The sequence below is a fragment of the Taudactylus pleione genome, unplaced genomic scaffold (assembly GCF_031769625.1).
Source record: "Taudactylus pleione unplaced genomic scaffold, aTauple2 ptg000507l, whole genome shotgun sequence".
In the NCBI taxonomy this organism is placed as follows: domain Eukaryota; kingdom Metazoa; phylum Chordata; class Amphibia; order Anura; family Myobatrachidae; genus Taudactylus; species Taudactylus pleione.
Window position 1 is genome coordinate 2,495,386 of NW_028284909.1, and position 140,762 is coordinate 2,636,147.

The following is a 140,762-nucleotide window of genomic DNA, read 5'->3' on the forward strand; positions in this document are numbered from 1 at the left end:
AAATCCCGACAGGTCGGGATCCCGGCACCAGTATCCCGACCACCGGCATCCTGAAGGCAAGTATTGGGGTGTTAGGGGGAGGTTAGGATTAGGTAGTCGGGCTAGGGGGAGGGTTAGGTTTAGGGTGCGGAGAGGGGCAGGTTAGGTTTAGGCACTAGGGGGGGAAGTTAGAGTTAGGCACCAGGGAGGGAGGGTTAGAAAAATACTCATCCGCTGTTTTCTATGGGTGTTGGGATTCTGGCTGTCGGTATTCTGAACAGCGGCATCCCGACAGCCGGGATTTCATACCCAACCCCATTTTTTTTTATACCTGCCCATCTAATTGCAGGGGTTGCATTCCAAGATTATATACTTAATTAATCCGAGATTCATCCCATCTGTCCTGGCTGTCGTGCAGTTGGGGACAAAAGTGTTGTATTTTTTCAAACTCTAAAAACAAATGTCGCATATTATGGCTGAAGCAGTGTGACAATAGTTGTTCTGTAGAGCACGTTGGTTCTTTCTTTGAGGACGCCATATTTAACAACCTGGGCAGTGAACAGAATGAGCAATCACTTTTCTATCTATGTGACACAAGCATATACACTGTGGGGGAGAGTGGTAACATTCTTTATTAATACTTCGGTCACCATTAAGACAACGATGGATGGACAAGTGAGCTGCTGGAAGTCACTACATCCTGCCTATTGCCATGCTACAATGAAACTAATCCAGCGATTCCCAGGGTTCCAGCAGGTTTTTGTTTTGCCCATACCGCCTGCCGAAACAGGACAGGTGGGAAAGGATATCTGTAAACACAGGTGGGTTAGGCAAAGGCTCAGTCATTTTCACAGAAATCAATAACAGATCATTCAATCCTGATCTAGAGAGGGGCTGAAAGTCTGGCCTTGGAGAACGCTGCAATAAGTCTGGGCCTGAGGCCTGCAGTAAAGCATTCATACACCGGAATCTGCTTGCTCTGCTTCAGTGGATCCTAACAATAGGAATAAAGTGGGGTGTCCCCTTTTTTTAATTAATTACAGGAGTCTTTTTTTTTTTGTTTTATACCCGTTGGGTTACAACCACAAAATACATTCATAAGGGCCGCTCCATTCCTTTACGAGGCAGCAGCGGGATAATACTCTGTTTCTGCAGCCTCTTACATTAAGACACGTCCGTACCCAAGTTAAAATAAGGGTCAGTCTTCAGCCGCTCCACTCCCCCACACAAGGGGACAGTGTTGTCCAGTCTCTGCCCCTCCACCTCCATGTCGAGCAGAGTCTCCTCAACTCCCCCGATCTGAATACCCTCTGTGGATCCGCTGGAGCTGGCGTCTGCCCCACTGCTAGGCGGAGATGAACTGCGAGTCCGGGATAGGGAAACAAATTTCCATGGGTCCAGTCGGGGCCGGCTTGAGGATGGGCGAGGGCGAGGAGCGAATTCCAGGGTGGTTGGCCTTTCTACTGCCAAATCCTTGTCCTGGGTTTTACGCCGGGCTGGCGGGGGGAACACAAAGTGGGGGTCTGGAAGGCGAGGGAAAGGAGTGTGTTCTTTAGAACCTGTGGGACCAAAACAGAATTATTTGTCATTACAAAACAGGACAGATCACCAATGTGGAACTCAGGCAAATAGTGTATAAAAATAGATATCAGTCACTAGGTGGCACTGTTTCATTGGTGTTTAGTCTTGTAATATGCAGATCATATAACAACCAAAATTACCAGTCATATATTGCACAGAGGTCCTCCTATTGATAACCAGATGTTGTACACAGAGGCCCCTTTGCCAGCCATTCTTTGTACACAGATGCCCCGCCACCCTGAACTATAATTCTCTCTCTCTCTCTATATATATATATATATATATATATATATTTACTTTTATTTGTTTATCATAAGAACCATCAACAATCTGGTAATTAGGTGAATTTGAACAGTGCCACTCTGGTTACAATGCTGGTAGAGTCATACACTGCACAGAGATTCCGCCTCTGCACTGCTAGCCATATATCGCTGCCAGGCAGCACGTGCATGATGTGGAGGCAACTAGGGCAAGAACAAATGTCTACTATGCTGCCTCCATAGTGATCAATACGTGGAACCATGGACGCCAGTAACACACACCCCTTTCACATCGCAAATTGTGGGTCGCACCCAGGATTTGTACACGGGTCCATCCTGGGTGAGACCTGCCTGAGACCCCTTTCAGACCACCAACCGTCATCACTGCTGAGCCGGCGCTTGGAGACGAGATCATCTCCAATCGCCGGCTCTCCCCATGCAGTGAACGGGACCATAGGTCGCCTCACATTCAACCATGCTCGCTACCTGAGTTTAAATATTTAAACTGGCCCCTTTCACACTGCGCAATAACCCGGGTTGCTGCGCGTTCATGTGCTATAACCCGGGTTATTTGATGGCAGTGTGACGTGGGCCCTCAGACATTAACTGCGGAAAGTCCATCACATTCTGTAGTAATTAGATGATACAGTAAACCTGAATAAGGTCATTAGAGTACTAGTGGAATGAGGTGAGGAACCCCTGATCTGCACCCTAATCCTCTGCATCTCCATACAATCTGGAATATTCTGCAAATTAGGGCAGGAGCTTTATAAAGATGGTTCTATAGAACTACTAAAAAAATCAGAAAAACAAGGGACTTGCCCATAAGTCCGGGATGCCCTTGAAAATATATTCAGCCTGTTCCCATTGTCTTAGGTGAATTTTCTGAGGATGCATTCTACGGTTTCCAAGTATATGAAAGTATACAGTTATTCTGTATAGGCAGGCTTATTTTCTCTGTCTGATAAACATAACTGCTGTATAGATACAATTCTATTTGATGTCCAGAGCACAAACATCAACCTGGGCAGTAGAAGTCTCTGAAGGTTATGTTCCTCTTTACAAAGGCCATTAGACGTTTGTTGGCAATTGTTTTCTATCTAGTGCACTATAGTTATTCTCTGCGATTGTAACCTGGAAATATTCACACTGCACAGCTAGCTCTGAACATTTCAGTACAGCAAGCACTAATATCCCTTGGGTTACTCGGATATGGGCCCCGGCCAAATAAATTGGATTTATAATGAACTCATTCCATTAAGGCGTAAGTGAAATTTCATGGCTCAAATACTTTTTGATACATCATCTTGAAGTCATCTCCCTGTTTGTGTCCTACAATAATCAGAATGAATGTGGACAAGAAAATCACAGCTAGAATTGGTTTGATTGTCTGGGTGGGATAAAGACCATTCTACAAGCTATTTATTAGCATACAAGAGTCTGTGCAATTTTAGGTACAGTATACACTTTTTGTCTGACACTTTGATCGGAATATTTTTTTATCTGGACACATTGAGGACCATAATAATTGTTGACAAGGTCTTGGGAAAGATCAACAGTCCAAACCAGCATGCTCTCTATTAGAATTGAGGACCTAGGGGAGAAACTTTGACCAGTTACTGGGACACCGAGACAGAGAATTGCATGACTTAATTTCTAGCTTTACCTACAGTGACCTGGCTATAACGGCCTCAAGCAGTGTTATTACTGTTCAACAGCTTTAAACAAGTTTTTAAACAATTATTAACCTGCTGTTTTCCTGTAAGGGGAAATAGAATCAAACTCTAAAAACATGTCCCAAAATGTAACAGCCAATTAGGCTATTCTAGATCTCAGTGAGCATGAGTTTCAAGAAGACCTACAAATGCAGACGACCTTGGTAAAGGTGTCCAGCAGGACCCAGTCTTTCAGATTTGCAGCACAAGTGTGTACACGATGCAGCTGGATAGATTGAGCTGTAAGCAGTCCTTTCTGTAGGCGAATAGTTAAGATATTGAAAATACTACAACAAAGCAGTAAACAAAGACTAAAGCTGCCCACACACATAGCGATATTTTACACGATTTGGCCGATTTCGACGAATCGTGATGACAAATTGTGTCAAATATGCCCAAATCATGAGTAAATTGTGAGTCCCCACTCACGATCACGATGCGATGCGCGTCTCCGCAGGTCGCACATCGCATCTTCAGATCTGAATGCTGTAGGGCACATTTGCCAATCTGGGACACAATGCACTGGGAAAAAAAAGTTAAGATGCACGATAGATCTTAAGTCAGATTGGATGCTTTTTACTCCAAATCGTGTGTAGGACTGCCGGGGAGCTGCCGGGGGAGAGTTCAGGGGAAATCATACATGATGTCGGATCGTGAGCGCATCGCTATGTGTGTGGGCACCTTAACTTTAGATGCGGTGTCCACCTAGCAATGCCTGAGCCATCAACACCTCCTTACAGCAACAGATGGCGCTGTGGACTTGGCTCTGACACCTCCACTAAGAAGTCACTAGCAAAGCATGGAGTGGCTCGGGCAAAGGAATATCATGGTATCTACATCAGTATAATAACTGTTATACTGCAATGCAATTCCATTGTCCATCAGAAGTACAAGCTCTTGCCACATTCAGTGGTATTAGTGACAGGATCCCCCTTAAGCTGGGCACACACTACTATACAATATATCGTTCCAATGGGGATCGGAATGATATAGTGTGTGGATCGTATAGCGTGTACACCCAATTCCGCCTCCACGCTGGTCGTTCTTCGTATCGCCCCATCTGCTGTGCAACATGTAACGAAATATCACGCCGTAGTACACCGGATCATGCAGTGTGTACGGTGACAGAAATATATTGTTACATTGCGTCGTTCCGGCACTGGGTACACACATCCTATAGTACACACATCCTACAGTGTGTATCCAGCTTCCCTGTTGTTGATTAGTATTAAGCTTCGTTTGGGACATCACACTATAGAGAGATAAAATAACACTTGAGACATGAGGCAGGATTAGAAACCCCCCCTCATCACACTGTGCACAGTAGCTCGCTGTGGACATCTGAATACACCTTCTCCTCCTCAATTTGTTTAGGTTCCTCCTCTACGTTTCCCAGCATATGAAAGTACAACACCACTGATTCTAAGCAAAAGGACAATTACCTGCAGTCACAAATCCAGGGGGAGAACAACCTTAACGTGATCTTTGGATTTAGGAACAAGGAGCCCAGCTGTAAAACATAGTATAAGATGTGGAGAAACAACTGGGAGGCTGTAAGGGTGGGATGTAGCACATATACTTTGCTCTACATTCCGCCCCCTATCACCCCCTAACGCATGCATACCGGCTTACTGACTTCCAGGTTTATTATCCGGGAGTCCTATTCGTAAACTGCGGGGAGAAGGAGAGGGATTCCTCTTCGGGGACTTGCCGAGGAAAGAACCCCATAGGCTTCGACATCTATAGATGGCGCGTTTTATTGGGCAGAAGCTCTGGAAAGCTACACCTTCTGGAGCTTGCTGCATAGGGGCACATCGCAGCTCCACACAACTCTATGTTGGCAGTCCGCAACGCATATCTCCGAAATCTGCTGCAGACCATTTTAATACATATGAGGAACCATATGTATTGTGGTAATCGTCCAAAAACAGCAGTTTTTTCTGAGGTTTAATTGCAATTTTTTGATTGATACATTCCACCCAAAGATGGTAGATTCCTGATCACCGTTTGGTGAGCGTGACCTAGAGAACCTGAGTCAGTTTCTCAGCGTATTATTGACAAAACTTTTCACCAAATGCACAAAGCACGCATTCCAACATCCATGGTAACACGCAGCACTAGAAAAGCCCATTTATGTTTCCTATAAGAAAAAGTAAAATAAGCAGAAAGCTCTTTGAATAAACTACTCTCAAATCAATGTGCTGCTGCTGCATTCAGCTCTGATTGCAGATGATGTTGATTAACACTATGGTCATTTGCACAGGAGACAACCTCTTTTCCATTTATAGGGCCTGGTTCAGAGTCGCACGCTATACCAATATCCACGCAAAGGGGCACTGGTTTTCTTCTGCGCATGCATCTGAGTCACCTCACACATGCGTCGTCCCGATTTTGTTCATACAGAGTTGCAGATAAAATGTACATGCACGGTAGCAGAAATGTGAGGGGTGTTCCTGGATGGTGACTGGGTGGATAAAAAGACGCACAGAGATGTTGCATCAAATGGAAGCATCAAAGGTGTCGCTAAAATCGGCTGCGTACAAAGACGCTGAACAGCTGACATTGGAGTCCATACTTGGACGGAGAAACTGCACCTAACATAGGGCTGGTGCAAGTTTCCATAGTGTGACTGATGGTGACATGTAAACACGCACCAGATGGTAATGCAGCGTCTATAGACGCAGCAGAGTGGGCACCTCAGTCCTTGCACATATGGACACACGGATATGCACCAGGAAGGGCTTTGTAGTGGCATTTGCATAAAGACGCAGAAACCATTGCGTCATTTACCATACACATAGGGAACGCATGTCTGACTGCGATATTACCACACACATAGGGAATGCATGCCTGACTGCAGCATTACCACACACATAGGGAAGGCATGCCTAACTGCGATATTACCACACACATAGGGAACGCATGCCTGACTGCGGCATTACCACACACATAGGGAACGCATTGCTGACTGCGGCATTACCACACACATAGGGAACGCATGCCTGACTGCGATATTACCACATACATAGGGAACGCATGCCTGACTGCGATATTACCACACACATAGGGAATGCATGTCTGACTGCGATAATACCACACACATAGAGAACGCATGCCTGACTGCGGCATTACCACACAGATAGAGAATGCATTCCTGACTGCGGCATTACCACACACACAGGAAACGCATGCCTGACTGCGGCATTACCACACACACAGGAAATGCATGCCTGACTGCGGCATTACCACACACATAGGGAACGCATGCCTGACTGCGGCATTACCACACAGATAGGGAATGCATGCCTGACTGCGGCATTACAACACACAGGGAACGCATGCCTGACTGCGGTATTACCATACACATAGGGAACGCATGCCTGACTACGGTATTACCACACACATAGAGAACGCATGCCTGACTGCGGTATTACCACACACATAGGGAACGCATGCCTGAGTGCGGCATTACCACACACAGGGAACACATGTCTGACTGCGGTATTACCACACACATAGAGAACGCATTGCTGACTGCGGCATTACCACACACATAGGGAACGCATGCCTGACTGCGATATTACCACACACATAGGGAATGCATGTCTGACTGCGATAATACCACACACACAGGAAACGCATGCCTGACTGCGGCATTACTGTACACATAGGGAACGCATGCCTGACTACGGTATTACCACACACATAGAGAACGCATGCCTCACTGCAGCATTACCACACACAGGGAACGTATGCCTGACTGCGGTATTACCACACATAGGGAACACATGTCTGACTGCGGTATTACCATACACATAGGGAACGCATGCCTGACTACGGTATTACCACACACATAGAGAACGCATGCCTGACTGCAGCATTACCACACACATAGGGAATGCATGCCTGACTGCAGCATTACCACACATAGGGAACGCATGCCTGACTGCGGCATTACCACACACATAGGGAACGCATTGCCTGACTGCGGCATTACCACACACACAGGAAACGCATGCCTGACTGCGGCATTACCACACACACAGGAAACGCATGCCTGACTGCGGCATTACCACACACATAGGGAACGCATGCCTGACTGCGGCATTACCACACAGATAGGGAATGCATGCCTGACTGCGGCATTACCACACACACAGGAAACGCATGCCTGACTGCGGCATTACCACACACACAGGAAACGCATGCCTGACTGCGGCATTACCGTACACATAGGGAACGCATGCCTGACTACGGTATTACCACACACATAGAGAACGCATGCCTGACTGCAGCATTACCACACACAGGGAACGCATGCCTGACTGCGGTATTACCACACATAGAGAACACATGTCTGACTGCGGTATTACCATACACATAGGGAACGCATGCCTGACTACGGTATTACCACACACATAGAGAACGCATGCCTGACTGCAGCATTACCACACACATAGGGAACGCATGCCTGACTGCGGCATTACCACACACAGGGAACGCATGCCTGACTGCATCATTTACCATACACATAGGGAACGCATGCCTGACTGCGTCATTTACCATACACATAGGGAACGCATGTCTGACTGCCGTATTACCACACACAGGGAACGCATGCCTGACTGCGTCATTTACCATACACATAGGGAACGCATGCCTCACTGCGGCATTACCCCACACATAGGGAATGCATGCCTGACTGCGGCATTACCACACACATAGGGAACGCATGCCTGACTGCGGTATTACCATACACATAGGGAACGCATGCCTGACTGCAGCATTACCACACACATGGGGAATGCATGCTTGACTGCGGTATTACCACATACATAGGGAACGCATGCCTGACTGCGGCATTACCACACACAGGGAACGCAAGCCTGACTGCGGTATTATCACACATAGGGAACACATGTCTGTCTGCGACATTACCAGACACATAGGGAACGCAAGCCTGACTGCGGTATTATCACACATAGGGAACACATGTCTGTCTGCGACATTACCAGACACATAGGGAACGCATGCCTGACTACGGTATTACCACACACAGGGAACGCATGCCTGACTACGGTATTACCACACACATAGGGAACACATGTCTGACTACGGTATTACCACACACAGGGAACGCATGCCTGACTACGGTATTGCCACACACATAGGGAACACATGTCTGACTGCGACATTACCACACACATAGGGAACGCATGCCTGACTGCGGTATTACCACACACATAGAGAACGCATGCCTGACTGCAGCATTACCACACACAGGGAATGCATGCCTGACTACGGTATTACCACACACATAGGGAACACTTGTCTGACTACGGTATTACCACACACAGGGAACGCAAGCCTGACTGCGGTATTATCACACATAGGGAACACATGTCTGTCTGCGACATTACCAGACACATAGGGAACGCATGCCTGACTACGGTATTACCACACACAGGGAACGCATGCCTGACTACGGTATTACCACACACATAGGGAACACATGTCTGACTACGGTATTACCACACACATAGGGAACACATGTCTGACTGCGACATTACCACACACATAGGGAACGCATGCCTGACTGCGGTATTACCACACACATAGAGAACGCATGCCTGACTGCAGTATTACCACACACATTTGGAACGCATGCCTGACTGTGGTATTACCACACACATAGGGAACGCATGCCTGACTGCGGCATTACCACACACACAGGGAACGCATGCCTGACTGCGGCATTACCACACACATAGGGAATGCATGCCTGACTGCGGTATTACCACACACATAGGGAACGCATGCCTGACTGCGGTATTACCATACACATAGGGAACGCATGCCTGACTGCAGCATTACCACACAGATAGGGAACGCATGTCTAACTGTGGCATTACCACACACATAGAGAACGCATGTCTGATATGTAGCCTGGACACCACAGTGCATATCTGTTCCACATGATGATTACTGTATATTGCTGTTGGTCCCCTAACGTTTTGTGTACATCATGCAATCAATCTTCCCTTCATCCTGTTTCTTGTCTAGAAAATGGAAAAGATGGAAGCTCACATAGGCGCTGATGCATGTCCGTACTGCAGACGGATCTTGCGATATTTAGCCCTGCACTCTACTCCAGAGCCAGGCTTACACATCTGATTGACGACACTGAGTGGCCATGTAAGGTTGGCTGACTGTGTAACTGTGTGGCACTCTCATGTAGTCTAAGCTTAGCGAGGGTGTGTAAACATAAATATGGGCGTGCTCATAATGCTGTTGGCTATTTAAACAAGGGTAAAGGTAAGGACTGTGCAATCACCTAGATGAGTACAACTCTGCATAAGGACGAATATGCTCATTTAGTTCAGACACACAATTTGGGGGTAATTGTGGCTGACATACGAGCCACTCTGAATCAATCCCCCATAGAGAATATTAATTACTAAATGGCACACAGCAGGCTTACTTGGCCTGTCCCTGTCCTGCCATCCACTATTTTAATACGGCCAAGTGCACTGCATCAATGTCCTCTATAGAGATGAATGATCTCTATGTGAGCTTTGGTCCCTGTTCACCTCATATAAACTTGTACTTTACGTTTTGGCCTGTTACCTGAAGCCGCCAGGAGCTGATTGAACTGCCCTATTCAGAGAAGACAGGATGGTATCAGTCCTGCCATGGTGTGAGCTACCACTGCATACCTGCTCCTGTGAGGTCTTGATTATAGGTTGTCCAAAGGAGGACAGTCGCTTTCAAACAGCATGTGTGTCCATAGCCGTAATAAACGTATAGGAACTATCATAACATAGAATAAAAGTATATAAGGGCCACTGCTGATGAGACGGTATGAAGAATGTCTGCTTAGGTGATCTGAGGGGAAATATATCAAAACTTCGTAAGAGCAGAGAGTGGACAAGTGGAGACGTTGTCAATAGCAACCAATCAGCTCCTAGCTAGTCTTTATCAAGTACATTCTATAAAATGATAGGTAGAAGCGGATTGGTTATTATGGGCAACTTCTCCACTCTTGAGAAGGTTTGATGGAACAGTGTGCGTCTGCTGTCACATAGAGGTCCTTAAAAAGAAAGTGACAGGTAAAGAAAACAGATTAGCTTATTGGCTGCTACTTATATTACGTGTATACAGGCTTATGGGGTCTATTTACTAAGCAGTGTTAGGAGACAGAGTGAAATGAGATAAGGTGCCAGCCAATCAGCACCCAACTGTCATTTTTCAAACACAGCCTGTGAGATGACAGTTAGGAGCTGATTGGCTGGCCCCTTATCACTTTTCACTCTGTCTCCTAACACTGCTTAGTAAATAGACCCTTATATGTTCTATATTCCTCAGGATGCAGTGATACGTACTTTGTCCATGATTTGACACTAATATTTTCATTTAGGTAACTACCATAAATGGCTGTAATGATAATAGCAGAGTAATACAGTTTCCTGACAGAAAACAATACTGACCTGCGTCACAGAGTTGTGGTGGGGCGCTGCCATCTGAGGGGGAGCGCCGGTGGCCCTGTGTCACCTGTCTAATTGCCCCATCAGATGGAGTCCGCCGGTGGCCTCTCGTTGCTGTGGCGTCAGCCCTGGTTGCTGTGACGTGGGTAGGAGTCAGTGATTGCCGGGGGTCCCGCTTGAAGCTTTCCACTTTGTAGTCCACAAGTGGGTTACGACTAGAGACACCCTGCTCCCTACTAGGCTCCTCAACGACCTGCTGCCCACAGGGCACATGATCATAGGTCAGCCTGGCCTCGTCACTATCTGAGTGGATGAGGGACCTGGAGGAATTACAGTCTGAGATGGAAGACAAGGAGATGAGGGTAACGGAACTAGGTGGGATGACGGATTCCTCTTTAGACATGGAGCGGCTGGGAGAATTGGCGCTACGCCTTGGACCCCTTGCTGCCCATTGAAAGATTCCCTTCCTCTTCTCTTCCTGGGGAACAAGTTCTGCCAGGTCACTGCCCAGCGCTACAGCTGCCAATAGGGAAGCGCATCCCAGTAGCACAAGTTCACTTTTCCTTCGTGACTGAGAGCTGCGCTTGGGGCTATCCGAAGATGATGCTGCGGAGAGACTCGAGTCCTCGGTGTAACTCCTGGCATCGGACTGGAGGGGTAGCGTGAGGTAGGACTGTGTGGAATATGGGGACTGGGGAACGGAGCCTTCATTATCCACAAATTCCTCTGGAATGAGAAAAATGACAGTGATGAGGTTTTCTAGCCATACTATAATAACCAATACTCGTTTTGGGAGACCATGCTTTAAACCTGAAGCCGTATCAGTCTAAATCACAGGTTCTCAAAATCGGTCCTCAGGACCCCAAACAGTGCATGTTTTCCAGGTCTCCTGACAAAATCACAGGTGATATAATTATCTCCACCTGTGGAGCTTTTAAAATGTGTCAGTGAGTAATGACTAGACCTGTTCACCTGTTGGGTGACCTGCAAAACGTGAACGTGAACTGTGTGGTGTCCTGAGGGTTTGAGAACCACTGGTATAAATAATCAAATTGGCAGTCTAAATTGCTAAGTGTGCTGACGCCTTTAGTCAGTGTATTTTCAGACTATGTACTATGTAATATTATCAGAGCAATGTCCTCCTTCCTCCTACCCTTCCTTGCACAGCTATGAATCCTGATAACTCATTATCTGGCTCTAAGGTGCTCTGGTTTCCCCAAGAAAAGTTACGTTTTGCCAGTTAATACTTATTTTCCCTTAGGCGACCGTCAAGTCATGGAAGTGCCATATGGGTTTCTTCTTTCAAAATGACTGCTAAACACTCTTTCCAGGACTGCTAAACACTCTTAAGGTTACAATAATAACAATGAGTCAAAAGGAACCAAATATGGAATGTGCCCTATAGATCTCCCCACTATACCCAAAAGAAGTTCTCCTTCACCAAATATTATCACCATACTTATATGTCACCATATGGGTCTGCAGCACCTTAAAAAGTGCAAAAGATAAGGGTGCCTACACATTACGATGCAATGTCGTCAGTGATTTCCATTGAGCTTTCCCCGGCACTCCAGGACACGATATGGTGCATAAAACTGTACAATCTGCCCAACGATCTAACGATACATCGTGCGTTAACGATTTGCAAATCGGTAGACCGCGCACAATCGTTTGCTAACCAAACACCTCACGACCATCTTGAAGATTTCAGCCCAAATTTAAATAATGGGCTGTACAATGAGACACAGATGCATGCACAGTTTGTGAGTCAGGTCAAGCTTAACCACAACTATGCGTATGGGTCCGATGTTACCAATGTTTTTGTTGACTTGCATATGTAATGGGATGTGGGCAGCTTTATAAGCTGGTGGGCATCTTGAAAAAACAACCAGCCCGGGACTTTTGAGAGCCAGTCCTGGAAAGGGTTCCCCTGGCTGTGGCATTACCCCCCCTCCGCTAGAAAAAGTCTGATGCTGGTTATGAAAAATTCATGGGACCTCTACTCATTTTGTCCCCTGTATTTCCAAAACCAGCACTGGCTCACAGAGCCCAGTGCTGGTTGTGCTAAATACAGGTGACCCCTACGTGTTTTGTCCCCTGTATTTTGACCACCAGGACTGGCTCTCAAAAGTCCGAGGCTGGTTGTGCAATTTTATATTTTTTTACATAGATGCATTGCTCACTGATCTATGCATGCGTCAAGTGACGTCAGCATCATTCGGATCGGAATGACATATCGTTAGTGCCTAAACACTGAACGATATGCCGCGAATTGTATACGAGACTGCCAGATCTTACTGAATGTAGGTATGATCTGAAGATATGGCAAACGACCCGCGGATATGCGCATCGGTGTCGTTAGTGTACTCTTGGCCTGATTCAGAGCCAGACGCTATTTGCGCTCGCTCGTTCTGAAAAAAGGGGCCGGATATTTAAATAGAGCGCTCGCTCTTTGCGGTCTGTTGACGCCTCTATGTCTGAACAAGCGAACGAAACATGCTCTCGCTATTTTTTAAAAAACGTCCCCTGGCCGCTCGCATCATACGTCATCTCCGCTATTTATTAGATTAATCGAGTACATCGAAAGGCATCTGAACTGCTCGCAGTGCTTGTGGTAGCATTTTCCTACCGCAATCATGCGAGCAGTTCAGGCTAAAAGACAACCAAGTGACGTGGTCGATGACGCTGCTTTGTTAATTATGCACACCCTTAAAACGCCCATTTTGACCGTTTGGCACGCCTGCGTTCGGATCTCCACTCCCCGTTTTCAAGCACCTTCCCCTGTTACCACCCACAAACGCTTCATTCTGTCACTCAAATTAGCAGGCATTCGCTATTTTGCGAGCACACAATTTCCGACCGCAATGACTGGTTGCGCATGCGTATTACAACCCATACGCATGCGCAGTTGTGCGAACATCGCTCGGAGCAAACGAGCGGCCGCTTACGAGCGGCTCTGAATCAGGCCCTCTGTAAGATTTGCGCGATTTGTCGTTCCGATGCGTCAATATAGCTATATAAAAACTGCTGCAAATGCAGTCCTAATACCCACAAAAGCAGCACAAGCTAAACCCAAAGGTTCTGTGCCGTTGTTGCCAGCGGGGAGGAGAAGATGTTATGTGAGGGAGGGAAAAGTACAGTATACAGAGGACGGGCAGACAGACTGGGTGACACAGACAAGAGAGACAGTGAGCCAGGAGAAAAGACTGGTGGGTTAGCATTAGATATTTATACAGTATCTTACCCATTTCGGTCAGACTGGCAAAGCCCACGCTGATAGGTGTGTGCTTGGGAGACTTGCCGAGATTGGGGGCACTGCTGGACCACTGCTTGCTGCCTTCTCCAAGTGACTTCAGCCTGTCAGCAGGCATGTAAGGTTTACATGTGCTTACCACAGAAATTACTCACAGGAAAGTAAAAACCAAGCATCCCCATCTTGTGAGAGACCTGTGCTTATCCCATGTATGTATAATGCAATTAATGCTGTTTATTCAATGTTATTCACTAGAGGTTTCTCCCTGCATCTTCTACTTTTTTTTAATAAAATAATTAATTTTTTCTAACTTTATTAGTAAGCATCCACCCCCACTCATTATTCTCAAAAAGCAAAATGTCTTTACTAAATAATGCACAGAGTTAATATCTGCAGGGACGCCAAAACAAAATGGATTTTAAAGTGAGAGAGAAAGGGTCAGACAACCATAAAGACACAAAACAGAATCGGCTACTCAGAGCAACTGAACTAAATATTCCTCTACAGTAGACCAAGCACAGATACAATGTTGTATTGGCATATATTAACAGTATGTGTTGGCCCAATATAGCTAATGGAAGTCAGCAGAGGAACAGAAGAACCTGGAGGAGTTGCTCCAGAGAATTATTATGTGTGTGAGTTATATAAAACTACCCATCTTCATCAACAGCAAAAGCAACTCCCACAAACTATAAATAGTTACTATTCAATATGTTAAAAAGAGGGGACTAAATAAAAACACCAAAGAGTAAAGGTGCATACACACACAACGATTTTTTGAATGATTATCGATAACGATATCGTTTATCGTTCAAAAAATCGTTCACTTTCTGAGTTAAAACGATGAACGATTATCGTTCATGCGCGTTCACGTTTGTAGTTTGTAGTTCAGTCAGACTGACCATCTCAACGATTTTCATTAAGGGAATATGCAAAAATCGTTTGTAGTTCAAAAAAATCATTCATTACACTTTAAAAAATCTGACAGATAATCTGACAGATAATCGTTCATAAAATCGTTGGTAACAAACTCGTGTGTGTATGCAGCTTTAAGGTGCGTACACACTGGGCGATTAAAGTGGACGACTGAACGATAACGATAACGTTCAGTCATTCACTTTATCGCTGCATACACACACAACGATTTTGTTACCAACAATTATATGAACGATTTTCTGTCAGATTATCTGTCACATTTTTTAAAGTGTAATGAACGATTTTTTTGAACTACAAACAATTATTGCATATTCCCTTAATGAAAATCGTTGAGTTGGCCAGTCTGATTGAACTACAAACTTGAACGTGCATGAACGATAATCGTTCATCGTTTTAATGGAGCATACACACGGTCAGATTTCTCAGATGTGTCAGATGAACGATTTGAACGATCTGAACGATTTGATGAACGATTTGACCAACGATTTGAACGATTTGAACGATTTGAACTATGAACGATTTTTGACTGCATTAAAATGACTGAAATCGTCCAAAACTGACTGCAAACACATCAGATGTCAGATATCGTTATCTGACCATCGGGAACGCGCATCGTTCATCGTTAAGACATGTCAGATTTTCCTTCAGATATGAACGATTTTTTAAATCGTTATCGTTTAGATCTGAAGAAAAAAACTGACCGTGTGTTTGCACCATAACTCAGAAAGTGAACGATTTTTTCAACGATTGAACGATATCGTTATCGATAATCATTAAAAAAATCGTTGTGTGTGTATGCATCTTTAAGGTGCATACACACACAACGATTTTGTTAACAACGATTTTCTGAACGATTTTATGAACGATTTTCTGTCAGATTATCTGTCACATTTTTTAAAGTGTAATGAACGATTTTTTTGAACTACAAATGACTTTTGCATATTCCCTTAATGAAAATCGTTGAGTTGGTCAGTCTGACTGAACTAAACTACAAACGTGAACGCACATGAACGATAATAGTTCATCGTTTTAACTGAAGTGAACGATTTTTTCAACGATTGAAGGATAAACGATATAGTTAACGATAATTGTTAAAAAAACCGTTGTGTGTGTATGCAGCTTTAGAGTTTAAACATTTCTCTCATCATAAAATAGAATATATCTGAAAGGAAAATTTGCCACCGCTTGGCACAAATTCCAATCAGAGGTTAAACTGTTAATAGTGAAACAGTGCCCCCAATATGAAACAAATAAGGTTTAGCTCTGGACACAGTAGTTCATTGTCTGTCCAGTGAAAGCAGATGCAGCATACAGGTAGTCGGACCTTTCTAGCCTACTTTTTACACACTATGCACAGTCCCTATGGGACTGCTGTAATGTAAGTGTCTGGTGGACTTGGCAGACGCCAGTATAGGGTAAAACGGCCCAGTCACCTCTCCTCTCCTCCGGCTCTCTCTTTTGGCTGCGTTGAACTAGGGCCCCATGTTCTTCCTTTCTTCTTTGTTGAGGTCACCTCTTCTTTCTTCAGCACTGAGCTGCGTCCCCAGGTCTTACTTCCATCCACAGGGGTGACTGAGATGTAATACACACATATTTACATTTATAGGACACCTGATGTCTCATTGCTGGCAGCAGGCATCAACGTGGCTTGCATATGGTTTTATTTATAGGTACAAATCACCATGGGTCCTGGTTAGGATTAACGCCTCACAGCACTGAGGTCGTTGGTTTGATTCCCACTACGGCCCTAACTGTGTGGAGTTTATATGTTCTTCCCGTGAATGCGTGGGTTTCCTCTGGGTACCATGGTTTCCTCCCACAATCCAAAAATATACTGGTAGGTTAATTGGCTCCCGACAAACAAATGAACCTTAGTGTGTAAGTGTGTGTACATGTGGTAAGGAATATAGGCCCTCATTCAGAGCCGCTCGTTAGCGGCAGTACGCTCGTTCCGAGCGATGTTCGCACATCTGCGCATGCGTACGGTTTTTAGTACGCATGCGCGAACCAGTCAGTGCGGCCGAAAATCGTTTGTATGCTATATAGCGAGTGCCTGCTATTTTGAGTGACAGAATGAGGCGTATGTGGGTGGTAACAGGGGAAGGTGCTTGAAAACGGGGGAGTGGAATTCGAACGCAGGCGTACTTAAAGGTCAAAACGGGCGTTTTAAGGGAGTGCATAATTAATCCAGCAGCGTCATTGACCACGTCACTTGGTTTTTTTAAACTCAGAACTGCTCGCAAAATAGCGGTTGAAAAAACCAACCACAAGAATAGCGAGCAGTTCATACGCTGTACGATGTACTCGATTAATCTAATAAATAGCGGACATGACGTATGGTGCGAGCGGCCAGGGGGCGTTTTTATCAAATAAACGAGCGTATGTTTTGCTCGCTCGTTCAGACTTAGAGGTGTGAACAGACTGCAATGTGCGAACGGATCATTTGAATAGCCACCCCTTGTTTTTGAACGAACGACCGCAAATAGCGAACGGCTCTGAATGAGGGCCATAGAGCGTAAGCTTCACTGGGGCAGGGACTGATGTCAATGGCCAAATATTCTCTGTAAAGTGCTGTGAAATATGTGTGCGTATATAAATAACTCGTAGTTATAGTATATAATAAAATAAATAACCCTTATTAAACACCTGTCACAGTGTGCGACTCCTGCACAACATCTTATAAACACACAGTAATGAGTAAAGATTAGTTACTACAGTTCATATATTATATGTAACAACATCAGTGTTAGTTGGGATACTGTACATTACTATGTGCTTGAACAACTAAATGCAGCGAAGCAAGACAGGTCTTTTCATTGGATAATGCTATAAACCGCACTAACCTTCACACACAACTGGATTCTCATCCTTCATAGAATCTATAGGCAAACACTGCACTAATCACCCATATCAACTTAAACATACATAACTTCAAGTACTTTGGGATACGTCTATTCTTAGAATATGTAGTTACCTCACCGACTGATTGTCCTCATCTAATTATACAAACACATTTTTCCTCTGGCGGTACTTATACTGTAGTTCAATTTTAAAGTTTAACAGAGCTGCTCCATCCTCTTGTAAACCTGGTCCTGTCCCTGCCATACCCAGCTGGCTAAAAGTGTCCATCTGCTGAATAGGTCGGTAGGCGGGAGCGTGTTCTGCCTGGATCAATGCTGGCCTGTGCGGTCTCACCCCCAGAGGCTGGAGACACGCAGCTGACGCTACAGCAATGCAGGACCCCCGGGAGAGGCGTTCAGCATGACATATTGCATTGCCCCTCAGTGTACATAACCTGGACCAGTTTTGAAAATGTCCCTAATCATAATCACTGGTACCTGAGAGCAATAAAACAAAAGAGCAATCATCTTACATTAAGGCCTGTATTCAATTGTCGGCAAAAAGTCACTGACTTTTCGCATGCCGGAGTTTTCGCCGTCATCGCCAGTTTTGCCTCCGGAAAAGTATCACGCTCGTCACCGCGATTCGCCCTATTCAATTGCAAAGGACACAAGAACGCGTCCCGGCGAAACGGATATCGGTGAAAAGTAGTGTCAGATTTGGGGAAATCAGCCTGACACCCCCCAAAAGATGCACTGACATGGGGGATCACTATGGATACCCCCGAATAGCCCTGCTGAAGGTATTTGGGGTGCTTTATTGCTTTCAATTGGTGCTATTTAGTGTCTTTGTACAAGTGGTGAAGAATAGCATTTAGCAGGTTTTTTTTTTTAAATAAGTAGTCCCAGCATATTTGGGGTACATGAAAATGGGTATAAGCATGGTTAAAAATCGCTAAAGTGCATTTTTTTAAAAAATTTAAAAAACAAAAAAACAACTTGGGCATACTTGGGGGACCCCCTGGAGTCTATTACGCTAGTTTTTAAGTTTGTCCCCCAACTTTGTTTTTTTTTTCGCCCCCAATATGAAAGTACTTTTTTGGGGTGATCTAAAGTATTTTTGTAACTTTTTTTTGACGCAGTTTACCTTTGGGGGGCTGTCCCAAGGCTGCAGGGGTGTTCCTGCAACTTTGCACCCCAAACCCCCAAAACTGCACTTTGGTCCGCCTCCTTAAGAGGCAAATCTTGTCTGCTGGTTACAATGCGCAGACTTTTCGCACTGGCAGAAACTCTTTGCAATTGAATATGGTGAAAAGTTCTCGTCTGGCGAAATGACGTCACCGGCGAGAACTTTTCGCTGATCTCGGCTTTTTGCCGGCAATTGAATAGTATGGAAAGGCATTCTGTAACCACTCACAAACTGACAGGTAAGTTCCTATGGCTTTTCTGAAATATATAATAGACCTAATAGTCTGTACACCTAGGTGAAGGATACTGTCCTTTGCTATAATGAAACAGGATGTCCGGTGGGTACCACAAAAAACATATTTCCCTTGAAGCTCCCGTCAATGTTAGTGGTAGCTCTTTATATGAAGTCATTTGTCATTTTGGTTTAGTGATCTTTATAAAATATGCAGTTTCTATGTAGTGAAGCTCTGTATATAGATTAAAAGGACAATTATAAAATACAGGCTGAATTAATGAAAAACAGCCACTAATGTGTAAGCAGTGCACTACATTACCTTTTTACATGTACTGGTGCTTTGTCTGGGTACCCACATATATAGCAGTTTATAGGATCAGTGTGTCTGCTTTCTTTGGGGTCTATTTACTAAGCCTTTGATGGCGATAAAGAGGACAGAGTTAAAGTACCAGCCAACCAGCTCCTAACTGTAATTTTTCAAACATAGTCTGTGACATGGCAGTTAGGAGCTGATTGGCTCTGCCCACTTTATCTCCAACCAAGGCTTATTAAATAGACCCCTTTGTATGTAAGTGGCTTAGTGTGTACGGACAGCACTTACGTCGGATGGCTCGGAGTCTAGGGATGATCAGGGGACTTCCGGGTGGGCTGTAGCTGCTGGAACCCTGTCCCTTACACTTGTCCAGCGTAGGAGATGCTTGTACTGTGATCTTGTGTTCAAACCCTGTAGAGAGAGAACTACAGCATGTAAATTATATCTAAATGTTTTAATCTTATACCTACAGTTCTCCAATGAAGTAAAAATAAATACTAGAATTGTTGCTTAATATACATGGACCAAGATAAATAAACACGATATGGGTTCATGTGAAAAAGTCCATAGGAATTGACTTGACACATGAAGGCCTACATAAGCCACCCATCTCCAATACACCCTTTGCCACCCCATACATCCTAATCACTGCAGTGTATTTGCCCAGCATTAATGTATTGCATGTCAGCATTCTGAAAATATTCCATACTCACCAACTGCCACGCTATGTAACACACAGTCATACTGACTAAGAGCAACATACTAAAATGGACATACTGACCAACAGTCACACACTGTCATACTGACCAACTGTCAAAAAATGTAACATACAGTTATACTGACCAACAACAACAACGCTGTAACACACCATCATACTGACCAAGAGCGACATACTAAAATATAGTACTGACCAACAGTCACCTAATGTAACATACAGTTACCATGACTAACAGCAACACTGTAAACCACAGTCATACTGACCAAGAGCAACATACTAAAACAGACATACTGACCAACAGTCACAATGTAACAGTCATGCTGAACAACAGCCAAACACTGTAAAACACAGTCATACGAACAACAGATACAGTCATACTGACCAACAGCCACACATTGTAGCACAAAGTCATATTGACCATGTTACACATTAAAACAGTTATACTGACCAATTGCCACACATGGTAACACACAGCCATACTGACTAACTGCCACACATTATGCACACAGTAATACTGACCAGCAGACACACATTGTAACACATGGTCATACTAACAAACAGCCACACAATGTAGCACGCAGTCATACTGGCTAACAACCACACACTGTAGCACACAGTCATACTGACCAACAGCCACTCACTGCAGCACACTGTCTACTGACCAACAGGCACACACTGTATCACACAGTCATACTGACCAACAGGCACTCACTGCAGCACACGGTCTACTGACCAACAGGCACTCACTGCAGCACACGGTCTACTGACCAACAGGCACTCACTGCAGCACACAGTCTACTGACCAACAGGCACTCACTGCAGCACACAGTCTACTGACCAACAGGCACTCACTACAGCACACTATCTACTGACCAACAGGCACACACTTTAGCATGCAGTCATACTGACCAAAAGGCACTCACTGCAGCACACAGTCATACTGACCAAAAAGCACACACTGCTGTAAACAGTCTACTGACCAACAGACGCACACTGCATACACAGTCATAAACACCAGCAGCTGCACAATGTAACACACAGTCATTTTCACGGGTGTGGTAAAAAAAAAGTTGACATTCAGAATGTCGACATGTATAGGAGATCAACAGGTTGACATTGCCAGAATGTTGACAGTTAACATGTCGACCATGCTGTTTTTCATTGAAATGTTAAACCAACCCGAAACCTAACCCTAACATTGGTAAAAATTGTGAATGTCCACATTCTGTTATTGTTGACATTGTGAATGTCGACCTATTACATGTCAACCTCCAGCCCATGTCAACATTTTTTCCATCCATGTTAACACTGTAAACACAGTCACACTGACTAACACAGACTGTAAGACACAATCATGCCAGCAGTCACACAATGTAAAAACTCCATACTGGCCAACAGACACACACTGTACACAGTCACACTGACCAACAGCCACACATTGTAATACACAGTCATACTGACCAACAGTCACACACTAATGCACAATCATAATGACCAATGGCCACCCAACACAGTCACACTGACCAACAGCCACACACTGTAACACACAGTGATACTGACCAACAGCCACACACTAATACATAATTATAGTGACCAACATCCACACATTGTAACACACAATCATAATAACCAATAGCCACACACTGTAATACGTATTCATACTGACCAACAGCCACACACTAATACATAATTATACTGACCAACATCCACACATTATAACACACATTTATACAGACCAACAGCCACACAGTGTAATACATAGCCATACTGACCAAAAGCCACACACTGTAATACATAGTCATACTGACCAAAAGCCACACACTGTAATACATAGCCATACTGACCAAAAGCCACACACTGTAATACATAGTCATACTGACCAACAGCAGCCACACTCTAAAACACATAGTTATGCTGACCAACAGTCACACATTGTAATATTTAGTTATACTGACCAACAGTCACACAGTGTAATACATAGTCATACTGACCAACAGTCACACAGTGTAATAGATAGTCATACTGACCAACAGTCACACAGTGTAATACATAGTCATACTGACCAACAGTCACACAGTGTAATAGATAGTCATACTGACCAACAGTCACACAGTGTAATAGATAGTCATACTGACCAACAGTCACACAGTGTAATAGATAGTCATACTGACCAACAGTCACACAGTGTAATACATAGTCATACTGACCAACAGTCACACAGTGTAATACATAGTCATACTGACCAACAGTCACACATTGTAATACATAGTCATACTGACCAACAGCCAGGCAGTGTAAAACAGCCAATGGAGTGCACAGAAAGAGTTGATTGTACAGCGGGATGGAGTACACAGGAGGGAATGAGTATACAGCAGAGTACACAGGAGGGGACTGGTATAGGGATGGATAAAGACCATAGTGGAAAGGAGTTTACAATGGGGTTAAGGGCACAAGAATGAAAAGGGAACAGTCCCATAAACTCAGTAATCTCTATTATGTATTGTGATGGCTACACAGCATTACACTTTATATGTGCATCACATTTGCAGCATGCAGGTAAAAGAAAAAAAGTTCCATAGTAATATACTTTTCTTTTTAAAGAGAAAAGTGGCAAGGACATTACCCGACGGTAAACTGATCCGATTCCCATCCTTGTGCTTCAGACGACTTTTCTTAAAGTTCCCCTTCCGTTTCTTGACCTTGGGTTTTTCTTGGTACATCTGGTACATTATGATGTTCAGCTCCCGCTCAACAATGTCAATCTCTCGCTCTGCCAGTTCCTGCTCCCTTCTCCGGAGCATCTCCTCCAGGTTCTTCTGTTCCTCTGCTGCACGCACCAGTTCCTCTTCCCGACTGCGCAGCTCCTAACAGGGGGTAATGTGCTGCACGTTAATTTACTGCAACATTAAACAGCGTGAAGCGACTGGAGAGAATCTCAACTATTAATCCCTGTGTGGCATTAATCCCTAACTTCAAGTCTACACTATCCAAATTACAAATTAAAAGTGTGTGTCCTGGTCAAATTCAAACATTGCACAGTTCTAATAGTAGATGTTGGAGGTCATTTGCATACAGAAACTTATTCCCTCCATTGGGGCCAATGATTGGGTCCTTCCTATATCATCTTATGCATATGAAATAAGGCCATACAGTATTTCTGTTATAGCAGGGAACTGTAAAATACAAATACAGTATGTGTTGTCTGCCAGCCCTCGTAGCGCAACAGTGACACAACAGCAGCCGGTTATGATTAGCCGCAGACAGCCTACAGCGCACAGGTTCTCACCTTCTCTTTAGTCCTGAGCTCATCAAACATCTGCTGAATCTCTAATCTCCAGTCTTCCTGCAGGGAGTGAAACGATTCTAAGGGCATCTGGAACATGGCTGAATGCTCTATGGTTATCAGTTGCTCCAAAATGACAGAAAAAGAGGGACGGCTGTGAGGATCCGGGTTCCAACATGCTGAAGCCAGAATAACAGATGGTCGAATTGTTATAGGTACAAAATAACGTGTCAGCATTGATTAGTATCGATGAATATATTATGATCTATGCGCTACAGCATTCACTAATACTGCAGTATGAACATCCAAAGTCATGTTCAAGGACAGCTGTATAAAATACATATATAAGTGCTACGGAATGGGTATGTAAAACCTGCAGTCGGGATGCCTCCTTTCAAAATACCGACAGCGGCATCCCGATTGTCTGGTAAGTATACTAACCCTTCCCCCTTCTCCCCTTAACCCTCCCTTCTTGTAGCCTACCCCTAACCCTCCCCACCCCACACCCTAACCCTCCCGTTAGTGCCTAAACCTAAGTCTCCCACCTTCGTGCCTAAACCTAAGTCTCCCCCTTAGTGCCTATTCCTAACCCCCCCAGTGGTGCCTAACCCTATCCCCCCACACCCTAGGGGTGCCTAACCCCCCCATGAAAACCTAGCCCTAACCCCACTTTGCTGCCTAAACCTAACAGTCCCTTCCCCCCTGCGGCTAACAGCTAAGACGCCCCCGGCTTACCTCGTTCGGGCTGGCGTCGAGATTAAGATAGGCGTCGGTATTTCAACGCTTATTTTAAATCCCGTGCCGGGCTTCCTCCGTCGGGATTTAGACCGACGGCATCCCACCCGCCAGTCTGCTAACTACATCCCAAGTGTTACACAATTGTGTAAACCTTTAATTTATCAACAGCATACCTGCTAAACCATACAGGGTTTGGTATAAAAGATCCACATGAAAAGTATGTCTAGATAGACCCCACATGGTAGACAGTCAATAGGTCGACAGGTCCAAAAGGCCGACATGTATGAATATAGACAGGTTAAAAAACCATCGACGGGGTCAAAAGGACAACGAAAAAATGATCGACACAAACCTGGTTGATACATTTGTTTTTTCTAACCCTAATCTTCACCCTAAACCTCCCCTAGGTGCTTAACCCTAACCCTCCGGTAAGTGCCTAATCCTAACTGTCCCTCCTAGTGCCTAACCCTAGCTGTCGGGAGAAGTGCCTATCCTTAACCATCCGTCCTAGAGCCTAACCCTAAAAAAACAAAAATGTGTCCACCATTTTTGTGTCGACAATTTCTGTGTCGACCTCTTGACACTGTCGTTTTTTTGCATCGGTCGTTCTTCATCCATGTCGACATTGTGTGTCGACCTTTTGTCCCTGTCAGCCTATTGACTGTATACCATGTGGTGTCTATCTAGACATTGTCTACCTTTGTAATGTAGATCTAGTGACTGGAATCCAACCATACAGCTTGAGCAACAATATAATTTGGCTAAACATATGGATATTAACACAGGTGATCACCTTTCAACATAGATAAGGAATTGAGCTAGTCTGAAACCCCCATTATATAAATCGTATCATAGTATACTATACTCCATGATTTTGGCAATACAAGTGCCACTCTGCCACCCTCTGTAGTCCCACATCATCTAGACAGCGACGGTTCTCTTCTAACCTATCAGGAGAACTTGAAGTTGCCTATCCATATAATGTAGAACATGAAATCCCACTCAGAGGTGATGGAATCTGTTTACCTTCCAGGATCCTAACAAATGGATCTGGACATGTAGATGGAATCGGAAGAGTGAGTTTGTTCATTGCAACTCCGTAGGCAACAGCCAGAGCGTCGATTTCCCGATATGGTACCTCTCCAGTAAGCAACTCCCACAGGAGAACCCCGAAACTGAAAGACATACAGTAACGATGATACTGACTGCATCCATTCACATTTCACATAACAAATTTAATGGTGGGCCATAACTCACGGAAATCACCTCTCTCATATGAAGAAGAATGGAAATTTTGCATTAATTGTTCTTGTGCACCATAGTTTAAAATGTTATAGCGCCAATTATTCTGTTTCTTTTTCTGCAGAGTTAAAGGGGCTGTGGTTTAGTTAACGCCACAACAAACATTATATTTGTGTAATACATCAACTGTTGTCATTATTCACTAATGAGCACTCCATGTTAGACATATGAAATGTCTATAAATAAGCTTAATATCAAGAAAGGGAGGCAAAAAAACAAAAAACAAATGCCAGAACAAAAAAAGAAGCTAAACATTTTTTTTCCATAAAATATGGTATATACTGTATATATGTATAACCACTTTTCAGATTTATTTATTTTTTTCTTTAATGGAGTATTATTTTTTATTAAGATTTGTGGAAGCATAACAAAAACACAAACATACAATAAACAACAAGTACAAGAAAAATAATTCTCATAATCATAGTAAACTAGAGCGGACATTTAACCAATAGTACACAGAGGAGATACATGTCAGCATGGAAATTAAATGATTAACTCAGTTAATATGGTCTCAAATTACACAGAAAATCGAGATAGCAAATACAGAAAACCAATGGGGGTTTCCTATAGTATGATGTAATGTGAGAAAGAGTTGTGGATTGGTTAAAGGCCACCAAGCCAAGGTGCATTTAATATACTGTATATTTTTGGACAAAACAAAACAAAAAATAGGGCGAGCAATCTGATAAAGTAAAAAGGGATTAGAGTTCTAGCAGTTATAGGGGAGACAAAGCAAATTTAGAACCGTTAGGGCACCCTCACGGCTTTGTAGCTATAGGGGAGACAAAGCAAATATAGAACCATTAGGGCACCCACCCTCAGGGCTTTGTAGCTATAGGGGAGACAAAGCAAATATAGAACCATTAGGACACCCTCGGAGCTTTGTAGCTATAGGGGAGACAAAGCAAATATAGAACCATTAGGGCACCCTCAGAGCTTTGTGGCTATAGGGGAGACAAAGCAAATATAGAACCGTTAGGGCACCCTCAGAGCTTTGTAGCTATAGGGGAGACAAAGCAAATATAGAACCATTAGGGCACCCTCAGAGATTTGTAGCTATAGGGGAGACAAAGCAAATATAGAACCATTAGGGCACCCTCAGAGCTTTGTAGCTATAGGGGAGACAAAGCAAATATAGAACCGTTAGGGCACCCTCAGAGCTTTGTAGCTATAGGGGAGACAAAGCAAATATAGAATAGTTAGGGCACCCTCAGAGCTTTGTGGCTATAGGGGAGACAAAGCAAATATAGCACCATTAGGGCACCCTCAGAGCTTTGTAGCTATAGGGGAGACAAAGCAAATATAGAATAGTTAGGGCACCCTCAGAGCTTTGTGGCTATAGGGGAGACAAAGCAAATATAGAACCATTAGGGCACCCAAAGAGATTTGTGGCTATAGGGGAGACAAAGCAAATATAGAACCATTAGGGCACCCTCAGAGCTTTGTAGCTATAGGGGAGACAAAACAAATATAGAACCATTAGGGCACCCTCAGAGCTTTTTAGCTATAGGGGAGACAATACAAATATAGAACCATTAGGGCACCCTCAGAGCTTTGTAGCTATAGGGGAGACAATACAAATATAGAACCATTAGGGCACCCTCGGAGATTTGTGGCTATAGGGGAGACAAAGCAAATATAGAACCATTAGGGCACCCTCAGAGCTTTGTAGCTATAGGGGAGACAAAGCAAATATAGAACAGTCAGGGCACCCTCAGAGCTTTGTAGCTATAGGGGAGACAAAGCAAATATAGAACAGTTAGGACACCCTCAGAGCTTTGTAGCTATAGGGGAGACAAAGCAAATATAGAACCGTTAGGGCACCCTCAGAGCTTTGTAGCTATAGGGGAGACAAAGCAAATATAGAACCGTTAGGACACCCTCAGAGCTTTGTAGCTATAGGGGAGACAAAGCAAATATAGAACCATTAGGCACCCTCAGAGCTTTGTAGTTATAGGGGAGACAAAGCAAATATAGAACCGTTAGGCACCCTCAGAGCTTTGTAGCTATAGGGGAGACAAAGCAAATATAGAACCGTTAGGGCACCCTCAGAGCTTTGTAGCTATAGGGGAGACAAAGCAAATATAGAACCGTTAGGGCACCCTCAGAGCTTTGTGGCTATAGGGGAGACAAAGCAAATAAAGAACCGTTAGGGCACCCTCAGAGCTTTGTAGCTATAGGGGAGACAAAGCAAATATAGAAACGTTAGGGCACCCTCAGAGCTTTGTAGCTATAGGGGAGACAAAGCAAATATAGAACCATTAGGACACCCCCGGAGCTTTGTAGCTATAGGGGAGACAAAGCAAATATAGAACAGTTAGGGCACCCTCAGAGCTTTGTAGCTATAGGGGAGACAAAGCAAATATAGAACTGTTAGGGCACCCTCAGAGCTTTGTAGCTATAGGGGAGACAAAGCAAATATAGAACCGTTAGGGCATCCTCAGAGCTTTGTAGCTATAGGGGAGACAAAGCAAATATAGAACAGTAAGGGCACCCTCAGAGCTTTGTAGCTATAGGGGAGACAAAGCAAATATAGAACCATTAGGGCACCCTCAGAGCTTTGTAGCTATAGGGGAGACAAAGCAAATATAGAACTGTTAGGGCACCCTCAGAGCTTTGTGGCTATAGGGGAGACAAAGCAAATATAGAACCATTAGGGCACCTTCAGAACTTTGTAGCTATAGGGGAGACAAAGCAAATATATAACCGTTAGGGCACCCTCAGAGCTTTGTAGCTATAGGGGAGACAAAGCAAATATACAGTAGAACCGTCAGAGCTTTGTAGTACAGCATTACGAGAAAGGTAACTTTTCAGATTTCTTGAACCTTTCATATCTCCCTGCATGCTTCTATCAAATATAGGGGGAGATGCACTAAGCCTTTGAGAGAGATAAAGTGGAGAAAAATACCAACCAATCAGCTCCTAAATGTCACTTTACAAGGCTGTGTGTTGAAAAATTACAGGTAGGAGCTAGTTGGTTGATACTTTATCTCTCTCCACTTAATCTCTAACCATGGCCTAGTACATAGACCCCAATTTCAGAATTGATAGGAGACTCTACATGGGCTTCCATCTATAACCCCAGTAGATCTGTTTGGGTGGCAGAGATTGCACGTGCCAACCGAATACATATCAATGCACAGATGTCTCTGCCAGAGCTTCGCTCAGACGCTAGACATCAAGTCACCTTCCCGCATTTCACTGCTATAGCTTTCTTACAGTTAGAACACTATATAGATTAATTGAACAAATAACACCTTTCACTAACTCCTTGCAAGAGAGAATTCCATGATGACCAAGAACATGGTCTTGGATCTCTCAGGTGCTTTCGCCTAAAGATTACAAACATATGCCACAATTTCCCTGGTTCTCAAGTATGTTTTGTAGGGAAATGAAATTACTATTTGGATAATCGCTTAACCTAGTTGCCTACACTTAGACAAGCACTGCTCTAACAGGGCTTCTCAGCTGGATAAGTGTTACTTATGGTAGAATGTTTATGAAGTCATTTATGCATGATGTTGTGGATGTAGAATAAAGAATTGATGAGAAGACATCATGAGAGAACACCAGACAAAGTACAAGATCACAGAAGAGAGACTCTACAGTCAGATGCTAGGCTCTTGGCCTTCCATCACAAGTAGACCTTTCTAGTTGTGGCCTAGACCATTACCTCCACACGTCACTGCTCTTGGAAAAGAGAGAGAGTCGGATGACTTCTGGAGCCATCCAAGCATAGGTGCCCGCTGCACTCATCTTTGTTGTCTTCTGCCACTCCCTGGCCAGACCGAAGTCTGTGATCTTCAATGTCTTGTTAAACAAGTCATTGTTCTCAATCTTCTCAAGTATCAGGACTGTGGGTGCAACAGAGAATAAAGGGTCACTGACAGAGGATTGTCAACATTGTTGAAAATATAACACAGTAACAGCACAAAATGTAACTAATCAGCTATACTTTTTAAATTAAGGTAAAACGAGAGAACACATGAAGCCATTTTAAAAGCAGCAATTCCGTAAAAACATGAGGTCTGATGTTTTAACATAAATCACCATGACAGGCTATAGAAGAAGCTTGGCAATTGCCATTTTCCTTGTTTTGTTTGTCATTTATGATCTACAATTCTGCAGATTTTCCTGGCAACCATAGTCACATGACACAATGAAGTGCGCAGTGAGACTTTGGTACACTACACTGAGCTCCCCCTCCTACTCCCCTCTCTGCCTTACCTGCTGCAAGTCTCAGTATGAGTGACTAGCAGCCATAACTATCTGCTGCCCACTACTGCTGAGGACTCTGGGTAATAATATGGAAATCAGTCCCTGCAGTGTTCCATTTTGCTTTGCCCACTTTGCATGGATCATTTAAAATACATATTGTTGTTTAGCACAGCCGCTGAGGAGACAAATAAGGGTCAATGGGTTTAAATTGGATTTGCGCGAAAACCCGATGCTTTACAGTACATACAAATCTGATGGTTCTGGGTCTGCGCAGGCGCAGATCCCGTTCTGCGCATGTACAGATCCCGTTCTGCGCATGTACAGATCCCGTTCTGCGCATGTACAGATCCCGTTCTGCGCATGTACAGATCCCGTTCTGCGCATGTACAGATCCCGTTCTGCGCATGTACAGATCCCGTTCTGCGCATGTACAGATCCTGTTCTGCGCATGTACAGATCCCGTTCTGCGCATGTACAGAGTGGGTCCTGCATAATCTCTGGCAGGCCCCCCCTTAGCTGCAGCATGACTGATAATGCTGCAGCGTTTGGGGGGCGGCAGCCAGGACCGTTGTACAAAATGGGGGCTGAGTAAGCTGTGGCTTATGCAGAGTGACCAATGGTAGCAATGGTGATCCAAAACAGCATCTGCATACGTTGACCTCAAGATTACAGATGCTTTCAGGAGGTGTCTATTTCCTACAGGGTCCTCCTGTTGCATTTGCATTTACGTGTACGGTATTACACAGCTGCTTTCCTCTATGCAATACAGTCACCATCAGAATCAGGCCCAATGTGTATTAAGGGGAGTTACTTACAAAAAAAATCAAATGTTCTGTAAAACGATTGAATTGATCTAGAAAAGTGATAGCTAACTACACATCCCAGCATGCTGTGCCACAGTATTAGCATGTTCTAACAGCAAAACTGTTGCAAAGCACACTGGGATGTGTAGTTCCACAGCAGCAGGAGTACCACACGTTAACGACCCCTGATCTAGGATGCCTGGTTGTAATGGTTACTGCCCTCTTGCACTTTTATTTAATAACCACCAGTGTATACATATTTGTGTATTAGTGTGTCATTGCTACTTGTCTACCTATGCATGTGTAGAGATAATCTATTGATTAGTATGTTTGCGTATGAATGTGAGAAGACTTTGTTGTAGAGCTGAAACCGGCTGCTTTCGAACACACTGCTGTATGTAACAGGCTGTAATGGGATGGCCGACACAGCACGAGTAATGTCTGCCCCACACAGATCTCTCCAACACGAGAACACAGATACACTGGAAAATCCTGCACAAATGTCATAGATCACATGTGTCAGCAAGGACGACTGCTAGGTGTAAGCACCGGCATGGTGTTACAGGTATACAGCCTGGGAAATTTTATGTTGTTTGTTTTTAAGACAAAAACACATCGCAGGCAGGAAATGCTGCAACTTAGGAAACCAAACAAAACCAAGTATTTCCATTTACACACCGTCCTGCCCAATAAACATGGCTCCTCGGGAAGAGACAGCAGTGTATGAAGGCAGGCGGCTCCCTGCAAGCATTATTTGTGACAAAGGCCAGAGAGCACAGCATGTGAAACCTAGTTCTTCTTTTGTCGGAACTAAATACAAGATAATCCCACATAACAAAGGATCAGTAGGGTAGCTATAGAGGTAGCGGTGGTAGGAACCGCACTGGGGCCCACCACAACCCCAATATGTGGGGTTTAGGACTGCTTTGTTAGGTTTGGTACTGTGGAAGTCCAGCACAGCCTGTGTAGCAGTTACAAGAACACACATATACTGTCTGATGGCAGATAAAGGACCCACGGGTCCATCTAGTCTGCTCTATTTTCAGTGTCTGTTTTTTTTTTTTTTTAATAAAATCTCTACAATAGCAATATGTTTGTACCATGCATTACTGACTTCTATTACTGCACACCTCCCAAATGTCCCACTTTTGACGAGACAATCAGAAATTGTGGAGATTGAAAGTGATGGATGAATATTACAGCACAATACATTTAGGGGGAGATGTATCAAGTGGGGGAAAGATGAGAAGTGGACCATTTTACATGTTGGCCATAGCAACCAAGAAGCTTTGGGTAGCATTTATTTTATACATTCTATAAAAGGATAGGCAGAAGCTGATTGGTGGCTGCAGGCAAATTCTCCACTCTTTAACCTGATGGATACATCCCTTTCTTAATCACTGGGTGGCTTTCTGCAGATTTATAGCTATCTTTCCGAGGACAGCCCAAGTTATATAATTGGAGCCTGTAGACACAAAACCCCTGACACCCAAAGCTGTGCCCCAATCCAGCAGCCACATCTCATGTACCCACAGGATTCTGAAGCTGTGCCATAAACGCACTATCCCCTCCACAGATTACATCACAAATTAATTTTGGTAATTCCTTCATGTTTGCTGATGGGGCAAAAAAAAGGTTGCACTGTGCAAGGAAAGAATTATGTGGCCCAAACATTTAACAGTGAATACTGCCTGTCCACCATGCATTAGCCTACTGCTTAGCATATGTTGTTCTGCAGTTGGACCATACTGGGATCTCAGTCAGCAGCCAATACTGCCTGTCCACCATGCATTAGCCTACTGTATAGCTTATGTTGTCCTTTAATGGGACCATACCAGGTTCTCAGTCAGCAGCCAATACTGCCTGTCTGCCATGCATTAGCCTACTGCTTATCTTATGTTGGACCATACCGGACTCTCCATCAGCAGGCAGTACTGCCTGTCTGCCATGCATTAGCTTACTGCTAAGCTTATGACACTCATGCTTGCCAACTCTCGCTGATTGTCAGGGAGACTCCCTGAAATAGTAGTAATCTCTCCGACTCCCTGGAAATTCTAGCAATCTCCCTGATTGTACCTTACCCCCATTATGTAGCTGTCATACAGGGGCGGTTCAATAATGGGTGCAAGGTTTATGGTGCAACAAGCCCCTGGGTCTGGGGGGCCCATAACGCACACCCTGCACCCATATTTTTAATACTTACCGTCTCCAAAGTCCTGTGTCAGTGGTAGCAGCGCTGCACAAATCGCCTGGAAAATGGCCGCCACAGCCATTTTCCTTGCGATGTGCGTGTGCGCAGTGGGGAAATCCCCTGGGGAAAATGGCTGTCGTGCCATTTACCCGGTGATATGCACCTACACAGTAGACCCTGGGCACAGACTAGTGCTCAGAGTCTACTGCTTCGCTCAGTGCTCTGCTGGCTGCATGGGAGAGAGAAGGGGGCCCCGGATGGGGACTATACAAGGGGCCCCCTCCTCTCTTAATACGCCCCCGCTGTCATATATTTGGTGGAAAAAAATATTTATTATTGTAATACGTGGACCCGTTGCGTGACCTCTGGCAACACATGAGGCTCTTACACTCTAACAGGTTCTGTATTACTGGTATATAGAACTATGCACAAGTCATTGTCACATTCTGACACACCTAACGCTGAGAACGAGGAGCCATCAGCGACTCTCTTGAAGGGCATTGCTGTGCCCCAAGTCCCTGGTGCTTTAGGTATACAGACACAAAGGAATCAGTATGTTATACTGCCGGACGTCAGCCCGGCGGATAAAATACCGACGCCAGAAGGCCGGCAGATGAAGATCCCGACAGGGGAGGTAAGTAGGCTATCCTTAACCCTCTCCCCCCTCCTAACCCTCCCTTAGGGGTGCCTAACCCTAACCTCCCCCCCAGGGGTGTCTAAGCCTAATCCCCCCTCACTGCACCCTAAACCTAACCCTCCCGGGGGGGTGCCTAACCCTATCGCCCCCTTAGTGGTGCCTAAGCCCAACCACCCCTTCCCCTACCCTAACCCTAGGACTAATGTCAGGTGTCGGAATTTAGACTCCTATCATTTGTTCCATGCCGGGATTTCACTGTCGGGAAGCCGGCGGTCGGCATTCTGACCGCCGGCTTCCTGACTACATACCGACACAAATACATACTTAGGTCAGACACTCACAGATCTGTGTCTGTAATGTACCAGGTCAGTAATAGGATGGACGTGTTGCCAGTGTAGAACATTTATGCAAAATAATGGATGTGTACATACAAATGATGGGAAGACTAAGCAATTAACCCTTTGTGACAGCCTAGTCAAGTCAGCGATTCTATTACTATGCTTAGCCTGTGACAGTCCTTGCCCCCTCTGCTGAGACACTGATCACACAATAAGCACTATATTAAACTAAACACACGCTGCCAATGGTGAGATGAGCTGCCAGTCTCAGCACCAATTTAACAAAATCATGGCAGTACAGAGGTTAACCCAGACACAGACTACAAAAGGAGAAAGTCAAACTGGTTTCGGGAGAGAGGAGTGTGTGAAAGGTCAGTGTGTACTGATACTAACCAGCCTGCAGGACACACCTCCCCCGCACATACTACTACACTGGACAGGTATTCACAGCACAGACACTACTACACCATGACATGACATATACATGACATATACACTGCACACAGGCATTACTACATTGTATACACCGTGACATATGTACACACATACACTATACTTGCCAACTCTCCCTGATTGGGAGATCAGGAGACTCCCTGAAATAGTAGCAATCTCCCTGACTCCCTGAAGAGTCTAGTAATCTCCCTGATTGCAACTTACTCCACATTATATACCCATTCCCACAGGCATTACTACAGTACATACACCATGAAAAATACAGTCAGGTGCATAAATATTGGGACATTGACAGAATTTTCATATTTTGGCCTCTATTCACCACCACAATGGCTTTGAAATTAAACAAACAAGATGTGCTTTAACTGCAGACTTAATTTAATTGATTTAATTTGAGGGTAATTACATCCAAATGAGGTGGACGGTGTAGGAATTACAACAGTTTCTATATGTGCCTCCCACTTTTCAAGGGGCCAAAAGTAATGGGACAAACTAAACAATCCTAAATCTAACTTTCACTTTTTAATACTCTGTTGCAAATCCTTTGCAGGCAATTACAGCCTGAAGTCTGGAACGCATAGACATCACCAGACACTGGGTTTCATCCCTGGTGATGCTCTGCCAGGCCTCTACTGCAAATGTCTTCAGTTCCTGCTTGTTCTTGGGGCATTTTCCCTTCAGTTTTGTCTTCACCAAGTGAAATGCATGCTCAATCGGATTCAGGTCAGGGGATTGACTTGGCCATTGCATAACATTCCACTTTTTAGCCTTAAAACAACTCTTCAGTTGCTTTTGCAGTGTGCTTCGGGTCATTGTCCATCTGCACTGTGAAGCACCGTCCAATGAGTTCTGAAGCATTTGACTGAATAGGAGCATATAATATTGCCCGAAACACTTCAGAATTCATTCTGCTGCTTTTGTCAGCAGTCACATCATCAATAAATACAAGGGAACCAGTTCCATTGGCAGCCATACATGCCCACGCCATGACACTACCACCACCATGCTTCACTGATGAGGTGGTATGTTTTGGATCATGAGCAGTTCCTTTCCTTCTCCATACTCTTCTCTTCCCATCACTCTGGTACAAGTTGATCTTTGTCTCATCTGTCCATAGGATGTTGTTCCAGAACTGTAATGGCTTTTTTACATGTTGTTTGGCAAACTCTAATCTGGTCTCCCTGTTTTTGTGGCTCACCAATGGTTTACATCTTGTGGTGAACCCTCTATATTCACTCTTGTGAAGTCTTCTCTTGATTGTTGACTTTGACACATATACACCTACCTCCTGGAGAGTGTTCTTGATTTGGCCAACTGTTGTGAAGGGGTTTTCCTTCACCAGGGAAATAATTCTTCTGTCATCCACCACAGTTGTTTTCCGTGGTCTTCCGGGTCTTTTAGTGTTGCTCAGCTCTCCGGTGCGTTCTTTTTTTTTTAAAGAATGTTCCAAACAGTTGATTTGGCAACACCTAATGTTTTTACTATCTCTCTGATGGGTTTTTTTGATATTTCAGCCTAATGATGGCTTGCTTCACTGATAGTGACTGCTCTTTGGATCTCATATTGAGAGTCGACAGCAACTGATTCCAAATGCAAATGTCACACCTAGAATCAACTCCAGACCTTTTACCTGCTTAATTGATAATGAAATAATGAGGGATTAGCCCACACCTGTCCATGAAATAGCTTTTGAGTTGATAGTCCCATTACTTTTGGCCCCTTAAAAAGTGGGAGGCACATATAGAAACCGTTGTAATTTCTACACCGTTCACCTGATTTGGATGTAATTACCCTCAAATTAAATCTGAAAGTCTGAAGTTAAAGCACATCTTGTTTGTTTCATTTCAAAGTCATTGTGGTGGTGAATAGAGGCCAAAATATGAAAATTCTGTTAATGTCCCAATATTTATGCACCTGACTGTGCACATAGTATACATAGGCATCACTACAGGACATACACCATGACATATATACATACAGCACAAAGGCATTACTACAGTACATACACCATGACATATACACAGCACGCAGGCATTACTACAGTACACACACCATGACATATATACATACAAAGGCTTGCCATATCATCCCTTTAATGGGTGTGGTATAAAAGATCTACATGAAAAAGATAAACAATGTCTATATAGAACCTACATGGTAGACAGTCAATAGATAGAAAGGTCGGCATGGATGAAGATAGACAGGTACAAAAGGTTGACAAAAAAAATGGTAGACATTTTATTTTGTGTTCTAACTAGGGAAGTGCAGGCTCGGATAGGTTCGAGTTTGCACGTGGAGTTCGGATTTTTCCCTCCAAAAAAACGGAACTCAGAAAGAGGCAAAACGTCATCTTACATGGACGAACATCATCATTCCTGGACAGTCCAGGAATGATGATGTTCGTCCATGTAAGATGACGTTTTGCCTCTTTCTGAGTTCCGTTTTTTTGGAGGGAAAAATCCGAACTCCACGTGCAAACTCGAACCTATCCGAGCCTGCACATCCCTAGTTCTAACCCTAATTTTCACTCTAACCCTCCCCTTGGTGCCTAACCCTAACCTTCAGAGTAAGCCTAGCGGTCCCTCCTAATGTCTATCTCTAACCGTCAGGTAAGTGCCTAACCCTAACCTACAAAAAACTCTGTGTGTCGACCCTTTGTACTTTTTCTTCATCCATATCGACCTTTTGTGTGTTGACATTTCGTACCTGTTGACTTATTGACTGTCTACCATGTGGTGTCTATCTAGACATTGTCAACCTTTTTAATGTAGAACTATTGGCTGGAACCCCGCTTTAATTCGGGACACATATGAATTACACAGAGTCTGTGGCTGGCTGACTTCAAGTCTCTAATTCACATGTGCCGAATTAAAGGGATGATATGGCAAGCCTATACCACAGCACACAAGCATTACTACAGTGTATATACTATGACATACATACAGCACACATTCATTACTACGGTGTATACACCATAACAAATATACACTGCACACAGGCATTACTACAGTCCAACTGTGGTACAAATTTGTCTCTAGGTGAGTTTGACTTATTTATATAGTGCACACATATTCTGCAGCGCTTTACAGAAAAAATTTGACCATACACATCAGCCCCAGTGGAGCTTACAATCTATATTCCCTACTACCCATGCTCACACACACACAGGTTAATCTTTGTTGGGAGCCAATTAATCTACCAGTATATTTTTGGAGTGTGGGAGGAAACCGAAGCACCTGGAGGAAGCCCATGCAAGCACAGGGAGAATATACAAACTCCACACAGAGCCGTAGTGGGAATCGAACCCACAATCTCAGTGCTGTGAGGCAGTAATGCTAACATTACACCGTCTGTGCTGCCCAATATATACTTAATGTATATATGTGCACGATCAATCCTCATAAGTTTACTCAATGATATTAAGTAAACCATTTCATATGCCTTGTTTTGCCTGTATGGACCAGGAGACCAGTTTGAGATTCCCCTGCAGTATGCAACTACACTTTATTCAAAGCACCGTACACCCTACTTTGGTGAATTAGCCATGGTCAATAAAACTATTCTATTCACATCAGATTTGTTCACTTATCCGTCCCTTTCAACATAACTCTTTATACTTACTGGGCAGGATCTGCACTACTGTACATTCTAATATTGGTTACTGAGATGGCAATTAATATTTTTATCATACCATCTCTGTTCTGTGTTTTAGGGACAATTGTGTTTTTCCTGCAGAATCACCTCTCTAATAGGGATACTTTATCCTAGGGCAGAGGTTCCCAGACGCTGTCCTCAAGTCTCCCCAACAGTTCAGATTTTGGAGATATTCATGGTTGAGCACAGGTGGCTTAATTAGTACCTTGGTCAATTTGATTTAACCACCTGTGGTCAACTATGGATATCTGTAAAACCTGAACTGTTGGGGAACCTTGAAGACCACGTTTGGGAACCTCTGTCCTAGAAGGTTCGGTGCACGATCCCGGCGCTGATAATGCTGGCGGCCTGAATCCCGGCAGCGTAATCCCGACGGTAGAAATCTCAATGCATGCTGTTAAGTATTCTAACACTCCCCTTATCCCTACCCCACCATTCCTGCAGCCTAACCCTTACCATTCCCTCCTGCAGCCTAACCCTAACCCTCTCCCTAGTGCCTATCCCTAACCCTAATACTCACCGTCTTGATTCTGGAGTCAGGATTCTGGATGCTGTCAGAATTCTGACCTCATTGTGTCCGCCAGGATGCTGAGTACATCCCCCCCTAGATTGTACTTTCCTTCTGAATACCCTATTACCCAATGATCTTGAACAGATATACCACCGTTTATACAGTCAGTTTATCTCAATTGATTATTCCTTATATTCTTTATGTTTGTTTTTGTAAATTAACATTATTATGCACTTTATATGATACTTTTAATTATTTTAATATTACTGTTCTGGACAGTCTTCGATGGTTTGGTCCTGTCTAATCTGTGTGAATTATAAGCATTTAAATTATATATCATTTAGGTTATAATATCTTGCATCAACTTGTTGCAAACCGATCACAATCTGCATATTGAAGACACTTATACGATTCAGATTTATTCTCAGAAATATACCCATTATATTTGACAGGTTACCCTTATGTTTTCCATACATAGGCCATTCCAATTAGCAGCGAAGGGTGCCAGTTGCTGTTGCCAAGGCACCTCATCTCGCACTCCTCGTGGTCCGCTCTCTGAGCCCAAATTCGCTCTGCACTTTTGAGCGAGTTTGGGCTGCTGCAATGACTTGCACCCACTATTACATCGCGGCTAATTGGATTGACCCCATAGGTGGTATAAATAGCGGCTCATTAAACACATCCCCACGTCACCTCGAAAAAGACTAACGATAGTTAAAATGCGTTGGCGGCAAGTGGGGTAGTGCTGTAACCAGGCCCAATCTGATACATTGATGTTTGGAACCTGGGTTCCTAACATTATCTTGTATATGTTTTATTGGATTCTATCACCGCTTGTTTTTTTTTGTGTGTGTCTGAGTTTATAAAAAAAACTAATGCAATACTGATTGCTACTTGTACCTGTCTTTCGCTTTATCTACTACTTATGGATTACACAGGGTACTATTATGACCAGGGCACACATATGAAGTCTTCCTAAGGTAGAACGTCTGATGATTGATTCACGGATCATGTCCCATAATAGAGGTGTGCTGTGCTGATATATCGCACAATGGGTTTGCATACTATATTTTGCACCAGAAGCGCTCTGCTCACCAATTGTTGGTAAGTACAATCACGATGTGAGTGGAGGTCTGCCCACCCTACGACCCTTTTGGCAATCCACATAAACACCATCCAAATACTACAATGCAAGCCGCATAAACACCATCCAAACACTACAATGCAAGCCACATAAACACCCTCCAAACACTACAATGCTACATAAAAATTATAATAAGAAATGTTTGAGGTAATGCACTATTGTTATATAATGGAAAGAATATTCAACATCCTATTCTACATTGATTACTTCTACATGCTGTATTAAACTTCCAATTTGTAATTATAAAACTTATGTGTATGACGTTTCCAGTTGATCCTATTTTCAATACTTTTTTTTTTTTAAACATTTCTTTTATTCATCAGAGCAATAATATATAATGTATAATGTATCATCAAACAAAATAAGTAACAAATAGAGCAAGAACTCAGTAAGGGTATAGATATATAAATAATACAGTGTATTAAACAAGAAAATGTTTCCATCAAAAAACAAAAACAAAAAATGTCACAGAGTACCCAGAACAGTCTAAACATGGCAGCTAACTATTTTCAATACTTGAACTGAGTCTTCTCCTTAGCGATTATTTCCCAGAGTATGGTTTCTAATATTGCCGTATTTAAAGCACCAATGCTGCTATAGTTTCCAGCATATTGAGGAGTTGCTTATTAAACCTACTTCTCCTTAAAATCTGCAGTTTCCACATGATTTATCTATCCCTGCTACTTACCACAAGCAGACCAGTGGAGATATCAGCTAATTAACACTAGATATCGCAGTCCTCATTATTTGGAATGGGGGACGTGATCTCTAATTACCAAGCTCCAAAAAGCAAGCTTATCAGAACGTGATCCCCCAATCACATTTTTTTTCAAACATACAGCATGACCTGAGCTGGGTACACACTGACAGATATATTGGCCGATCAATTGATAATATATCTGGTGATCGTCGGCCAGTGGGTACCCACGAGGTATGTGGGTACCCACGAGATGGACAGCTATATCTGCAGATATTAGCAAGTGTGTATGGGCACTCTGCCGACCGCCCGTACACATACTGCGGCAGCCAGGGGGAGGGACCCGACCCGACCTACACACTGAACACAGATGATGGTTGTTCAAGGTGTATGAACAACCATCATCTGCAGATCACTTGATCTACAGATATATCGGTTTAGTGTGTACCCAGCCTAAGAGTAGGTGAGACAAAAAAACATTCCATATCGCCACAATATTAAATGTTAATTCCAGGGTGCACAGTGGAAGAACTTTCTGATCTATGCCAAAAATTAGAGATGAGCAGTTCAATTTTACTCGGTTATCTTCGGATCTTAAAAACGGCTCATATTGGCTATCTGGCTCTCACATGTTTTGGATAGCCAAAAAGATAAATCAGAACTAATCCAAACTTGAGCTAATTTGGCAATAAGAACTGAACATCTCTACCAGAAATGTTTTTTGGTGTTTTTTTTTCACCTGTGTCCCAGCATTTGATAGTGCTAGTAGCAGATTAATATTAGTTAATTTTATGCTTCTATTGTTGGTGTTAAGGCACCAGAGTCCAGTTCTCTGCTGGCTCTATATATCTTTGTATTGTGCTACAGTGTATAAAGTAATTGTGATTCCCCCTGTGACAGCAGGAACTGTGATTTGTCAATGAAGAGCAGGGTGGAGTGATATAGTTGTGTGATGTGCCCTGTCAGAGAAAGAGGGGCGCAGAAACACACAAGGCTGAGATGGTTCCTGCCAGTGGGAACAGAGAGGACTTATCAATTGGGGCTCCAGGTAGGAGGGAAAGACTTCTTGGGGTCACCCACCACCCTAAATTGTTGAAGAGATGTGGAGTGACTCCCAGTTATGTTGTGAGGGGGAAATACCACACCAAGCAGGGGTACAGAGCCCACATAAGAAGAGGGGAGAGTGTCCCATGAAAAGGTGGCATGAGCCCAGTTATGGAAAGGAGTAAGAGGCCCAAATTATGACTAAAGAGAGGGAGAGTCCTCACATACAGAAGTCCCTAGCAGCCGGTAAGGGAGGCAGCAGGGCTAAAGTTAATAGGAAGTTGGAAGTACTATAATAGAGGAAAAGGGGGATGAAGCCTTAAAAGAGGGAGGGCTTAGGTCACAGAAGAGCCCCAAAGTGCTTCAGAGGAGAGATAGAGACTCAGCTGTTGTGAAAAAAAAAAAAATATATATAAAATAAAAGAGGCAGACATATAAATCCCAAAGAGGAGCGCTGCAGAGTGACAGGAACACTTGTACAGTACTGTAACTGCATATGAACGGAGGGCCTGATCCAGCAATTATCGCAACTGCGAATACGCACGCAATCGGCCGATTGTTGAGTACTGCATATGCTTTGCAGTACGCGAACTTGCCACTGCCATCGGGACTGCGATCGCAGTCGCTACGCAGACCCTTCGCAGAATGATTGCCAGGAAATGCAGTTTGTTTGTGGTCGGCGAAACGCAGGAGTGCCAGTGCGTTGGAACGCTGTTGCAGGGGCTTGCATAAATTATCCACTGCGGTGCCATACGCAGCCTGAGGCCTCATAGCGTGCACTGAAGTTAGCAATTTCTGCATAAGGTCAGAGCTTGTGCAAGTGTGCGTGAGGCTGTGATGGTACTCGATTATACCGATGGTTTCTCAGTCTTGCTAAGGATTACAGATGTGTGTAAGGTAAAGTGGGTGTCCTATTGTAGTGCAGTGGCGGCATAGCGATCGCAATGAAATAGCATACTATCGCAGTTGAACTGCGTGTGTACTCGCTAATGCATCCGCAGTTGCAATCTGTAATGAAGCAGGCCCTGAGTGAACGCCTAGTGCACTGGTACCCAAACTATGCGGCGTGGCACCCTGGGGTGCCTCAGGACACTTGCAGGGGTGTCTTAGGTTGGTGGTCCAGCACCAAATCAAATTATTTATGGTCAATGTAATATAAATATGTGGACAAACGGGGGGCGTGGCCTAGGAGCACATGGAGTAGCACGCAGGTTGCAGTGCTCTCCAGGTTATTAATATCCGGACGCAATAGCCTGCTCTTCCCCGGGACCCAAACACTTGCCTGCGGACGGTAGAAGGTGAGGGGAACCTCCTGGACGCTGGCTGAGCCGCTGAGCTGCACTGACGGCGCAGTCGGGGCTCTCTCCTCCTGAGCCTGCTGCTGAGTCCAGCTGCGTGAGACGCCGACGGCATCCCCGCCCGGCTCCTTTCAGCGCGCACCACCTGACCTGCATTCCAGTCTGCACACGGGGGCGCTGACCGGAGGGCTCTGCGGGGAATCTCCTGAGCTGCTGAGAGGTGCGGAGGATGAGCGTGTACAGCTCAAACAGCGCGGACCTGCCGGAGGGCCTGGTCACGTGACAGGCCAGCGCCATCTTCCCTGGGGACTGCACTATACGATCACTCTCCTCAGAGTGGTGCCAGGTGAGCCATCTAGTTGAGCTCACATATATCCTTCATCTCCTTGGAGCTTCATTGGTGCCCCCTGTGAAACAGAGAACTGTGTGTCGCCCTGCTGTGGGTTAGAAAGATCAGATCCTATTAAGTAAGGTCAGAGCTTGCTGCTGCATATGAGACTGCTGTCTCCACAGACATACCTGTGATCTATATAAATAGTCTCAAGACATCCTGTGCCATTTCTCATCATAAGTGCATAACTGTGTGAGCTGTACTATCTGCATATAAAAATGGTGAAGCACCAACATAATGCAGCTGCGGCTGCAAAATTAGTACAATACGCTAGAGGTTCTGGCGCTCAATCTAAAGCTGCTGATCATGGGTGCGACTCCCCCCCTGTTTCGCCCGCTGAGTCTGCGGCATCAACTTCAGATCCCCCTCAGATGTTGTAATGCAGCAAGTTATTGATGCAGTTACGGCATGTGAAACCCTGCTCTCTGAAAAAATTGGCAAAGTCCAGTCGGACCTATCATTAATACATCATGATCTGCAATGTGTCAGAGAACGAGTGGGGGAACTCGAAACCCGCACGTCTACACTAGAAGATCAAATAACACCTCTGGGTGCTAGAGTTGGATCCTTGGATGTGCAGATGGCAGCGGTCCAGAAAAAGTTATCAGACATGGAGGGGCGGTTGAGAAGAAATAATGAGATTCGTAGGACTGCCGGAAAAGGAAGAGGCGCCAGTCCAGAACAATTCATTGAAAAATGGCTGATTGATACTTATAGTAAAGACTCTTTTTCACCATATTTCTCGGTGGAAAGAGCCCACCAGATCCCTTTTAGGCCTCTGCCTCCCGGAGCTCCGCCTCCCACATTCATTGTAAAGCTCCTTCATTACAGAGATCGGGATACTATTCTCCGTCTGGCCCGTACAATGGCCCCTTACAATGGAATGGATCTCGAATATCCGTGTTTCCTGACTTTGCTATAGAAATACAGAAAGAGAGGGCACAGTTCTCAACTGTAAAATGTCGCCTAAGAGATCTCAACATACCTTATGCCATGATTTATCCATCTAAATTGAGGGTGGTTGCCGATGGAGAAACAAAATTCTTTGTATCCCCACGAGATGCTGCTTTGTGGCTGGACCGGCGCAGGCCGGTGAGACTCCCGATAGCCCAGGACTGAGCCGTATAAATCTCTATGTTCGTAAGAATTTTTGAATCATCACAGTTAATAATGCTCGTATGTATACTAATGTTGATTGCATAGTGAAAACATTTACCATGTTGGTTTAAATTTTAGTACTCTACTTATATTGTGGATACATGTCGGTTGCAGATATATTATTATATGTCACTGAGTATAACTTTTGAACAAGCTCATTTTTCTCGAAAGTCCCGAGGTACACACCTATTGACCTGGGGACCTCACTTGTGTTATGCCTTAGGGCCATTATATATTTTGCCTCATATACACTGCGCTGGTAGTGGGGTAGGGGTTTAACTTACCTTAGTTGGTTTTAACACAAGACGTAGGGGGGAAGAGGCGGGTTTCTTGTTTTGGGATGAGGTATGCCATAGTTCGGGTTGGTATACAGGGTGAGGGGTGGGTGAAGAGCACAAATTGTTGGGGGGTTTATGTGCTGTTTTGGACCTATATATTACAAAAACTGCAAATTTTGTATCATTTGGGGATTGGACGTGCGGTCTCTCAGTTTCATAAATATTATAATACCTTGAGATGGCGTCAATAAATGTAAATTTCCTTGTTTGGAACGTTAGAGGGTTAAATGACAAAGTCAAGCGCTCTCTGGTCTTTCAGCAGATTAAACACTATGCGGCAGATGTAATCTGCCTCTTAGAGACACATTTAGTTGGAGGATGATTGCTGTCATTAAAAAAACCTTGGATAGGTTGGGCGTGCCACTCTACCCACACATCGATGTCTAGGGGGGTCTCGATATTAGTACGCAAGCCAGTTCCCTTTGTGCTAGATCAGATACACACTGATGTGGGGGGGTAGATACATTTTCTTAAAGTGTAGAATACACTCTCAATCATTATTGCTACTGGTGGTGTACATCCCTCCTCCATACTCACATGAAGTCCTTAAAAAAGCAGCTGAATTTATGGCCACACTCCCGGGATTACCAGTAATATGTGTCGGTGATTTCAATAACGTATTAAATCCGTCACTGGACAGACATGCTGCTACAGGTCAGACTGGCAGCTGGTTTGCGAGTATGGTGAATGAGTTTGGTTTTGTAGATGCCTGGAGGTTTAGACACCCATGTGAACGGCAATATTCATGTTTCTCATCTACTCATAGATCATTCTTGAGAATTGACCTGGCCTTGGTAACTCCAAACATTATGCCCCGTATACAAAAGATCCAATACCATACCAGGGGTATATCTGACCACTCTATCTCGCTGACCCTTGACTTGGGGGGCCATAGAAGTCAATCTTTTTGGAAACTCAACCCGTTTTGGCTAACACGTATGGGTGCTGGTCTTGAATTGGAGGCGGCATGGTCGGAATTCTTTGAGCTTAATAGTGGGAAGCTTTTTCAACCCTATTTGTGGGATACTTTTAAGGCTTTCCTTAGAGGTACGTTGATACAGAGAGTATCTAGCCTTAAATCATTCTATAAACGACAGGAACTTGATTTGGAGACTAGACGTAGAACACTAGAGTTGACCTATCTTTCTGACAATTCGGAAGCTAATAGAAGGACTTGGGTAGAGGCGCAAAGGGCATGGAAAAAGTGCTTGGAAGACAAAGCTAATTTTAGACTGTTATTTTCTTCTCAACTCCAATATGCTTCAGGTGATAGGCCTGGGTCTTACTTGGCCAATTTAGCCAAAGGTGAGAGACCTTCTATAAATGTAGCCCAGATTGTTGACAGCGATGGTGTGGTATACGACAAGGTACCGGATATTGCTGAAGAATTTGCTAAATATTACCGACAATTATATAGTTCTCATTTTAGATGGTGAGTTACAGGATATTCTAAACTATTTAGCGGATATATCTCTTCCGCGACTTAGTCAGGAAGGTCGTGACCTCTTGGACTCTCCCATATCAATAGAGGAGATTGAACTGGCCAACTGGAAAAGCCCCAGGGATTGACGGGATCCCTATTGAGCTATACAAGAAACACAAAGCCTTCTATTTGCCCCGTCTGCTTAATCTTTTGAAGCAAATTTATGAACACAACAGGCTCCCAGATTCTATCTTACAGGCTTTAATAATTGTTCTGCCCAAACCTGGTAAGGATGCCTCACGAACTGATTCTTATAGACCCATATCATTATTACCCACTGATCTAAAGCTACTAGCAAAAATCCTAACTACCAGAATGAATCAAGTTATACTACAATTGGTACATCCAGACCAAACTGTTTATACTTCACAGAGTGTACATGACGCCTACCAGACTACATGCAATTGGGGGTAGGGCAAATACACAATGCCATAAATGTAATTTACCAGGAGGAACTTTTTGGCATCTTATGTGGCAATGTCCAAAGATATGTACCTTCTGGCATGAAGTGTGTAGTATTATATCCGATATGGGTATACCAAGAGATATCCTCACTCCAGCATCCTGTGTTTTAGCATGCATTGGTAAATACCTCTCACTGGTGAACACAGTCGTCTCACAAGAAAAATACGTATATATAGCCAGGAAATCAGAAAATAAGTATCTTAAAATCTGGTCTAGATGGTTAGAATCCTCTTATGCTGATCGTGTTAATTAAAAAACTCGGCAAAGATTTGTAAATGCATGTTGAGCCTTGATGACTTCTGCAAAATACTAATGTTAGTGAGTTTCCTATGTGAGATGTTTCAAGATATGCTAAAATGCTTGATGTTCTCTTTGAAATTTTGACATATGAATATAAAATGTAAATGACCCTGTTTAATTCCTCTTAACAAACGATTTGTTAGATAACCAAAACAATGCCCTGGTTATTACTGAAATGAGAGTCCGTGTCTTTGTTCCCCTTGAAAAAATATATAATTTACTGTAAATTAACAGTTGCCAATGTAATGTTTTCAAAATGATACAGCAATGTAACAAAAAAAAATTTTATTATATTTTTTTTTTATTCATTTTTCTATTAAGTTGTTATGTCGTAAATGTTTACAAAAAATCAATAAAAACATTGAATTGAAAAAATAAATAAATACGTGGACAAACAGAAGCTCAAACCGGTCCACCACCACATAACTGAACCTAAGGATGACAGGTAAGCACAATTTACTTCACTTTACTACTTTATGAATATCTCAAAAACAAATGTTTGGCTAGGGTGCCGTGAAAACAATGCTGTTACTCTAGGACACCATGATTCAAAAAAGTTTGAGAACCTCTGACAGGCTTGCCTACCCTCCTGATTTGGCCGGGAGCCTCCCGAATATCGAGTGCCGCTCCCGGCCCCCCCGGAAAGGCAGGCAAGCCTCCCGGCATCCACCAACCCTACCCACCTCTCCCCAGAATAAACTAGAAATCCCCAGAGCGGGGGGGGGCGGTGACGCGATGCGGGCTGAATCGCGTCATCGTGGCCCCGTCCCCTACTTCACAATGCCAAAAATAACGGCATTGTGAAGAGGGGGCGGGGCCACGTTGACGCGATCGCGTGGCCCCACCCCGGCTCCGCCCCCAATGTGTCATAACTGTCTGGGCACGCCCCCCGCTGTTAATCGACAATCAGCTCCCTCCCGGAAGGAGGGAGCCGATTGTCGGCAAGTATGAAATTAGGCCTAGTGCATGTAGTGAGAGTCTGATAAAAGATGGGGAGTATGTTTGGAATGGCAGGAACTAGCAAGGAGATGTATATATTTTCGTCTTCATTGTCAAACCCCAATTGCTGTGCAAGAGGGGAGAAGGAGGTATAGATATTTTTCCTTATTCATTTAGCGTTTTGCAACCAAGTGATGTGCAGGATATGTTTAATAAAGAGAACCAGAGATGGTCTGGACCAATATGTATTCAATTTGTTCTACACAACCACCATGCAACTTCCTATGTGTCCACACAAGACAACACTTTGCTGTAAAGCCTGCATGATAGTGGTCCCCCTTAGTCAGGGGAGGCTCAAGGGGCGGGCTGGTAGGGCTATTGCTGTCGGCAGGAGGAATGAGTGACAGGCGGCTATAAAGACAGGATGCTGGAGTAACGAGGCAGGAACGACAGGAGGCTGGAGTGACGGGTAGGAGGCTATAAAGACAGGATGCTGGAGTAACATGGCAGGAGCCAGGAATGACAGGATGCTGGAGTGACGGGACAAGAGGAAGGAGTGACGGGGCAGGAGGCTGGAAAGACAAAGCTGGAGTGACGGGGCAGGAGGCTATAAAGACAGGATGCTGGAGTGACGGGGCAGGAGGCTGGAGTGACAGGGCAGGAGGCTGGAAAGACAGGAAGCTGGAGTGACAGTGGGCAGGAGGCTGGAAAGACATGGGGCAGGAGCCTGGAAAGACATGGTGCTGGAATGACAGGGGGCAGGAGGCTGGAAGGGAGACAGGGCAGGAGGTGACACAGGGAGCATGAGTCTGGTTGAACCTCTATTGTATGACGACGACACTGGCTACATTGGTTACTGTAGATGTGCTGCAAATCAGGCAAGACTCAGGACTTTTACTTAGTTTAACATCAGGAACTGAACTAACAAACAGGAAACTCCTTCCCAGCATGCATAGCCCCAGAGAAAGTCTCATACCTCTCATTTTTTAGGAAGATAGCGGAAAAGGGGTAACACAATAAAAAGAGAACAACGAAGAGACAGAAAATGGATGGGGGTAGTTATGTGACATAGGCCCTCATTCAGAGCCGTACGCTCTGAGCAGAGCGCACGCTCTGAATGAGGGCCGGGCTCCATTTTCATGGAGCGTCCTCCTGGACGCTCGTATAGCTGTGGGTCACCACCCACAGGCTATACGAGCGTGCTTTGTGATGGCTGCGATGGTCGAGACCATCGCGACCATCGAAATTGCGAGCCGGAGCCTGCGGTTGAGGTTTTCAACCGCAAGCTCCGGAGTGATTTTGGCTCTATCAGAGCCAAAATCACTCCCACTGACATCACTAGTGATGTCAGTGGGCCGGCTTCTGACGGGAGGCGTTCCCGTGGGAATGCCCCCGTCAGGGAGGCACGCCCCTGGCACGCCCACCAAAGGGGGCGTGCTGTCAATCAACATTGACAGCACGCCCCCTTTGATCGGACACAACGAGCGAAGGACTTTCCTTCGCTCGTCGCGTCTGGCGCATGCGCACGACGGAGCTCCCTCCGTCGTGCGCATGCTCAGTGCATAACATCGACCCACTTGCGAGCGGACAGCCGCTCGCGAGTGGGTCTGAATCAGGCCCATAGTCCTGAAATCGGATATTAGGCTTGCATACACATCCCGACTTGGTGGTATACAGATGTGGCATGGGTGCCTTGTCATTGTGAGCGATAGCTGGAGGTGCCATTGAGTCAGATGGTGATTCAACATTGAGTGAGGAAGACATAGGTTCTGACAACCTGGAGCTTGGTGTGATGTGAAGAGGGTCTGTGTCATCCACTGTCACACTGGGCGCAGCAATAGTCTCCTCAGGTAGACTCAACAGGTGGTGACGATTACGCTCATACACAGTTCCATCTGCCTGAACAACATAACTGTTGGGCTGGTCGGTTTCCTTTACAACAATAGCAAGCTTGTCATATCCTCGAGTGGTCTGTAATCGAACAGCTTGTCCTGGGACCAACTGAGGGAGAGCATGCGCTGTACAGTCATAATTCCTTTTATTAGACATGCGCTTAGAAGCCAGTGCTGCCTGCACTTGTGTCTGTAATTGCTGTTTAGTAATTGGGACGTGCGTTCTGGTGCAACGTGATAACCACCATTGTGCAGGGGGTGGTATTCCATCCCGTGGTATGTTACGTAGGTTTAAGAGTGCCAAACAGACATCAGTCTGGTCTCGTGCACATTTCTCTAATAGATGCTTGGCAGATCGAACACCTCTTTCTGCAAGCCCATTGGATTGTGGATATAGTGGACTGCTGGTGATGTGTGTGAAATCCCAAATACTGGCAAACATCCTGAAGAGAGCTTGGTGGTCTCCAGATCAGGGTGTCCTTGGTGCAGTTGCGTGGTGTAGTATTTTTGCAATGTGTAAGGTATAACAAATCTCTGACCTCACAAAATGATCCCGTCTGATAAAGATAACTCATCTCGCATGGCAAAGAACAGTCCTTAAGTCTTGGGGAAGCTCCCTTTAGGACTGAGGCCAGCCTTGCAGGACAACCTGAGAGAGACATTGACATAAATCATCCGCCAAAGATTCTCTTCACGGCTCCTCCATATGGGCAGAGGACAGGTATTGCACGGACATCACATCATAGTCATCGTCAACCTGTTGAGGAGCAGAATGAGGGAGGAACGCTTTGGAGAGGGCATCAGTCACGAACTTTGCCGCGCTTGTAGATGACATCTATGTGGTACCTCTGTAATTTGAGCATCATCCTTTGAATACGGGTAGATGCATTATTCAGGGGCTCTCTCATGATGGTGATGAGCGGTTGGTGGTCAGTTTTGATGGTGACTGGCCGTTTGTAGATGAAATCATGGAATTCATGGCAAGCAAACACCAACTGCTCTTTTTCAATCTGCGCGTAACGTGATTCTGTTTCCGTGAGGGCCCTGGAATGAAAAGCAATTGGTCTATTCTTCTGGAGGCAAACTGCCCCCAACCCATGCTGTGATGCAACAGCTGAGATCACTACCAGGAGGTGTACATTGAAGTATTGCAGAACAGGAGGCCTGGTGAGTATGCACTTAAGTCTTGACACCGCAGCATGGTGTAGTTCCAACCAACACCACTCTGTATCTTGGTGCAAAAAACTATAATTGGGGATGAATTTTGATAGGTAATTAGCCATCACTAAGAAGCGTTGAAGACTAAGTTTGTCCATCGGCAGGGGCATATGCTGGAAGGCCACCCTGGTCCGTGAGGAGGTGACCCACTTACGGAACTTCAGCCACTCTGAATCTGCACTTGTCCGGGTTGAGCTTTAAGTTGATAGCCCGTATTCTTTCCTATACCTGGCGGAGACGCTCATCATGTTCTTGCATATTAAGGCCTCAGACAAGGATGTCGTCGACTATAATCTCACAGGGGTAGCCAGCAAACAGTTGTACCATACATCGTTGAAATACCTCACTGCCAGTAGTCAGGCCATATGGCGTGTGTAAGAAGGCATATCTCCCAGCTGGTGTCATAAAAGCAGTGAGGAGTGACAATTCGTTGTCTGATAGGTTTTTCCAAAACTCACATTTGGCATCTAATGTGCTGAAGACCTTGGTTCCCGGCATGTCAGCAATTACTAATTCTATGACTGTTCTCAATGGGTGACAGGGTCTTAGCAGCGCTTTATTGAGGTGTATGTATGTAAATCCTGACAGTCCCATCTTTTTTTACAGCAGCCACCATTGCAGATACCCATTGGGTCGCTTCTTCAATAGGGATTATGACACCAAGCATGGTCATGTGCTCCAACTCAGCTAGGACTTTATCCTTCAGAGCGATTGGAACGCCCCGGGGTGCGCACACTGTAGGGTGACGAATTCATCCAAGCGCATGTGGTAGATGACAGGTAGTTTCCCGATGGTGTCGGAAGTGAATAAATCCTTAAAGTCACTGAACTTTGGGGTGTCTTGTTGTATCATGTGTACTTCAGGCCCCAAATGTATCAACCCAAGGCGCACGCTGTCAGGCAGTCCAAGCAATGGTCTAACGTCACTATCTACTATGTGGTATAGCAGCAGTGCACACGTGTATTCAATGGTGGCGGTGCCCATGGTCTTAATAATTTGACACCCATATGCCACTAAGTTTACAGTGTCTGTGTGGCCCAGTGTTCTCCCCAGGCTGTTTTTTGCGGGTGCACCACCCGGGACTTTGGGAGCCTGCAAGTGGGGACAGTATCTGGGAGCTGTATAAAAAGGACCAGATCCTACAGACTTTGCAGCTTTTTCATAATCAGACGACTGGGCCTCTAATAAGAAGAGTATAATTAATATATAAAATGTTAATTCAAGTTTAAATCATTATAAGGTCAGGGTTTAAAAATGTTATTATTGCTATTATTAAGGCCCCCACCCGGCTACTTCTTGATGCCACCCGGCTGGAAAAATTTTCTGGGGAGAACACTGTGGCCTATTGATGCCTGAGGCCTGGTTTTGTGCAGGGTCCTGGACATTACGTTGCATTTTGCACCGGTGTCAATTTTAATCTTCAATGTCTTGCCACTCTTTATCTTTTTATCACATACTGTAGGTTGGTGAAAATCTTTCCTTGGTTTGCAATCACATCTATGCTTTCACAATATATGGTTTCATTGGTGTTAACTGTTGACTCCGTTCCCACGTGACTGACTTTATGCATCTGTCTTTCTCCCTGTATTGCTTGTGGCGCACTGTGTGTCAGGGTATGTCTGGATCTGCAACACTTTGCAAAGTGGTTAAGCTTTTTGCAGTGGTTGCAACGTTTGTTAAAAGCAGGGTATTTCTTCCGTGCAAATGCATGGCATCCCCCACAGTTGTAGCATGGCCTGTATTGCGTTTGTGTGCGCTGTACACTGTATATTTCAGCCTCCTTCCGTAACTCCTTTGTGCCCTGTTCTGATTGCTCGTACAGATGCGAATGGCGGAGCCTAAAGTCAGATCCTTTTCTCGTAGTAAGTGTGCACGTACTGCGTCACCATGGATGCCACATATGATGCGGTCTCTGATCAGTTATGGCTCCAAAATTACATTTATTTGCCAACAGTCTTAAAGTGTACACGTATGATTTTATATTTTCCCAGTTTTCTGGTTCGTGACGTTGAATGTGTCTGTCCATTATGAAATTTTTAACAGGCATACAAATCTCTTCAAACTTTGCAAGTAATACATCTGGGTCTTCCTCGTCTTCCCCCTCTGCATATGTATGTGTGTCTCCTTTACTAACTGCTTCTACACCTGCCAGATTAAACAATCTGTATGCTTGTACCTTTTTTGATGTTCCAGACAGTCCAGCAATGCGGTACACCACCCATTCTCTTCTGAACTGCACCCATCTGTCAGCAATATTTTCATCAAATACAAGGGGGTCGATCTGGCCTTGAGCCATGGTATCCCACTTCTGACACCATGTAGATGTGCTGCAAATCAGGCAAGACTCACGGACTCTGGAGTGCAGGAGAACACCTTTTACTTAGTTCAGTTCCTGATGTTAAACTAATAAACAGGAAACTCCCTCCCAGCATGCATAGCCCCAGAGAAAGCCTCATCCTGCAGGGTTCTAGCAGTATACACATCTACAGTTACATTCCTACACAAACAGGCATCTTCCAAACCATGTGATCTCCTACATGGATAGTGAGCGGGGACGTAGGAAAGAAAATGGTCATGGGAAGGGGGGCAAAAGGCCAAAAAGTACTACTATAGAACCCCTTTTTCTTGCGTTTGGAATCTCGTTTTATGACAGTTGTAACAGTGACTGTAGATATATACAAAGACTCCCAATCCTATGTTAATCTTCATCAGTGTTCCTGTGGTTGGCCAACCCTAGTTTCATTGTTTATTTTACTATAAAATGTATTTATACAGTAAATATTATTAAAATCAACTAGCAATTAATAGCTGTTAGAAAGATAGATACATTCAATTGTTCAACTTAAAAATGTACATTTTTCATAGTCATTAACCTAGTTTTTATTCAGAGTTCGTTGACAGCCTAATCTGATTTTATTGGGAGTATTTTTTAATCTATAGTCACTGCCTCACTGGTTATGGTATGTGCTATAATATCTGGTATGTGCTATGATCTGGCGATAATGAGACTGCTGCTAACGTTTTGAACCATCCGCAGGCCACAATCATTCGTGCTCTCTGTGCCATTGTCGTACAACTTACTAGAACAGTATATGGGAAGTGCAGCTTCCCGGTCTCATGTGTCTGCTTATGCCTACTGCAAATTGTGATAGCAAAATCAGTCAAGCTTCTAAGAAAGAAAAAAAAAGTGTTTGCAAGAAGAAAACGTACGCAGAACAAACATGACGATAACTTCATTTTTGGTAAACAGAAACGACAATAGTTGTCAAAATCAAATAAAGCTATTATTGCTTCATCCCCATTTTCATTTCATTCATCCCCATTCGCTTTTGTGTAGAAGTTCACGAAGGGGCAAAACACAGTATTTGCCCACCCAACAGAAATCATGGGTGGGCAACTTCCCCCTCTGCCCGCCCGCCGGTTCCTACACCCCTGATAATGAGTAACGACTGAAGACACTGTCTGCCCAGGGAGGATCAATTTCTTCAGGGGTTTTCTGTTGCAGAGAAACCATTGTATAGGTAAGGTGTATTTTTATTTTAGTTCCTTTTCGCCCTGGGCTCTACTTGGTCTAGAACCAGCCCTGCCCTTCATCACTAATTGCCAACACCAATAACACCAATAATAAGCTGGCCATGGTAGAGGAATGCATCAGCATGTACTTCATACTAGCTACACAACGACAGGGGGAAGGGTTGGCCATCGGTGGTTAGCAACCATTGATGGTCTGATGACAAAGGTGGCTAATTTCACCATCAATGGTGAACATCTGTGGCAGATCCCTGTGGTTAATACCGGCAACGCACAAAGATAACCATCGATGGCTCAATCATCAATGGTTTCCAGTCAATTGTTTAAAACCATCCACCAGAGCCATTGATGGGCATGCCTGATGTGGGTTACAATTTGTTGGAGCTGGTATAATGTACTTGTCATGGGCTTTATAAGTAATTATTTACTCAGTTGGAATAGTTATAATGTAAAAAAGTACATTATAAGTAAATATGACATACATGGATAGCGTTCCCACTAGGCTGTTTTAGCGAGGCGCCACACCCTGCCCAATTTCAAGAGGGCAGAATGCGCCCTGTCCTTTTGGCAGCAACCCTCTAAAACAACATGTCGGGTGAAGTAGCACCTGGCATCTATTGGTGGGTGTAGTGCACCCAGCATCTATTCACAGAGACGCAAGAGCTTGGGGGCAGCCCGGCACGCCCCCAATTGCTGGGCACGCCTCCAAGAGTAATGAAAAAGGTGTGCATCTTAAAGACACACCCACTTTTCTCCCTTTTTTGGGGCACACGCCGCAGGAGTACCCCTTTCTAGGTCCGGCGCCGGACCTAGCGTGATCACTACATGGGGGTTGTACAGCTCCAGCATACCGTGATGCAGTATTGTACAGTGATGTGCTGGAGATACTGACTCAGCCGCAGTATCAATGAAAAAAAGAAATATATAAAATATAATAAAGGGTGGCAACTATGAACTACATAACATCTACATCCAGAGACACAACCACACTATACAAACACTACTAAACAGCAAAGACACGCCTAAGTAGCACAACCATACTACAGAACAAACATTCCTTCACTATACACACACACTACTACACATGCGTAGCCACTACTAAACTAGTGCTCATTCTAGCATCCTGCACCTGTCACAACGCGTGCAGTTCCTCTTTCCTGCCTGGGGTGTCACTCTATGCTCTGGTGCATTTAGCACGCACTTGTCTGTTTCTCAGCAGTTTGTTGCATCAGCTGAGTGTGCTAGAAGTACCAGAGCATAGAGCGACACCCCAGGCAGGAAAGAGGAACTGCACGGGTTGTGACAGGTGCAGTGTGCTAGAATTAAAACTACTAAACCATACAGACACTACTACACAACATAATCACTACTACGCAGCACAGTCACTATTATCAAGCGCCAACACTACTAAACCGTACAGGCAATATTACGCTATACATACACTACTACACAGCACAGATAATGCTATTCAGCATAGCCACTACTAAGCCTTACAGACACTACTACACAACATAATCACTACTACGCAGCACAGTCACTAAAATAAAGCGCAACACTACTAAGCCATACAGACACTACTACACAGCACAGACACTATTACACTATACAGGTTTTACCAACCACTGCAGACATTATTACTATTTTACAGGTGCAGCGAAGTACACTATTTTCTCATCAGGAACTGGTATATGTATCATTAATAGCGCTAAATATTAATAATCAAGTGTATGACAAATATTAGAACAGAAGTGTAATTGAAAACGGACGACTAATGTGAAGAAGCATGCTAATTATAGGTAATTATGGACAACCATTGTTGGGTGCATGCTTTATATGCAAATAAGCTATGCTCTGTTTTAATTACTGATCTTTTGGAACACAATTATGTAATGGACTTAGATTTTATGTAATTGTTTTGCAAATACCATACCTTTATGACACAGTTTTGGATTTAGGAAAATTTCCTGCCGGGGGTACTTTTCAAATACACACTAGTGTTCATTCTACCGGACCGTAAAAAGGCCACTCTTGCGCACGTGGGCATGGCCACGAGAAAAGTGGGCATGTCTTTAAGAAGCACCCCCCTTTTCATCACTCTTGGGGTGTGCCCAGCACTTACGGACATGCTGGGCTGCCCCCAAGCTCTTACCACACTGTGAATAGATGCCATGCGCACGGCATCTATTCACAGGCGAGGATCGCTGCACCGCAATCCCCCCCCCCATGGAACACTGCGGCCCACGGGTGGGGAAGGCACCTGGCAGGTTGTTTTAGCGGGCCGCCAACATCGGGCAGGAAAGTCTGGGTGCCTCCTGGATTTCTGGGAGTCTTCTTAGACTCCAGAGAGAGTCTGCAATTATCCTGTATGGGCAGAGCGTGATGCAGAGGTGGGCAGAATGTGAGACTGAGAAATGCATTCTCAACCTCCCACATAGATTTTGTATAACTGTCCTCTGGAATGAGGGCAGGTCTACAAAATTAGCAAATACACTATACTGACACTAGTACAGCACACACAGGTCTGGTACATTGCACATGCTACAACATACTAATACCCTAAACATATACAGATATATCTATCGATCTAATCAATTAATCAAAAAGTTTCTTAATTATTTGATATCAATTTTTCCTTTGTTCCTACTAAATTGATATTCTGCATTCTCATCATTGTTTTTTCCATCTGCAAGTGGATTTGCTTTGCCTGTGTGCAGAAAAGAGGGGTGAACGCAAAACAGGCATTGGGAATATGTGATCAGAAAACTGCTTCTAGTGCCATTATCTCCCGACTGCACTAGCAGTGTTCTAGTGAGCAAGCTGGTTAGCCACGGATTCCAATATGATTCTTGAGTCGAGCAGCAGGATCGGCCCACGGGTGTACACTTTTAGAAATATACAGAACATCAATGCTACATTGCGTACAATTACACTCAATAGAGACACAATTTGTAATAACGATAGAACATTATCTTCCTTGGGGATGGCCAACTCATTCAGTTTTATGGGGACTTCACACTAAGGGCCGTATCCAATTAGCCCCAGGACATTCCAATTAGCCACGAAGTCTGCCTGATGCCGGCACTTGTCGGGGCTTTTTTTCGGGACCTGATGTGTCCCGAAAAATAATCCACGATAAGTGCCGTTTTTTTTTCTACAACCTCAATGGCGAAAACACATAGAATCCGTGATAAGCTCACGGACCTATGTGTTTTCGGGTGAAATGTCCAATTGGGTCATTCCGCGTCAAACCAACACACCGATTTTACCTCACCAGCTCAGATTTTGATAAAATTTGGTATATAGAGAGTATATATGTAGTCTATGAAAAATACTAAATATTATTTAAATATATAATGCAGTTTCCAAAATATGGCTATGTAAACTTTCCAAAAATCTTTCAAAACACACAACCAGCATATTTTCCTAATTAAACTAAAGAGGTGGGAGTGGTGTCATTTTACTGTGTTTTTAATGCCCTTTCCTATGGTATATGACACAATAGACTTTGTGAGGAAAAACTTTTTTCCCAAATTCAAAATGAAATTTTTGATCATGATTATCCCAAAAAGTGCATCGACAAAGTTCAAAACATTTCTGGAAATAGTCTATATTAATGTTAAATGTTTGTCATAATTTTAAAGCAAGGTGAAAAGCCGGGTGTATTACAAGTAGTAATAGGTAATAATAGATTTGATGGCTTCATTAGTTTAATTATATAAATCAAGTTGAATAGAAATACTTGACATTGTATTAGTCAGTCAACAATGTTAGCTGAATATAGTTTGATAATGCCTCAGTGGTTTTTAAAGTGTCATCAGGAGACATGACAAATTCTTCCAGTTGGAGTTATAGGGTCGACTTTACATAAGACATCTATTAGAGGTATCCATAGTACATCAGGCTTCCTTGGATAGAAGAATGATGGTGAAGGTCAAGCTGGATGAAGGAAGGTCACTTTTAATTCGTCTTCATCTTCATTCTTGCCCATCACATAAGCAAGCCACCATTTCTTGTTATACACAACGGATATATATAAGCAATTTATTTGTGTCAACTGGAGTTTGTCAAGAGATTTTGTAACAAATACTGTAGATGATGTTGTAGCCTTAGAAAAGGTTTTCACAGATATTATAGATGTACTTGAATCAACAGGTATAAAAGCATGATACTGTTGTGTTCCCTGAATAGTTAGTGACTGGCTGAAATGATCATTCAAAAATGTTTCAGACTCAATATAGTCTTCTTGCATTGTGAACGTCAAATTAATTCCAGATATATTTTCTACTGCCCATTCATAAAGTTGGAGAGGTGAGAGGATGTGGTTCTCATATGGACGTTGTAGGCTGGCTCTAGCTGCCAGTCTCCTGACTGTGAGGCCATCTCCATCACAGGGGCCTTTCCCATGCGTTGTGTCCTGCAATACTGAGCATGATACCTGACCATTGATTCATGAGAACAATGTTTCATGAGCATGATTCATAAACAATGCATTAACATCATTGAAGATCATTATTTATTTTCTTGCACGCATTATTCATTGTTTTTAGTTAATAAAGTCATATAAAAACTTTTAAATTTAGGCCTACAAAATTAGATTTTTTGTAAATTCTCTTAATTACTTTTTGACAATCTCTACATGCGAGAATATATAATATCTATATTATATATTCTTACATGTAGATATTGACAAAAAGAATTTACATTTAATTCAAATATTGAGTGTTGGGCTAATTTTAGTTGTTCCCTCATATAATTGGATTTAAAAGTAGGCCCTGATTTTTTCAAACGTAGTGCCTACTCCAGTTTAAAATTATTTTTAACTATGAACCCATTATCCTACCACTTTAAAATGTTGATGAACATTTAACATTAGTAAAGACTATTTCCAGAAATAATTTTGAACTTTTGACGATGCACTTTTTGAGATAATCATGATAAAAAAATTTCAGTTTGAATTTGGAAAAAGTTGTTCCTCACAAAGCCTATTGTGTTGTACATCATAGGAAATGGCATAAAAAAACACAGTAAAATGACACCACTCCAATATGCTGGTTGTGCGTTTTTGACAGATTTTTGAAAACTTTACATATTTTGGAAACGGCATGATATATTTAAATAAAATTTTGTATTTTCTTAAACTACATATATAATCTCCATATACCAAATTTGAACAAAATCTGAGCTGGTAAGGTAAAATTTTAACAGAAAGTGTGTTGATTTGACACGGAATGGCTCATCTGAAATAACAGGATAGGGGGGAAAAAACATTGCGAAAAATCCCTATTTTTCGCAGAACAAGGCTAATTGGATACCCCCTAAGTAATTTATCAATTCCAAAATTAGGCCATGTTGCATAAGTAAGCTGCACACACAAAGAGTTGTCTTGTAAATATGGTATTGCCTGAGCTCCATATTGAGACTTAAGCTGGGTACACACTAAGCTATATATGGGATGATATATCGTTCCGTAGCGGATCGAAACAGTATATCGACCATATCGCTCAGTGTGTATGCACTATTGTGCGTCCATGTAAGTCTTTGGTTGCATCTTCTGATCTGCTGTGCATGTATGTCCCTTGATGCGGCGGGGCACCGATATATCAGACAATCGTAAACCAGATCATGTAGTGTGTATGGACCGCCAGGTATATATTGTGCCATTGCATTTGCCGTTGCTGGGTATACACTTCGTCTAGTGTGTACCCAACATTATACTATGTATCTACCCTTTAATTCCTGACATTGTAATTTGTAACCATCAGAGAGTCAATTTGCTTACCTCACCCCACATCACCATACATGACATGTACAAAAACAGGTAGTACCTTCTCCTTGTAATCACTTACTATTGCTGGATTTCAGGTCCCTGTGGATAATGGGAACAATAGCTTCATCGTGAAGATACTTCATGCCTCGTGCAATCTGCACGGCCCAGTTAACTAGTACATGAGCTGGGACCTTTTTCCCAGCCAGGGCCCGATGCAATGGTCCACCTCTGGCATACTCCATGATCAGACAAAGATGAGGGGGTGTCGGGCATACTCCTTTCAAAGCTATAATATTAGGGTGATGTAACATGCAAAACAGCTTGGCTTCTTGTCTGACATTTTCTGCCGTTACGTTAATATCGTCATCTGGGTCATGCCGTACTGCCTTCACTGCCACCTCATCTTCTCTCCATATTCCCTTGTAGACTTTCCCAAAACCACCCACACCGATGATTTCCTCCAAATCTAGCTCCTCAAACTTGATCTGCAACGGATGGGGGAAATCTTTTGGGGCAGCCCTTAAGGTGGTGTATTTAAGATCACTGACCACATAGTTGCTGGGAAAGATGCCTACTTTGTCTCTCACTTTTCCGGTCCACCAACCTTCATCACCAGAGACTGTAGAGTCCTTGGATAGGATCTCCACCAAGTCCCCTCTCCGTAATGTCAGCTCCTCCTCTGCTGTGGCTTCATAATCAAAAACGGCAGTCCATAAAGGGTTGGAGACCCCATAATCCTGCGTATCATGCCACATACCATTTTCTTTTGTGTCTGTAGAGTTCTGCCACAATATGGGCTCAGGTTTTGGAAAACCATCCATACCTGCAGCTCAAGGTGGTTGAGTAATCATTTTAGTCCATGTTAATCCCAATGTCGGACGTGTAAAATGTGCTTTTTTCCATAATAAAAGTATTTAAAGACATCCAGGACCAGTTGTACATGAAGAAGCCCCTGACTAATCCAAGCATCACCTCCATTACTCATCTTCCTGCTCATCTTCTGATGGGAACATTCTCTTTAACAAACTGGGTAAGTGAACGGGCTATACCAGGCCCCTTGCTTGTCGAAACATCTCGGGTGCGTCAGGATGGAAATTACTTAAATTTAAAACAATTCAGATAGTCTCCAATTTATAGATTTTGGTACTTGGAGCTACAATGAGCTTCAAACTGAAACTGTGTGAGATTAAGAAAAGTTAGGTTAAATCCTCATTAAAGCTATCAAAAACATATTAAATGGGCAAAGAAACATTTTTTTTTCTACATGTATGTCTGAGTGCATGTTTACTTGCATCTTCCCTGATATAGAGATTTCAGTCAAGTGTGATGTAAACTTTTCGAAAGGGTTAAAAGTGTGCCTGAGTTTATCTGACCTATACAAATATGATGCTGGAGTATGTCCTCAACATTACTGTCTAATGTAGAGAGATCTACTGACTTTATTATTATTACTAGTCCTATTCATTGACAAAATGATGTAACATGTATTGCTTCAATGATTATTAGGCCTTCATGTAATTGGAATATGACCATACCCTGTCTGTGCGGTCATCTTCACGGGATCAGACAGTGCTGGATATCTATATCTGATATAGAGAATGTAATTATCAGGACAGGATGAGACAGCGCTGGGTCTATGTATCTAGTATAGAGAGATCTCCCGACTGGTGATTATTATCAGGACAGGATCAGACAGTGTTGGGTCTCTGTATCTAATGTAGAGAGATCTCACGACTGATCATTATTATCAGGACAGGATCTCCTGACTGGTCATTATTATCAGGATGGAATCACATAGCATTGGGTCTCTGTATCTAATATAAAGAGAACTCCTGACTGCACATTATCATCAGGACAGGATCAGACAGCGCTGGGTCTCTGTATCTAATATAGAGAGATCTCCCGACTGGTCATTATCAGGACAGGATCAGACAGCACTGGGTCTCTGTATCTAATATAGAGAGATCTCCCCACTGGTCATTATCAGGACAGGATCAGACAGCGCTGGGTCTCTGTATCGAATATAGATAGATCTCCTGACTGGTCATTATTATCAGGATAGGATCACATAACATTGGGTCTCTGTATCTAATATAGAGAGATCTCTTGACTGGTCATTATTATCAGGACAGGATCAGACGGCGCTGGGTCTCTATATCGAATATAGATAGATCTCCTGACTGGTCATTATTATCAGGATAGGATCGCATAACATTGGGTCTCTGTATCTAATATAGAGAGATCTCTTGACTGGTCATTATCAGGAGAGGAACAGGCAGTGCTGGGTCTATGTATCTAGTATAGAGAGATCTCCTGACTGGTCATTATTATCAGGACAGGATCTAATATAGAGAAATGTCCTGACTGGTCACTATTATCTGGACAGGATCAGACAGCGCTGGGTGTCTGTATCTAATATAGAGAGATCCCCTAACTGGTTATTATTAGCAGGACACGATCAAACAGAGCTGGGTCTCTGTTTCGAATATAGAGAGATCTCCCAACTGGTTATTATCAGGACAGGATCAGACAGCGCTGGGTTTCTGTATTTATAATAGAGAGATCTCCTGAATGGTCATTATTATAAGGACAGGATCAGACAGCGCTAAATAGATCACTTGACTGGTCATTACTATCAGGACAGGATCAGACAGTGCTGGGTCTCTATCTAATATAGAGAGATCTCCTGAATGGTCATTACTATCAGGACAGGATCAGACAGTGCTGGGTCTCTATCTAATATAGAGAGATCTCCTGAATGGTCATTATTATAAGGATGGGATCAGACAGCGCTAAATAGATCTCTTGACTGGTCATTACTATCAGGACAGGATCAGACAGTGCTGGGTTTCTATGTGAGTAGTAATTATTATTATTAGTATCAATGTTCGCTATAAAATAAATACAAAACATATACGGTAGATCAAGTGGGTTACTCACCTACAAGGTACATTCTGGGGTCCCACACCAGTGTACCATAGACAGATCATCACTTAAAGAATGTGAAAACCTAAAAACAGAAACTGCAGCTGGTAAGGAGACAATGCATATCATCACAGGCATCACATCATCTCCCCTCCTGCATCATCCTCTGGCCTCCCACCATGACAAGGTGCGGATGGGATGGCTCTCTCCCATCACCTGCAGGAATTTAGCTGTAGTCCCTCTCTCTTGGGCAATGGTTTCCATTCACCTTACACAGGCTGTCAGCTGTTCCAGGCAGAGCAGATACACAGCCACCCCCTCACCTCCCTGTTTCTGTCTTGCTGCATTGTGGGAGTTGTAGTTTTCTCTGTAGTGCAAAGAGACAATTGCAGAGTGTGACCAGCAGGTTGTGCCATGCAGTCCCTGTAAACTCAGGAAGTGACCAATACATCAGGCAATGTTCCCATTGTCCTGTGCACGCTTGTGTATTTTCATATTGTGCGTACCTACCGAAAACACTTGTGTAATTATAAACTGTGGACACCTATAGAATATTCTTGCTTAATTATATTCTGTATGTACCTACCAATTATACCTCCTTATTTCTGTACCTAAAGAATATACACCTATTTTTTCATCTATATTCTGTGTGCATAAGCTATGTATATGTATGAAAAAACCGCCCAGACAAATATTCGGTACTAACGCTAATCTCATGTGACACGTGTTGGCATTATTTGACATATAAATTGTTAGAGCCTTAACAAATTCATCAGAGATGTGGATTTACCTAAATTAATAGCTATATAATAGAAATGGTTACTTCTGGTATAATAGCCTAAATTTGTATACGGTGGTGGCAGATTACCATGAAATATAATTTGTGACACAATTTGCAAAGTAATTCCTAATGTGCATGACAAAGGCAAGACTTGGGATTTAAACCGTTGCCTCCAAATATGATCTAATTATTATTTTACATACAATAATGACCACTGATACTTTCCCCAATCTGACAAGCTAATCATATACATACATACAATAACACATGAAAGGTGCAATCTCTAGCAGTCCTCAATAATATAACCCCTAGGAAAGTGGCGGAAGTTTGGGTCACTTTTAGACTGTTTGGTTTAAAACTGCCAGGGCATGCTGGGTATTGTAGTTCCACAACAGCAAAATAACCACAAGTTGCCTAGAAAATACAATTAAATGACCCAAACAGATGATTGTCTTGGCGCTCATTACAGTTGACTGTATACGGGTTAACACTTGCTCACCTGTACATTGCATACAAGTTGTGCTGCAATTACCTAAATTCCAGAAATAAAATGTATTGGTAAATTCTCATTGAAAACTGCAATTATTTATATCCCTTAGAGAAAAGCAGGTGAACTAAGACCTGTGACAGCAAAGATTTTGCATAACAGAAATGCCCACCCATATATCTGTACATGCTATAACTGCTTTAATGTGTAACTCGGGTTATACACAACATAAACCTGTTTCCCTGTAGAACAACCTTTGCTCAGGCACAGTCAGTGAGCAGACCACTCCCCTGACAGAGCAGGGAGCTCTGGGATGCGTAGTCTTGGCTCTGATTGATCTGTGCAGTGGGTGGTGATGGGCAGGCCTGAAACCCTGAGGCAGCTCCATCCTCCTGTGTCTATTCATGGCAGGTGAATGCTCACAATGGTGTGATGCTCTAGCTGGGTGTGCATTGCACAGGTGTCTCAGCACTGCTGGATGAGCTCCCTCTAGTGACACATAGAAAAATTGCAACGAACCTAAGTATTGCTAATTGCTGCTGAAAGACTGGAAGGAGAGGAGGATGGCATGATTGAATGTACACATCTGGGAGATCTCGGGTAGGGATAGTATTATTTTATTAGATATCTTTGCTAGAATAGGAAAACATTTATGGGCAGCTCATTGTGTTTTGCAATGAAGGGGCAAGCCCCTATGGTAATGAAAAAAAGGGGGGGGGTTATTTATTTGATGTGCACATGTGCAGGTGGCGGGACTGGAGGTGAGATGGGGTGGGATCGGGGGGGTGTCCTGGAGTAGTTCCTGTGACGCAGTCGGACAGCTCAGCTCTCAGCATTAAAGAAAAAAAAAGTAACTATCACAACACCATGGAATCATTACCATTCGATGGCGGAAAGCATCGGATTGCCGCCATCGTAAGGTAAAAACACTACTATCACAAGAAAACACTGATGGTCAGCAAACATCGACCATCGATGTCCATCCCTACTTTTTGGGCGAGTACAGAGGATGGGAGGGTAGGGCACCAGCTCAATTCTTACCTAGGGCATTAAATTGTACAGGGCCAGGACACAATTAGGGCTCTTCTGGCACATCTTAAAAATGTGATCATATCCTTAGCACTCTAGGATAGCTTTTGCTCCTGTCAGGGACATTATCATCTTGTGCATGTGTACTAGACAGGGCCCCATACTGGAAGTTTTAGGCAAGTGTAAAAATGCTGCAGAGTAAGAAGGCTTTCAAAAATAGAAGTGTTAATAGTTATTTTTTATCAATTTACAAAATGCAAAATGAATGAACAGAAGAGAACTCTAAATCAAATCAATATTTGCTGTGACCACCATTTGTCTTCAAAACATCTTCAATTCTTCTAGGTACACTTGCACCCAGTTTTTGAAGGAACTCGGCAGGGAGGTTGTTCCAAACATCTTGGAAAATAACCACAGATCTTCTGTGGATGGAGGCTTTTTCAAATCCTTCTATCTCTTCATGTAATCCCAGACAGACTCCATGATGTTGAGATCAGGGCTCTGTGGGGGCCATATCATCACTTCCAGAACGCCTTGTTCTTCTTTACGCTGAAGATAGTTTTTAATGACATTGGCTGTATGTTTACCCTATACTGACTGACACCCTGACTTCTCCTGATGTGGAGACCTGGTCACACGGTTGTGACATCATCAGAGGTCCTTAGCCCACTCAGTTGTTGTATCTACCCTGAAGGCAGTGGCGTATCTATAATGGGTGCAGTGAGTGTGGGGCACACGGGTCCAGGGGGACCCCGCACCGCACACCCTGCACCCATATTATTTTAAACTCACCCGTGTCGGGTGTCTGCGCTGCTCAAAACACCGGAAAATGGCTTCCGCGGCCATTTTTCCGGTGTTCTGCGCATACGCAGTAGACTTCGGGTACACTCTAGTGCCCGGAGTCTACTAATGCTCCGGTGATTGGCCAGCCACCGGGGAGAGAGGAGGGGGCCCCGCATGGGGAGTGCACACGGCCCCCTCCTCTCTTAAGATGCCCCTGCCTGGAGGGATAGGGGGCAGGAGACTGGAGGGAACTTGAGGAGGAGGGGAGACAGGGGCATGAGTCTGCTTGAACTTATGTTGTATGATTGCCACAAATCTGGGTCATTTCTGACAAGCTCAGACACTCCTTCATTGCTGTATCTAGGCCTATGCAGATACATTTCATTTCAAATACCTGATGCACTTGACCAGCTCAGCTGTGTGCTCACCTGGTCAGCTAGACCAATGGTTATACTCATGCGTCACCTCTGTTCAGTCGAAGGGTCCTGAACCGGATCTACAAAATACCCAGACCGCGACAGCTTGTTCAGGTCCTATGAATCTAGTAGGGGAACATACCCAAATGGCAGACATACTGTCTAAATTGGCTGAACGTGTCAACAGACAAGAAACGAAATAGGAGCAAATGATGCAATTCTTGCAGGAGTTATCAGCTCAGATAAAGGAATTACGAGCCAATTTTTTCTCAGATATCTATGAGTTCCTGTGGAACTATAAATCTGATAATCATCCTTCACCGTCCAGACTTCGTCTACCCATACCTGAGAAGTATTATGGTAACCCCAAAAATTGTTGGGGGTTTCTCAACCAATGCAGCATAAATTTTTAATTACAAGCTGAAAATGTTCCCACTGATAGGACTAAGACTGCCTATATTATTTCACTATTGACTCTGGAAGCACTATCCTGGTCTTCGCCACTCTGAGAGAGGTCTGATTCCATCCTATCAGACATTAATGGATTCCTATCCACATTCCTCAAGATATTCGATGAACCAGGTAGATCTTCTGCAGCAGCATCTGACATTTTGCATCTGAGACAGGGTCATCAATCAGTGGGACAATACTTGGGCCTCACTGCTCCTGGAGCTGATTACAGGGTGGGTCCGTTGCTGCCGGCGCTGAGGACAGGGCCCCGCTGCTGCTGAGGACCTGCTGCTGCTGGCACTGATTACAGAGGAGCCCACTGCTGCTGGCGCTGAGGACGGGGACCTGCTGCTGCCATCGCTGTTGCTAGCATTGAGGAAGGGAGCCCACTGCTACTGGTGCTGAAGACAGGAAGGCCCTCTGCTGCCGACGCTGATTACGGGGCCCCTCTGTCACTTTGTGCCCCATACAACAATACTGCTGCCCATAACCCCTGATGGGGGCCCTGCCTATGGGGACCAGTCTGCCCCTGCATAGCCCCACACCTGATTAAAGTAAACGTACCTTCAAATCAGGAAGGTCCACCAGGGATTTACCCCGCTCCCAGATCCTGGTTCTGCGGGGTCCCAATAGAGAAGTGAAATGATTCAATTAGCGATCACCTTGTTAATGGTTTATTGCTGTGAATAGCGGCGATAACAAATTACAATTACTGGGTCTAAAACCCAATATTTGATCCATGTGCCCCCAATGAAAGAAGCTGAAACGGTGGTATTGATAAAGGTGGGCACTTACACCACCCTACTCATTTCAGTGAATGGAGTACTGCTCATTTTAACAAAAACATGTGAAACGCACAGCAGAAGCATTACATGTTTTTAACACAGTTTTCATGCGTTTAGCAGATCTACATTTAATTGTATGTAGTAGACATGGCTCAGTTAATACATCAGGTTATCCTGGGCATCAGGTTATCCTGGACATCACCAACTTCACATAGGGTACTAGAGGCGATGCCAACTTCTTGCAACTTGCTCAGTTTTAAAGATGACCTTGGACACCTTGTTCCTGAGCCACTGGCATCATGGCACAGAGACACCCATTTATCAGTAAGCAGCTTCTAATTATTTTTCTGGATTAACAGGGTTGGTCCGACATTCTCGGAAAGGGACAACAGTGACAACAGTACTGGCCTTCGTCTTATATACACACACACACAAAATATTCTCTTTAGGCTTATTTCTATTTTAAATGGACCTAGTTTCAGTCCTCTGTTACCAGCTGGGAGAACAGGTTCCACTGCATTCCAATGCTCAGGTCACCAGAGCTACACACAAACACGTCTGTGTACCATGGCATTAACCCAGTCCTGGTCACACATAATGTGACAGTGGAAAGACACCGCTCGTCCCACCTGTCAGATTATATTAGCTCCTGTGCCGTATGCTATATTTAGAAACCGACAAGTCTGGCCTACAATTGTGTTACTGAACAGGTATTAGTCAGACAATACATGCTTTGATGCAGAGCTACATGCCAATCCGGTTTGCATCTGGGCCTTGTAATTTCTTGCACAGCAATTGCTTCCTAGCCGAGCGTACGCATCTACAGTACAAGCAAGTCTGAGTGGTACACATCACAGTCACATCTCTTGCAGCTGAAGGGGCGTAAATGGGTGGCAATGGGGCATGTACGTGTAAACTAAGTTTAGTGAGGGCGGGATAATGCAAGTGTGGGCTATGGAGAGCTGTGTGCACGAAGAGATGTGTCTGATTTCAGATGCACCTCTAGCACCTACTCTAGGGCTGGTGGAAGTGCCCACTGGTTATTTAGCCACACATTGCTGTCACAGAGATACATACAACTGGGCATACAGGCAGATACCTGCATTTTGTTGCTTGCTAGTTTAATTGCAGCTGACTTCTAATTCTGAATCAGACCCACAGTCTGCAGATCCATAGTTGCAGTAATTAGTGAATCTTCTCCCTCCTATGAGTGTGATAAATTGAACATGGGTACAAGATATGGGGATCAATAAAATAAATATTTGCAGAACTGCAGTTTTCTTAACAAGTTTTCATATTGTGGGGGAACCTTGCGGGCATGGGAAGAACATGCAAGCTCTATGTAGTTGGTGCCCTAAACAGAGTTGAAACCATAGCCCCAGTGTTGAGAGACAGCAATTCTAAGCATTGTGGCCTTCATATTGCCCTCTGTATGTTACACAGATCCAGGGCCGCCTCCAGGAGGAGCCCCGCCATGTGCAGAACGGGAATAGGTCGCCTATTAACCCAGCGTGACAATAATGAGCGTGGCCTACTTACCATAGGCCCACCCCCTAAATTACGTTATTTGGGGCCGTGCCCGTATGGCACACCTCCCGTTTAACGTCAGGATGGAGGCGAGCCCAGCACTCCGTCACTAGCTGGGCTGCCCCCAGCCCTGTCCCTGCACTGAATGGATGCCGCACCCATGTACACGGCATCCATTCTGCTTCTCTGGAGGCTGGCACCTCCGCGCAGCTGCGGTGGTGGGGTTCCCCAACCTCCCGAGCACCCGCAGGACACTTCGACCTGCGTGTGGAACAACAGGACAGTGTCCGAAAAACAGGGCTGTCCCGCTGAAATCGGGATGGTTGGGAGGGGTCCGCCCTCTATGGCATGGCGTCCCTGTTTGACCGCACTTGTCAAATTCCCAAAGAGCAGGCCCTGCACAGATCTATGACTACAGTTGTGTCCGGCATCCCAAGCAGAGCTGAGCACAGGGCCATATTAACTATGGGGAGGATGGGGGGGTGCCCTGTATGGGCATGGAGTAGGACGCTGGTCCTACAGTTCTCCAGCCTAAATATCCTGCTGACTGATCCTGTCGCTACCCCGAGACTCCTACTTACCTTATTCTGTTGTTGGATATTCTTCTGCTGCCCAGGGGGTGTTTCTGTTAGGCTCCGGACCTCCGCTGTGCTCTTCTGTCCCTCCATGCAGTTGGGGCCTGCACTGCTTCCGGACATCAGATCACCATTGCGGCAATCTCCTGTCTGCCTCCGCTGTTTTGTGGGGATTTTCTGGGAGTTCCTGGCATTAGGCCGCTCGTTGGTGCCTGTTGCCTTGTCCTGACTGGATCCTGAACCTCGGACCCTGTGGCACTGACCCCCCGCTCTGTACTCCGGACCGCCACCCGCCATCTTGGAGGCCCCCTACTGGTCTCTCTGTCGTTTCTGCTGATGATGCCATTCCCTAGCTGTGAGGTGCTGGTCTCCTGCTGTGGATATTTGCCTCCTCCTTTCTGCAGGCTCTGTCTGGCTCCTTCGGCTGCCTTTGAAGCGGTGACTGCTGATCTCCTGTGACCATTACTGCTATGGGGCATATTCAATTGGGCGCAAGGTTTAGCAAGGTAAAAAAACCTTGCGCCCAATTTTGGATTACCGCTGGTATGCGCGCTCCCGATACCCGCGGTATCCAATTTTTAAAAAGTGGATGCAGGGTTTTCAGCTCTGAAAACCCTGCGCCGCGTAAAAAAAAAAATAATTCTGCACTTACCTGCCTGGGGGTCTCCGGTGGTCTCCGCGTCTTTCGATGGCCTCCCCTCTATCTTCTCAATGGAGAAGGGGGCTGCTGGGAGTCCTGGGGGCTGCTGGCAGGATCCAAATTACTGGATGGAGGGGCAAAGTCTGCTTTGAGATTTATTTCTCCCAGCGCCCAATTCGGGGGCCACGCTGACACTGGTGGGGACACACATACACACTCATGCACACACACACTCACTCATACACATTTACTAACACACACATACTCACCCTACTGCAGAAACCCGGCTTCCGACGCTGGATGAAGAAGACAGCGCTGCAGAAGGTAAGTAATTATGGAGTAATTAAGCTAATTGGAAACTTCCAATTGCTTAATTAGTCCTCAGGGGGGGGTACCGTTGGGGTGCCAGAGCAAGTCCCGGGGATTTTTCCTAAAGTTAAAGTTTTTAGGAAAAATCACACTTGCTCTGGAGGTGCGAGTATAAAAACCTCCCGGCACGAAAAAAATGTAAAAATCTGCACCTATTTGAATAGCTAAAAACTTGCACCTGCAGGAAAAACCTCGCAGGTGCGGGTTTTTTGCTTTACTTGCAACCAATTGAATTTGCCACTATCTCTCTCCTGTTGATGCTCTACTGGTTCACTCCTGTATCAGATCCTATGTCAGCAATTACCTCTGCTCTCCTCTAGTTTCCTGCTCAGTGCTATCCTTTGGACTGTTCTTTGGTTGCTGATACTTACCTATTGTTACAGTCCTCTCCTGCTATGATCGTACCTTCTGTGCATATCATGGAAATACTCCTGCAAGCCATTATTGCCTCAGGAGAGAGGTTGGCAGCTCAGGTGATGGAGCTGCATGCTGACTAATCTCTTTTAGGTCAAGCTCTGCCACAGAAGTGGGTTTGGATTGCTGAAGCCGAGAGTTCTGTTTCCATCCTTACGACCTGTAGTGCTCCTATTGTTAACTGGCTGATCCCTTTTGAATTTGAGAGGGTGATGTGCCTTGCCATGCTTGAAAGATGTTTTGTTACAACACAAACTTGTTTTCTTACCAGCTTTCTGTTGATCCGTATATCTCCAGAGTTTCATATTTTAAGAGGCACTCTGAGAACATTTATTGTGAAGATCCTGATGTTGCTTTTCTCCTTAATAAGAATGTCGGTGTGGTTGGGTTTGGTAGTTTGGGGAGGGCGATTTTCCGGAGTTTCTGTGCAGACACCCAGAGGACCTTGGCATGGGTTACTTCACATACCCTGGTATGGGCCGATCCTTCTTGACTGATTCCGGGTCACGCCGTTTACACTGCAGGGTGGCACGGGAACGACCCGTGCTCAACCCCGCAAGCTAGCCGGGTCGGATACCCGAGTCACTGGACCCGGGTTGATCCGTTTACACTGACAAAAATCCCGGGTTGATGCACATTCACTTGCATCAACCCGGGATTTTGAAGTCAGTGTAAAAGGGGTGTTAGCCTGCACCGCTTGTCTCTGAGTAGGGTGGTGTACAGCTCATATGGTGATGACACACACGTGAGTGACTGATGAGGGAATTGCATACTTACCTACTTTCCCGATACGTTTAGGAGGATCACAATTTTTTGGGGAGTCCAACAGACCCCCATAAGTGTAGTGCCCCCCAATTCCTCCTTATCTCATGTTGCTAGTCTTGCTCTGCAAAATGACATCTTATTTATGCTCCAGAAAACTAGGCACAGCGGCATGACTGCTCTGTACATAGCAAGGAGCGCCCTCTCTCCGCCAAATTCTTCCCATCAGCCCGTGCAAACTGCTGCTCCTTTGCATTTGCCACACTCTTGTTCTGTAAACCCTTGTGCTTTGATGGAAAGACGTTTTGAGTGTTGTAAAATGTTTATGATTTTTATAAATTCAAGTAATAATATACTTGCCCCCTCCGGGAGAGGGCAGCCTGGTGCGCACAGTGGGGGTGGGGGGGAGTGAGGGAGCGTGGCATGGCATAGGTGGGTTGTTCTGGGTTGTGTGTTGTCATGATCGCATCATCAAGGCCACATCTGCTAAACAATGCCAATATTGACAGCATTTTAGAGCGGGGGGAAGGGAGATCGTGGCTATGGTGAAGTGTTTCAGCACGAACCGCACTATCGGCCGTTACTTGGAAAAGTGGGTGGTGCCAGGCAGATGGAGGGCATTGCGGGATACTTATATGCCTCTCCGGGCACCAGGGAGCAGCACCCGATCTTCGCGAGCTGCTCACGACGTTTCGGGAGGGTTGGCAAGTATGTAATTTAAAACTTTAATATGAGACCGAGCCATTTCTATTTGGGTACAGGAGTAAAGTCTCCCTTGAAATTTAATTTACATGGTAATATGTAAAGTGAACATCTAATATAGCCTGCCCGACAATCTAATACAGCCTGCCCGATTTATATGGTTGCAGTTGATTTCCTATAAGTAGCAAGTTGTCATTTTGTAGCCAGATGAAACTACTAGTTCCTGCTTTTCTGCATTTCCAGAATTCCTGTCACACCCCCTGCAGGGAACAGGGTGACAGAGGCCACACCCTCCTAACAACATCATCACATTACACTACACAACATGCCAACAGGGACAGACATTCCTCACATTGCTGACATTGCCAGGTGCTGTGATGTAACGGGATAAAACACCTTTACTAATAGAGAGAAGGAATGATGCAGCTATTAATATAACAAATTTAATAAAACTTAATGATATAGAATACCATATTTCATATTTAAAGGTGTCTGCAAATTTGCAAATGTCTAAATTGGTCATCTCATACAGTACCTATATATTTTATTATATATATTTTTTTTTAAGGACGTACCTATCAAAAACATGTCAAATTTAAAAATAAAAATAAGTATGGGACAACAATACATCCAGTTTTTCAAAATAATATTATTATAAACCAAACAAACACAAAATACAAAGAAACAAAATGACGAAAAGAAAAGAACAAAAAGGAATAGAAAGGGGGAAGAAAAGGGGGAAAAAGGGTACTAGGTCTCCAACAGATATAACAATCAACTAACGGAGAGACACACCATAGAAACCAATATAGACCATTAAGGCTTTATATTTGGCAGAGTCTTTAAATTCTAGCCGATAAAACCATGTGGCTATAAAATTACAAAGGCGATACGTCGCAGACAGATACATTTCTTCCATAATCATATACATATCCAATCGGATCAACCAATCTTTGATAGTCGGGGGAGACACTGATCTCCATTTAACTGGTATGACTGCCTTAGTGGCATTATTCATATGTCGTAAAAGAGACTATTTATATTTGGAGGCCAGGATATTAAATTCAAAATCCAGACTTCCGGTCCATCAGGAACCCCTCACCAACAATATACTTAGTAATTTGGATGATTTGTTCCAAACGGAGGTCAATGAAGGGCAAAACCACCATATATGGAGAGGAGAACCCAAACTCCCTTTGCATCTTCAACATAAATTGGAAACACCTTGGAACATTTTGTTTAATACACTGGGACATTGATACCATCTGGTAATAACCTTATAGTGTGTCTCAATAACTGATACACTCTGGGATGGAACATGAGAGTATTGGAAAGCCTTAAACCATTGTTGTTCAGTGAACTGCATATTCAGATCATTGTGCCAGGCACTTGACAATGTAGGGAGACAAAATAATTATCTATAAGCATCTTATACATGATAGAGATGGAGTGGCGCATGGGTTTCTTTTGGGACACAGCATTTCAAAGGGGGTCAAATCTTTAATCAAGACATCGCATGTATTAATCTTCCTAACATAGAACTGGTCCTAAGAGCTTACAAAAAAATGGATCAATTGGTTATATTGATGGTGCCCGTATTTTGATTTTCCAAGATTTTTCGGCTCCTCTTGGCCAGAAACGCATGGCTTTTTCTGCTGTTTGTAAATACCTTGTTTAATCACATAAAACGCTTTGCGTTATTATACCCTGCTAAGCTCCGTGCCACTGAAAATGGGCACACAATTATTTTTGATGATCCAGAGGCCGCACACAATTACTTCCTGCATATTAGGGCTCACCGCTAGCACCTCTCACACGTTCCCCACTCCGATTAGGTGAATTACTGATTATGTACTTTGTAACCTTTTATTGTTTTTTTTTTAGGGCTATGGCCTTTTGTCCTTACCTGGGGATACCTTTTTTCTGATCTCTATTTCCCCTACAGTTAATAATTGTATATTTAAGATGTGCCTGGAAGGTTCTAGTTTCCCAACTAGAACCCGCCATGTTTTTTTGGTTTGAAAAATTATGAAAATTATATTGAAGCTTATGTGTAACAATGTTTACTGTTACTTTGGAGTCTTTGTACTTCTTCATTGTCACGGCTACAGACACTTGAGACTCCTGGGAAGAGTCAGGCTTACTAGGTAGTATGAACTGAGATGGTTTTAGGAATGACCTTTTCATTCAATATCACTAGCACAAATTAAAAGTAGATAGAATTTATTCAAGAACAAAAACTGTATGGCAAAGTTCCACATTAAATCTCAATAACACAAAGTTCATGACATGCACTAATAGGTGCAGGGGTATGCGCCTGTGAGAAACAAAGTTTGAAGTACACACTGAACTGGTGTGGGGTGAAACCCCGAGTCCGACACAAGACTAGGGCCTCAGGATAGAATGGTGGTCAATAACAGGGTTGAGCCCTGTATCGTGACGGAGGTCTGGTTAAGCCCTGAGACATGATGAGGGTCCAGAACTGGGTTGAGCCCTGAGACGTGATGAGGGTCCGGATCACGGTTGAGCCCTGAGACGTGATGAGGGTCCGGAACCAGTTTGAGCCCTGCGATGTGATCAAGGTCCGGAGCAGGGTTGAGCCCTGCGGCGTAATGAAGGTCTGAAGCAGGGTTGAGCCCTGCGGCGTAATGAAGGTCCAGAGCAGGGTTGAGCCCTGCAGCAGGATGAAGGTCCGGAGCAGGGTTGAGCCCTGCGGCGTAATGAAGGTCCGAAGCAGGGTTGAGCCCTGCGGCTTAATGAAGGTCCGGAGCAGGGCTGAGCCCTGCGGCAGGATGAAGGTCTGGAGCAGGGTTGAAAGCCCTGCGATGTGATGGGGTTCTGATGAGGATAGACTGTAACGCTGCAGTTGATAACTGTAGAAGAAGTAACTCCAGCGTCCGTATGAGTCAATAATAACAAGTAAACCAAATAGTATAGCGTAGAATGGAATAGCAGTAATAGAGCAGGATAACAACGGAAAGACAGTGGCAATGCTGAGCTCTGTAGTGCAGCTGATAACCTGTATCAGAACTTGAACCAGAACACGAGCAGGAATGTAGCAAGGTCCACAGCATACACCAGGCACAGCAGGGATCTGGCAGGAGTCCAAGAAAGACCTGAAAGTAACGTTGTATAGACAATGAGGCATAGTTAGTAACAGGCTTTATACTAGAGGTCTGTGATCCACAGGAAGTTCAGAACATGTGACCCAAATAGAATCAGGTTTGGAATAATAAGCAATCAAGGAATCCAACAACCTGACTACATCTAAGAAACAGATGATCACTTTAACTCTCTGCACACTGCATGTGATGAACGCCATTAACCAGGATAGATCCTCCAACGACCACAATGGAACTTTGGCATGTGTAGTTTATCTTTATGTACTGAAATAGTCAAAGTCCTGACATTCATATTTCACTGTTTTTTTAATGTCATTGTACAGATGGAGGTGGTTTTTGGAACCGTGCGCTTGCCCATAGGGTTGCCCCCTACTCATTGGGATGGGGGATCTCATTTTATTTCTTTGAAGTCTCTTGTCTGACTAAATCCCAGGACTGGTGTTGGTTAATGGTGAGCCGTTCAGCTAATCTTCCCTACTCTTCTCTTCATGATTCCATTAAGTTCCTCTCGTGGAACGTAGGGGTTCTTAACTCTCCTATCAAACAAAGAAGGGTTGTTACCCATCTAAAGAGGTTTCGCCCAGATGTTATGTTTTTGCAGAAAACTAATTGGAGGGCTGGAGATGGCTCATCTCTCCGAGCATCTTGGTTGGGTGAATGTGTATCTGCTCCCTTTACCACCAAATCTAGGGGGGTTGCTATTCTTTTTTGCAAAAAGCTTTTCTTATACTATTCCAGATAGGGTTCCAGATCCATATGGCCGATATTTATTACTAGATGTAAAAATTGGCGACACTCATTATGTGGTACCTCTCTAGTTTGTTGGGTAGTCTTGGGCCGCTCACATTATGTAATAAGCAGCTATGTATTTATTGTATTAAAAGGGGACTGTTTACATTTAATATAGAATATTGGACTCTGCACTTATGCTAATTGTTTTGGGGGTAATGGACAGTTTATTGCCACCCCACTTCAGTGGCCAGCGCAGCTCTTTATTGCATGCGGTTTGCAGTGCCAGAACTTTCCGGATGCCCGGTTCTGGTGGGCAGGAGCCGGCATGTGCAGCAGAGATGACAGTTGAACTGTCACAGACTCCCTAACAGTAGTGCCGACTGGGGTGAGAGAGAGGCAGCACACTTACCTGAGACAGCAGAGGAGGCAGACCGTGCTGCTAACAAGCGCGGCACTGTGTGCGTCACCTTCCGGTGACTGACGATAGAGAGAGAAGTCCGAGCACAGTGCTGGGGCGGAGCTGTGACGGCAGTGGAGAGCAGTGACAAGGTGTGGAGAGCAGCCTGCTGGAGAGGAGGGCCTGTCTAACGGGGTTAAGCTGTTCCTTCCCAGCCGGGGAGTGTCCATCGGTTGCCACTGATTGACAGCTGGAGCTGTCAGCCTGCAGAACACTGTACTGCCGATGAGTCTGCCAAGGGAACAGTGAGTACACCGAATACTGTACTCTGCTTACACCCTGCACAAACTACTGGTAGCAGAGCATATTACCCTATCAAGCTGCACTCACATAGAAAGGAGAACCAGTTCAGCATATGACACCAGACAGAACTGCCCTTATAAGTCCTAATAAGGGGTAACCTCAGGACAGACAAGTATAATTCCTATATTAACCCTCAGATCGTGATAGTAAAAGAGGTCAGGATACAACTTTCGCAAACAACACAACGTTTATTTGATCTAAAATCTCTCCGAACTGCGAATCTGCTGACTTCCTTGTATGTGCACCGACGACAGCATCAATGGCCAACAAGTATAGACTCTGATGGGGAATTAGTATAGTCCGGACTAAGAGAGACGTATGCATTTAATATGCACAGAGGTAAATTAAACACCCGAACCTGGGGGTGACCTCTTTTTCTGATAGAAAAGGGTTTATTGTGGTGAGCTGAGATTGTGGGTGGGGTTAGAGGTTAGCTTTAGTATAGGAGGGAGGAGTTTAGGAGCCATTTTAGGGTGTGCTGGTGGAAGGCATTTTAGACAGCTTTCCTGGAGTTGTTCCCACCCTTCCCCCCCAATTCTTACTTGTGGTGTCAGCTTTCTAGTGGCGGGAAAGAACGGTGGCAGTCTCCATCTGCCTTAGCAGATTGAGGTGGTCTCCCATTCAATACATGATTTAGGCTGATTATTATAGATGAGCGGTTCGGATTCTGTGGAATCTGAACCGCTCCGAACATAGGGGATCCGAGTCCAACCGAACCCTGTTCGGGTGTTCCCCGCCTGACTCGGATCCCCGTTCTAGTGAGAATCCAACATCAGGGCTCCTCGAGTGTAGGACAGACCACTGTGATAGTGGTCTGCCCTACACAGAACAAACACACAGCCGCCAGCGGCAGCTGTGTGTTTGTTACAGCAGCCAATGAGAGTCACGCAGACTCTCATTGGCTGCTGCACGGAGGGAGCCGGCTGGAGCTCACTCATGAGCTCCGTCTTCCGGCTCCCTCCTCGTCGCGTGGCAGCAGAGCGGACGGCTGCTGGAGCAGGGGATACAGGTAAGTTTTTTTTTTTTTAATGTGTGTATGGGGGCCTGCTAATGGAGGGGCCTACTACTGGGGGGGCATACTACAGGGGGCCTGCTACTGGGGGACTACTACTGGGGGGGCATACTAAAGGGGACCTACTACTGGTTGTGCATACTACAGGGGGGGCATACTACAGGGGGCCTGTTACTGGGGGGCCTACTAAAAGGGGAGCATACTACAGGGGACCTGCTTATGGGGGCATACTACTGGGGGTCATACTACTGGGGGCCAGCTAATGGGGGGGCATACTACTGGGGGCCTGCTTATGAAGGCATACTACTGGGGGGGCTGCTAAAGGGGGGCATATTACTGGGGGCCTGCTAATGGGGAGCGTACTACTACTGGGGGCACTGCATAGGGGGCCCTACTACTAAGGGGACTGCATAGGGGGCACCACTACTGGGGGAAATGTGTAAGGGACACCACTGCTGGGAGCATTGTGTAAGGGACACTATTGCTGTGGGCTTTGTGTATAAGGGTCACTACTGTGGGTATTGTGTAAAAGGGTCACTACTGTGGGCATTGTGTAAAAGGGGCACTACTGTGGGCATTGTGTAAAAGGGGCACTACTGTGTGTCGTAACATAAATAAGAGACACTACTTTATGGTGTAATGTGAATCAGGGACACTATGTGCGGTGTAATGTGAATAAGATTGTGCACTGTGACTCCTTGGGCTGTAGCCACCTGTGTAAACAAGTACTGTGATTCTGCTGGCCGTACCCCACTGGGTGGGTGCACTACTTTTCATTTCTGCCACTGCTGTGTGGCAATGTGTCATAGATGTGCTTTATACTGTGGTGACTGTGTCGTTGTGCCGCTGCTTTGCCGCTTAGTAACCAGTCAGCTCACTGCAACCTTTGGCCAATAATGTTGAAAACAATATTATACCAATATTAACTGGAAATTAATGTTATTGAGGTTAATAATACTCTAGGAAGAAAAAAGACCAATTTATATGATTTTAGCTTTTTTTGTAAATTTTTGTAAAAAAATCCAAATCCAAAGCCAATCACCGCAGTTTGGCAAATCCAAATCCAAAGCCAGACGACAAATTAGAACCAAATCCAAATCCGGCAAAAATGTTCCAGCGTACATCCCTACTGATTATACCCTAATGGGGTCAGTGGCATCACCGATCTCGGTGGGCCTCACGTGGTGTGATTGGGTGGGAGGTGGATACCTTAGTCAGGATAATGGGCTGGCGGATCGCCCCCCCCATTTGGAAGAATGTCGTGGTGCATTTGGCGATATTGCATTTTGGGACCGTTCTTTCTGTGCCACCATACTGTGTCTGTCTCTTTGCTTTCTCTTATTAGCTAGTTCATTTACAGTCAATTATAGTTCAGTTATAGTTAAGTTACTTATTAGCTTAAAATTTGAATATATTTAAATACATTTAAATAAATTTTAAAATAAATATAAATAAATAAAACTGGCCTTTCTTTCCTCTTGTGCAAGTCTCAGTGTCGTTATTTCAGGTTTTACATGGTGGTTTACCCCTTTGCTGTCTAGGGGAAGGCACCCATCAGGTGATGGGGAGTTTAGATCTTTTGATAGGAATATACTGTATTGAGTTCAGACTTATTACTGTTACACCTAGGAATAGATGGTACAAAGCTGTATTAAATGTTTCAAAGTGTTTACGTAAATTGTGACAGTATCAGAACAGATAATATGTCACTGTAATTGTTGTCTTTGTGGGATACTAACATTTAAATTCCAATAGCACCAGGTCCAGTGTTCCTGTACAATAAACTGTTATGTTGTAAAGTGTTACTGTGTTTTCATAGTAGTAAGGGTTGTGTGGAACCATTCATTCATCCTGCAAGCCTAAGTTCCAGTGTTCCTGCAAATTAAATAATTTTATTTGTACGTGGATAACCCTCTTTAGCTCTCTGAACCAAGAGGAATTAAGCAAATTATTTCAATCTGGTAAGATCAGAAAACCTCACATTACACGTTTAATACACCTGTCGGGGTATTACACTTATACTATAATGAATATATATGCTGCTAGTACCCAAGTGTCTGAATTTTTGTGTCAATTGTCCCACTTATTAAGTCAACGTGAAGTCTTCACCTTAATAATTGGTGGTGATATGAATATTGTCAAAGACCCGGCTTTAGACAAGTCCCCTATTCCTAATAATTTACACTCTCCATTTGGACTGCCTTTAATAGATTTATGCTACAGGTGCGTGTGACAGATATTGGGAGACTCTACCATCCTTCTGATAAATCCTTTACTTTCCATTCGGGGGTCCACCCCTTGTTCTCCTATATTGATTATTTTTTAGTGGCAAATAGTTTGATTCGGGAGGTGTCGTCAGCCAACATAGGTGATGGAGGGGTCTAGTTACTAAGCAGTGTTAGGAGACAGAGTGAAAAGTGATAAGTCTGTGATAAGGTGCCAGCCAATCACCTCCCAACTGTAATTTTTCAAACACAGCCTGTGAGATGGCAGTTGGGAGCTGATTGGCTGGCACCTTATCACTTTTCACTCGGTCTCCTAACGCTGCTTAGTAAATAGACCCCAGAATTATATCCGATCATGCACCTGTTTAATTTTCTTTTAGACAGCCGGCCATGGGACCCATGTATCGGACTTGGAGATTCCCCTTATACTTAATTCACTCTGACCATTTTAGACAGTATCTCTAACATAAGTGGCTTGACTATGTAGATAGTAACATCGATCATTGGGATAATAACATTCTTTTTTGGGAGGCCTCAAAGTCTGTACTGCGTGATCATATTATTTTAGATGTTGCTAATCGTAATAAAACGCAAAGAGACCAGTACCACTCTCTCCATACTGTAATGCAAAATAACTTTTCTGCGTATGTTTCTGATTCTACTGAGGAGACGTTTATCGCCTATAATCATGCCTCTTAGATTACTTTTTATTACTATCTCAGGCCCAGTTGCGGATGGACTACACAAAAAAAATATTTTTATTTAATGGGGTAGTCGCGCAGGACATTTGCTGGCTTCTTTAACTAAAACTTTCCGTCGTAAAAGTCACAGAGTGTCTATCAAAACGAGTGATGGAACCTCTCCCCTGACTAAGACTTCTGACATTTCTGCAGCTTTTCATAAATATTACTGTGATTTATATATTCTGCTACACCCTGAGATCCTGCCTCATTGGATGCATTGCTTAGTGAGGCCAACTTGCCCTGCCTGTCCTCAGACCAGATTGAATATCTTGACTCTGACATTACAGCTCAGGAAATAACACTGGCAATCTCCTCTCTCCACACTTGTAAGACCCTGGGGCCGGATGGTTTTTTGGAGGAGTATTTTAAAAATTTTGCAACTGGACATCACTCCTATACAAGACTATACATAAACAGCGCCCATCATATGGAACTATACAAGACTATACATAAACAGCGCCCATCGTATGGAACTATACAAGACTATACATAAACAGCGCCCATTGTATGGAACTATACAAGACTATACATAAACAGCGCGCATCGTATGGAACTATAAAAGACTATACATAAATAGCACCCATTGTATGGAACTATACAAGACTATACATAAACAGCACCCATCGTATGGAACTATACAAGACTATACATAAACAGCGCGCATCTTATGGAACTATACAAGACTATACATAAACAGCGCCCATTGTATGGAACTATACAAGACTATACATAAACAGCGCCCATTGTATGGAACTATACAAGACTATACATAAACAGCGCCCATTGTATGGAACTATACAGGACAATACATAAACAGCACCCATCGTATGGAACTATACAAGACTATACATAAACAGCGCCCATTGTATGGAACTATACAAGACTATACATAAACAGCACCCATCGTATGGAACTATACAAGACTATACATAAACAGCACCCATCGTATGGAACTATACAAGACTATACATAAACAGCGCGCATCGTATGGAACTATACAAGACTATACATAAACAGCGCCCATTGTATGGAACTATACAAGACTATACATAAACAGCGCCCATTGTATGGAACTATACAAGACTATACATAAACAGCGCCCATTGTATGGAACTATACAAGGCTATACATAAACAGCGCCCATTGTATGGAACTATACAGGACAATACATAAACAGCGCCCATTGTATGGAACTATACAGGACTATACATAAACAGCGCCCATTGTATGGAACTATACAAGACTATACATAAACAGCGCCCATCGTATGGAACTATACAAGACTATACATAAACAGCGCCCATTGTATGGAACTATACAAGACTATACATAAACAGCGCCCATTATATGGAACTATACAAGGCTATACATAAACAGCGCCCATTGTATGGAACTATACAAGACTATACATAAACAGCGCCCATCGTACTCCTCTTTTAACAAAGTCTTTACGACCTTAATCCCTAAACCAGGCCGTGACCCCACTTTATTAGGCTCTTATCGTCCCATTACTCTCTTAAACGTTGACTTTAAGATTCTATCTAAAATCATATCTAATAGACCGCAGCCCTTTTTTTCTTCTATCCTTTCACCACAACAGCTAGGATTTGTTAGTGGGCGACACTCAGTTAAGGGCATGCGTATAGCAATAACATCTGTAGTAGCAGCAAATCTTAAACCTGGCACCCCTCATATGCTTTTGAGCTTAGATGCTCATAAAGCATTTGACACGGTTTCCTGGCCCTTCCTTTTCAAGGTACTCTCTTCCCGTGCATTTGGACCGGACTTTTAATGTTAATTTAATAAGAATAATTTACACCTCTCCTTCTACTTCCCTATTAATTAATGGTACTAGAAGTGACCCTATTATAATGACCCAAGGTACTCGTCAGGTGTGTCCCCATTGTCCCTTATTATTTAATCTCTCCCTCGACCCTCTACTTGGAATCACTGAAACATTTTGTGGTATATGTATTGGCGATGCTGAAATTAAAGTTACAGCATTTGCTGATGACGTTCTTGTTTACTTTTCCAATCCTAAATCGTCTTCAAGTCCCTTGTTGGATTTGCTTGATAGATTTTGGGTGTATCTCCGGCTTTTTTGTTAATTTTCACAAATCACAGGCCTTTTACATCAAACATGGATTTACTTGTCCATCATGGGCAGCACACTTGCCACTTAAATGGGCTAAGGGGCAACTCCCTTATTTGTGGATTATTCTTCCTAAAAATATTCATGATTTGTTGGGAAAATTGTAAATACACTCCTTGTTGGTCTGGTGGAGCCGAGCCATCTTCTAAGCTACATCTGTCCTGTTCAACTCACTTATCTTTTATACATAATCCGAACCTTCAAAATGGTGAAGCTGCACCTATCTTTTCCATTTTGAAGACAGGAGGGCTTCATTCGGTGGGCCAACTGATTGACCCTAAATCGCACAAACCATTATCTTACTCTGCAGCTATAGATCAGTTCCCTGTTACTGATGCTTATGGATTATCTTTCCTTCAGTCCCAATATTATGTGAGTAAAATTTCTAAACTAATCCCGGCGAGAGATTGGGACAACCCTCTGGACACTTTTTATTGCAGCCTCCTCTTTCTAGGGGAGCTATCTCCTCTTAGTATAGATTTTTTAGAACCCCTGTGTACCACTCTTCCCTAAAGAATGGAATGTCCCAATAGTTGGAACATTTTCCTTCCTTATCTATAAATGACCTTCTGAATATGTTGTTATAGTCCATTAACACATTTCCCGCTGCTAAATTTACAGAAATGTATTTCAACATATTCTATCATTCTTATATCTCCCCTCATAGAGGTTTTCTTATGGGAATTTTGGTTGATTCTGCTTGTCCTAAATGTGGACAACCTTCCGCTGACCTCTACCATTGTTTATGGGCTTGTCCTCTTGTTAGACGGTTCTGGCTGGGTGTTTGGCGTTTTGCTACTTCTCATTTAGTGAACTATGCCCCTCTCACACCCAAATGGGCAATATTTGATTTTATACCTGCAGACACCCAAGTTCCTAGAGATGTTGAAAGATTGCTACTGGCAATTTCTTTGGCTGCTCACAAAACTATTTTGCATTTATGGATACAGAGTTCTCCGCCAACCCTTGCTATGTTTAAAACAAGTTTTTTTATTTTCCATATGGATTGGCTGGAGGCCTCTCTCCAGAAAGAGATACATACCAAACGATTCTTTGCAACGTGGAAGATTTATATAGAGATTTTTCCGACCTCTACTAAGGAGGCTATTTATCAATGTTTTCGTAGCACTTTATGGTACGAAACTCATACTCTTCTTCAGGACCCCCCCCCCCGATATATATATTTATAATATACAGATGCTATGTGTTTTGGTTTACGTTATCCCTCCACATTATGTTTGTTTCAGTACAGTGACATTTTTTATTATTACTTTTATCTTCCAGAGTCGGAAAGTATGGTCCTCTATACCCGGGGGGAGCTCAGGGTTACGTAAGGGGGAAGTCATAAGAGAGGGGGCAGAGAGATTGAGGTTTGGTTTCACAATTTCTTTCAAATTTGCAAGGTAGGGGTGATAGTGGGATGGTCAATCGATGGTATAACCTGAGCCCAGGGTAGGGCTTCTAATGGGATAGGGCTGGAAAGTTCCTCAACCGAAACCCATTGCTTATTGGAGTTAAATGTGGACCAATTGGTGATCCTGTTTAAATGGACCACCTGATAATAGTAGATGAATTTGGGGAGTTGGAGTCCCCCATTACCTATAAAGGATATCATGGTGAAATCAGGGTTTCCTGTCAAACCAAATGAAATCTCTCACCAATTTCTGTAAGTCTCTAAAAAAGAATGGTGGGATCCATATAGGAAGTGTTTGTAAACAATACAAGATTCTAGGTAAGACATTCATCTTAATAATATTTACTCTCCATATCCAAGAACAATTCTTACCTTGCCAAGTCTGAAGGTCTTCACCCACTGTACGTAATGGGGGAGTAAAATTGGCCTAAAATAAACTGTTAACATCCTTCGTTAGCTTAATGCCCAAATATTGAATGTGAGCTGGCTGCCAATTAAATGATGCCTCCTGCACTCTACGGTGGAGGATAAGGTGTAATGTGCGGTCTTAGTGCCTGATTCGCTACCGCTGCGATTACGCACGGAGGTCTGCTGCGAAAATATTCTAATGAATGCAACTGCAAAGCTGTCGCACAGCCAGCATAGAGGGGCCCCCTACCGCTATCTCACATCCATAATACCTTCCAGTCCTGCGTATACAGCGGGAACATTGAGTAACATCGGCCCCTCACGCAGAATTACAGCAGCCCTAACCTTACACAGTAATTGCTAACCTTGTTGTACACAGTGAGTACACAAGCTGCGTATGCCATCGCAGTAGCTAATTTATGCACGCCCATGCAACAGCGTTCAAACGAACAGGCATGCCTGCGCTTCTCTGACCACTCCCAAGTCACCATCCCCCAAACGCTGACCTCCCGTCACTCAGTCTGCGATGGCTTTCTTTCTGCAAGAGTGATCACAGCGCGATCGCAATGCTAACTCACGTACGCGCACTGCAGTGCATATGCGTGTGCAGTACGCACCATCGACCGATCTGCGTACGCTGTTGCAGTTGCGATCCGTGATGAATCAGACCCTTAGATCGCACTATACCCGTCCCCCTCCGTGAAATGCAGGTGCTGTGCAGCCTATTGCTATAAAGCACAGCTCCTGAGCACTCAGGGCCGCTGCCATTCAAATGTTTGGGGAGGGGGGGTGTGCCACCCCCTTGCCCCCCATTCTGACACCTATGAATGTAAGTGATTAAGCGCCTGAGTTCGCAATTAGTTCTGCAACACTCCCCTAACACTCCATAAGACGGTGCATTTCTTATCAATCAATGTTGCGCCTCTGTGCATACACACAGTGGGACGCATGCATTGTGTGACTTAAAACGCATTCGCAGTTGAAGAACATCAACCAATTGTGCGAATATCGTCATTGGTTCGACTACAAATTAGGCCCTATGTGGTTCACAGGGGCCTATTCATCAACACTAAAATAATGTTTTTAAGGACATTTTCCTTAAATAACATTATTTTAGTATTCATGATGACACTTAGCACAGGAGATAACACTGATATCTCCTTGCTGAGTCCCTCTGCGTTAATTTCCACACTCCCCATACATTAGTATGGGGATATGGAAATTCTGGTATTCATCAAATTCCGAAAATTATGTATTTTCGGAATTTGATGGAGGTACTATCCGCCACTGTGAGGTGGCGAATAGCAGGTAACACTTACCTGCGGTCAGCTGGACAGGTCCCCGCAGCTCCCTCCGGTGCTCTGGTCCCTCCTCTGGTTGCTCGCACACTGTGTTCTCCCAGCAGAACACAATAAAGTTTAGAAAAAAAAAACATTTTATTTTTTCTAAACTGTACTGTGGTGTGCTGGGAGACCACGTGTCAGACCAGCAGGACGCAGCTGGAGGCTGCTGCACGGCAGGTAAGTGCGGGACGGAGGGGAAGTGAACGGAGGGGGAGGGGAGGTTGGGGGGGCACACAAACTTACCGCCGCTGTAGGTAGTTTTACATATGTAACAGCCCATGCGCAGCACTGTTTCCACCTGCAGTAACTTAGAGTAGAGAGGGAAAAGTATCTATTTCCCGAAAGCTGTTATCGCAAAAATGACAGCTTTTCGGAATAGATACTGATGGAGAGGAGGAATGATGAATTCCTTCGGTAATTAGGTAGAACTCCGTGCGAGTTCTAAACCTAATAACCTCCATCGATTTTTGAGGTATGATGAATAGGCCCCACAATCTGATACACTTTAAGAGCCACAAATGCAGCTCTCATATTCAAAAGAGTCACTCATTACCCTTAAATCGGAGGGCAGTCTGTTGTCTATCACCGATCTCTAAAATAACCATGATTTTTCCCAGCGTTTTCATAGGGTGTATTGAAGTAAAACTCTACCAAGCAATGTATTTCAGCACTGCTCTCCAGCAATATTCTTAAAAAAACTGTAATTAAATTATATTTGTTCAATGAAGTTGTTTATTACCGTCATAGACATTTCAGTGTCTTTTCCTGCATTAGACATTTGTTAGTATCTTTGCACAGTCTCATCCTGACACCTGCTGTTGTCTTCCTATATTGCAGTCTGGGCCTGATTCAGAGCCGGACGCTCTGAACGAGCGCCCGCTCTGAATCAGGACGTTTTTGTTTTTTTTTGGTGCATCCTCCTGGACGCTCGCATAGCTGTGGGTTACCACCCACAGCTTATGCGAGCGTCCATGATGATGGTCACGAGGGTCGCGACCATCGGGCTTGCGACGAGACCCTGCGGTAGGGTCTTGGTGACCGCAAGCCCTGGAGTGATTTTGGCTCTATCAGAGCCAAAATCACTCCCACTGACATCACTAGTGATATCAGTGGGGCCGGACCCAGACGGTAGGCATTCTCATGGGAACGCCTCCGTCTGGGCAGCCACGCACCAGCACACCCACCAAAGGGGGCGTGCTGTCACTCACCATCGACAGCACGCCCCCTTTGGTGCGAGACCCCGACAGCCTCCGTCGTGCGCATGCGCATTTGGGTACCATTGACCCGCTTGCGAGCGTCCTGCGCTCGCGAGCGGGTCTGAATGAGACCCTCTGTTCAGAAAAGTAAGTATGGGAATAACCATATAAAGAGAAACAGACACTTATAGACTTAAGCCTCATTAGTGGGCGGGTATACACACTTGCCGATGCCGACCAGCAATGGACGATGGTGGGGGGAGCGGGGCCTTGGCATCGCTCATGATATCCCCAGATTGTGCTGCATATACAGCCGACTGGGGTTCTCATAAGCAACCAGTGGGAGCGCGCATCGCTGGTCGTTTTTCGCATACACACTAGCCGATATTTTAAACGATTGAATGATATCGTTATCGTTCAAAATATCGGCTAGTGTGTACACGGCTTTAGGGCCTGATTAGGATTTGTACACAAACCCAGTGGTTTACATATAAATCTGATGGATGGTTCTGGATCTGGCGCAGATAGGCCCTTATCTCATTAGGGGCTCTATTTATTAACATTATTTTTACTAAAATAAAGTGAAAAAGGGTGTTTTCATACCCTTTTCACATTATTTTAGTTTCACCTGTAGTTATTACAGGGCAATTGGAGTAGAATTAGTAAAATTCTACTGCAACCCCTTAGTATCACTTATTTTTAGTAAAGCAGATCGCATTTCCCATAATTGTAATGGGAAATGTGATCCGACCACAGTTACTAAAAATAAATTGTAAAAAAATACCGGGGGAAGCCCTGTGATAATAACGCCACCTGGAGGTGGCGTTATCCAGGGTCTCCCCCGGTTACCGGGCTCCCACTCTGCTCTAACGGGGAGAGCAGAGGCGGGAGCCGGTACCAGTAATCAGCTATGTGGTCTAAGCAGACCGCAAGCTGATTGCTGTAAAAAAAAGAAAAAAAAAATTTTAATTTTTTTTTTTTACTTACCTGAATCCAGGGACCGGTGATCGGGCCTCCGGTGATGGCTCCTCTCCGGTCAGCTGGTCTCCCATAGTACACTGGGGCCCGGTCATCAGGTGATCGGGCCCCAGTGCAGTATGGGAGATCACCTGATCGGGAAGCCCGGAGAAGATCACCGGAGGCCAGGAGGATGCAGGTAAGTGTAATGAAGGGAGGGGGGGGTCGCGGGGGTCCGCGATCGCGGGGGCGGGGCTTAGTGACGGGGTGGGGCTTAGCGTCGGTGGGGGGGGTAGTAGGGGTGGTCGGTCGGTGCAGGTGCGGGCTCTTAGTCGCGGTATTTTTTCCAAAAATACCGCGACTAGAGTGCGGATGGGATCCGCAGGGACAGAGCTTTATCACAAGCTCTGTCCCTGCAAGGGATTTATAGTAAATCCCTGTGATATTGCCTGAATTCGCAATGCGAATTCACTCGGTAATATCACACTACAATCCGCATTCAATATGCGGATTGTAGTAAATAGAGCCCTTTGTGTCTTTCCTGCAAATCGGATATAACAGTCAGTCAGATATTACCTTTAATCATCCTAATATAGCAATTCTAGGAAGGGATTCCAGATCATCCATCTCAGAGAGCAATTCTATTACCCGTTATTGCGTGTGACAATGCTTCATCAATGCCTTACTTTTTTGGCTGCCTGCTATTCTAATTCCTCAACTTTTTGTACAGATAAGATTTTTCACACCTATGTTATTCCCTCATAGAAATTATAAGGAGAAAATGAAAAATCCTACTGGTTTTCACACAATATTTTCATTACAAAGAAATTACAATTAAATCAATTATTATCACCAGAATCTGCTGAAACAAATGTGCTTTCATTTCACCCTGCGGCCAGTAGCACTTCCCAGTGCAAAGGACGCATTGGGCACTCGCCATGCAGTGTGTAGAGCTCCGGACACCTTTCCCCTTTTTCCTGCCGCTGCCCGGATCCCCGCCCCCTCTCATGACTTTGTGTGTTTGGGGACAGCACAGGGTGGCTGTAATACCTGGTCCTGGGATGTGCTTATGCATTAAAAGTATGAATAACTAATTTAAAAAAAAAAGAGCAGACTCTCCTCCCCTTTCTTTAACCAGCAACGGCACTGGTCTCACTAAGGGAGATGCTAGAACCAAGTGGGCTAAATGAGCTCTGACATCTCTGAGGGAGAAGAAAGGCTGTTGGGCTAGTAGTTTTACTATCCACGTGGACATCTATTGGGAATAGTCACCTGCCTGCAGTGTGGTGAGCGAAGTGAGCCCGCGAGGGTACACGTTGGGATCCATGTTCTAAACCTTGCTCCTCCCAACTGATGCGGACGGATGCAGACACTGGGACACGGGGGCGTATCTATAATGGGTGCAGGGTGTGCAGGGCTGGTTCTAGACATTGTGGAGCTCAGGGCGAAAGTTCCCAATTGCGCTACCCCCCCCCCCCCCAAAAAAAAAAAAAAAAAAAAGAAAGAAAGATTTTTTTAGATAAGATAACATTATGCCGAATGCAGTAATGGCCTTTATAACACACTATACCACACGCAGTAATGCCCTTTATAACACACTATACCACAAGCAGTAATGCCCTTTATAACACACTATACCACACGCAGTAATGCCCTTTATAACACATTATACCACACGCAGTAATGCCCTTTCTAACACATTATACCACACGCAGTAATAACACATTATGCCACACGCAGTAATGCCCTTTATAACACATTATGCCACACGCAGTAATGCCCTTTATAACACATTATACCACACGCAGTAATAACACATTATGCCACACGCAGTAATGCCCTTTATTATACATTATGCCACATGCAGTAATGCCCTGTATAATACATTGTGCCACACACAGTAATTACCTTTATAATACATTATCCCCAATTCAAATTACACCACACAGTAGTCCCTTATGTTATGACACACAGTGGTGCCCCTTTTACATAATGCCAAAATGAGTGTCCCTTATACACAAGGCCCACAGTAGTAGTGCCCCTTATACAATGCTCACAGCAGTGGTGCCCCTTACACAATGGCCCCAGTAGTGGTGCCCCCCATGCAGTGCCTACATTAGTAGTACCCCCAGTGGTAATGCCCCCAGTAGTAATGCCCCCTATAGTAGTTCCCCCAGTAGTAAAGCTCCACAGTAGTAATCCCCCAATTAGTAATGCCCCCTATAGTAGTGCCCCCATTAGTAATGCTCCCCAGTAGTAATGCCCCCATTAGTGTCCACAATAGTAATGCCCACAGTAGTAATGTCCCTTATAGTAGTTCCACCAGTAGTAATGCCCCCATTAGTAGTGCCCACAGTAGTAATGTCCCTTATAGTAGTTCCCCCAGTAGTAATGCCCCCCATTAATAATGCTACCCAGTAGTAATCCCCCCATTAGTAATGCCCCCTATAGTAGAGCCCCCATTAGTAATGCTCCCCAGTAGTACTGCCCCCATTAGTAATGCCCCCACAAATAATGCCCCCTGTAGTTGTGCCCACTAGTAGTAATGCCCCCTATAGTCGTCCCCCAGTAGTAATGCCCCCACAAATAATGCCCCCTGTAGTTGTGCCCACTAGTAGTAATGCCCCTATAGTCGTCCCCCAGTAGTAATGCCCCCACAAATAATGCCCCCTGTAGTTGTGCCCACTAGTAGTAATGCCCCCTATAGTCGTCCCCCAGTAGTAATGCCCTGCTGGTGCTTCCGACTGAAAAAAAAACAAAAACTCAATACTTACCTTTAGCCCCGCTTCTGCTTCCGCTGCCGTCCTGTCAGACCGCGGCTCCTCGGATCTATGGGAGATACGTCATGACATCCCTCCCATAGTACTCTCTCTGCCGGAAGCCAGAGCTCAGGAGTGAGCTCCGGCTTTCGGCTGCCGCTGCAGGGAGGGAGCCAGGTGCCTGCTGATAACAAATATCAGCGGGCACCCGGCAAATGCAGCCTACCTGCAGCAGCTAGCGGGGAGGAGGGACCGGCGTTTTTTGGGGGGATTTTTTTCTTCCTGCTAGGTTTTTTTTCAGGGGGGGGGGACTCAGTGGCGCCCTCTACGTGTCGGCGCTCCGGGCGACGGCCCTGTTAGCCTGCACTTAGAACCGCCACTGAGGGTGTGCATACTTACCTTCGGAGTCCCACGTAGGTGCTATCAGCACTGTAAAAATTGGCTGGAAAAGGCCGCCGTGGCCATTTTCCCGTGGCCATTTTCTACTGCTGCGGCGATGCGCACAGTGCACTGTCGGCTGCCAGAGAGAGAGGAGGAGACCCCGGATGGAGACAGCACCCAGGCCTCCTCCTCTTAATACGCCCCTGCTGGGATACCTGCATGTACGATGTTGTGTCTTACCAATACTACAGGAAGAAATGTGCGGATATATAGAGATTTAATTTTGTTAGAAATTAATTAGTGCAATGGATATAGACACCCTGGGGTTGGTCCTGAGTCGCATCCATCTGCAGCCGCCTTTGCCTACCTCTGCGGCAGCCTGCTTACTAGCTGATGCTAATGCAAGCATCTGTCCTTATATGCCAAACAGCCATTCATCTCCATGTAGAAGGCCGTCCCACCCACTGCTTGTCCAGCTGTATCCACAACCGTCATCATGAGTATCTGGACTTTCACCCACTCCATGCTGTGTGCATGATATCCATCTGAAACAGTTTCCCCGTAACGTCCCATCTGCGCCCACATGATATGGAAGTCTGCTCATGAGGCCAAGACACACCCAAAGCAATCAGACTAGATGGAACAGTTCCTTGGCTGCTGCACAGAAACGCCCCTATTACAGAAAGTGTGGTCCATCAACAAACGGATTAGTCCGTCTGCAATTGCGATCTGTCTGTGTGCGTAGCACATGTGCGTTATGTAAATATCGGCGAGATCCGTTCGTAATTTCACTTCTGTGTAACACTGAATTAGCCCCACTGTGAGAGAGACGGGTACAGCTAGAGGCAGGGTGTGCCGCTGACCTCTACAGTCTTAGTGCCTGATTCATCAAGGAACGCAATATTGCGTATGCACAGTTTCACTGCGAATGTATGCAAATCCATAACGATCGCAATCCCGTCTCAGCACTAAATACGGACGTTCAGCACGACATAAGGACGGCCACTTCACCTACACGCACATCCGTAATGTTAAGCAAGACTGTAAAAACATCGGTACAATCGAGTAACATCGGACCCATACGCACAGTTAACTCAGGAATTGCTTACTTATGCGCACGCTATGAGGACTCAGGCTGCGTATGGTATTACGGTGGCTAATCTATGCACGCCCCTGTAACACCGTTGAAACGCACTGGCACCCCAGCGTTCGCCCGCCCCCCCCCGTCACCACCCACAAATGGCACTTCCCGTCAATCACTCTGCGATAGGTCTGCGTAGTCACTGCGATCGCAGTCCCGCTCGCATTGACTAGTTTGCGTACGCGCACTGAGATACATATGCATGTGCAGTACGCAACAATTGGCCGATTGCTTGTGTATAAGCAACTGCGTTCCTTCAGGGGCGTCTCAAGAGAGGAGGGGGCCCGTGTGCACTCCTCCTCCTCTCTGCCCGGTGCCTGGGGTCTACTGCAGAACACCAGAAAAATGGCCGCGACGGACATTTTCCGGTATTCTGAGCAGCCCAGACACCCGCCGTGGGACCACTGACAGGTAAGTATTATATAATATGGGCGCAGGGTGTGCGGTGCGGGGCTCCCCTGGACCCGGGGGCCCGTGTGCCCCGTGCACACTGCACCCATTATAGATACACCCCTGCGTTCCTTGCTGAATCAGGTCCTGAGACAGCAACTAAGGCTTATTACTGACCTGTACATTTCAAGCTCTTTTCATGTACATGTTCTCCCTATGGCTAGTAACTGTTTATCAAATACGGCTACCGTGTATACATTTCTCCCAAGTACCCCCTAAAAAGTACCTCTAAATGTTCATAAACCTTTAAGTAACTATTAATACCTTACAGTGGGTAAAAGCACACACACCATCAGTGATGTTTTAAAAATCTTTTATCCATGATTTATTTGGGGCGATTCAATTAAGCGTGAGGTGGACAGCGCTGGGAAGTTGGTCCCGGAGCTATTCAATTCAGCGCACTGTTTAGTCCAACTATAACAACTTAAGTCAGAGAATGCCGGTTCTCACGACTTATCCTGGGTGTTTAGTCGTGAGAACCAGCACTCTCTGACTAAAGTGCTGGCCGCGAAGGGCTGCTAGCACAGCGCTAAGCCGGCACTTTAGTCGGATTTCTCCTTGCACCCTCAGGAGGGTGCAAGAAGAAATCCTTAAGTCGCCTTAACTGTGCACTGAATTGAATAGCTCCAGAAACTCCTTCCTGGCGCTATTAACATTGTGCTTAACTGAATTGCCCCCATTGTGTCTTTAAGGCATACATGCCGACTTTCTGGCAGGGGGCTGCCAGGTCGGTCCAGCAGGGAGCGTGGGGGCGGCTGAAGTGGGTGGAGCGGGGGCATGTCCACGCGTTCTCGTCATCGCGGCCACGCCCCCGCTTTGTAATTCTGATACGATGATGTGATTTAGCGTGAATCGCGTCATCGTCACCCAAACTGCCCGGTCGCCGGTGGGGTCACGGGGGCCGGTGGACGATGTGGGAGACTTGCCTCCTCTTGCCGGATGTCGGGAATGGCACCCGATTTTCTGGAGGCTCCCGACCGGGGAGAGTAGGCAAGAATGCTTTAAGGCACCACAGTGCTCCACAGCAGCAAACAGTTGGTTCATGGATGTCAACTAATAATGACGCCGCAATGTGTCACGGTAAAGCAGCTGGAAGAAGCCACCAGGGTCGCACAGCGCAGAGCGCATATTAGTGGTCAGATGGTAAGCTGCAATATTGCTAAATTGATTGTGAGTGGGGGGAGGGTTAGTTGCCCTGGGTCTCCACAAACCTTAATGCAGTCCTGAGAATGAATTAGTTCTAATTAGTACATTGGTGTCTCAGGTAGGAAATAAACATGCACTCACTCAATTTCCTAAAACAAAGGTACCCAGAATGCACATACCGTACATAAAATTTTAAAATAACCATAAACATAGAAAACAGATAGTAAAGTATGTTTACAATATACATTGATATACTCTTTGAAATACTCTCTATTAGTAATCATATATAAATAATTGTTAGCAGTAATAAACTTACTAATTATAAGCAGTGAAATAATACTTTGGGGTAATTTTACTAAAGTGAGAGTTTTTAGAAGTGGAGATGTTGCCCATAGCAACCAATCAGATTCTACTTAACATTTAACTATCACCTTCTAGAATATAATAGCTAGAATCTGATTGGTTGCTATTGGCAACATCTCCAATTTTAAAAACTCTCACTTTAGTAAATTTACCCCTTTGTCTCTGTATCACCGCCTGTTTGTCACTAGTGGTACTGCAGCTGCCATCGTTTTTTTCTCATTAAAATGTGCTCTTCCATATAGCTGTGGTCTTTACTTCTGCTCATCATTTTAAATGGCTGTGGGCAGTGCTTAATGTGGTCCTAGAGAAGTGGGGGAACTCACCCTCACCCGTCTAAAAAAAATGACAGTGCGCGCCACAGACGTGTGGCAAAAAAGGGGTGTGTTCTCAAAAGAAAGGGGCGTGGTCACAAAATAAATGTGGGTGGTCACACAATAGTATTCCCAATTCAAATTACACTACACAGTAGCACAATCTTGGTTCACCCGATTCACATTACACCACATAGTAGTGTCCCTTATTCATGTATGACACACAGCAGTGCCCTTTTTACACAATGCCCACATTTGTGCCCCTTATACACAATGCCCACAGTAGTAGTGCCTCTTACACAATGCCCACAGCAGTAGTGTCCCTTATGCAAATGCAATGCCCATTGTATTGGTGCCCCTGATGCAGTGCCTCCAGTATTAGTGCCCATTATCCAGTTCCCACCATAGTGGCGCCCCTTATGCAGTGCCCCCAATAGTTGTAGTGCCCCTTTTGCAGTTTCCCCAGTAGTGGTAGTGCCCAATATGCAGTGCCCTCAGTAGTAGTGCCCCTTATGCAGTGTCCCCAGTAGTGGTAGTGCCCCTTATGCAGTGCCCACAGTGATAGTGCCCCTTTCAGTGCCTCCAATAGTGGTGCCCCTTATGCAGTGCCCCCCGTAATGGTGCCCCTTATGCAGTGCCCCTTATTCAGTGCATCCAGTAGTGGTGCCCTTTATGCAGAGCCCACAGTAGTGGTAGTGCCCCTTATTCAGTTCCCACAGTAAAAGTGACCCCTGTGTATTGCCCCAGTAGTAATGCCCCCAGTAGTAATGCCCCCTGTGTAATGCCCCCAGTAGGAGTGCCCCCTGTGTATTGCCCACAGTAGTAATGCCCCCTGTGTAATGCCCCCAGTACTAGTGCCCCATATAATGCCCCCTGTGTAATGCCCCCAGTAGTAATGCCTCCTGTAGTAGTTTCCCCTTCGCTTACACACAAAAACACCCCCAATACTTACCTTAAGCCCCGCTTCTACATGGCTCCGGTCCACCTGGCTGCTCCAAGTCCTCTGAAGTTACTATGGGAGAGACGTTATGACGTCCCATAGTGCCTGTGGGGGGAGGGGAGCGGAGCGGAGCCGGAAGCCAGAACTAAAGAGTGAGCTCCAGCCTCCGGCTGCCGCTAATGCTGCGGGGAGGGAGCTGGGCATCCGCTGGTAACAAAATCTCAGCGGGCACCCAGCAAATGGAGCTTCCCTGAGGCACCGGTCTAAGGTGGGTCGGAGGAGGTGGAACTGGTTCCATCTTCAAATAAAAGTGACGGAAGGCAGTTCCGCCCCGTTCTGGCCCACTTTAACCGCTGGCTGAAAACCAATAATAATAAAAAATCTCAATGATGTCATGGAGATTGTGAAGTCTGATTGGCCCTCCCAGTCATAACCCTCTCCACATGGTCAAACAGCCACGGATCACTGTGCATGGGCACAAGTGGCGAGTTTTTGCATACAGTGCATGTGCAGATGCACATTTACTCATTTTTGCATATCTGCATATTATTATGCGGAGGGCGGACATTGGCCGGATCTGACTTTTTTTGTGAAATTGGGTGTTTCACACATCAATGTGATTGCATGGAACAGCCCTATCATGGGAGAATATATACTGAGTATCCACAGATTTGTATCTAGAGTACAGAGCAAGTAATGTTGGGAGAACTGAAGTATGTGCCATCAGACTATGCAGCCTGAGGCCTTCAACCTAGGAATGGCCATCGGTGGTGTTACCATCGAAGGCGATATAGTAAGTGGCCATTGATGGTCACCAACTAAGCAATGGATGACCATTGATGATTTCACCAACCGATGGTCATCCCTGTTCTTTGACTGACTGGCCCGTGGGCCAATCAGAACCTGAGGGCAGGGCTTCACGGGTGCTAGGGGCAGAGATATGTTCCCAGCACCTTGGAAAAAAACAAAAATAAAACATTCAGGTATGCTCTACCATTGATGGAGGGAAACCATATGGATCTCCCCCATTGATGGTAAAAAAAAAAAAAACATCCAACATCAGCCATAAACCATCGATGATTATGCATCATCGATGGTCGATGGCCATCCCTCGTTCAACCGAGCTCCTAGGTATAGTTTGTTGCTGTGGCTTTTTCTGAGTTATCAGGGTGTTTAGTCTTTATGGGGAGATTCCAGGCATGTACTAAAAACTAAAAAGAGGGCTACATAGTGTGTACTAGACTACAATGATCATAAAATGCAGCATGTTTAGGAGGTCACATTCATTATAACAGGTAGTATTGGACAGTCTCTGGTGGTTGTGTTGACAGAGTTTCTGTTTATTCTTTTCCTAGGTATAAGGGAGAAATGGGACAAACCGTATAATCCGTTTATACAATAACTTGTTTGTCTTTATCGTCACACACAATTCAGTGTATTTTACTGCATTAGACTTTGATAGTATCTTTGCACAGTCTCATCCTGACACCTGCTGTTCTCTTTCTGCATTGCAGGATGTTCAGAGAAACGGGTACTTACAGACACAGGGGGCTCATCTATACATGGCCCGGTAATCATGCAGAAACACTACTTTCCGCATATTTTAGTTACCGGGCTATTCATCATCAGGGGTCCCAAATAGATCACCTGATTTTCAGCAAACTCCAAAAACTAGTTTGCTTCCAAGAACAAGCGCCATTTTCAGCAGACGCTAGCTCTCGTAGCCTCGCCCCTTCCTATAGGAAGGAGTTCCAGGGATGCGAAGAGGGATCCGAGCAGATCCCTCCACCGCCTCCTCACTACCTCCCCGGCGGCCTTGCACATGCGTGACCTCTGTCCAGGGCCGGGGCGACGGGGAGGAGGTAAGTAACGCAGCTACAGAAGTAGCTGTGATACTAACCAAGGGGACAGCTGCTTTTCGGAGCAGCTGTCCCCACTCCGGTGTCAAATTTCCCTCGCATCGAGTTCAATACTTAATCATCGGAGGCCATACGGATTCCACTGATGGAAAGGCCCCTTAGTCTTAGGGCCTGATTCAGAGATTTACGCAATGCCTATAATTACGGAGTTTGATCGATTGTTTACCCTTGCGCATGTGCGAAAGCCGCACTGCGCACATGCAGTGACTGATTTTCGATTACGCTCCTTCATAGGATTCACTCACAAAGTGAGTGACAGGTAGTCAGTGTGTGGGGGAGGTAACAGGGAGGTGGTTACAAAAATGCAGGCGTGACAGGACCGTTTAAAAACACTGTTTCATGGGCGTGCATAAATTAGCCATTGTGCTAAGTATCGCCCGCTACACCTTCTCTATTATCTCCTGTTCAGGATGGTATTAATAAAAGAAGTCTCCAAAAAAGATTATTAATGAATAAAATAGCTTTTCCTGAAGCAGGTCTCTTGGCCAGTTACACACTATTGTATAAACTGCAAATGAAAATGCATTGAAATATTTATCTATTCCGTAATAATCACAAAATTGGCTCAAATATTTTTGGCCAATGTCATTGCTATTATTATAATTTTTAAATTAGTTGTCCCCACTATTCAGCAAAATACTTCACAGGGACAGCGGTTGCATTAACACACTGGGCCTGATTCAGACCCGCTCGCAAGCGGGTCGATGGCCAGGCAGTGCGCACGCGCGAGCCCCGGAGCGAGCGAGAAATCACTTGCTCCGGGGCTCACTACAAACGGGGCGGCTGTCGATGTTGATCGACAGCTCGCCCTGTTTTGTAGGCGGGGTGGGGAGGGGTGGCTGGACAAACGGAGGTGTTCCTGAATTAACGCCTGCCGTTTGAGGGCGGCCCTACTGACATCACCAGTAGTGAGCTTCCGGCTCTATTAGAGCGGCTTGTGGCAGACGAGACTCCACCACAAGGGTCTCGTCGCAAGCCCGATGGTCACCCATAGCTTAGCGAGCGGCCAGGAGGCCGTTTTTTTAAAACAAAAAGCGGCGGCCATAGTTCAGAGCGAACGCTAGCTTTTTGCGAGCGGCTCTGAATCAGGGCCACTGTCCCTGCAAGGTCCCCACATGCAGACTGTCCTGCACTGCTCATGCCGGAGCTCTGCACAGCATATATACAGTGTATAGGACCTTATTCAGAGTTGGTCGCGAGCGCCGATGCGCTCATAACTGACTCGATGGTTAGGCCTGCTCCCGCGCAGCGGCCACACTGCGCATGCGCAAGCCCCAGAGGGACATAGAAACTGTCGCTCCGGAGCTCGCTACCAAAGGGGTAGCTGTCGATGTTGATCGACAGCTGCCCCCGTTTGGTAGGCGGGCTGGAGGGGGTGGTTTCCAAAACAGAGGCGTTCCTTTACGAATGCCTACCGTTTTGTAGGCGGCCGCACTGACATCATCAGTGATGTCAGTGGGGAGCTTCCTGCTCCATCAGAGCAGAAAGCTCCCTGGGGCTTACGAGTGCCCAGACCCAACCTTAGGGTCTGGTCGTAAGTCCTGATGGTTGCGATGGTGATCACTATCGCGACCATCAACCTGGTCGGTCGTTAAGCTGTGGGTGGTAACCCACAACTTAACGATCGACAAGGAGGCGGCCGTTCAGGATGCAAGCAGCCGCCCTGATTCTGTGCAACCGCTTGCATCTGAATGAGGGCCATAGTGTATATATATATATGTGTACACCATATATATATATATATATATATATATATATAGTAAGAATGCTTTTAAAAATAGAAGTGTTAATAGTCTATTTTTATCAATTAACAAAGGGTCTGATTCAGAGCCGGACGCTATTTGCGCTCGTTCAGAAAATAGGGGTGGCTATTCAAATGAACCGTTCACTCTTTGCGATCTGTTCACGCCTCTATGTCTGAACGAGCGAACAAAACTTGCGGTCATTTTTTGAAAAAATACGCCCCCTGGCCGCTCGCATCCTACGTCATGTCCGCTATTTATTAGATTAATCGAGTACATCGACCAGGGTATGAACTGCTCGCTATTCTTGTGGTTGGTTTTTGCTACCACAATTTTGCGAGCAGTTCTGGCTATAAAATAACCCAGTAACATGATCAATGACGCTGCTGTATTAATTATGCACACCCTTAAAACGCCCGTTTTGACCTTTAAGCACGCCTGCGTTCGGATCTCTAATCCCCGTTTTCAAGCACCTTCCCCTGTTACCACCCACATACGCCTCATTCTGTCACTCAAAATAGTAGGATTTCGCTATTTTGCGAGCACACGATTTTCGGCCACACTGACTGGTTCGCGCATGCGTATTACGATCTGTACGCATGCGCAGTTGGGCAAACATCGCTCGGAGCGAACGAGTGGCCGCTTATGAGCAGCTCTGAATCAGGCCCAAAGTGCAAAGTGAATGAACAGAAGGGAGTTTGTTTTTCTAGTCTTGATTATTGGATGAGCAGTCACAGGCTCATTAAGGTCTCTGCAGCTGGAATTATATGTTGGTCAGACTGACAAAAAATGTTTTATTGGGTTTAATGCAATACTGATAAGCCCCGGAGTCATGCTGTGGGTGACCACCCACAGCTTATGCGAGCGTCCATGATGATGGTCGCAATGCGCAGTGGGGTAACATCGACCTGCTTGCGAGCGTCCTGCGCTCGCGAGCGGGTCTGAATGACCCCCTATGTTCTGAATATATTGAAACACACAGTTATCGTTAATGCTGTTAGATTGAGAGTGATACATGTGTTACACTATATACCTGGTGACTTTTTAGCTGCCGACAAAAAAGCGATGAGAAGGCACTGACAGCTTTGGCAGAGGACAGCATAGGCAAATGCAGGGGGGGTTTCCATCTGCCTGGAAACCCCCCTCCCCAGCACACACATGACCATAGTAGAAATAGTAATATAATAGAATTTGCTAGTGTTGCATGTTCTTTCCAGCATCACAAATGAAACAATTAGCACCATCTGTGGATCTTTTAGAAGATCTGGAAAACATGCACTGTTAGGAATGCTCTGCTATAAAGCCCAATATGTACATATATGTCCAGGACAGTGCTAGGTTCTTCTGCTGCTCCTCCAGGCTCCTGGACTTGCTCCAATAGTCTGGAATGGTGCCCACATCTAAAATAAAAACATCCAGCTCAGGCAGGATGGCCCTACTGCCACATCTAATGGCTTATTGTGATTGCTGGTCCTGTATATGCTGGAATTAGGATACACAATACACTTTGTATGACGCATAATAAAACTGGTTGAGTACTAATTCTGCCCTCTTCATGGACTGGCCACATTCGCTCTAAAATCAAGCATTTGGAAACCCCCCTCTAGAAATCCTGCGTTTGCCACTGGACAGGGTAATACAGAAGCATACGAGTTACGTTGGTTTACACGCGGCTTGCAGTGCAGCAGCCGCTAGCAGAGATATTGGCGGTGGTAACAGAGGCTTAGGGGGATTATTAGTGCCGTAAGCGACGAGGGATCCAAGGAAGGAGCAGCCTGTCATAAAAGTACTGATAACAACAATATGCTAGGATGGAATAGCAGTAGCTAATTGATACTGCAGATGTAGCCCTAACCTGCCACAGCCTAATTGGTGATTAATGTGAGAACAGATATTAAGAATATGCAAAGGAAAAACAAATCAATACTGCGCTATGCACTGGTACATTGAAAATTGTATAAATGTCTATAATGGGTTTGCTATCTGTTAATAAACAGTAGGCCTTGTAAAGAAAATTAATATTTTTAATCAACACAATCTAATCCGCATATAAACACCAAAATTACAATCATGTGCACATGAAGAAATGGATCCTATAAATACATAAAAGCAAATAAATAAATCAATATATAACTCTTAGGCTGTAATGTATTGCTAAATGCAAAAAAAGTATCATTGGACTGAGGTTTCACAGCATACCACTCTGAAGGAAGCCACTGTTGTAACAATGTGGCTTAAAAAGTAGCAAATGAATCTTGGTGAAAATAGTCAGAACAGCTGAATTCCGCCACTATATGACAATCACTACTGGCGTCCCAGAGTGAAGTGCAGTTGAATAGGAGAATATACAGTGGAAAGGTGGAGAAGGTAATACCTCTACCTCTGGATGGCCGTGTCCGCACTGGTAGCCGTCCTGGTTTGTCTGTTGTGTGGCCGTGGCTGAGTAATGTCAGCTGCCGTGCAATGGGAGACCAAATGTCTGTGAGGCGGTGAACGTAATCCGGCAAGTAGTGACCAGGAGCAGGTAATGTGCCGTGAGTGGCTGGATCCACACTACCATCCGTCCTGACTTAACTGCTCTCTATGGAGTCGCGGCTGAATGGGGCCGACTTGCCATGCAGCGGGAGATCAGGTGGATCTGTATGGTGAATGCCGTGTGCGGCTAACAGTGCTCCCGGAACAGATGGATGGTTCTGTATATATCATCCAGGATACCAGACGATGAGTGGTAGTGTTGCTGTGAGCAATCCTCAGATGCCTGGGTGATGACATCAATGCGTTTCGTCCCGCAAAAAACGTGACTTTTTCAAGACATATATATGAATATATATATTAATTCATGCCGAGTTGTACCTGTGTGGGATATTATATGAATCCTTAGTAGTAGGACACAAAAACATTTGAGTAGCACAGTAAAAATTTGTATGGTTAATTAAGAACATACATGCCTACCCTCCCGGAAATTTGCGGGAGGCTTTAGATTTTTCGGGTAATCCCCCGCACCCCCGGAAGGGTAGGCATATCTCCCGCATTTCTGCCCACTTCCTAGTGAAGTGGGCAGAATGGGGAGCCTTTCTCGCGACGATCGCGGGTCTCTGTGTAGGGGGCGGGGCTTAATGATGCGATTCTTCAAGAATCGCATAATTTGATCCCGCCCCTTATTTAAATTTGATCCAATTGGGCACTTTACCATGGGGTGGACTTAATGATGCAAATTGTCAGGCCCACCCCCCATCACCACCCACCTGCTTCTCTTACCCGGGCTTCTCCCAGGAAGAGAAAAGAAAAAGTAGGCAAATATGATTAAGAATATTATAAGAATGATGAAATCACAAAGGTCATAGGGGGTCATTCAGAGTCGGTCGCAAGCGCTGAGCGCTCGCAACCGACGCGATGTTGCCCCACTGGGCATGCGCACGACGGAGCTGGCTCAGTTGTGCGCATGCGCGAGACCCAGCTAGCAATGGGCACTCCGTCGCTCTGGGTCTTGCAGCAGACGGGGCGAGCTGTCAATGGTGAGTGAAAGCTCGCCCCATTTGTGAGGCAGGCATGGGGCGTGCCTGCCCAAATGGAGCGGTTCCCACCGGAACGCTTGCCATTTGGGGGCGTCCCCTCTTACATCATTGCTAATGTCAGTGGGCAGCTTCTTGCTCGATCAGAGCAGGAAGCTCCCTGGGGCTTACGAGTGCACAGACAATACCTTAGGGTCTGGTCGTAAGCCCCGATGGTCGCAATGGTCTTGACGCACAACTTAGCGATCAACAAGGAGGCAGTCGTTCAAGATGCAAGCGGCTGCCCAAATTCAGAGCGGCCGCTTGCAACTAACGACCGCCTCTGAATGAGGTCCATAATGCCCAGTTATGCAGTTACCAAGGGGGAACTGATTAGATACATTTAATCAGGAGATATAAGTGACAAAAAGCACAACTGCTACTCTACTAGTTGGAATATAATACTGCATTAGGAAAGCGAGGCTACATATAGAATTATAGCAGAACCATAATGATCAGCCCATAACTTATCTCGTTGAGAATGTGTAATAATGATGTGAAATAGAGTATCTTCTGCAGCATCGACTAGTTAATGTGATAAAGGGCTAGACTACATAATACCCATCTCTCCCTGTGTGAGGGAATAACATTCTATTAAACTCTCTGGCTATAACGTATGAAACTAAAGGCCCACATACACGGGGCGATTTTTTACACAATATGGCTGTTTTTGATGGATCGTAATGACCAAACGTATAAAAAGTGGTGTATCATATGTGACACAGTCAGGATAGGGGTCCCACTCCTGGGGTAGATGGTCTCCCTCTTTACGCACACAGCAGCTGTAGAAACAGGATACAAGTCAGGGGCTCTCGTACAAACTGGTCAGCGCCAGTCTTTATTGTGCCAAATGAATATAAACATAAACAAAACATAAATATAAGTCCTAGCCCGGCTGGGCACTAGCTACACAGCAGAGTCCCTCTCTATAATAATGGTAGGGCCTATTGCCCTCACCATCAACAAAACACGTGCACAGTACTTACAAGGATTATCACCAAGTGTCTCTGAACAGGCTAGTCGGCCTGCTCTCCCAGGTGTGAGACACTAAGCCACAAACAAACCATGCTATATTAGCCATTTCCAGCTGCAAGCCTAATGAGCCTGTTACCAGGCTGAAAGGCCCAAAACTTGGAGTGGCCTGTGGATGGAACCCTCCCTCTTCTCACATTCATACCCCTAGGATCTAAACCGGCTTTTCCAAAAGTCGACACTCTGGTCTGCTTACAAAACAGACTTCTCCTGGGGGTTTTTAGAACACATAGGCCAAAAACCTAGGACAAATATACCTGCCATTGACCACTTTACTAGTGCTTCTACCACACATAGATAAGGATAACAAATCTCACAACAGGCAGCAGGATCACTGCAACATTCCAGAAAATTTTTAGTTCATTCCTCAGAGATACAGGACCTGATTCAGAGTTGTACACTATTGCCGTCACTCCAGCAAATGTGTACGCAGAGGATCTGTGAAAATATGCTAATGACTCAGCCGCCAGGATTTGTATTTAAACACAGTTCTTCCAGCTTTGCAAATCTAAGTGTCTGTGTTCACACCTCCTTTGATTATTGGGGCACACCGGGATTTCAGTGGCTGGGGGCTCGGACGGCCGCAGGCTGTAATAGCAAAACATTTTTCCTGTCTGCAACAGTACAGCAGATGGTGCTGTGGCCGGTGGGACTATTTAGATGGTGGGCCTGGAGCTGTAACTCCACCAGCCCCATTGTTAATCTGCCCCTGCTTTTCAGTGTAGGCTCAAAAATACCCCCTCTCCCCTCATACATTGATCGTGAGTATATGTGAATTATATTAATTTGGGATGACAAAGGGACTACAAATGTTTGATTAGTAAAATACAGGAATTAATAGATGTCAAATTAAATAAATAAACTCACACACCCCAATTTTATAGTATAAATTGTATGGACAATCAAGTGCTGATTATGTGTGTGCAGATACTGTACACCTCTGTGCCAGTCTGCATGGTAACAGATTTGATGGGTTTGCAGATATATGTCACCATGGAGCTTTTGTAATATACTGCAATGTGCTATATTTCATAGCAAACAATAGTATGGTTTTATTTTTTATTTTTTTATGGAACACATTACAGCCTATTAAATCACCGGTATGCAGTCGGGAAGCCGGCGGACTTAATCCTGACGGCCGGCTTCCCGACTGCTTTATCCTGGTGAGGGTTAAACGACCGGCATGCCGATCGAAGTGATGCCGGGCGCAGCTGTTGACAGCCGCGGGGGGGGGGTATAGTTAGGTTTAGGGCTCCCAGGGGGGACTTGGGGTACTTGGGGTTAGGCACCCCTCCTGGGAGGTTAGGGTTAGGCTAGGGGGAGGGAGGGTTAGGGTTAGGCACCCCCCCAGGGGACTTAGGTTTAGGCGTCCGGTGGTAATTCATACCGATTCCAAATCACCATTTAAGCCAGGGTGGCCAACCAGTCAGAGACTAAAAGCCCCAAATATCTATAGATTAGATACCGGAAAGAGCAATGCCCTCAGACCACTTCATGTGCCCATCAGATCTCCCCATTGCCATTAGACCACCCAACAAGCCCCCAGAACTCTCCACGTTATCAGACTTCCCCACATACCAGATAATAAAAAAAGGATTACTGTGCTAGATGTACAGTTGTACTCAATAATAAATAATGAAATGTTGCTCTCTAATATGTAGACAAAAAGGCTTGTTTGAATGTCACAAATAAATATTTAATTATAAAATATTAACACAAAACATATAACATTTATACATACAACATTTATAATATTAAAATGGTACCTAGTCAAGCCTAATGCGACTTATTTATATTGTATGTGAACAAGGCACAGAGAACTTAAAAAATATATATATATATATATATGTATATATATATAAGAATAAAAATATAAGTGAAAAGAGTTCATATCCTTAGAATACTAGAGTTCAAACAGCATTTGATGCTATGTATCACTTGGTTTATAGATAAGTATCTGTTTGAAAGATCGTAACAATTTGTTTCCACTTAAGCAGCCTCACAGGTGAGCCAGCATGCCTGTTATTACAGCTGAATGGTGTGTAAATGCAATCCGTGAACACTAGCATCCCAGAAGTTCACTTGTCAGCTTAACATACTATGCCGTCAAGGTGTATATTACCTCAGTCTTATAATGTGGAATATTCAACCCCTCAAGGTATTGTGGCCACTCCGGGGTGCGCAATCCAGACGCCGCTTCCCTGCCACGGGATAGCAGCAGGAGGTGAAATACCGACTTCTCAAAAGTAATCAGCAGCTGCTGTATTGATGTACGGCTGCTCTCACCAACAGTGTGTATTCGGCGGCTGCTGTGATGGTGTACGGCTGTTCTCACCAACAGCGTATATCCAGGATAATATCAGGAACCAAGTGGAATGGAGGTGATGACATCAACGCGTTTCGTCCCACACACAATTGGGACTTTCTCAGAGACTAAAAGCCCAAAATATCTATAGATTAGATACCGGAAAGAACAATGCCCTCAGACCATGTGCCCATCAGATCTCCCCATTACCATTAAACCACCCAACAAGCCCCCAAACCTCTCCACGTTATCAGACTTCCCCACATACCATCAGACATCCCCACGTGCCCCTAACAGTACATTCAATTATGCCGAAATCCTCCCCCTAGCCAGCCTAGAGTTCAATGTTATGACCCTGCACTAGCTGGGAGCTTTGCTTTGGCTAACACAACTCTAGGCAAAGGCTCCCCCTTCCACCAAGAACAATGCTAAAGTATCTGGATTGGGGCAGGAGACTGAATTGGCGCCTGATAACCTACTGTACAGTATGTGTAAACACTTTATGAAAAGAGCAACAGAGCCTCATGTAAAGTGTGCACCATCTTGTACTCCTGCGTGTATTATCATTACCATAAATTGATGCCCAACAACTCTTCTAAGAGTTATAAATGAACACTAAAACCACTTTTTCAAAAAGAACATAAACAAAGCCTGTTATCAGCTGTAATTGGTGACCCTACAAAGAAGAACTAAGTATGTCAACTGTTCCCAGGCTGTCCCAGGTTGAACCCTGAGTTCTGAGTCAACACTCTACCAGCTACCTTGCAGTCCTGTTCAAAAGGAACCAGCTACAGGTACCAGCAAAGAGGTGCTTTAGTAGCTACACCCAACACCCAGCAGTAATTGTATCCCGGAGCAAGAAGGATCCTGCTAGTGGCAGCAAATAATAGTAGGAGCAGTCAGTAATGGTAAGCTACCAACATAAAAGGAAACCCAAGACAATTCAATTGACATGGATCTTTTTGTGCCATGGGAAATTCCAGAGTCTCTGACTGTTTTAAATCAGGTTGATCCTGGATCCAGAATTTAAGCTATACGAGAAAAACACGGTAAACAGCATCAGAGGGTGTAGCAAAATGCTGTAATCAGCAAGACCTGGGGGTCTATTTACTAAGCTTTGTTAGGAGATAAAGTCAGCGGAGGTAACGTATCAGTCAATCAGCTCTTAACTGCCATGTCACAGGCTGTGTTTGAAAAATTACAGTTAGGAGCTGATTGGCTGATACCTTATATCTGTTCACTTTATCTCCTAACAAAGCTTAGTAAATAGACCCACTGGTCTTTTTCTTTCTTTGCTATAGTCTCCTTCTGGCTCAAGTCATTTACTCCATCATATATTCTGTGTGTGGACAAATTAAACACTGGTCCTTATGCTGAATGGTAGGGTCAGCCCAGGGGTGTTTTTAGAGAGGAGGGGGCCCGTGTGCAGTCTCCAACATGGGCCCCCTCCTCTACGCTCGGCGGCCTGCAGCACACTGAGCTGTGCGCTGCCAGCGCTGGAGTTATAGACTCTGGGCACTAGAGTGTGCCCAGAGTCTATAGTGTATGCACAGGTCACCGGGAAAATGGCCGCGGCGGCCATTTTCCCTGTACTGCGCAGGCGCAAACTACGGGGAAATGGCCACCACGGGCATTTTCCAGTCGTTTTACAGTGCCGGACGCCCGCGCCGACGTGGGACTCCGGAGAGGTATTATTATGGGTGCAGGGTGTGCGGTTCGGGGATCCCCTGGACCCAGGGGCCCGTGTTCCCCGTACACCTTGCACCAATTGTGGCACCACAAAACTCTGTGCTACCTTCTTAAAAGCTTTATGGTTGAGAGCGAGTCTGGTCATGGAGGGTCTTGGAGTCAGAAGTGAGAGGTGGTCAGAGAACAGCAGGGTAATGGCAGATGTAAGAGAGTGCAAGAGAGAGTATCTTGTAAGGAGGTTAGATATGTATGAGGGGACATCTTAGTGAGAACTTTGAAGTGAGTATGAGCAGATTCTGGAGGTAATTGAGAGCCAGTGTAGTGCTTTGCAAAGGAGCTATGAGCAGCTTACATCCGGTATTTTGCAGGTTACTTTTGCCAGAAAACCACAGCTATTTGCAATTACTTACAAGACCTCCTGCAAATTCATAACCTATTACATTTCTGGCTACCATTCAGAGAGCTTCCATTGTGTAGTCGGGACACTGATGTCGAAGCTGGAAAATTGGCTGAGACAATATCAGTTTAAAATTGAATCTCGGCGACGCCATCTTGCGACTGGCCGCAAGACGCCATCTTGGAAATGAGATCGCAAGACATCATTTTGCGAATGGCCGCCCAAGCGCCATTTTAGATAAACCCACATTTAAGTACATATGGCGATATTACTATTAGCACCATGCGATTGCATCTTTCATCATTTCTCATATACACAGTAATACGCACAATTGCGCTGTTAACTAGTCACATATTAGCGAATGCATAAATTCCTATATGAAAACAGAGTTTAGTAGCTAAATGCGCACGCACCCGCACCAAGTTAACTTGCGTCTTTATATCAAACCCTGCATACTCACACATTACATATTCACATACAAGGTTTCATAAGCTTTAAGGTATAAGATTTACGTTGTTCATTTAGTATAAATGCTATGAAATAAAGATTGTTTGGTAACTAAGGTTTTATACATGCTAAGTAAGCCGTGTTTGGTTTAGTACTGATGCATACTCTTTCCACAGTATTCCGGTGATATCGGTGGGGAGATTGCATCATGCATTCTCGAGTTATGGACCGCAGAGACTTCGAGCAACAAAATGTATATGATATAAATAACTGTTAGGATGTTGCATGTGGCGGGAGGGCAGAGACCCCCAGTTGTTAGAGGCTGGGTGAGTCTATTTGAACCAGCCTGTTAAATTGTCTGTAACAGATACTTCCTCCCTGGGAACCAATGACATCAGCAACAAACTTCTCTATTGTCCGGTCTATTCTGGGGGGGTATAAATATGTGTGCTCAAACACTGGGTCTTTAGTCTTCGTGATGAATGCTGATAGACGAGGGGTTTCTTGCTGATGCCTAACATCTGGTCTGGAAGCGCTGCATAAGTATACTGTACTTGGGTCTGTATAATTCCTTTGCGCCGAATTGTGTCTGGATCAATAGTGTGTAACTGACTGTACTTTTACTTGAATAATACTTGTGCTTTGGAACCACAGATTCCAGGTCTTAGGGGGTCATTCAGAGCCGCTCGTGAGTTTCCGGAAGCTCGCAAGCGGGTCGATGTTCCCCACTGTGCATGCGCACGACGGAGGGAGCTCCGTCGTGCGCATGCGCGAGACCCTGGGAGTGACGGGCTTTCCATCGCTCCGGGTCTCGCACCAAAGGGGGCGTGCTGTCGATGTTGATTGACAGCACGCCCCCTTTGGTGGGCGTGCCGGAGGTGTGCCTGCCAGACGGAGGCGTTCCCATGGGAACGCCTATCGTCTGAAGCCGGCCCCACTGACATCACTAGTGATGTCAGTGGGAGTGATTTTGGCTCTGATAGAGCCAAAATCACTCCAGTGCTTGTGGTCACCAAGACCCTACCGCAGGGTCTCGTCGCAAGCCCAATGGTCGCGATGGTCAAGACCATCGCGACCATCTTTTTGGCCACTCGCATATGCTGTGGGTGGTCACCCACAGCTATACGAGCGGCCGGGAGGCCGCTCCATTTTCATGGAGGAGGGCCCTGATTCAGAGCGAGCGCTCTGGTCAGAGCGTTCAGCTCTGAATCAGGCCCTTATATCTTTATTTACTGTATGACTGCGTACGCAAATTAGCGTCATCTTTAGAAGGTATAGGCAGGATATTAGAAGGTATAGGCAGGATATTAGAAGGTATAGGAAGGAGTGTATAGAGGTTCTGATCCAGTATCGTTACTGAACTCTGAAGTGTAGTTGGAAGTGGAACAAATCCCTGTCACGTGGGAGCAGTTAAGTTGTGAAAACTCTACTGGCAACTTTGTCTAAGCTTAACTTTGCAAGTTTGAGGAGGGAAGAACATCCATATTTACTTTAATGCATCATCAAAGGAGTGAATGAACCCTGTGCATGCTAGCGATTCTCTAGCTGGAAAAGCCCCAATGTGTCACTACCCTAATACTAATTATATGCCTGCAATCTGCAAAGCTACAGAAGTGATGCGGAGTTTGTCTCTGAGATAAACAAGCAATGAAGGACCTGATTGACATGATCTGTGACTGTGATGTGATCTCAGTGACCGCAGAGGAACAGGTAATGGAAGAGGTGCTTAATTACCATTTGGGTGAAGGACCGCCCAAAGAGCACATGTGTGTGTTTTGAGGTGAGCCTAGCATACAGATGCGTCCTCATACACCTAGATTGTTTGTGCGAGATGCATTTTGCGACTTAGACGCTCCATCACAGGCAGCGATTCCCATTTTCGTACTTTTCCCGGAATTTTGCATCTTATTCACATCGTAGCCACATACATATTGGGCCTGATTCAAAGGTGCACGCTATTGCATCCGCGACTGCGTCTTCATGCTAATGCCAAAGCCAATGGTATTCATACAGAGCGCCTCTGCGCGTATTAAGACACACCATCGGACGCATGGGTCGCACCATCCAACATTGCACCAGCCCTATGGAGGCGCGGATTATCCATTGGAACATGGTCGCCTATGTCAGTGCAACTGACGTGACCGGCATCTGGCTAGCCACCCTTCTGTTACTACCCATAAATACCCACCAACATTGCCCCTCTCTGTGTCCAAATTTACTCTGCGGCTCCCACCGGTAACCACCGGGACGCCTGCACAGTGTGACTCAGACGCATGTGCAGACTGAAAACAGTGGTTGCTTATGTGCTGCTCCGATACTGCGTGCACCTCTGAAACAGGCCCATTGGGCATAGTGACCTTCTGAGTAACCCTGTGGTCGTGCTGAATGCATCTCTGAATCGGGCCTTCAGTACTGAGAACTGATGGTGTAACGACGGCTTGTTTCATTTTGGTGCATTAACCGATTGCTTTGATAGTCGTCTCCAGGGCCGTAGAGAGCGGCCCCCAGTACTGAGAGGGAGCATGGCCAATCCAGGCAGGCGTGGCCATGGCGCCTCTTAAAAAAATGTAAAATAATAGTAAGTGCAATGCCGCGAGCTGTACAGGGGGGTGCCGGCTGCCGCACAGGAAGACAATGCCCCACTTAGCAGATGCTGCACCCACAGGATGGTGAGGAGGAAAGAATGCAAGGGCGGGGGGTGTGTACAGTTAAGAGGAAGTCTCTCTCCATAGGTGCTGTAGGCGGGGTTATATGATCTGCAGGCGGTGCCCTCATGCCCCCTCCTCCTCGCTGCTGTACAGGAGGCACTGGCCGCCAAACGGGGACAATGACCCAATTAGCAGCTGACCTGGCCCCTCAAACAAGCCGTGTAATTAGTACCCGCCTTCCCCCCTCTCTGCTTCTCTAGTTCTCTCACTTGTGGAATAAAGTGCAGGACAACACAGCACAAGTGAATATTAGACCACCCATGAGTATGTACTCATGCATTGCAGAACAGCCTTGCTCAATTATATGTATGCAGTTTTATCTGATTTTGCATCAGTCCCTTCACGTCCAACACTGTAAAGATTTAATTATTATTGATTATTGCTGTATGTAAAATATGGATATCTAATAAGGAGAAGGAAGCACTGACAGAGAACAGATACATTGACCCAATAACTGATGCAGAATTAATTTCACTCTATTGAAACTCAACTGAAAAAGAGACTCTGCCTGCAGTGACCCGATCTCTTCTCCTTGCTTGTGTTACTGGTCGGGGACAAAGAGAGAATAGAGCTCAGTGTGTTTTATTCATGAGAGATGGGGCATGGGACAATGGCAAATGCACAATTTGCTGCACAATTGCCACTCTCAGGAGTAACAATGACCCTTCATTAAAAAAAAAAAAGCTCTTTAACACAATAACATAAAGATGTCACTATAGTATTTATTTATTATTATCATCATATTGTCACATTAGAGATTTATACATTTATTTTTGCATGACACATTGCTAGAAACAAAAAACACATACATATAAGAACACAGAATGCAGAGCCGTAACTAGACTTTTTGGTGCCCTGTGCCAGAAAGAGCATTGATGCCCCCCTCATTTTTCAAAGGGACATAATGCACCCAAAAAAGGGGAAAGGCCTCATGGGGAAGAGCCAGGGAAGAGATAGGGGAGGCCAGGAGATGCTCGGGATGAAATAAGAGGAAGCTACAAGTGAGAATGATAATAAACAGAAATTTGACAGGTTCAAACAGCGCCCCCTGACCTGTGGTGCCTTGTGCGATGGCACCGTCCGCACTACCCTAGCTACGGCCCTGACAGAATGCTCCCCATTCCCAGCTCCTTATTCTCTTATCCACGCTCCTAGAATCCCCGGGGATTCTGAGGTCTGGATTGTAAGAAGATGAACTGCAAAGGTGGCAACTTCCTAACCTGCATAGTACCAATATAATGGAAAACGTTTTTTCAAGACACCCATTATCTAATACTGGTCATTTATAACATGATGTGCAGCAATATGGGTTATTTTGCCCGATGTGACAGTGTATGTGGCCCAACACCACCCCAATTTCCTTATTGTACATGATGGTAAATGCAGTTGGAAGATATTATTGGCTTAAGTGGGTTGTCATCTTCAGACTACAATAACAGGCCCCAGTGATGCAAGAAGAGATTGACCAGATCTTGCCCAGTTTGCCCTTGTGTTTCACCTAATTAAACGATTGTTCCTCAGGGCTCAGGACAGGCATCACAATAAGTGGTTGGCATTAGTAACCAGTACTAAATATACACACAGGTTTTTACACTTTAAAAACACTACTGATCACAAGCTATGCAACATTTCTACTCTTCTATGTTTTGCTGGAGGAACTGCAGTGAAGTGGGGTTCTTGATTCACAATTTCTGGTCCTGCCCCAGCTATTCAGCCCATGTGGATCGAGGTCTTAAGCCCCGTACACACTGGACGATATGAATAATAGCAACATCTTTAATCAATATATCGTTCAAATCGTCCAGTGTGTATGCACTATGCGATGAACAATGCGCGCTCATGCGAATCATTAACAATATCCCCAGTCGTCTGTACATGCAGCTCAATCTGGGGATATCGTTAGCGATGCCATGCGGCCGAATGCAGCATGGTCCCGCTCCACCCCCCACCCGCCGTGGTTGCTGGCATCGGCAAGTGTGCATGCACTTACCGATGGCGGCACCCCCACCAGGCACCCGGCGTCCGACATCGCTCAGTACACACATCGCCCAGATGTGGGGCTTTTATATCTATCTCCCCCATCTTCCTGAAATAGCTCTTTTGCAACATGTTCCTCCCCTAGTCCAATCCTATAATAAGTATGTAATTGGACATGTCCTGATAGCTACAAGAGCAGGATTAGCTGAACTCCAATCCCCCTCTCATAACTAACAATACTTCTATTTAGTGAAGTTATGAAATGGAGACTCTTGGTGGTAAATTTACTAAAGGTAATTTTTGGTTCTAAACCAAAACCGTCTGACAAAGACGTATATTGACGGGGTTTATAAATGTAAAATCTGCATATTTATCATCAGCTTCAGTTGAAACCTGACGGCTATGTCAGACGATTTTTGCAGCCCTAAATGCCGTAGATTTTGATCTTTTAGTTCAAAACCAACAGCAAATAGAAGTTAAAACGGAATGACAAACCCATCCAAACAGAAGTACTGCACAGATCACTATGATCTGTCCAGGCTTCATGACAGTAAACAGTAATGAAATGGTTAAAAAAAAAAAAAAATTGCATGGCATCCTCCCTTCCCAAATCCATAACCAGCGCTGGACCTTTCAGCCCTGTCTGGTACTGGAAAATTGGGGAGAAAAAGTACAATTTTATTATTTTTTGTTCAAATACATTTTTTTATTGTGTAAAGCACCAAAAGTGTCAACAATACATAATTCAGTATGTAATAAAAGTATTAAAATGTCATAGTCTAATACTCTATTACAATTCCATGGCATTGAATAAACATTTAAACAATTGAATATCTCGTACAGGAGTAAAATGGCAAAACTGACATATTTATGAACATCTATCAATGGCCATAATGAGTAGAATACAAAACTACATAGATAATGAACTAATACATTAAATTAACATAGAGAAACATTTGATATGGTTATAAGCAAATTGGTACCCATGTGAGAAAAAAAAACAGCCAATACAAAAAAAAGACAAGGGGGAAAGGGGGGGGGGGGCCGCGCGGGACAAAAAGACCCAACCTCCAGGAGTTACCTCAAATGGGAAGAGAAAGTCAATGTATCCACATACGTATAAAGGGAAGATCTCCCAAAAGTCACCGGTGCTCATACCACCTTTTGTTTTTCAAGGCATCCTCGATTCTATGTTGAAGTTCCCCAGGCAAAATGGAGATGTACATGTAGCTCTCCCATGTGTCGAAAAATCGTGAGGTCTAATATCTAAGAGCAGCTTTTTACATCCCCTTGTAGTTCTCTGTGTGGTAGGTACCATCCCAAATATAGCCCATTCTGCTGTGAATGGGATATAGTTTACCAAATTATCAAGGGAGAACTTCCTAACTGCCAGCCAAAACTGACGTAGTAATGGGCAAGACCAGAAACAATGGAGGAAGTCCACCTGAGGGATTTGACAACGTAAACAGTTGTGTGAAGAAGTCGTTCCTGCTAGGTATTGCCTATGAGGTGTGAAGAAAGATCTATGAAAGATGTTTAAAAACATTTCCAGATACTGCACTGCGGGTAGCAGTTTACATGAGCTACGCAAATTGTCAAGTAAGTCATCGCTTGTTATTGAGGGGAATGAGGACCGTCATTGGCTGACCCCTGAGCTAACCTGCCGGCTTTCTCAAAATAGTGTAATACAACGACATAGCCCTCCTAGAGGGTGGAGGGGATCGCAGCATACCATCAATAGCATTTTGACAATCCAAATCAGAAAAAAAACCCTTATTACAGAGCTTGCATAGTGCTGTGCTTGAAAGAACGCTAAAGGAAATCTTTGGAGTATCAGGTATTTTTCTCTGGACTGTTCAACGGTTAATAGACATTTATTAGTGACATCTACGACATTACTCATATCTTTCACTCCCTCTCTCCACTATAATGTGAAAGGAAAGGATGCAAGTCCATCCTGGAAGTCAGGATTTGTGTGCATTTAGATTGTGTTGGTGGGACGTAATATATGCCACAATCTCCTCGTAGACCACAGTAGGGGGTTTTCTCGCACCTCCTGACTAACTTCCGCATCGTGCTGGTGTCAGAAGCGAATTAAATTTCCATCTGTCGAAAACTGTTTATTAGTGATTGAATCTGTATATATATATTGCTATTGTGTAGCCAACCCAGCAGGTAGCTCAAAATAGATGCATGGGAGTAAATTTTCTAAAGTGAGAGTTTCTAGAAGTGAGTTTTAAAAGTGATGTTGCCCATAGCAACCAATCAGATTCTAGCTATTATCTTCTAGAATGTGCTAGTTAAATGTTAAGTAGAATCTGATTGATTGCTACAGGCAACATCACTGTTAAAACTTACTTCTAAAAACTCACACTTTAGTAAATTTACACCATGATTGTAATAGGTTAAATGTGGAAAATAAAGTAAGCGTGGGAAAGTCACCATTATTATTAGACTTGACCTGTCTAGGTACAATAACAGGAGATGGTTCTACCCCTCCAGCTCTGCTGCAATGGATGAGATAGCCTTGGTAATATTTATCCGATAAAAAGTAGATGGCGACCTCGGTAATTGAATACCCAGATATGTGATGTGAGATTTAGCCCAAGACAGTAGCATCACACAGGGGGGGGCAGGCCGCACCCGGGTGTCACCCGCCGAGGGGTGACACCAAGGTGCACACTCCCCCTCAGTGACAGGAACCGGGTGCTGCACTGTATAATATAATGTGACGCACCTCCGGCACCCCCCCCCCCCCCGCCTCCTGGCTCCCAGTGATAATGGGACCGGGATTACGGCCGCAAGGCCACACCCCCTTCCTGTGAAGCAATGCCCCCTTTTTGGCGCCGCATGGCTTCGCTGCGCAACACAACGTCCCTCCCCGCACGGCGTGACACCGAGGGGAGGGAGGCCACTGGCCCAAGACAAAGGAATATGTCAACTCCACAACAGCTGGACCACCCCTGAAGTTAAACATAAGCCACGGATTTGGACATGTTTACTTCAAAACCAGAGACGCTTCCAAAATCATTCAAAATATTTAGAACTGTGGATAGGGAATCTTTAGGATTGGATATATACAATAAGACATCGTCAGCAAATGCCGTGAGTTGAACCTCGGCACTACCTATCGGGATTCACTTAAAAAAAGGAAAGGAATGTAGGATCCTAAAGAAAGGGTCAATTGCTAAATTAAATAATAAGGGCGAAAGGGGGCACCCTTGTTGTGTTCCCCTGTTCATTGTTATTAGAGAACCATACGAGCCATTAATAATTAAAGATGTAGTAAGAATAGAATAAAAATAGCGGACAAGGTGTATGAATGAAGGGTCAAAGTCGCGTTCCTCAAGAACCTGACACAGATGGGGCCATGCTACGGTGTTGAATGCCTTGTGAGTATCTAAGCTCAACAACATACAATTGGGATTTAAGGACTGGGAAACAGCAATCACATACGCAAGGGCAGTTTGTATCGCCTTCACTGACAGACGACCTTGAACAAAATCCTCCTGATGAGTTATGTCGAAGCTGGAAAATTGGCTGAGACAATATCAGTTTAAAATTGAATCGCGGCAACGATATCTTACGACTGGCCGCAAGACGCCATCTTAGAAATGAGATCGCAAGACGCCATTTTGCGAATGGCCACCCAAGCGCCATTTTAGATAAACTCACATTTAAGTCCATATGGCGATATTACTATTAAGCACCCTGCGATTGCATCTTTCCTCATTTCCCATACACACAGTAATATGCACAATTGCGCTGTTAACTAGTCGCATATTAGCGAATGCATAAGACCCTGAATGAAAAATGCTATTTAGTAGCTAAATGCGCATGCATCCGCACCAAGTTAACTAGCGTACTTATATCAAACCCCGCATACTCACACATTACATATTCACAATACAAGGTTTCATAAGCTTTAAGGTATAAGATTTAAGTTGTTCATTTAGTATAAATGCTATGAAATAAAGATTGTTTGGTAACTAAGGTTTTATACATGCTAAGTAAGCCGTGTTTGGTTTTGTACTGATGCGTACTCTTTCCACAGTATTCCGGTGATATCGGTGGGGAGATCGCATCATGCATTCTCGAGTTATGGACTGCAGAGACTTCAAGCAACAAAATGTATATGATATAAATAACTGTTAGGATGTTGCATGTGGCGGGAATCTAGGGACCCTCAGTTGTCGGAGGCTGGGTTGTGTCTATTTGAATCAGCCTGTTAAATTCTCTGTAACAGATGGATCCCCCTTGGGAACCAATAGCATCAGCAACAAACGTCTCTAATGTTTTGTCTATCCCTGGGGGATATAAATATGTGTGCAAGGTATAGGCAGGATATTAGAAGGTATAGGAAGCAGTGTATAGAGGTTCTGATCCAGTATTGTTAGTTGGGGGCTCGTAGTGAAGTCACTTACCTGCTCACATGGTACATACGTCTATTGATATTTCAGCAAAGGGTGGAGTGGCCACATGCAGGGTTTACCTGCAACCACTTTGTGCTGAAAGATCGCTATCCATCTCCGTGTGAATCAAGGAAGCTGACTAGAATCCAGGGACAAGAGAGGAAAAAGTTTATTTTCCTCTGTTGATAGAACCTTACGTTTAAAGGGGTGCCGCAGTACTGAGTACATGGCTGAGTCGCAGGTTTGCGCACAGCAAAGACGCACTTTTGTGTACACAGCTAAAGGTTGTCATACGGTTGTGTGGTAGTTATTGTGTATGCATCTGGTCGCACAATAGCGTATATGTACTTCTGGTTGTGCTGCCACGTGTTTTAGATAAAGCCGTTGAGGTTTACATTTTTCAATTATTATCAATATCTGGGTTAACGTGTATTTTTCTGCGCAGGAAAAAGTGTGTAACAGTGAGTGTTTTTTGGTAGGGGTAACTTGTTCCCTACAGTTAAAGGTACCGTATGACCTTTAAGGGCTAAGTGCTAGTCGCTCGGTAAGCAGCTTTACCGTTCTATACACAGTAGCAGGTGTACATGTTGTCTTTGTTGTAGAGAGGTGCGTGGAAGTGGCCGACATACAAACTTCCATAGGTGTGGAAGTTGCCTTACTAAATCTTATCCGGGTGTGGAAGTTGCCTTTTCAAATCTTATCCAGGTGTGTGGGCGCCGCCGACTTAAATCATCCACAGGTAAGTGAAAGTATCTTGATTGTCTTTCACCAGTTTAAATCTTCATTGAAAAGCGTAGGATTTTGTCTCAGAATGGGAGCCGCGCAAACAGTAGAGATGTTAGACAATTATGTGCTGCTAATGGAGGCGCCGATCGGATCGGCTCGTCGTATTATGCATACTAAGTACGGTACTTATGCGATAAGGTATTGTGATGTATGGTTTAAAATGACGATAAAGAGTGTTAGACCGTTTCCCAGAATTGGTAGTTTTGATAAAAATGTATTAGATAATGTCCGGGATCACATCAGTCTGATGTGCTCCCGAGAGATAAAGGTTAAATATTATGAATGTTTAAAACAGTGGCAGCATGAAGGGGATGCGTGGCTTAAAAATGTGCAAACTACGCAAACCAGCGTCGCGAGCACATTGCCAAAAAATACATCCATGACTCTAAATTGCAATACGGGCGAGCCGCAAAATAGCGCACACGTGCGGCAAGGTAGCGTTGTGGAGAGTATTGCCAGCAGTTCACGCTCACCTCCCCCACCTTATGTGGATGGAGGTGCAAGTACAGTTACCAAAAATTCTCATAAAAATGTAACAAGCTATTTGTACCCTCTCTTAAGCAACCATAAAGAAAATGTTTATGATGTGGATGATGAGCCTATTGTAATGTCTGCCATTTCCCATGCTGTGCAGATGATAGATGCTCCACAATCACGAGTGGTGCCGCCATCTCCATCGGTAACAGCAAGGGAAGTGTTAACACCCTCTGCACCCGTACAGGAAGTTGTTCATACCATACGTAGCAGCAGCAGACTAAACCCCCAGCCAGGTAACCAGGTCAAAGGTAGCAGCGCTACTGGTCTGCATCCCATTCGGACAATGGCCCTGATTCAGAGCCGGACGCTCTGACCAGAGCGCTCGCTCTGAATCAGGGCCCACCTCCATTAATATGGAGCGTCCTCCTGGACGCTCGTATAGCTGTGGGTCACCACCCACAGCATATACGAGCGTCCATCGAAACTGCGAGCAAAAGCCTGCGGTTGAGTTTTTCAACCGCAAGGCCAGGAGTGATTTTGGGTCTATCAGAGCCAAAATCACTCCCACTGACATCACCAAAGGGGGCGTGCTGTCAGTCAACATTGACAGCACGCCCCCTTTGATGAGACACTACGAGCGAAGGAAAGTCCTTCGCTCGTCGCATCTCGCGCATGCGCACGACAGAGCTCCCTCCGTCGTGCGCATGCGCAGTGCAGACCGTCGACCCTCTTGCGAGCGGACAATGCAGATGCGAACGGTATAGTGCCCACGAGGGAAGTAGTAATGCATTGTCCTTGGACAAGAGCAGAACTAAATTCCATCATAAATGATTTTCCCGATCCCAAATAGGAACTAGCCAAATGTCAAAGATTTTTGAGAAATTTGGGTAGTTCATATGAGCCCACTGATAAAGATTGGCATGTGGTGTTAAGGGCCTGTCTAACACGCAATACCGACGTGACAAAATTTATCACGGATTGTGTATTGGATGGTGACGTTCCCTTAACCGACCAAGTAAACCAAGGTAACATTTTCCGCATTGTAACTCAATTGGGTATATATTTTCCAGTAGTAGTTAACTGGAACAAAATTTTCACCATTAAGCAAAAGGAGAGTGAATCTGCAGAAGATTATTGCGACCGGGCTCTGCAGGCTATCACCCAGTACACTGGGATAGAGGATATTAAAGATAGCACTCACCACAGGGGAATGATAGTCACGGTACTCGTGGACAGTCTGAAAGAGAGTTTAAAAACCCGGGTTCAGACCTCACAGCCTGGCTGGCAGGGACTCACAATAGATACCCTCATAGAAACCGCCATCGAACATGATAAAAACATCTCAAAGAAGAGAGAAGCCCAGAGCGAAAAACTAATGGCTGTCAGTATCCAAGCTCTGGAGGGAATGATGGTAACATCACAGCCAACCGACACACTTGCACTTGCACACACATTTACATCTGAACAAGTATGTGCCCTCACTAACCCTACGCATCAACAAACACAACTCTATCCCACTAACCCGACACAACCACAGGTCCCATACTACTCACAAACTTCTTATCCCCCACAATACCCTTACCCTCCCTATCCTTACCCATATCCACCACCTTTATCCTCTGCTCAAACCTCACAACAGCACATGTCTTCACCCGATACACGAACATGTTTTAACTGTAAACAAACAGGACACTTAAGTAGAAACTGTACAGTAAAAAGAGTAGGAACCCCAAGTCAGGGAAGACCTGGATATCCCCATAAGGGATATGCACAGACACCAGCAAATGTCCAACAGGCACCAGCTCCAATTGTGGCCGTAAATGCTTTATTGGAGAATAGTAGCCAACGCTAGGGGTCAGGTCATACCTGTAGTCTACAGATAGTCAGGTTAACGGGAAGTACTAGGGAAGAACCGGTCATGATGGTTGATGTAGCTGGTACTGAATATCCTTTTCTTGTAGACACAGGGACGACCAGGTCAGTGATAAAATCTCCCGTTAATTTACAGGTGACCAACGAGACAGTACCAACAATGGGTGTAACAGGTAAAGTGGAACATTATCCTTTAACAAAGTCCACAGAGGTTACTATTGGGCCGTTGCATACCAGGCATTCTTTCCTCCTGGCTGCTGCGGCTCCTACTAACCTGCTGGGAAGAGACTTGTTATGTAAGATGGGATGTGTTATATACTGCACCCCTGATGGTGTATTTTTAGATATCCCAGAGAGAGTTGCACATGAGGTGCGGGATATATTGAACACTCCCCAAAGGATAATGTATCACTCTACAAGTTTAAATGAAAATCCATCCCAGGTAGATGAAATGTCCCAAATTCCAGATTCCCTTTGGACTAAGGATGGACAGGACACTGGATTAATGGCAAATGTAAGCCCTGTAATGGTAAATTTAAAAGGCGGTAGGCAAGCTCCAAAAATTCCCCAGTACCCACTAAAACAGGAGGTAGAAATAGGGGTTTTTCCAATAATTGAGCGATTATTGCAACAGGGAATTTTAGTTCGTACAGCTAGTATAGCCAACAGTCCCATTTTTCCAGTGAAAAAGAGTGGTGGGGGGGGGGGTTATAGGCTGGTACAAGACCTTAGAGGTGTTAATAAGGTGGTAGAGAGCCAATTCCCTGTAGTGCAAAATCCAGCTGTCATTCTGATGCAGATCCCACCAAACACAACCCATTTCACTGTCATTGACCTCTGTTCTGTTTTCTTCTCTGTGCCTCTCCACCCTGACTGTCAGTATCTATTCACAGTTACATACAGAGGTTTACAATACACATGGACACAGTTACCCCAAGGTTTCATAGACAGCCCCAGTATCTTCTCCCAGGCATTGCACGACTGTTTACAATCTTTCCAACCTGCCAATGGATCTGTTCTAATTCAATATGTTGACGAATTATTGCTATGTTCTGATTTGTTTATGTCATGTTTAAATGATCCTAAACTTTTGTTACTTCATCTCTCGCATACAGGACACAAGGTGGCTAAGGACAAACTACAGCCGTGCCAATCCAGAGTAAAAGATTTGGGACACTGTCTAACCCAGGGTTTACGACATCTTACAATGGATAGAATCCAGGCCATACAAAACATGACACTGCCGCAGAATCAACAGTAAATTCGTACCTTCTTGGGAATGTGTGGATACTGTGGAATGTGGATCCCAGGTTTTTCTATTTTGGCCTTACCTTTACAGGAATTAGTCTCTTCCTCAATGCCCGATCGTGTCGATGGTTGTGTTGCAGGTGTCCTTACACAAAAACATGGTGATGCCAGTAGGCCCGTAGCATATTACAGTGCCCAATTGGACACTGTGGCAAGATCACTCCCCACCTGTTTGAGAAGTGTAGCAGCTACCGCTCTATTGGTGAGTAAAAGTGGGGATGTAGTATTGGGTCATGATATGATTGTCTACACTCCCCATGCTGTATCTGCTCTGTTGAACTCAGCTCAAACCAGACATGTCTCTTCAGCTAGGTTTAACAAATGGGAACTAGCTCTAATCGCACCCGCAAACATTACTGTTAAACATTGCAGCACGCTGAGTCCAGCAACGTATTTACCATATGTACAACATGATGTACAAAGGGTGGAAGGAGAGGAGTTGCTGGAGGGAGGTGAGTTCAGCAGACATAATGATACGCACGATTGTATGACATATATGAATCAGACCTTTACTGCTAGACCTGACATACATGACACACCTTTAGAGAATGTGGATGTGACCTTTTATACGGATGGGAGTTGTCATAGACATACAGACACAGGTGAATTATGTACAGGTTATGTTGTTGTAAATGACACAGACATCATAGAAGCTAAGCCTCTTGGTCCTCCTCACTCAGCCCAGGTGGCAGAGTTAGTAGCACTAACTAGAGCGTGTGAACTGGCAGCAGGCAAATCTGCTAACATTTACACTGACTCGAGGTATGTGTTCGGGGTGGTGCACGATTTTGGGGCTCTATCGCGTCTGAGAAATTTTATGACAGCAGCAGGCACACCAGTTGCACATTCCCAACACATAAAACATCTTTTAGAAGCAATCCAACTGCCCAAAGCGGTGGCAGTAATTAAATGTAAAGCCCATACATGTGAGGATGATCCGGTGTCACTGGGCAACTACAGAGCCGATGAAGCTGCAAAATGGGCAGCAGGGTTAAAAATGTTTTCTCCAACTGAAAAAATTATGTCTTTCCAAACAATTGATATGCTGAAATTAATTGAGATGCAAAATTTGTGTTCAATTCAGGAAAAATCCATTTGGATGTCCAAGGGATGTGGGCAAGAGTCCTCCGGGCTCTGGAGGGACGGACAAGGTAAGCCAGTAGCCCCCAAGGCATATTACCCCAGCCTGGCTGAGACAGCACACAGTCTGACTCATCTGGGTAAACAAGGTATGTGCAAGTTGGTGAGGGCATACTGGTGCGCACCAGGTTTTTCTTCACAAGCAGAAAAGATAGCAATGTCCTGTCTGACCTGCTTGAGGAAGAACATAGGGAAAGCGATCCCTACCGAACCGTCCCACATTCCACCGACTGATGGACCTTTCCAGGTGATATAAATTGATTTCATCCAATTACCACCCTACAGGAACCTTAAGTATGTATTAGTGTGCACAGACGTATTTTCTAACTAGGTTGAGGCCTACCCAGCGGCCACTAATACTGCTGCGTTTACTGCCAAGAAAAAAGTTCAGGAATTTGTATGCAGGTACGGTATCCCTAAAATCATCGAGAGTGATCGGGGTACTCATTTAACAGGTGATGTTTTTCAAAATATGTGTAAGCTGATGGGTATTAATAGCCGACTTCATACCACCTACCAACCGCAAGCCAGTGCCAAATTAGAGAGGATGAACAGGACTATTAAAAATAAGTTAAGCAAAATTATGGCAGAGACTGGACTAGGATGGCCAGAAGCGTTACCTTTGGTCCTACATAGCATAAGGACCACTCCTAGACCTCCTCTAAATCTGTCCCCATTTGAAATATTGTTCGGTAGACAACCTCATTTGATCATAAGTCCACAGGAAGACCTGAAGGGTAACAACAAGGTAACTGTAAAGTATCTTATATCAATGAGTAAGCAGTTAAAGCAACAGCAGCAGAAACTGAAATTGTTGTCTAATGATATGCCTGAAACTAACTGTCATGATGTTAAACCAGGAGAATATGTTATGATCAGAAATTTCTTGCATTCAGGTTGTTTGACTGATCGGTGGGAAGATCCATACCAGGTGCTGCTGATGAGTACTACATCTTTGAAGGTGGCCGAGAGAAATACCTGGGTCCATTCCACTCACTGCAATAAGGTCAATCAGCCGGTGGAGAAACAAGTCGGAGACAAGGCTGATAGCATGGACCTGTCAATCACGAGCTTGTTCCAGGAGGATTGAGCAGGTTGTAGTGAGATACCTGAACTGAGAGAATTTTGCAGGACTTGTTGTGACAATGGACGGGCCTGCTGTGTTCATTTTCATATTCTCTTTTAGAGTGTTCACCATTCTGGTCGGTTCGGAAATATCCAGTTTCTGTGATGGGGGACCGATTGAGGAAATGGGAGCTGATGGCAGTGCTGATGGAGTGGAGTCAGGAGGAATGCAATGCCAATCAGGGGAGTGTCTGACCAATCTTAGTACTGTTATTGTTAAGAGAGCTGTCATTCTGGATACTCGGGGAAGGTGTGGAGGTTTATCGTCTGAAGATTCCTGTATTTGTGAGCTATGTGGGTCCCTAGTTGATGAGAATTGTATCCAACGGTGCCAACCTAAATATAACCCGTACTGGGGTGGGTATCCTTTAGAGCAGGGGTCTTCAAACTTGGCCCTCCAGATGCTGTGGAACTACACATCCCAGCATGCACTGCACATAGTTTTAGCATGCTGTTATATCAAAAAGGTGGCAGTGCATGCTGGGATGTGTAGTTCCACAGCAGCTGGAGGGCCAAGTTTGAAGACCCCTGCTTTAGAGGATTATCATAGCATGGTAGGCAAAGTGTTAAATCAAACTGATTGCTGGGTGTGTTCACACGTGCCATAGGGACAGCATAACGTAGGGTTGGTGCCATTTCCGCTGAATACCACGGAAATTTTAGAATTGCAAAAAGGGAAAACCTTGGATGGAAAATTTCTCTCATCCAAACCACATCATTTCAAACTATATCAATTCCAAGTAGATAGATCACTTTTGTGTTTAAACATAACCAACCCCAATAAACCCAGAGGTTGGGAAGTGACGGGGAATAATCAGACGATGACCTTCTCACAAAGAGCTGATAATGAGTCCATAAACCATGATCTGTTACGCTCAATTAAATCTGGTGGGAAACATTTTAGGTATAGGTATACATTGAGTTCCACCAAAGAAATTATTGGTAAGGTGCCAAATGGTTATTGTGCTAAAATAATACAGCCAGAAACTTGCATGTACCAGATGGAAGACCCAGAAATAGGATTGTTTGCAAGGGAAATGTGCTTAATGATAATGATGCATACCATTCCTTATGTTCTCCCTGATAATGTATATTTCATATGTGGAAGAAAAGCGTATAAATGTCTCTCCCCGAGCTCTGAAGGTTTGTGTTACCTAGGAAGAGTAGTCCCAGAAATTATGACCCTCACACATGTCGAAATGCTTGGTATACATAAAAACACACCGTCACCATATCTTCACACACAATATGAACACAGAGGCAAAAGAAATATGATACCTGGTGATGTGCATAAAGCCACTCAGTTAATCAGTGAGACAACTGGCTTTCAAGTTTTAGTTGCACTGGATCCCACCAGGATTGCTCAGGGTACATTAAATTTTAGGTATATTCAGGAACTTGCTAAATTGATAGATAATATCACTGAGATGTACGATGACACATTCAGGTATACAGGGAGAGAATTGCAAGCATACAAGAAAGAACTGGTGCAACACAGGCTAGTGTTAAATTATATAACTGCTGTTACTGGAGGGTATTGCATAATGTTAGCCACCCAGTTTGGAGTAAAATGTTGCACCTACATCACCAATGATACTAGCGACCCTAAGGAGGTGATAGACCGAAAGATGGATGAAATTCTGTAGCTAAAATGGGAGTTTCGTAAGAACCATACCGCTTCAGTGGCTGAAGTAGGGGAAGAGATAGAAGAATGGGTTTCATGGCTGAACCCAGTAAAATGGTTCTCAGGTCTAGGGGAATGGGTCCAGGAAGTGATCGCCAGCATAGGCAAATTCTTGATCCTTATACTAATTGTCATCATAATAATTGGCATATGCGCCCGGTGTGTTCCTATTGTGTTGAAGTGTGGAAAATGTAAAAATAGAGTAAAACGCAAGAACGAAACTATGATGGTGGTCAGTAATGACAATATGAATACCGAGGTAAATATAGAACTGCATTACAACCCTGAACTAGGAAATACCATCATTTAATGTATTATATTTAGACGTGCATAGAATGTATTATTGAAATGTTATTTTTAGAACACCTCAGATAATGTAAAGTCTCAATTCCCCTTCAAGACTGCTTTTATAAGACTGGTGCATTCCCACACTTTTCACATGATCTTCCAAGTTCCGGGGTGTGCGTATAATAGTAGTTTTATGTCCCCACCAGAGACACATTATTGATGGATTAAGAACCACCTTGTGCCATCCCATAATAACACTAAATAATATGTAAATGTAAGCCTAAAATTAAAACTCAGAGAATAGATTGTGATAGCATGTTGTTTGCTATCAAAGGGTGGACTGTCGAAGCTGGAAAATTGGCTGAGACAATATCAGTTTAAAATTGAATCGCAGCAACGCCATCTTGCGCTTGGCCGCAAGACGCCATCTTGGAAATGAGATCGCAAGATGCCATTTTGCGAATGGCCGCCCAAGCGCCATTTTAGATAAACTCACATTTAAGTACATATGGCAATATTACTATTAAGCACCCTGCGATTGCATCTTTCCTCATTTCCCATACACACAGTAATATGCACAATTGCGCTGTTAACTAGTCGCATATTAGCGAATGCATAAGACCCTGAATGAAAAACGCTGTTTAGTAGCTAAATGCGCACGCATCCGCACCAAGCTAACTAGCGTCCTTATATCAAACCCTGCATACTCACACATTTCATATTCACATACAAGGTTTCATAAGCTTTAAGGTATAAGATTTAAGTTGTTCATTTAGTATAAATGCTATGAAATAAAGATTGTTTGGCAACTAAGGTTTTATACATGCTAAGTAAGCCGTGTTTGGTTTTGTACTGATGCGTACTCTTTCCACAGTATTCCGGTGATATCGGTGGGGAGATCGCATTATGCATTCTCGAGTTATGGACCACAGAGACTTCAAGCAACAAAATGTATATGATATAAATAACTGTCAGGATGTTGCATGTGGCAGGAATCTAGGGACCCTCAGTTGTCGGAGGCTGGGTTGTGTCTATTTGAATCAGCCTGTTAAATGCTCTGTAACAGATGGATCCCCCTTGGGAACTAATAGCATCAGCAACAAACGTCTCTATTGTTTTGTCCATCCCTGGGGGATATAAATATGTGTGCTGGGTTTTCAGTCTTCGTACTGAATGCTGATAGACGAGGGGTTTCTTGCTGATGCCTAACATCTGGTCCGGAAGCGCTGCATATGTATACTGTACTTGGGTCTGTATAATTCCTTTGCGCCGAATTGTGTCTGGATCAATAGCGTGTAACTGACTGTACTTTTACTTGAATAATACTTGTGCTTTGGAACCACAGATTCCAGGTCTTAAGTCTTTATTTACTGTATGACTGCGTACGCAAATTAGCGTCATCTTTAGAAGGTATAGGCAGGATATTAGAAGGTATAGGAAGGAGTGTATAGAGGTTCTGATCGAGTATCGTTAGTTAACAAATCAGGGAGGATATCTTGTAGCCTATTAGCCATTATTTAAAAAAATATCTTGAAGGCGGTATTTAGTAAAGAAATGGGTAAAATGGCATTGTTAAATAACCAGCACTGGCTGAATCAGCTGGGGGGCTTACACTATAGCAGGAAGACACACAGCATGGGATCCCCATGCCATAATGTAAAACCAGACCCAAACTGGTCAGCCCAGGGCTCAAAATTCTTGGAAAGTGGGGACCCCAAAAATAAAATGGTGTGCTCCCTCCAGAGCTATTCCCTGCATCAATGGGCTTTCAGTGGGACTACAGGTTCCAGCAACTTTGCCCTGGCATGCAGGCACTTGTGGAAGAACATGCACCAGTATGCCTGGACATTAAGGGCCCACTGGCATCTGTAGTCCCACAGTAATGAAAATATTAAAATAATGACGGGACACAGACACTGAATGTGTTAATCCTTTATTAAAAATGTAAAACACTCACACTTCATACTTACCAAATCCATGGAGGTGCTTGGTCCTCTTTTGTCCATGTAGTAATTCAAACATCTTTTTAAAATAAATAAAAAACGAGTGTGTGCCCATGGATATGCACCAGATAGTGCCCGGTGCCAAGCGATGTAACAGAAGGTCACTCTCCGCCACTCCATTAACATTAACAGAAAAGTGCTGATTGGCTGAGAGCGGACGCTGCCATGGAAACCGTTGCAGCTTAATAATAATCCATTTTATTAAACCAACTTGCTTGAACCACCATTTTTTGCCATTTGGGAGCAAGCAGTCGATTGTCATTTGCGGCCATACATTACCAGATTTTCTTTCCAACCAGCCAACTAGTTTGTCTTTAGATGTGTGGCCATCTTAAGTGTCATAATACAATACAATTTGTAATACAATAATTTGTAATACAAACAAATCTGTTGACTTGTTTACGGGTTTTGAATACTTTTGCAAGCCACTGTATTGCTCCCATGAGTGACTCGATGGTTGTCCAATGTAAGAGTGAAAAAATTAAGTTTATAAAGTAAACATTTTCCAAAATAATATCAATAGTGAGGACAGAAGAAACTTAAGAGCTGATGCAGTTGTGTGGATTAGGGGTGCACAAATCAGATACTTGACATTGATTTTACCATTGACACCTTGCCATTGATGGCGTGTGACCAATGAGCAAAAATCATCAATGTTTAAGACCATCTATGGTTTACACCACATCCCTAATTAGGCTACCAGTCCATCCCCATCATCTAAAGCCTTTGTAGTCTTGTATAGGCAGAATGGCTCTAAGAAGTGGTGAAGAACGAGCGGACAACTTGGTGAATTAAATAGCCTGGATCATGACGGACAGCATACAGCAAGGGTCAACTACAGCAGGGAGCCTGGTGCAGTGATCACACGGATGGGCTGCATCTAGTTGTCATTGCTGTAAAGAAGCAGAATGGTTGTTGGTACTGATGAGTATGAGACTTCTTAGTGATAATGACAGAGGGTACAGGTGGTATGAGCGCTAATACAGGTTGTTTGAATAATGGAGTAGAGGTTCTTCAGCAGCTGCTTTACTCACGTGGTCGCTCATTATAATTACCAGATGTCATGAACGGCGTGATGGTAGCTCCCTGTAGGGGGACTGCCTATGTCTGCCTATGTCACGGCCTCAGGAGCCAATCACAGTGGAGAGAACTTTGCCATTCACAGCAGCCTTTGATCCTGTGATGCACCTGCTCTCAGTCAGTGATTGGCTGTGAGCGTGTCGCACAGTAATGATGTCACTGCACAGTGCACTCCCAGCCTATCAGTGACTGAATCCAACTTCATCATGGGACCCATCTATTCTACAAGCATATTGGAGAGCCTGAGATGACTGGACAATAAGATCAAAACCAAGAAGGTTAAATATTATCCCAATGCCCAATTCACAGTCTGTTTTGTATCCCGTAATACCCAGGATTTAATTATTATAATCCAGGGTATTTTTGAGATACAAAAACGTCTTGCATTGGCTTCCCTCACGGCTACACCCCTTTAATGTTGATGTATGGCCTTATAATATACATTAGAAATTGTCTCAAACACATTAGTCAACACTCATTGAATTCAAATCCCAAACTGTCCATAATCTTATTGTGCTGATTTCTATCTAAATTATCTATTATATACTGTATATAAAAGAAGTAAGTTTGTTTGCGAATATCTTCCACAGCTCTCAAAGTAAAGCTGCCCAATCTTACATTGTTATTTAGTATAAAAAAAGTAAGCTATTAGACCACATAGCAACAACGTGACAAAGCAACAATTGGCACATCTTATATAAAAAATTAATTGGACTGTTTGTTTGTTTGTTTGTCTGTCTGGTTATGCATTCGGACACCAATGCGAGGTTGTCCAGTTGGATCCTGGCCGGGTTTTAGGGGGGCTAGGGTCCCAGTCACACCTCACGATGGAGTGCGCCAGGCAGAACTTTGACACAGGGAGCCTGTTCTGGGCCTTCCACTGGATGGATTTGGACAACATCACATAACAAAATGTAATAAGTCGAAGATTTAAACTCGGGCAACGCTGGGTACTTTAGCTAGTATAGTAAAAGTCAAATCCATTAGGAATTCACAGAATAAGCCAACTTTAGACAGCAATAATCCATTGGACCAAGTATCGATTATTTTAAATTAGGGATGTACAGGCTCGGATAGGTTCGAGTTTGCACGTTGAGTTCGGATTTTTCCCTCCAAAAAAACAGAACTCAGAAAGAGGCAAAACGTCATCTTGCATGGACGAACATCATCATTCCTGGACAAAAGTCCAGGAATGATGATGTTCGTCCATGCAAGATGACGTTTTGCCTCTTTCTGAGTTCCGTTTTTTTGGAAGGAAAAATCCGAACTCAACGTGCAAACTCGAACCTATCCTAGCTTGCACATCCCTATTTTAAATTGTCAAGAATAGAAACCATGGATTTATTAAGCATCAGGTTTTCAAACCCGATAGAAACCGCCAAAAAAAAAATGGATAAATGTCAAAAATAATAGACTAGTAATTGAGCTGTGAGTTTATGTTTCAAAGTATTCAAATATTGGTCAAGGCTTTATCATGAAGCCTATAAAAATTGACAACAACAGGTGCAACAATATCATCCTATTTTCTATGTAAGTATACTTCACCATGATGAATGTTCAATAAGTGCCTTAATTTTGTTTCATCAAAACCCACCAGCTATTTCTAGTGAAATTGAACTTACTCTAATATTGTATTGTTATCCTTCAAAATCTTATAAATTTTACCAAACACTTAGAGATCAATGTAATTAGGTGTGAGTAGCGAGTTTGTCTTATGAAACTTGCAGACTTCACATGAATGCACACACCCGAGAATTTTCCAATCCAATTAAAAATGCCTATTTGCTGTACTTGCAGTAGAGGTTTGCGAATTGACTTCCAAATGTGATGTGAGAGAAGTGCATGAAAAAGTGGAGAGACCATCCTGGACCCCCAAAATTAATAATTTTGTCAGCAGGACCATAAAGAAGGCTGTTTGTGGGCATAATAAAATACTGAAGTTTTGCAAATTGAGTCAAATGGTTGATTTGTGCTTATTTAAAAAAAAAAAAATAATAAATTTTTTTTTATAAAAAATCTAACTTTTTAAATTTAATCTCAAACGAATTAATCGGGAAAAAAAGGGAAATTTTGGGGTACTTTGAAAACCTGTAAAAATAAATAAATATATATTTATATATACAGTATATATAAAATGTTTTGTTTTTTTTACTGCAAAAAAATAAAATTGGGGTGCCTAAACTAACGAAAAAGTTGATTTTGGGGTAATCTGATACCATTATTTTACCCCAAATTATTGGACTAATTCAGCTAATTGGAATCTTACAATTGCCTAATTAGTCATTAGGGTGGGTCCAAGGGTTTCAGCATTGTGTCCCGACATTTTAACTTTAAAATAAAAATGTCCCCTTCCATCTCTTTCCCTCAGGGAGGTGCGAATGGAAAAATGCAAATTTACTCTGACTGGTTCAGTGTGAGTTGATAATTGGATTGCAAAATGAATTCGCTATGCGAATTCGCAGAGAAAACAGCAACTTGCTTTTCACACCTCGCAGTTCACACCTAATAGGATTGAACCCAAAATTTCTTCTGTGTCATTTATAATCACACTGCTTTAACCATTACATAAATATCAGTCATTTGCATTTGTATTGAAAAATAAAAATCAATTTGCAACAAATTGTATTACACACTCAAATGAAAAAAAAAACACTAAATAAGTAATTTTCAACCATAAAGGTACAACATAACATACATGTAGAGCATCAACCAATGCATACATTTCTCCTTTTTGTGTTAGGAGTAGGGGTGTTCCTATGGGTTTTACCATGCATAGCCACCTCTTCAGTGGAGACTACGCCTGGGTGGAGTTGAGGGTGCAGAACTCATTTGTGGTGTGCTGCTAGAAGATGAGATTGAGACCCTAAGGATAACATGTTTCTATTTAATACTCTAATAGAATTAGTATGGGACTCTTGAATTCTGATTTTTAGGATTGTAGGTTGAGTCTCTATAGCTGTACATAGGCGATTCATATTTGATTAATTGAGGGCAGCACATGGTTTCACCATTTGTTTTGAAACATAGCCAATTTGGTGGATTTGGGTAGGCATAAGATCCATTTGCTTTTGTTCAAAAGTAGAAATTGAAAATTCTGTTTCAGGATCAGTAGCGCGTCTCTCCGCTGGCTGTTTTGGTTGTGGCTCTTGGTTGGCTGCCTCTTCAGTTGATTGTCTTCCTGGTGTCAGAGGAAACAAGTCCAATGTGATTAATTTTTCCTACTCTCTCTCTCTGCAGCCATATATTCCCTGACTGATGTTGGCTCTCAAGAACTGAATCTGTTGGGAAGCAATGGAAGTATTTATGTTTGTAGTCTACATTGTTTGTATGCTTGCAAAACTAAACTAGTGCATCATGCTGTGTTGAGAACAAATAATGTTAATGTGCACGTTTGTACATTTTATAAATCTCACCGATCGGTTGCATAGGAGTCACAACAGATGAGGTCATGGCATGGATACACCGTTGAGGAACTGCAGTCTCTTCCTGGTTTAGTGTTCTCCTTGTTAAAGAGGTGCTACTGTCCTTGATGGTCCTACAGAAGAGTAATTTACTAACTTTAGTTATGTCTAGATTGTTAAACAGGGCAAATTGAGTTACACATTTAAAAAAAAAAGAACATTTACCTGCAATCTCATTATCAATGTTGTTTATGGGCATGGCTTTCTTGGTTTTTTATTTTTTTGTAGTTCTGTCAAACAAACAAAAACATTAAAATTATATGAAGTCTAAGATGCTTCCAGTTTGACTGCCATGCCATGTTCTGGGTGACTTGCAGAGCAGTATAATGCATTTTATCTGGTCTGGAAGATGCCATGAGTCCGCCTCTGTACATATGTAAGCACCAGAGAGAAGGCAGCCTTGGACTGCCAAACATACACAAGTATTACTTAGCTTCCCATTTAGCCCAAGCAGTCCTCAGTCATGCTCCTCATCACACACGCTTGTGGGCTGATCTCGAGGCTGACATGATTGGATAGCTCTCCCCTACACGTTATTTTGGCTTGACACTTTTGACAGGAACGCACCCAACTAGCTACCAACCCACCCTGAAATTTTCCCTTGCAATCTGGAGTTACTGCAAATTGGCAATTGAGTACCCTGCCAGGTTGAGCTGAATCCCAATTTCCCACCAGGCCTGGATCACAGAGCTTTTGTGTTTTGGACTTCATACAACATCAAAATTCTCTCTGATGTTGCTCCCCTCCGCAGTTTCCCAGATTTCTACATACTCCAACAGCGAATCAGCCTCCCTTCCTCCTGTTTCTATCAATACTTGCAAAGTAGACATTTCTATACCTCCATTGATTCTTTTCAATAAGCACCCCATAATACTTGAGTCTCTAACTTTGCAAAACTGGCTTCAGAGGTCTTATTTAGTCGCTTTACTGCAACCTCCTGCTTCACAATCAACCACCCAAGAACCTGCATGAACTGAAGTGGGAGGAGGACATCGGAGAGACCCACAATCCAGGAGAATGGGAAAAAAATCTGCGTCAATCTGTGCTAGGAAAAAAAGAGGGAGTTTACAAATTATACTAATGATGGCATCTTGTTCAGGGGCATCTCTATGTGATCTTTCCAAATGTTTCTGATTGCTGTTGGAGAGGATGCTACCAGATGGGTGCTCTTCCCATGTTTGGTGAAACTGCCCCATTAATGTAAATTTTTGCCACAAAGTCCACAATCTCATCGCTCAGGTAATTAGTATCCGTATGCCCTCCTGCCTCTCATTTTCCCTGCTCACCTGCCTGATTAGCCATATTCTGCCCACAGCTAGTGTTACAATACGGCAAATTGGACAAATCAATCTACCCCATAAAATTTATAGTCTGGAATCAATTACCAGCATAATCCAACGACAAACTTCATAAATGCCCAAGCGCTTGGTCTTCCTGGACAAACCACTTAGCCTAATCTCACTGACTTTCTCTAACTAAGATCCATGTGATGCCAGGCTTCTCCCCAGTGGCGTTTCTATAATGGGTGCAGTGTGTGCGGGGCACACGGGTCCAGGGGGGCCCGCACCGCACACCCTGCACCCATATTATTTTAAACTTTAAACCGCGTCAGGTGTCAGCGCTGCTCAAACCACCTGAAAATGGCTGCCATGGCCATTTTTACGGCGTTCTGCGTATGCGCAGTAGACCCCCGGCACACTCTAGTGCCCAGAGTCTACTAATGCTCAGGTGGCTGGCCAGCCACGTCAGTCGCCTGCCGGCCACCGGGAAGGGAGGAGGGGGCCCCACACGGGGAGTGCACATGGGCCCCTCCTCTCTTAAGATGCCCCTGCTTCTTTCCCCTCCCTTACTAGTTTCCCCCACTTTTCTCAACCCTCTCTACTCTGTTCAGTTGAACCACACAGTTGATGAGGGCTCAACTTCAAGGACAAGTCTGATTTATTGATAAATAATGACGATAGGTGTTACATAGGAGCCACCATTACTAAGTTTTGATATGGGGGACACAAAAGCATGGGCAGATTAACAATGCAGAAGATGACACTACAGCTCCAAGCCTCCACATAAAAATAGACCCATTGTACCTCCCAGGCGATAGGAGGTGTGGGGGGGCACAGTTGGGAGGGCTCCTTCTTATCTGCTGCTCTGCCCTTTTTTCGTGTGCACGCCCCCAATCCCAACCTCCACAATGTTTGTTCGTATGATGACAGAATGATCATAAGTATTGTGATAACTTGGGGTAATTTAGCTCGGTAGCTGGTCAGTGGTGCAGTGTCTAGGTGCATAATAACGATCTACATGCAGTTTTTTAGGTTTAAATGAAAATTAATGGAGCTTTACTGTGTCAGCATTTAGGACCAAAATAACAAACAACCTAGCCTCACATTCAGGGCATTACCTTGAGCCATGACTGCAATGGGCAGCTAGTCTGCAAATGTAACACAGACTCTCAAAAATCTCAGTCCTGTCTCTTGGCCTGATTTCCACAAAGTCAGTCTCTTTAGTGGTCCTTCATTTTCTGACTGCAGGTCTGTACATTGGCCTCCTGCCCCCCCCCCCCCCCCCCGCTCCCCCCTAACAACCTGCCTGGCCTCCAGGCACACTGGGCTCTGTAGTTGTCTCAGTCCTCCTTAGACTTATTCCACATTCAGCCTGCCAGGTCTGCCTTGTTTGCCCTCATCTGAGTTCTGTTCACAAGGCAGCCCTTAGAGTAGAACAATAAATACTCTATGTGGGCGGATCCCTCCAGCCCCACATAGAATACATGGCTCACTATCACCAACTAGCATGTTATTGCCACACCCTCCCCAGCTCACAACCCCTGGGTTGAGCGATTTGGGAAAAGGCATTATTATGATGAAGTCTCTCTTCACAGGGCCCTTTACCACATCTACAAATATCATCCAGACTTGTCTGTCATCTGGTGGTCTCATCATCCAGGTTCCTGAGTCTCTTCCTTTTTTTAACCTTATGGAAATTTATATGTCTGTGAGAATGCCCCGCAATTGTGTGACAATACTTTCAACTTTTGCAAGAATATTCTCCATATGAACAGATTTCAAATAAAGCTGTATTTAAGAATGTCACAAATGTTCCTCATATCAGATGGCAAGATGCCAGGATTTCCATCCTGTACACTTCTGTTGTCAGAAGCAGACCTTTCCTTAGACCCTTCTGATTCAGACAACAGTTTCTTCTTAACCCAATCAAGGCTTCTCATGCTTAAACCTCTTCCTGGCACACCGATTGGACCACTTCTGCTTGAAACATCTCTAACCTTCAGCCTCGATGCACTGTATTGGCTACTAGTATGCTTGTCTGGAAAACTTTTCCTATCTCAAGGAGCCACCATCATCCTGAGAACCACCAGCATCATTATTTGGCTGTATATAATCAGAGAACATACTGGCACTGCCACTCTCAGTTTCTGGACTCAAATGTTTCCATTGATTCACAAACTTCATCTCATGGGTCTGCCACTTCAATAATCATCATATCTCTTGGATTGTCTTGGGCATCCACTTGTTGGGCATTGAAATTATGGTGAACAACTGCAACATGTTCCATCAGCACAGATTCAGATTCACTCTCCATAGAGGTCTTTAATTTCAGCTCGGTTTACCTGGTTTACTTGCTTCACACCTTGTAGGGTGAGACAACTTCACTTCCTCACAAACATATTCAGCTGCATTGCAAGTTCCATCCTGGTTGCATAAAGACACAGTTTCAAATACAGTAGTATTACTCTTCACAGGACGGTCAATATTAACTAGTATTTAATTAGGGAGTTTCCCAATTTTGATGCTTGAGGTCCATCTTGCACAAGGGTACATTTAATGAGGACATCTCCATTGAGCCACCGCTGAAAGATATTATCCTTATGGAGAATACTACTTTGTTCAAGCAAATCACTGTTTGTTTGCTGTTCATTATACAAGTCACTTTGCATCTCTAGCATATCACTCTTCATGTCAGCCTTTTCACGATCAACCATTAATAACTTCTTGAGTTTCTGTATTTCTGTCCCACTAGGTTCAGTAAATATACCAGGCGCCATTTTGGGGCCAGAATCCAATTTCAATGCGTTATCCAACTTATTTTCTTTTCTGTTTTTCCCACTTCCACGTGGAACTTTTCATTTTACACTGAAACTCCAGTTATCTGGCATACATTTCCATTTGGATATTTTTTAATTGGTTCTGTGTACTTAACAGACATTTTTTAAAGTTCTCATTCTCTCCTTGCAACTTTTCAATCACAGCACTACATGGTACAGTTTTTAAAAAAAATATATCACTGTTTTGTGGATTCATGCAGAGTTTCTTCCAAACTTGCTTGAAGCCGGATAATCTCCATGTCCTTTTCTCTTAACACCAGATTTCAATCAGCCACATTTCCTTTTGTATGCGCTGCGTCACTCGGATGTCCATTAACACATTCTTAATCTTCCACTTCCATATGAAGTATCGCACACCTCTGACGCAATTCAAAAGTGTCTTGCTCTTGATTTGCAAAAGCATCTCATTCTAAAGGCTCTTTTCCAACAACACTTCATTCTTTGAGAGCAGCATAGAATTTTCACGTTTTATCATAGACTTTAATGCTTCAGTCTCCTCAAGGCATTCAGACATAACTGCTAATTTGAGGTCTGTCTCTTTAAGAGCTTTAAGTCTTTTTTTCTTCCTCCTGCTCAACGAATATTTTTAAGGAGGACAATTCACTCTGTAATTTCTTTTCAGCTTGCTCATGCAAATTTCTCTCAACCAACTGTTCCATTAAATCATCAATCTGCCCCAATTAATATGTATTACTTTTATTCAAAACGTTACACATACGTTCAATTTCTTCCAGGCTGATATAGGCCCTGATTCAGAGCCGTTCGTTAAAGGCAGTACGCTCGTTGCGTTCCGATGTTGAGTAACCGCGCATGCGCCGGTGTTACACTGCGCATGTGCGTACGGCAGATTGCGAGGTTTTTTTGTCTCGTTCGTCAAATAGCGTACAGGAAGTGACATGTCAAATGTGATTGACAGAACAGGCCGTTTTTGGGCGTTGACGGGGGTGGAGATGGAAAAACGCAGGCGTGGCAAGGCGTTTTTTGGGCGTACATACATTAACAAATGCGAACGTCAAATGTGTTCGTACCAACTCATACGTCACAGGATGATCCTCTTTCCCTTCAAAATGCTCGCACAGCTTAGGGGCTGGATAACTCGACCACAGTGGCGATGGCCTTCTCCTCCGTCCCGGCACTCCTCGATGTTGTTTCGATTAATCACAGCTTGTCAGAAACTCAATTAGTGTTGGATTGAAAAACGGCTTGGTCTGTGTTTTGAAAGCAGTTTTTTTGGACAGCACAAAACCGAACGCAGGTGGAAATCATAGCTGCTAATGTCTGGATTACACAATCAATTAGCGTACATTTGTGGGTGTATTTTGGCCACAATGTGTTCGTTTTTGGACTATTGTAACAATAATGTCATCATGTTTATGTTTGGTCCCTCATTTTGTGTTTGCAAGGTGTTTATTCCTCCTTAGGTAATGTTTTAAACGTTCCTTAACGAGCACTTTTTTTTCAATATGTAATTTTTTATTTTGAACGTTGTTGGCTTGTGGGCCCGGATTAAAAGTAACCCATTTTTGCCAAATTTTTAGAATACAAAGTCGTACATGTGTGGTAAATTTATTGGTATCCCCCCCCAAAAAAAAACACATATTGAACTCCAACATTTTTGGCAGTGTTCCAGAATATTTATTAATTGTGCAAACAATAATTTTTGGGTAAACGTAAATGCAAAAATTAAAAACAATTCACAAGAAAGGAGAGGGAAGTTTTGGCCAGAAAGGAATATGAGGCAAGCACAGAAGGAGTGTGGGAAAAGTAGCCAATGGTGTCACCGTTTTTTCGCCCGTTTGGCTGGGGGAGGGAGGGTGCCAGACCGGGTCCGGGATGTCATCGGGCTGGCCTGTCCAGAGGCAGATGTTGTGGCCTCTGAACTAGGCACAGGGCTAGGCACATTTGGAGGATTGGCTGATGTTGTGCCAGAGGTGGAGGATCCTGATGTTCCGGCAGGAAGGGAGGTCGGCTCCACCATGTGCTGGCGAACCAGCTGCTCCAGGGCAGTGGCGATGCGGATGTTGGCCCTGGTATTTTCCGCCAGGGCCTGACCAATGGTCACGTTGGCCGCAGCATTTTGCTCCAGGGCCTCAGCCACCCGTACCAGACTGGCGTCCATCCTCTGCAGAATCTCCGTATGGAAATCCGATTTAAAATTGAGTTCTGTGAGGAGGGACACTGCCTGTGAGGGGGATTGCCCTGGACTGGCTTCTGCAGGGTCCTCAGCCGGATGTACTGGTTCCTCCCCTGCAGAGCCAGCAGAAATTCTGCGGCCAAGGCTCCCCTCTGGAGCAGACTCATCTGCCTGTATCTCTGTTGGAAAAATGAGAAAAGACTCACATTAGAATCTACATATTGGCACAATAACATTTCAGAGTTGGTGACATCACAACATTTACCTGGGACAACATGAGGAGCCGCAAAGTCTGGCATGTCCGTATCCATGTTGGACACGCCAAACACCTCCACAGGCTGCACACACCCCTGTGCCAGCTCTTCTAAATCATTAAACTCCAATGACACAGGGGTGGGACCACCACCTGTCCCCCTTGCATGCCTAGCCCTGTCGGCCATTTTTTGTTTCAGGCGATATTTGAAGTCTTGCCATCTGTGGGTTAAATTGGAAACATTACTTTTAATTTGCTTTGGTTTTTGGTTTTATGGTGGTCAAGTGTTTTCTTACCGCCGTTTGACATCCCGGGCTAGACGGACATAATCACCCACCCGATTGACATCCACGGTTA

The 140,762-nt window shown here is 44.3% G+C and overlaps 1 protein-coding gene across 7 annotated transcripts; it reads right to left on the reverse strand.

Annotated features, from left to right (window-relative positions):
• Positions 1–601: 601 nt before the first annotated feature.
• On the reverse strand, positions 602–64,829 carry MAP3K10 (mitogen-activated protein kinase kinase kinase 10). Of its 7 annotated transcripts, none has more exons than XM_088450156.1 (13): positions 64,746–64,813; positions 64,504–64,536; positions 63,239–63,590; positions 60,378–61,474; positions 29,502–29,682; positions 25,550–25,698; positions 23,789–23,964; positions 23,126–23,366; positions 20,073–20,195; positions 16,642–16,780; positions 14,264–14,376; positions 11,023–11,745; positions 602–1,538 (listed from the first exon to the last, which is right to left on the reverse strand). In XM_088450156.1, exons 4-13 carry the CDS (start codon positions 61,117–61,119, stop codon positions 1,144–1,146), a joined length of 2,982 nt encoding a protein of 993 aa, XP_088306282.1. In that variant the 5' UTR covers positions 61,120–61,474; positions 63,239–63,590; positions 64,504–64,536; positions 64,746–64,813; the 3' UTR covers positions 602–1,143. The 7 variants fall into 7 exon arrangements, with proteins under 7 accessions (XP_088306282.1, XP_088306285.1, XP_088306283.1 ...); XM_088450159.1 differs by lacking the exon at positions 64,746–64,813 and having other exon boundaries at positions 63,239–63,308; positions 63,492–63,590; positions 64,504–64,721; XM_088450157.1 differs by lacking the exon at positions 64,746–64,813 and having other exon boundaries at positions 63,239–63,308; positions 63,402–63,590; positions 64,504–64,721.
• Positions 64,830–140,762: the final 75,933 nt, after the last annotated feature.

What these genes read in the sequence shown, in the direction of transcription:
- MAP3K10 (XM_088450155.1), bottom strand. Translation starts at nt 61,119, where the DNA reads ATGGATGGTTTTCCAAAACCTGAGCCCATATTGTGGCAGAACTCTACA. An exon ending in AAGAGCAGTGACGTGTGGAG is followed by an intron (nt 25,699 to 29,501) that starts GTAATGGTCTAG and finishes TATGTCTTTCAG; the next exon opens with TTTCGGGGTTCTCCTGTGGG. An exon ending in TCGGATCAGTTTACCGTCGG is followed by an intron (nt 20,196 to 23,125) that starts GTAATGTCCTTG and finishes CTCTCTCTACAG; the next exon opens with GGTTTGAACACAAGATCACA.